The sequence below is a fragment of the Mytilus californianus genome, unplaced genomic scaffold (genome assembly GCF_021869535.1).
Source record: "Mytilus californianus isolate M0D057914Y unplaced genomic scaffold, xbMytCali1.0.p SCAF_1, whole genome shotgun sequence".
Lineage (NCBI taxonomy): Eukaryota > Metazoa > Mollusca > Bivalvia > Mytilida > Mytilidae > Mytilus > Mytilus californianus.
Window position 1 is genome coordinate 28,448,522 of NW_026262581.1, and position 144,179 is coordinate 28,592,700.

At 32.2% G+C, this 144,179-nt stretch overlaps 3 protein-coding genes across 10 annotated transcripts; all 3 read left to right on the forward strand.

Annotated features, from left to right (window-relative positions):
• The first annotated feature begins 12,952 nt into the window (after nt 1-12,952).
• LOC127718485 (baculoviral IAP repeat-containing protein 3-like) lies at nt 12,953-30,464 on the forward strand. 3 transcript variants are annotated; one of them, XM_052224531.1, is made up of 9 exons: nt 12,953-13,210; nt 14,064-14,660; nt 18,792-18,878; nt 21,015-21,161; nt 23,211-23,345; nt 23,830-24,008; nt 24,689-24,854; nt 25,334-25,459; nt 26,620-30,464. In XM_052224531.1, the coding sequence occupies exons 2-9, from the start codon at nt 14,099-14,101 to the stop codon at nt 26,817-26,819; spliced, it is 1,602 nt and encodes a 533-aa protein (XP_052080491.1). In that variant the 5' UTR covers nt 12,953-13,210; nt 14,064-14,098; the 3' UTR covers nt 26,820-30,464. The 3 variants fall into 3 exon arrangements, with proteins under 3 accessions (XP_052080491.1, XP_052080499.1, XP_052080508.1); XM_052224539.1 differs by lacking the exon at nt 18,792-18,878; XM_052224548.1 differs by lacking the exons at nt 12,953-13,210; nt 14,064-14,660; nt 18,792-18,878; nt 21,015-21,161 and having other exon boundaries at nt 21,262-23,345.
• Nucleotides 30,465-49,552: 19,088 nt separating this feature from the next.
• LOC127718515 (E3 ubiquitin-protein ligase XIAP-like) lies at nt 49,553-83,776 on the forward strand. 4 transcript variants are annotated; one of them, XM_052224597.1, is made up of 7 exons: nt 49,553-49,738; nt 57,782-57,971; nt 79,494-80,668; nt 80,964-81,157; nt 81,460-81,619; nt 82,896-83,051; nt 83,422-83,776. In XM_052224597.1, the coding sequence occupies exons 3-7, from the start codon at nt 79,501-79,503 to the stop codon at nt 83,619-83,621; spliced, it is 1,878 nt and encodes a 625-aa protein (XP_052080557.1). In that variant the 5' UTR covers nt 49,553-49,738; nt 57,782-57,971; nt 79,494-79,500; the 3' UTR covers nt 83,622-83,776. The 4 variants fall into 4 exon arrangements, 3 of the variants coding, with proteins under 3 accessions (XP_052080557.1, XP_052080559.1, XP_052080550.1); XM_052224599.1 differs by lacking the exon at nt 57,782-57,971; XM_052224590.1 differs by lacking the exons at nt 49,553-49,738; nt 57,782-57,971 and adding an exon at nt 77,630-77,796.
• A 25,871-nt stretch (nt 83,777-109,647) lies between these two features.
• Nucleotides 109,648-126,244, forward strand: LOC127718503 (baculoviral IAP repeat-containing protein 3-like). Of its 3 annotated transcripts, none has more exons than XM_052224560.1 (6): nt 109,648-109,716; nt 120,984-122,161; nt 123,591-123,778; nt 124,526-124,712; nt 125,242-125,391; nt 125,999-126,244. In XM_052224560.1, the coding sequence occupies exons 2-6, from the start codon at nt 120,991-120,993 to the stop codon at nt 126,196-126,198; spliced, it is 1,896 nt and encodes a 631-aa protein (XP_052080520.1). In that variant the 5' UTR covers nt 109,648-109,716; nt 120,984-120,990; the 3' UTR covers nt 126,199-126,244. The 3 variants fall into 3 exon arrangements, with proteins under 3 accessions (XP_052080520.1, XP_052080524.1, XP_052080535.1); XM_052224564.1 differs by having other exon boundaries at nt 109,653-109,716; nt 124,526-124,688; XM_052224575.1 differs by lacking the exon at nt 109,648-109,716 and adding an exon at nt 117,145-117,164 and having other exon boundaries at nt 121,515-122,161.
• The last annotated feature ends 17,935 nt before the right edge of the window (nt 126,245-144,179 follow it).

A 144,179-nucleotide genomic window follows, 5' to 3' on the forward strand; every position in this document is an offset into this window, starting at 1 on the left:
CGTTATGAAATAAATGTTTCATAGATGATTATAGGGATATGTTTTTATTGTAATAACCAAAATCCAATATTATTTTCTTCGATTTTATAGAATGCGAGTAGTCACCTAGTTTATTTGCAATGAGCAACACGATGGATGCCACTTGTGAAAAATGAACTTTTTACCGTCCCGGAACACCTGAGTTCACCCCGTGTATTTTTGACGTTAGTGCAGCCCAGACTTCAGTTTCCCGTGTAATGTTTTAATTTGTAGGCCTTTTTATTCTTGTGCAAGGTATTGTGGTTTTTTTTTTTCAATTTTTGTCCTACACTTTTTCTAACAGATAGCTTTAGATACGATGAAAATTGAAATATATGCCGATTTATCATAGGTGTAAATCTAAGCTAAATAAAATTATTTTGTGGTTGGAGTATTTTTTAAAGATAGAAGTCAAAACATGAAGAAGTTTTACAACCAATGTTGTCTTTACATAAAATCTTGTTATATCATGCGGTACACTTCACCGAAATTGTACACAAAAAGTCATCCATCTTATAAACACAATTGTATCACAAGGACAAGCATCGTTTTTCTTACGTAATAGTCATACGACATGCCCTTCACTTCTTTTTAAAGGTGACATTAAAAAACAGTAAAAACCTATGTTATTTGCAACTAATATTATGCAACATGTTTAATGAATATAGAAGTAAACATTTGATTTACTTTAATGAAATTGTGTGCTTATTTTATCATTCAGATTTATGTTTGAATGCTTTGTCTAACATAATTCACTCAATTAAAGTGATATAAAAGTTTCACTTTAAATATCTATCGAACTCACTTACTAAACATGCTTAAGAGGACTTCCTCTTTATCATGGTATTTCAAGTCGTGGTACGTATAAAAAAAGGTTATATTCAAACGAAAACATTTTTCGTACCAACGCTTTGATATTAGTATATTTAAGAATTTCAATTTTTCTAGAGATAAATTCTAAACCGTTTAATTTCCCGTTCTTTTATTGACATACTATATAAGAGCGTTTTTATATGTATTCTGGAAAGAAAACATTTACTTTTGTACGCTAAGATGCATCCATTGTCTAATATTATCGAAATCCCCGATTAACAGATTCAGTTAAATTTACTATGCAAGATAGAAATAATTTAGGTCCTCATTGAATTTTTGTTTTTTAATAAGTAAATATGAAATTGGGTGCTACTTTCAATATGTAAAAGCTATCGCTATAAACAGCTGTGATACCCATATAAAAGAGGAGGAACAGGCTGCTTTTCTCCTTAAATCAAACATCAAAACCTAGAAAAGTTTCGCATGATATACCTTAAAAACTATTCTAAGATATAACGTTATATGCATTAAGTGTAAATAACGATCTATTTATATACAAACGAAAAACTGCAGGTTTCAACATAAAAAGTTTAACGGAAAAATTAAAGCAGAAATATACAGATATCTTTTGTAGCTTTTTGTAAAATAGATTTTGCCACAACCATATTTATCATCCGGTTCTATTGTCAAAGACGCATATACGTATACGTACCAGCCGACAGACAAGCGTTGCTTTCGGTATTAAAAAAGATAAAATTTTCGTTATTATTTAAGTTAAGTGGTAAATCTGTTTCAATAACAATTGAATGGAAGCACCAAGTATGATATTCAGATGTATTCGACAGGAATCATAAAATTCACAAAATTATCCAACTGACCGATAAGTAATTACCCCCAAGATCACATAACTCAAAAAAAGACTGATGTATATTAAACAAATCTGCTATATTGTGTATGTAAACGTGTAATGCTAAATGTTACAAAACAAAACATAAATATGAATACTCACGAATTAAATATAGACGTGTATAGCGAGAATTTTTTTTTTCAAGAACACCTTTTCTTCTCTCTTTTACTTCTTTAACTCTGATTATGTTGCCCCGTTTTGATATAATATGAACACTTAATAAATTCTTAACTTTGTCTTTTCTCAATATTTCTGTTTTCATCTATCCTTTTATAGTACTGAACATAGCATTTGTTATTCTATTGACGTTCTATCAATAATTTAGAATAAAAAGTGATATGAAATTGATTTACTACTTACTAGCAATTTGTATATTTTATTCAATGAGCCTGGTTTTGTTTTGTAGTATCAATAAAAAAAAAAGTATAGAAGAGGGAAATATGAACTTGAAAGACCAATAAGCATGCAAAATAAGTGTCTATCGTTTCTTGTAATGTGGCAACATGGCAGCATGTGTAAACTGTGCTCCTGCTCTAAGACGTTGTCTGACGTAAAAGCCTATTTAAAGGAACTGTTAAAGTAATCATGTATTAAGAAATGTGAGTAGTAAATAGATTTAAATATTTTTTTTATTTATAATAGGTTTACTAGTCTTTGGTGATTTTGAGCATTGCTATTTACACATCTTGCATGCACTTATGTTTCTTTGAGAGTGCTAAAATAAAGATATTTTGATTAGATTATTATCTATTTTGATATTAACTTTGCAGTTATCATCAAAAGAAAGAAGAAGAAACAATAAGATAGAAAGAGGGAACAAAATGAAATGAGGATTATTTTACTCAACAATGAAATCGAACAATTTTAGAAGACTTGAGAGTCTTTTTTTTAATTAAAATTTGTAACACTATATTACAATGATTTTTAAATTGACGCATGGTCGAATTTACTTGTAAACAAAATTAAATTTAAACATCTGTAATGTGCATTACTATCAACAAGGGTAACCTTGAACTTGTTCAAATAGGTTATTGATCTGTTTATTTATTTTACATGTTTTTTTAAAGTCTAGTACACATTATCAATATAAAAACAAAGTTTTGTTTTGTTAAATTGAAAACAATTAGGTTCAATTAATGCAAGCGCCAGCGAGTCGTGTGTGGTATGCATATATATACATACATGTACATTTAGGTGGTTAAGAGTCTTTTCTCATATTTTTAGGTCAATATTTTAGGTACTATATATACTATAAATGTCTAAGATTAGTATGTAACGTTAACACACTTGTTAGGTGTTGTAAAAAATATGTTATTTTTCATATAGATTTACGCAATATCTATTTACATCGACAGTATGTCATATAAATCATTTCATTTTAAAACCAATTTGACATAAGTGGTCATCTCAGTACCAGAATCTATGACAAGCGAGACGATTTTAAGTTTAATCTTTGAACTTCATCTGCATATTGGATATACATTTCCCAACTCATTCGGTATTCAAGAGCTTGCAGCTGCTACTCGAACTTTATAAAACGTCATCAGTGTCTGAGCAGAAAGTTGACGAACTAGTGTTATGTCAAAGAACGTCTCGTCCATTTTTTTAAGAAAGTTCATCGCAAGATACCAAGACCTTGTCGATAAATGGTCAGTATCAACTTCACAAATAATACATGATGGTCTTGAAGTATAGAGTCTAGGTACTGGCGTTGTTTATCATCTTAATAACGTGTTAAGGTGTTCTTTTTATTTGTATTTGTATATTTTTTAACCTTTACTGTTTGGTCCATTTTTTTGGTATATACTTCTTGCGAGGCTAGGTATTTATACATCCCACAATTGTGTTATTGTACTAGGGTTATTTTCGTATTCTCGTCTTTCCTTTTTAATTTTATACTTTGTCTATACAGTGTCTATATGCCATTTTGTTTTTATTTGTTGAAACAGTTATTTGTTAAATAGTGTTTAAGATTATAACACAATGTTGACTGCTGTTCCCCAATTTTTGACATTTTTACCTTTTATGTTTGTTTATTTTGCTTACACTTTGTCAATATAATGGAATTGTATGCGACTGTCGTACAAGTGGGAGGTTTAGCTAGCTATAAAACAATGTTTCATCCACCATTTTCTAAATAGGGAAATGGCTCTACCACGTCAGGAATATGACAGTTGTTTTCCATTCGTTTGATGTGTTTGAGCTTTTGATTTTGCCTTTTGATTAGGGACTTTCCTTTTTGAATTTTCCTTGTCGTTCAGTATTATTTTCTTTTTTCGTTTGATGTGTTTGAGCTTTTGATTTTGTCATTTGATAAGAGACTTTCCGATTTGAATTTTTGGAGTTTTTGTTACTTTACTTTTTTTTAGACAATTCATTTAGGAACTGGACATGGTATTATTAAATAACTTCATATAATGCCTGTCACATTAAAAACATTTTCAATTCATGATATTAATAGAAAACTTAATTTGATCATGTTAAATCATTTATTGGGTTAGTTGTCTTTTTTTTTATAGCCCCAAATGTATAAGTTTATGCAGCATTTTTCATTTAAACGGGTTGCAGTGATGTGTGAATTTTACAAATATATAAGATCTTACGTAAACTTATACAATTAATTAACAATGTCAATTTTGCAAATGATTGAATAAGTATTTGTTTCAGAGATTACTAAGTTACATTCCGTTGATCATGTTGATTAAGAGTCACTTTACATAATTATCAATAATTGATCGTTTCGTTATTCATGTTATTTGTACAAAATCACATTATTGCAGCATTTTACTTTGATTTTTTATCTTTGCATACTGCATATGGAAGTAAGTTTGAAATTATTATTCTAAACATGACGCGTTCTAGCTGTTCACCAACCATATCTATGTCCGTATTTAATTTACAGCTTACAAGTTACAGTTCCTGTAGTAGTGGCTTTATAACAATTCAATAACAAAAAATAGACCATAATAATTATATTCTTTTAAATATATGTATATATGTCATCTATATATTTATAAACTAGATGAAATATAATTGTCAGGGTGGCAGATAGCTGACAGAAGTCATAATACATATTAGACAGAAAAAATACTCCTTCAAAATTATAATGACAAATATGTACTAAACATTTATTGAATTTATCACTTGTCAACATACACTCCTCGTTGTGTTTAATAGGGTACATTTACATTTAATATGCAAAACCTAAATTTTTAAACAGGAATAGAAGATCAAATACAATAAAAAAAAATCGAAGAATAAACAGACACCATCATGGCCGAACAAAAAAAGAAGGAAAGTATGCCAACACCAACATCTGGAGGCACAACACTATAAACAGAAAACGACTTCCACATAGGCATATAAACATACAGGGGGATAATCAGAGGACTTAATACTTCCTCTCGATCAAAATGGATTTGCCTTATCAACTTTTAGCTCTAAACAATGCTAAGACGATGCAAAATCAAATGTAGGAAATACAGAATTTGAGAAACATGGGGAGGGTGTAACATTTAAAAAAAAATGTCAAAATTTGGACTGCCTCAGAATGAAACGAAATTCTAGTTACACATTCATGAAAAAAACACAATATGAAACCGGTAGTTTTCTTAATTCTTAATTCTTTTTAGTGGTCTCCTACATGTACACATTAATTATTGAGGTCCACTGAAAATGCGTAAAGAGTCGTACGTCAAAGCGTAAAGTTAAACTGAAGGAATATGATGAAGATATAAGGAACTAGAACACGGATACTGGTATTTGATCATATTTTTAAATCATTGTATTAAGTTCCTCGTTACGTATATCTTTTCGAAAATATACTCGGTAAAATAGTAAAAAAATTGGAAATCGATATATATGCAGTATGAAGGACCACGATCTGCTATATTTGCTACATTTACATATATTTATACAATCAGGTTGTTTTCATTTGACATAATACAGTCATATTTGTGGTGCAACACAATGCAATTGGAGGAGTCATGACTAACCAAATGATATCCGCACTGTATATCACAACCTTTCCTTTTATAGTTGGTATGGCAGAAATACGATATGAAGGAGTTTCTAAAAACCGGTGATTAAATAGATGTTGTATGAAGAGGATAAATAATCATAAGTAATTCCAAACTACATATATCAGGTTTGTAGTACCGTATATCCTGTAAATCATCATCAAAATCATAATCTGCAAGTTTTACTTAAAGCCTTGACATACGATTCTTTACGCGTTTTCAGTGGCCCTCAATACAGAATGTACAGAAAATTCCTAAATAAGAAATAAAAAAAAACCCAAAAAACGGACCAAGAAAACTGCTACAACCGAGTTACTTAACTAGTTATTTGTATTGGAAAATAGTTAACTGCTTGACTTGAGAGATGATTTATGATTAACTTAAAAAGACCAATGATGCAGTATCAACATCTCATAGCTTTATTCAATATTTCGAATACTATCGTTTGCATCCAAAGGAACTAGTTCATCCAATATTTGTAGTAAACAATTCAGCATTTCTCCGTTCTTCAGGCATTCCAGTCTAATAACAACTATTCTAGAGCCTTTCTCCTTGAACCGTTCGATTCCTCTGTCAAGCTCGAATTCGCCCCATTGAACCCAAAGAAAACAATTTGAGATAACAACAATTACCTTTTTGCTTTTATCTATATCATCCATAATAGTATTGCTTATAGATGGACCAGATAGAAAATCTCTGTGCTTAAAATTACCCAAACCTTCCAAATATTTACGTATTGGTCCTACAACCCATTTGTAATCGTCGTCATGGTAAGCTACGTAAGCATCATATTGTGAATGCTGATTGTACTGGTCATGGTTGACTGGATACAAAATTCCAAAATACATGCATAAGTATTGTAAATGCATTCTATACCGATATCCAAAAACGCTCAGCACAACCATTACCCTAAAAAGTATGACGGAGAATATTAACCATATTTTCGTCGCACAGTGTCCTGTTAGTTCTTGCAATTTTCTATAAACGTCAAGTGTTGTTTTAACACTTCCATCGATGTAATCACAAGAATAGTTACCGTTGTTATCAAGTTTAACTGAAGTGACAAATAACCAGTCAACAAATTTTAAGGAATTACAGTTACATACAAACGGGTTTCCTTGTAAAAGGATGGTAATTTTTGACTGTTTGTGATATGTTTCTATATCATCGATTTCTGTTTCTCTCAGGTATGATATTTGATTTTTTCTTAGATCCAGAAAACTAAGTTTATGAAATTTATAAACCTCTATCGGCATACGTTTGAACAAATTTCCGGCTAACTATAACAAATGCAAGCTTTTAACTTGGCTTTGAAATATTAAATCTTCAAATATTTGCTGAAAATAATTTCCGGAAAAATCTATTTGCTGTAACCTCTTCAATCCTTTGAGGAATACACCATTGGTATCATATTTCAGACCAACACCAAGGCGGGAACTCCGCATTACTAATTCTTTCAGGTTTACGCAAGAATGAATAAATCTGTACTTCAAAAGATCACATTTAAAATTTTATACATTAAGGATGTTTACACTCTGTAGTCCATTCATTGTGTAGTTACAGTCGACAAATGCCGTTCCAGCAAAACCAATCACTTGTAGACTGTTGCTACCGTTAAAAGTTATGCTATTTGGCGAATTTGTTTGAATTCGTATAAAAGATGCGTTTTTAAATTTGAGTGAGATTGGAACACTTATTACATAGTCCGCTCCCTCTGAAAATCGACTGTTTTTGATATTTGATATACGACTATCAATAAGGTAAAGTTGTTCAATTGCTTGATTCTTCTTGTAAAATGCTTGGTGATCATAGTTAGGAATCTCTTAATTTCCATCCCCATTACTAAAAGACACATCTAACCTCGCCAAATTTACAAACATATCTAGAAAGAATAAAAGGAATATTTAGCGATCATCGAATTTGTTTTTACTGAAATCAAAATTTACAAGACAGTCTTTATATTTCATACTTTGTACGCCAGACCAATCGATTAATCGTAAGCTGTTGTGCTTTGAAATAAGTGTTTTAACACATATATTACCGACGTATGAAATTAATTCCGGAGTTAAAATATTTTTCCGATAATGCTTAAAATTTGAAGTCAAATCTATTTTATTCATGAGGCGATCTTTGAAAACATGTAACGCCCTCAGACCATTTGACAATTTTAGATTAATTTGATTCGCCATCAAGAGATTAGAGAGATTTCACAAAGGTCTAAAAGCATCTAATGAAATGTTACTTAATTTGCACTTCAACATCAGTGTCTTTAAAGGTATATATTCGAAAGCTTGAAACGTACTATTCAGTAGACTTTCTATACTACAATTTTCAAAATGGCCAAACAATTCCAACTTTTTGATAGCAGAAATCACTTCAGAAAACGTGCCATTCGAGGGTCCATCAGAAGTAAACAATGTCGTTAAATTCGCAAAGTCCGACAACGAATCATTTGGATACGTTCTTAGTAATTCATGCGAAATATTAACAACTTGAAGCGTTGTAAGATCACCAAATATGTTACTTTGAAATCCCGACATCGAATTATTGATCAAATTAATTGTACTTAGGTGCGTCAAATTGACAAAAGCCAAATTGTCTATGATTGATAAATTACAGTCTTTATTTCTATGAATCGCAGCTCTGCATATTTAGAAAATGCCCCGTTATTCAATCGTCTAAGGTCATTACTGCTCAAAAGTAATTTCGTGGTGTTTGTTGGACAGCTATCTGGTATGAGAGATATATTCCGTGAACTGCAATCACACTTTACATCACTTTTGTCAAACATTATGTCACATAGTCTTGGCATAGCAAAAGGAAAACATACATACTATAAGTAATGCACAGTAATAATGAACAGCGGTATACTACTGTTGCCTTTAAATAACAGATGTTTCCATTTCGACAAAACTTTATGGGTTTTATAAATGTGATAACATTTAAAAGATAGAAAGTCCTATTCGTCACAGTGAAATAAACTAAAAGGCTGAATGATTCGATTTAAATTTCGATTATATCATGCGTGACTAGGTTATCAAATGTTAGTCACTTATATTCATAACTATTTTATGTAGATCTCAACTACATCAATTATCATTTTTTTCGGTAGACATGTAACCTGGTGGAATTAGCGTCAGACAAAGCGAATTAGAAGATAATTGCATAAAAAAATTATGCAAATATCTTATCTACTTCGTCTTTTTTCAGAGCTAAACTCTTTTTTTCAGCGGAAATTTTTGTTTGTAATGTTGAAGCTGAAAGCGGCCGGATATACATAATATCTTGGTTTACATCCATCTTACAACTCTACTGACAAATCTGCGCACATTAAAATGTTAATACATGGCTCGACATGAAAAATCATTCGTAAATATAACTCAACATGCAGACATCTTATACGTTCGGGTATTTCACATCCAATCTTTTATGGTAATATTCTTTACAAAGCACAAACATGTCAGTATTCACCTCAAAAGCTAACAAAACCTTTAAACAGACTTATTAAGAAGGGATATAGTTACGATACTGTTGTCAGGTCATTAAAGATTGCATATTTTGGCTTTAATATTGATTCACTTATAGGGTCTTTGCATCGGAATTTAACATATTTATTCTAAAACCAGTTGTTGGCATGACATGGGTTATGATCTTCTCATATATTTTATGACGGTTTAATAATAAACCCCTAACAGGAGGGATTGTGCCTGATATTCATATGATGAAGACATAATCTTTCAATCAGGTTAATGGAGGTCTGGAGCTGGCATGTCAGTAACTGCTAGTAGTCTGTTGTTATTTATGTATTATTGTCATTTTGTTTATTTTCTTTTGTTTCCTATTCTGACATCGGACTCGGACTTCTCTTAAACTGAGTTTTACTGTGCGTACTGTTGTACGTTTGTTTTTTCTACATTGGCTAGAGGTATAGGGGGAGGGTTGAGATCTCTAAAAAAAATGTTTAACCCCGCCGCATTTTTGCACCTGTCCCAAGTCAGGAGCCTCTGGCCTTTGTTAGTCTTGTATCATTTTTAATTTTAGTTTCTTGTGTATAATTTGGAGTTTAGTATGACGTCCATTATCACTGAACTAGTATGCATATTTGTTTAGGGGCCAGCTGAAGGACGCCTCCGGGTGCGGGAGTTTCTCGCTGCATTGAAGACCTATTGGTGGCCTTCGGCTGTTGTCTGCTCTATGGTCGGGTTGTTGTCTCTTTGACACATTCCCCATTTCCATTCTCAATTTTATTTCTAATCTTCAGAAAATTCAAACTTTCCTGGATTTTCAGATTCTTTCTAAAGCATGTAGGATATGTTAAAAATATGCATGAAATTTACTTGATACGATCCACCCAATTAAACAGTTGAATACCCTATTGTTGTGTACCTCTACTGATTCCGGCAATCGATAGATGCAGTGCAATACAACTATTTCATGAGGAAAACTTTTCAAACATCCTTCCTGACTTTATTTAATTTGGATTACCACGAAACAAAGAAAACAAATGTAGATTTAAATCCAGAAGGTTTTTCATTTCCTAAACATAAAATCCATTTAAATTTATATATCTAGGTCCAGCCATGCCTTAATACTTTTCAAAAGTGTACAGCACTCTCTTTACTCATAGTACAATTTTTGGTGTATAGATGGCTATATTTGTGAATACCTTTATCTGCATTTTTTATAAGATAAATGATTTTTGCCAACACTATTCATTTTATAGAAATACTTATAATGTAGGTTTGTATGTATGTATAAGGTATTGTTTATTAGAATTTAAAAGTCCTATTGGTTCTTCCTTGGTTAGGAGAAGTACACGAAGGAAAAACGCAGTTTTTCGAAATCTGTTAGATAAAAAGAAGGACGCCGTTTAAGTATGTGAAGCTAGTTATATGTTTCTTAACTACCAAACATTCTATTGTTTTTTTTTTCTCCTAAAATCAGCATGTCGCAAAAATATAGTGACTCAACATTGAGAGTATGATTGCTATTAGCTTCACCTGCAGTTGCAAATATTTGATGCATATTCAGGACGAGGAAAAATTAACATTACATTGAAAAAGGTAGGTCTGAAAACTATATTAACACTGAAGATCTGGAAATGTAGTTGTGTTGCACACTGGTTTCAGAAATTTTGCCTTTAAGCCAGCACGCCTACAGCCTCCTCAAATTGCACAAAGACGGTGGCACTCTCCATTTATATAGGATATTGAAATTAACGCACTTTTCTAAGCGAACGTTGCTACAAATTTATACATCAAGCGCCGTGGAACAGATGCTTCATCAAGATGGAAGTAGATGCCAATAGACAATAGATTTATAATAAGCCGAATGAAATACCCCATTACAAAAAGAAAATAATGAACAGACAAACAAGTTAAAAACATATAGTATATTGATGAACACAGATAAGACCAAAATGTGAGAGAGGAACTAAAACACTCTGAAGATTAAGCATTTGCTGTGCGGCAGCTAGTTTTACAGCTCATGACAGATCTGGTTCATTGAAAAATTAAGAAGAAGGAATGTAAAACTTAAAGATGAATATAAATAATTATTAGCAGACGAAAAAATCGGCAAAAAGAATTAGAATAAGATAACATCTATGAACACAAAAAAAAATATTGAATAGGAACACATATACTCTTGAAGGTTACGCATTTTCTTTGTAGTACCTTGTTTTATAGATCATGATCAATCCGGTTATATACAAAATATCGAGAAGCCGCATGTAATTAAATGCACCATACGTACGTTTTTGAAAATGTATTACCATCAATGGTTCTGAAGGCAAGTTAGAAATCCGAAAGAATTAGGACGTTTTCATATATTTTTTTGTCAATGAGATATATTTTGTTGATTTGAAGATAGTTGTAATGAATTAAGTTTGTTTTTGTTGTACGCTATTTACAACATAATATTTTGGATTTTGATTTCATTTTATATAGGTATCATTATACATTTTATAATAGTTATGAGATTCAGTACAACGTTACAAATATTTAAAAGTAACTGCCAATCAGACAGCGTACATACAACACACAATAAAATCACAACGGCGTCTAAAATTATGCATATAGTCTTCAACGATCGAGGATTATTTTTGAGGTTTTGGGGTTTTAGTTGCATTCTATCTAATGAAGGTAAATTAATCTGATTTTATTTCATTAAGGGACGGTATGGTGTTTTGCTGTTTGATACTTTATTTTCGCATTATGTCACATCCTAAACGAAGAACCAGTTTAACATTTCTTTTTAACATCATAACATTACGACATTTTATTTCATTTTATTACATTGTTATATTGTAATTAGACATTACTTTTCGGTATACCGGATGAGGAATATTTCAGGAATACATGTCGTCAAAATTGTTATATGTAAAAAAAAAAGACCAGTCCTATTATTACTTTTTGATCGTTGCCGTTTTTGGTAGTCTGTAAGTCATATTTTAATATTCATCTCATCTACAATATCTTACCCACGGAGAACACTATTATATTTAGCAATTAGTAGGGCAGGCAACATACATTTCCCAAGAAAAATCATGATTTTCCTCTGAAATTCCAAAATATGTATTGCTATGTAAAACTGTAATTTCAGCGCCTGTATCCAACATAGCTTCGATCAATAGCCCATTAAGGCTTATGGGAACTTTTATGGTTACTGAATTCACTCTGTCCATTTGGATATCACAATAACTTGATTGTCCTCTGCTGGTCACAATCTACATTTTCTTCATAGGAATCAATACCACAGTAAAATTTACTTGTCCTATATAACATGCATAAGACTTTACCTCTGTTCTCTAATTCGTTGACAGCTTTTATAAGGCTAGTGGTATTATATTGAATATATAAATATTATATTATATGAATATATATAGGTGTGAACTGGGTGGATTTCAATATCAATTTAAATATCAATGGTATAGATTACATGATGTAATTTCGGTTTATTTGCTTAAATAAGGATTTTATGTTTAACAAATATTTTGTAGTAAAATTATGTTATTTATGGTTAGATAATATCAACCGCAATCCGACTTTTCAGGGTGCCTTATATAGTTTGTTTTGCCACACATGCCTGGGTAGTAGTTGAAATGTTTATTTATAGATGTGTACTTTTCATTGAAAAAAACGTCCCAATTTGTGATTATTGGTTTTTACCTTTATGTAATAATAGATAATGACACACTATATTACAAGGAATTTTGACAATGTCAACAGCTCGAAAGTTTTCGTGTTTAAACATATTTGAGAACAATTTTATGAATATAAAATAAGGAGATTGGTATGAAGCTTGTTTGAAGATGATGAATTTAACAAAATATATAGAAAAAAGGAAATGTTTCGATTATCTCCCTATATCTGATTGAAGATAGGTATATTGTTTTATCGGCGGCCATATTTATGAGTTGTTGATTTCCTCCGGTAAAATGACAACAATTAAAGTAAGTAGTGTATTATATAAGCTAATGCTTAGATTACTAAGAGATGATATATGTATTACTGAAGGGAATTGATATCTCAAAATTAAGATTAAAAATTGTCCAACCATTTCATTGCAGTTATATCAATAACAATCATTGGTACTCATATGGTAATCAACACATCATGTAGGAAGTATATCTATTTCACCAGCAGAACATCAGGATAACTGGCAAGAAGACCCTCATCATATGCGAATATCTAATCTTAATTTTGTTTCGAATTCAATCAAAACTAATCATCGGTTTTAACAAAGATAGCGAAATGACTTCTTCAAAAATTAATTTCAAGGGAGGTAATTAACATCCTTCCTTTTAAAAGACATTTGCTACGATTTAGGCAAAGCATTAGACATGTTAAAGTATGATTTTTATTGTTTCGCACATTTACAACAACATCATATTGAAATAGTTATTCGCTATATACACTAGTTTGGTTAAGTTTTGTAAAAATAAGTTGAAAATCATTCTTATATATTTAGTCTTGCATAACAATCATTTGATTGATATTTGAGTCCGTATGCATGCAACTTTTAATTTGAACTCCTTTTTCGAAATGGTCGCACATGTGCTCATCAAGTTCCGTCATTAAAAATAAGGGATGTCAAAATTGAAAAGCGGGCGGCACTAGGTAGAATCATTTTGTTGACTGATTTGATCCAGAAAAAAAAAACATTCTTATACAGATAAAACGATCACTTGCAGTTTTGTAATTAATGACATGAAATCAATCAGACATGGGAACATCGTCATTATACTAATTATATATAACCGATGTATTTTTGCTTTGCTTTGATGATTTTAATATATTTTTCAGATATTTATTGGATTTTATTAATTGTAAGATCTGTCATGGCATACATCAGCGCATTAGACTACTTTATTTTCCTTTGTTTTCTTTTAAAAATATATTCCCTCATAAAAATGGGCGTTAAATATTGGATGTTTGTATTCATGACTGAACGTCACGTGGACAAAGATGGTAGAATTCTGATTTTTGATATGTACACAAAATTCAAAAAAGGCAAATCGCAGTCAGTCTGTATCCAAATTCGGCCTACATTTAACCTTTACTTTCGAATACATAATTTACTGAGCTATGAACAAAGAATGATCTTTGAATTGGCTAGATTAGAGACATTCAAATCAGCGCCAAGAAAATTAAACGCATGGAGATTAAAATTAGCTAAAGCTGGATTTTATTATACTGGCGATTATCGCAAATATATATGTACGTGTGCTTTTTGTGGATTTTCATATGATTCATGGACAGCGGCAGATGATCCAGAGGATATTCACAGAAGATTGAAACCAGATTGTCCCTTTTTGACTGACAGAGTCAACACTCACAATATTCCAATACATGCTGATGAACGAGTTATACTTCAACGCCGATCTCCAGCTTTCTTGACTTGTAAGTATATTTCTCTAATTCTTCGTCAATTTATCCCTTTCTGCACCCATTGTATAAAAAAATTTTAATCAACGTGTGGTTCGTTTGATCTCAGTTCTTCATTGGTTAAAATCCGATTATGACGTCGAATTTTCTTGCTTTCCTCTGAATTTCTTATTGTGACGGCATGAAAAAAGGCGACCATGCCTGATGACGTCACATAGAAAGAACACATCTTTTTGCAGATCATTCAAAAGAAGGACTAAGTTTGCCTGCATATTGTTTGAAAATCATTAGAGAAACAGATTCCACCACCAAATCTCGTGTAATACGATATTTATCCACTCTCGACAGTTAAATTTTAAATATTTAAAACGCTCGGCGAGCCTCGCGTTTTATATTTGAAATTTAACTGTCTCGAGTGGATAAATATCGTATCACATTCGATGCAGTGGTAGAATCTATATTTCTCTAATTAATTCTTACTCGATTTATACTTTTCCCCGACCGTTTTATTACCTTTTTATAAATATAATGGCTTTGTTTTTTGTTTGATGTCAGTTCTGTATTGGTCAAAATTTAATTATGACGTTAAATTTTCTTGTTTTCTTCTGAAATTTCTATTGTGACGTCACGAAAAGGGAAACCATGCCTAATGACGTCACATGTAAAGGACAAATCTTTTTGCAGATTATTGATAGTTTGTCTACACATCGTCAATAAATCATTAAAGAAACAGATTCCACCACCAAAGCTCGTGCAACACGATGTTATTCAAATTTCGACATTTAAATTTTGAATATTTTACAAACACACACTGATTGTAAAAATACACGTAAATATAGAATAACATTAATTATAACAAATAAGACAACAATTCCGTTAAGCCCCGTGTCAATGAATACGAACTGGTTAGTAGAATAGTTGGAAATATTTACAAGCATATAAATCATGCAAGAAAATTGCATTGCCTTTGCTTTAATTTTTTGAAATATATAAAACATGTGAATTCTTTCAGAGAGAAATATTATCATGTAAGAATCAGAATGCCCTGAATCCCGTTCGTCTGGGAGCCGTTTTATCCATTTTCAAGTTTTACTCGGATCGTTTAGTTTGACCAGAAGCATGATACGTTATAGTACTCGCAGGATGTCGTTTGAGAACACATATTCACATGTAAATAGAATAAGGAATATTATAGTAAATGACTACCTTAATTGGTAGAATAAATCACTAATAGTCAAATATTTTGAAAAACGTAATATTGATACTCTCATAACAATCTCGGCAACGGCTAAATACGGCAACGTGCCAAATAAACCAAAATCTTCTAATATTATATATTTATAAAATCTGATGTCATTGCAGAGAATGACAATTTGAAAAAAGCATTGCTAACGAAAGCTTCAAACTAAATCAGAAACGGAGATGTTGATATAGGAAACATTTACACCCAGGAGTTTTCAGTCCGTGAATGAACTGTTAACTTCAAACATTACGTTAAAACTTACACTACAACTAAAATGTTCATTCTGTAATTAGAAATTCTCTTTGTTTCTATTAAACCAGCGCTCGAATTGTTTACTCTCAAGTTAAAAACTAAAATTCAAGGGAGACCCTAATACCTTAAACTATTTTTAAATAATATAATACAGTGTTCATGTGTAGATTAATTTCATGGCATATCACTCCTGAGAGGAAAAGTTATATTTTCTTTAAAACTTAAATTGATATTACCGTGTTTTTTATTGTTTTTATACGACCGCAAAACTTTTGCTTTCGTATTATCTTATGACGGTGTCTGCGTCGTCGTCGAAGACATTTGTCGTAAGAAAACATTTTGGTTCAAAGACAATAACTTGAGTATAAGTGTATGGATCTCTTTGAAATTTTAGCACACGGTTCCATACCACAATGTGAAGGTTGAAATTGATTTTGTGGGTTATTGTCGTGGCTGTTTAGTAATTAAGGGCCAAAAAGGGGCAAAACGGGGCAAACAAAAAACAAGCATTTTACTGGTTCACAGACAATAACTTGAGTATAAGTGTATGGATCTCTATGAAATTTTAGCAAACAGTTCCATATCGCAATAGGAAGGTTAGGATTTATTTTGAGGATTATTGCCGTAGTAATAGTTTAGTAATAAGGGGTCTAAAAGGGGACAAAAACAAGAATTTGTATACGTGTATGGATCTCTATGAAGTTTAAGCACAAGGTTCAATACCTGAACAGACCTATGATTATCCAGGATTTCCTCTTTAGTAAGTGTCGTGGGGGTATATGTTGAGTTTCCAAGTTTATGGGGATGTCTTCGTCGGCATCCCAACACATTTGGTTCGAAGACAATACCTTAAGTATTAATGTATGGATCTCTATGAAATTTTAGCGTAAGGTTCCATACCATACTAGGAAGTTCGGGACTGATTTTGGGGGGTATTGTCGTAGCCGTTTTTGTAATTAGGGGCCAAAAAGGGTCCAAACACAAGGATTTTCACTGTTTTATAGACAATAAATTGGTTCGCAGACAATAACTTGAATATAAGTGTATGAATCTGTATGAAATTTTAGCACAAGGTTCCATACTACAATAGGAGTGTTGGGATAGATTTATGGGGATATTGTTGTAGCTGTTTAGGGGCCAAAAAGGGGGCCAAAAACAAGCATTGTTTCTGGTTTACAGACAATAACTTAAGCATAAGTGTATGGATCTCTATTGAATTTTAGCATAAGGTTCCATACCACAATAGGAAGGTTGGAATCGATTTTTGTGGTAATCATCGTAGCATTTTAGTAATTAGGGGCCAAAAAGGGAAAAAAAAACAAATATGTTTTCTGGTTCACAGAAAAATAACTTGATTATAGGTGTATGGAGCTCTAAATTTTACCACAAGGTTCCATACCACAATAGGAAGGCTGGGATTTATTATGGGAGTAATTGCCTTAGCTCTATAGTAATTAAGGGCCAAAAAGAGGTCAAAACAAGCATTTTTCTTGCTTCAGGACAATAATTTGTGTCTAAGACAATGGATCGCTTTGCAATTTTACCACAAGGCTCCTTACCTCAAAAGGAAAGTTGTTATTGATTTTGGGAGTCATGGCCCAATCCTTTTCATATTTTAGGGCCGAAAAGGGGCAAAATATAGAGTATAATGCTATATATAAAAAAATATGAAGCAAACCCCTTTAAAAACTTAGCTAAGTTTGTCCATCAATAAACACATAAATTGAATTCTTGATGTACTTGGATATGCTAAATCTTGCCGTGTATTTAGATTTTGAATATTGGACCATAATATGTAAAAGTCCAATTTCAAATTTTCAGTTCTTTGACCACATTCATTCAGTGTCAGAAACCTATGCTGTGTCAAATATTAAATCACAATCCAAATTCAGAGCTGTATCAAGCTTGAATGTAGTGTCCAGACTTGCCCAAACTATTCAGGGTTCGATATTTGCGGTCGTATCCAGCTGCTCTCAGCGGAGCATTTTAATTATTTTGTGTTTCGCTTTTTAAAAAAAAAATGTTGCACCTTTATCGCAGACGTCCAAACCTAGCATGTTTGTATTGATATGAGTTAATTCACAGCAGTCTTTTAGCGATTAGAATTCCTTTCTGGCTGATGAATAAATAGAACAGGTTTGATTGAAATGTTGATTCGGTTGATTTGGTTTTGAAGCATTTTACCATTGTAAAAGATTATTTGTAAAACCTAAAGTGTCTGTTCAAATGAGAATCGTCGTATCATTTTATACATATTTAATATACGTGCGTCTGGCGTACAAAATCATAAGTCTGGTATCTGTAATTAGTTTTCTTACAATGTTTCTCAAGAATGGTTTCCCTGTATAGAGGCAAGTATCATATGACTTACAAATTTTAGGGTTGTTCCTGTTGACCTTTGACCATGATTTAAAATAAATTGCACCTGACACCTTTTCGACTTTCGTCCGAGATGAATAGAACATCTTATATGTTTTCGACTTGTATAAATATACTGTATATCCCTTATAACTTATTTAGATAGGATGCTTTTATCAATGTTGAGTAGATAAACACATATAAACAAACAGAAGCCGTTTAAGGAATACATGCATGTGAGCTTAACAAATAAAACATTTCTCAAATAATCCATTTATACTTTTCAATTTAAGCTTCCTCTGGGAACGTTCAGTATTCTGCGGTAGTTACTGGTGGTCATGTTTCACGATTTCAGACAGGGGGATATGCCTATGACTTAGGTAAGCAGTTTATGTAAAATAGTCACTGATGTTGTCAACATCAAGTGGCAAGAAAGTCTTGTTTCAAACAGCGTGCTACGAAGCACCATCGGTTCTTCAGCAAACATGGCGTCCTAAAACTAAGCTATACATCTCTGTTTTACAAGTATCACATGGTTTATAGCCACTGTAATGCAAATTAACATTGATAACATCTATATGACATGACATATCAATGATTCGGTAATTATCTGTAAATTTGCTCTTGATGCATTTTGCAGTATTCGAAACTATTGGTGTTTTTCTACCACATACATAGATCGATTTTGTCGCATTTGTCATAACTTCGGAATTTTTTGTCTACATCGGTCTCTAATTTCGTCCTTGATTTGGCCTTCGAACTGTTTTGATTCGAGCGCCACTGGTGATTTTTACGTAAGTGAATCGCGCTTCTGGTTTAACAAACTATAATCCTGGTATCTATGATGAGTTTTTCTATTACACAACTTAATTCATTGAATAGAAAATTTTTAAACTATAACATCCGACTTTTATTGATATCACATGCACCATACAAACGCTAAACTATTGTTTATAAGTTAAACATTGAAATAGACATAAAGAGAAACAATATTTCTCTAAAGGTACTTACTTTAGCCTACGCGGATTCAAACTTTTATACTTTTAAAGTTATATGATATGTACATTAATTTATATTACAACCAAAAATGTTATAAACCCACTGGTACTCGAGTGAACGGTAAAACCAAATAAGATTAATGAAGATTTGTAGATAAGTATGTTTAACTTTTTAAACGTCGCATAAGTTTAAAAATCTTTAAAAAAACAACAAAAGTTTCAATATTTTTCTTCTAATTTTAGAAAAAAAAAGATTAAATTTCAACTTTCCAATCTTATATATAGAAATGTCGTGTTTGATACAATGCTAAATTGATAAATTCGAAGATACAAAGCTAATTTAAAAATTCGAAGATACAAACTTTAATTGAAAAATATAATTATTCTATATTTGACATAACTCATTAAAACAATTTAACAAAAAATATTTTTTTGAAAGACATTTTTTTGAATACAAGAAGATTATATGAAAATCTAAATCGAACATTTTCTTGATAGATATAGAAAGTTGAAATAGTGAACCAACGAAATCATACACACGGGACGAACTCTTAGTCTACATTTTGAAGTCTTTCAAAATTTGAAACCGGTTTCTATTCAAGATATTATTAAAATTATTAATATACACGTACGCTCAAGTAATAAAAAGATTTATAATGTTTTAAATACTAGCAGGTATTGATGATAGTTTGACAGTGACGAAAGCTGTTAAAAATACAATTTTTACGTAAATGTTTTGTTGGAGCTTTATACATCTTTAAATACCTCGAATTACGTCATAAATGGAAACATCAAAAAAGTGTTGCGAACCAGAATTATGTAATCTAAATTTTTCTAAACCCATTTTTTAAATGAACTGTTACTTTCTAAGCTGGTTTGCCATTCAACCAAGACAACAGATCATTGCACTATCGACCATGTGGACGCAAAGTAAATAAGAGCTTACGGACAATTGAGATGTCTAATTATAAAAACGATAAGACGATTGGACAATCTACATGTGACACCGCAATTATAAACTAGGCCGTTGGTTTTCTCTTTTAAATAGTTTCACATTTTGCATGTCGAAATCCTTGTAAAGCCGACTATACGTTATGAGTTTTTCTCATTGTTGAAGGCCTATAATTGCTTACTTCCGCTTCATTTTGAATCAGGTGGACAGTTGTCTCATTGACAATAATACTACATATCTTAAAATAAAAAGATTGATTATTTATTGACAAAAGGTAAACTTTTCGTATTTCAATATTTTCATAACTTTGCATAATATGCAGGCCAAAGGGTATAGGAATTCGGGCAAAAAAAAACAACAGAAAGCTGTAAATTATTTAATATTTTTCACAGATTTAACAAAATAAACTCGCACATTAAAAATACGTTGAGGATTCTTATTTTTCAAAATAGTAACTGTGCACAGATTGCAATCAAAACATATAGAAACAACTGGCAAGGATTTTTACAGATTGTGCTAATATTATCGTGAATAATGATGAAATATACACAACAATTATTTTTTAGACTTAACGACGGAAGAGATAAATAGTTTTGTCAGGCAAATTATACAAGACTTACAACCTAGAGAAGATGGACAAATTTCAAATATTTCAGATAGAGAAAATCGACGAAGGGAAGGTCCATCTAATTATACAAAAACAACTTCACCAGGTATACTATTAACACAAACTAGGTTTCCCTTGTTTTCCAACCTAAACAAAAAGGGTGAAATACCATTTTTACATATATAAAGTAATAATTTATTATAGTAATTTTAATATATTTTCTTTTAGGGATAGCAATACCTTTGATGTTGAGGATCTAAGTTGTTCTTAAAAATACAGTCACCCATATGACATTATATTTGATTAAAAAAAACACCTGTGAAATGAGATAATCTTTTCCCCGCGGTTTCCATGTATTCAAAGCATTGCCAAATATTGACTCTAACAGTTTCTAATTCACATTAATTTATCTTAAAACGATTTAACTAAAACACACTTTAACAAAAATCCAAATTATTTACCAAAGAGAAGATTATGCATATATGATTAGAGTTTAGATAGATAAAACTTGAATTAAATATCTAAATCTTCTAAATTACGCTTTAATTTTCCAAACTACAATTTTGGATAAACCTTGAATGTTTTATTTAGGTGGACATAATTTTGCCTTCGAGATAAAATACAATTTTTGACTTTTTTTTTCGTTATACGGTATTAAAACTGATTTCGCATTTTTTATTTAGTTTTAATTATTTACGTTTTGTGCTGATGTTACATAAAATTAAAACATTTCCTGTAGATTCCCACATACATTTTACAATTTCTTAGTTACCTCCCCTTTATCATGTTTATACCCGAAGTTAAAAAGTATTAGAATGAGCAAAAATATTTTATCTTTCTAACATATTAGTAATTATAAGATAAAAACACACACTTTTGGTCATGTAAGTGAAAATTATTATTTAATTTAGTAAATTCCTGCATCGTTTGATGACTTGGTTGAAAATCTAGACCTAATATACTATTTTACAATCCAAGATGGTAAAAGACTCCCATACCACCTTAAAATGTAGTTTATATCATGATGTTGCAAAAAATAAATTTAAAATGTTATTGCAAGACATTGGTTTGAAATTCTACAGTAGAAAATAAGCATCGACATTTGTAGCTCCTATATTTTATAGCTGTGTGAAAAAAAAAAAATCATATTTTCATTAAAAAAACAACTCTGTAATTCAGGAGGTATTCCCTTTATATTTGTGTATGACATGTAATTAAAGTTAGTGGTTGATATTGTTACATGCTTTGTTGTTCAAACTGGAAAAAAGAGATCTGTACAGGAAAACAGATAACTCTTTCATAGTCAACCCATATATTCTCGGTTTTGAAATGAAAAGAAAAAAATATGGATGTTCCGCACAAAATCTATGAAGACGGATGAAACAAGTCAATGTCTTGCTACAATTCAGTAATATCGATCCTAAACGTCAAGGTATACATATTTTACTATTTTACAGTCAAAACCTGCACTTAAATTATCAAAATGCAAGTCGAATTAAAAATTTTACAAAAGTGCCTGTTTAGAATGTTTATATCTGAAGGTTTTCCAAAACAAATGAATAGCGACTACATTTTCGTCTTTAAAAAAATAAGGCACAAATTATAGCTTTTGATAAAAGTATTACATAATTTTCTTAAAGATCAGTGAATCTTTTGCTTGGCAGGTATTACTTGTAGTTTTTTAAAACTTCTATTGTAAATATGTCTTATAAAAAAAAAATAGAAAAAGTAGAGCAGTTCGTCTAATTTTTGATTTTCTATTGATTAAACAGTAAAAAATTCAGCTCCTTCCCAAGCATGACAAACATGCGTGTAATCTCAGTTACGGATATGATTTTTTACAGTTACCAAAATCATCTTTATTTTAGAACCATTTACTTCATCACTAATTTAATACCTCTACGCAACAAACTTTATCAAGTTTTGTTTCCGATTAAGATATACGATGGACGCCGCTAGACACAAAAAAAATCCAAAATGCTGGTTTCTTATTTTTACAAATTTAAAGAAAATTATGTTTGCCATATTTTTCGTCTACTTTCTCAGCAGTTACGGGCGTCAGTTAAAAAAATACAACAGTGTCTCTGATAATTAAAAATCATTTTAAAACGTAGATATTGTTTTCATATTTGTTATATCTTACTTATGCCACCAGTTTCTGAAGAGCACGATAAACCTAAGTATCCAGATTACATAAACAGATCAGCACGGCTCGATTCATTTAGAAATTGGCCGATACATCTGACACAGTCTCCGGAAGAAATGGCCTCAGCGGGGTTCTTCTTCACAGGTAAAATGTAATTTTAAAGCAATAGTAAAAAAACGTCTAATATTTTTCTTTTTAATTCAACCCGTTGACTGAAATACCTAGATCCGTCTCAAATGTGTGAAATAATAAACGCATAAATAATCATGGATGCAATATACATTTCTTATATATTTTTTTTTCTCGGGTATGCTCGAAATAAAAAAAAACGATTTAGCTAAAAATGAGCTTAAGCTTAAAATTTGCAATTTTTTCTAAACAAGGTATATTTTGACATCCTACAACACATGGGCAAAATAACCACCAATGGCTGGGAACGTGTTTTTGACTGGTTCAGCCCTTCTTCGAAAAGCCACGTTTAGCCTTCTCACGCGAAAGGTCACTGTTGTCGATAGTCAATGAAAATTGCGATTAACTTAGCATTTAAACAACTTTAATACGTCATTCGATGTCGTCAACTAAGCTGTTTTGCAACCCATCATATAAATGTTTTTTTGATTTACGATAGATGCAGCAGATATTTGTCGGTGCTATTTCTGTGGAGGTGGATTAAAAAACTGGGAACCAGATGACCAGCCCTGGATAGAACATGCCCACTGGTATCCAGACTGTCCTTTTGTGCGACAGTGCAAAGGAGATGACTTTAAAAATATTCAAATGAACAGAAATTTACTCATTGCAATCACTGTAAGTTTATCATAGTAATAAAGGTTAGTTTTCAAGAATTTATTTGAGTGGAAACCCAGCTTACTCGGTCACAAACTGACTTAAGTTTTTGATGGAACGACCGATTTTACAAATTGATTTGAAATTTGAAAAGATAATAAAAGGTGTGAAAATAATATTTTTTCTTCTTATTTCCATTAATTGCAATGACAATAATTTCACAGATCAAACATGTTAATTATCTAATACTTACAGAATTATTTCACTTATGTAGGAATTCGTATTCGTGATGTTATCAAAAACGGGTTTATACACGTATAAACTTGTTGTTGTTATGGCGCTTACCAATGAAACAATACTTAACATACAACATTGGAATAATTACAAGGTGGAACATACTCTATTTACTTGGTAATGTCTTATGAAACCATTTGCGTGTACCATATTTGTTAAAACTGCGAATTTGACAAAATCACTCTAGAAATGAAATTACTGTACCAATGTTGTCTCAATGTTGATTTCATATGCTGTTTTGTTTTCAATTTATTTCTGCTATGTACATGTACAGGAATATTAGAGATCAGGTTCTGGTTGAAGTAATCTTAATAAAAATCAATGTATTTAGTTACGAATCATTCACATGTACGAATGTTTAACGCATTTTCAATTACAAAAAAGTACTAAATTCTATCTACTTCTAGGATGAAAACGATCGACATCTAGATTTGACAAGTGACACCATACATTCTGTAACAAAGAATACTGATTTCAACAGTCACTCAGCTATCAAGTTGGTCTTAGAAATAGGATTTGAAAAATGTTTGGTAAAGAAAGCTTACGATTTACTGCAAATAGCAGGGCAGACAGGTATTCATGAGATATGACATCTTTGTTTTGATTGTAAATAACATGCATTTGCTGCTACAATAAACAAAACGGGACTGTATTAAATGAAATTAAAAACGAGACAAGACCGAAAACATGCAGTAATTCACCCTCCATCATACCACACGCAAAACTTAATAACAGCGACAAAAACAGCTAAAAAATCATACATATTAACTGCTAGCAGAAACGTTTCAGCGTTGGAAAAAATAGGAACATACCTGGAGAGCAGTAAAGAGTTAAGGAGTCTTTAGCACACAGCATCAACAGGAACTTTACAATGTCTATACAATAACTAGACAATCTAGAAGAGAAAACAAATGCATAAATACACCCAGTCTAACAGCAAACACTAGAACTGAGGCTTTGGCAATACTTGATCACAAAATAGCAAATTGAATTATTCAATAACACAAGTTAAAAATAACCATATGTATGATACAACATATGTTACTTTGCAGAGATTAATGCAACAGAACTTATTGAAGCCATATTCCAAATAGAGAGAAATGAAACAGAAAATGGGTATGCCACTTCAGGGGCCACACTCAGTTCAGAGGAAAATTTTTCACGACACTTCCAAGAAAGTAAATATATTTATCAATCTATAGTTGATTCAGATCTGAGATGTAAATCACATTTTCATAGTGAGGAATACATGTTTTTCTTCTGGTAGTTTGCCTTTAATAAACGAATTATTGCTTTAAACTAGAAGACCTGTTGGTGACCTTCTGCTGTTGTCTGTTCTATGGTCGGGTTGTTGTCTCTTTGACACATTCCTCATTTCCATTCTCAATTTTATGTCAACGGGTACTCGAGTATTGCTCGGTAGTATCAAGTATCCAATACGAAAATGATAATCGACTATTTGTTTTCCTGTTATCACATTGTCTTCTTCTTGTTATAAGATTGATTTTCTTAAAAACGCCACTCTGAGATTTATATAGTAATCATAGCTAAAATGCGTTTCGTATGTTTTTGCACATTGTCCTTTAAATACCTCACAATTTATCTTCCATTTGAAATTCTTTAAACGAAGTGTTGACATAAAACCTGTTAATTGCCAGCTGTGTAAAGTAAAACTAACGTATTGTGGTGGAACTGCAAAGCGAAACATCCTTCCGACTTACAATCTCAGCAGCAAAACGTTAAAACGGACAGTCAGGCGCATCTGTGAATTCTAACCAACACGCCTTTGTTGGTGTGTTTTCTTAACGATAACAAAATACTGTTTAGCTAGCTATAAAACCAGGTTTAATCCACCATTTTCTACATAAGGAAATGTCTGTACCAAGTCAGGAATATGACAGTTGTTTTCCATTCGTTAGATGTGTTTGAGCTTTTGATTTTGCCATGTCATAAAGGACTTTCCGTTTTGAATTTCCCTTGGAGTTCGGTATTTTTGTTATTTTACTTTTTGTTATATAGTTTAACTTTGTAATAATATATATTCAGTTGGTGTTTATTACATAATTTATAAGAATAGTGTTTACTTAGTTAGTACATGCATTAAATTGGATATTGATTATTCTATTCTGAATAATTCTTTGGACTATTACATAGTAGTCCATAAGACAAAAACCCATAAACTGTAAAATATGTTCAATTGTATGTCTTTCAATTTTGAAGATATTTTTCAGTGCCAGTATTATTTAACCAATCTTTTTGTGGTTTTTGTCCAAAACTTGTATAAATGATAATACACTATTTCTGGGGAAAAAAAACGATTTACATTGTCTTATTTTAGCATCAGCCAGAAGTTTGAAAGAAGAAAATCAGAATCTGAGAGATCTTCAAACATGCAAGATATGTCTAGAGGAACAAATATCTATTGCATTTCTACCTTGTGGTCATCTTGCTTGCTGTGAAAACTGTGCGCCTGCGCTTAGAAAATGTCCAATATGTAGAGCATCTATTAAGGGGACTGTAAAAACTTATTTGAGTTAGGAAAGGGACGTCTTAAACAATTTGGGACTCTTTACAAATGTGTCAAATAAATGAAAAATGTAAATACCGCCAAAATATTGAATACAAACAGAAGAGATGTCCTATACGGGTCAACCCAAACGCAACAAAGTGAATGAGAGTGCATGTATTGAGGAGAGAATGTTACAAATAACTTTAATGAATCGAACTTTGACAAATCTAGTATCAAAAGTAGTTGAAATGAATACGAGAGTTGTTGACGTCGAATATACAATTAAAAACTTCAAAAGCAGATGTGATGCGAGTGATGAACAAATGTCTCATTTAAGAAAGGAGAATACCGATCTAAAAAGAGAAGCTAAAACAAATTAAGACTCATGCTAATAACAATCTAAAAGGAATTAGCGACGCCATGGACGATTTTGAGCTAAATCACGAGAACAATATTAAAGACGTAAAGATAGTTGAATTGTCCACCCGATAAGACTTAGCAACACGTGATCTTACAGATTACACTTCGGAGCTTAGACGACAAGAAATAAAGACAGTCTTTAATGACGCAAAGTTATAAAATGACATACTACCCAGTCCCATTATCAAACTGCAGTTTGGAATTTAATGGTTTGTTTGAAACCGAAGGATAAAACACTGACGAAGTGATTTGAATGGTTTTACACTAGTCATTTTTGGGGCCCTTTATAGCTTGCTGTTCGGTGTAAGCCAAGGCTCCGTGTTGAATGCCGTACTTTGACCCATAATGGTTTACTTTTACAAATTGTGACTTGGATGGAGAGTTGTCTCATTGGCACTCGTACCACATCTTCTTACATATATATGTTAAATGTTGAAGATAATTTAATAAAACCAATAGGACAGCAAACACAAGCAAGCGCTTCTGTAATTAGTCACCCAATCTCGTGTATTCCACCATTGCCATCTTTCACATCAGGTGTCATGAACAATGCCGTATAACCAGTTCATACCAGCATATTTCCAACAGACAGTAGACAGTTACCTAAACCCGAGAATTGTAACGCAAATGCACAGAGGGGTTGTACATGTGTACTGTTCCTGTGACTTTTAGCTCTGTTAACTAACGCTAATTAAGAATTCATTGTATTTGGCATGTCATGTAAACGAAAAATTGGGAAATTCCATTTTGAATAATGAATATGTAGATTTTACTTCTTAACTGCCACAAACTCAATCAAATAAAGAAATACATGACATTACCGCTAGTATCAAATTAATGACAACCTCTAATTCAAAACCAAACACAATTTCAAACATGTACCAGTGAAATGATTTATTTGATATATTGTTATGCATTCATCTGACTTAGTACACAAATTTGATGTTAGATCTAATCAAATATGGCAATGATATGAGAATACTTGGTTATGAGAGTGGATTTCAGGAGTATAGTTTTATTAAGAAGAATAAAGAATGCTAGGAGTAGTTCATAGGTCAGATTGGGCCATATTACACGATGAGTTATACCGATTGGGTACGGCCATAAAACATTCAAGCAACAAGCCTCAACATTATCAGTTGATTCGAAAAATAGCAGGTCGAACAGAAACCAAGCAAATACACAAAAGGATTGTGTTGAAAATACTGCGAAAGTGGTGTGTGTGCTTCCAAAATGTGCAAACCTTAAACACCAATGTGCTCACTTAGGACAGAAACATGCTACAGAGATCGTAATAAACGATCATCAGGTACAGTATTTAATAAAAACTAATTTTCCAACTCCAGATAAAATGAATTTTTTTGGTACATACTTACAGTTTTATATTCCGGAACTAGAAGAATTTTTAATATAAGGATTTTCAGTAGGCTTAAGGTTAGGTGCTACTACTGGTGTCAAAATATCGTTTCTGACATGTAAGAATCATCAGAGTGCTTTGAATCAATCTGAAATTGTCAGGGAAAAAATAGAAAAGGAAATTAAGAAAGTGTGGTTTATTCGCCCCCCTTTCCTCATTTAAATTTTTTCCCCGTTCCGTCTTGTACTGAAGATAGAATTGGGTCAATATCATATCATACATGATGATTTGTTGTTTCCTAAAGGCAACTCTGTCAATTTGTCCATTCCTTCTGAATATACTTCAGTATCTTATGTCAACATAGAAAATGTCATAAAGTCAGTTCAAAAGGTCATAAAGCCCTGATGTCACGAACGAACGTCGAAATGCATTGCGTTTATTGTCCATCTATCCAAAAGATGATCATTTAATAGGCTTTACATGGAATGAACAATACTATTGTGATACTTGTCTCCTAAATGTGTCGGTCTTCATCGTGTCAGATGATTTTGTTTTATCATTAAAGCAAATAGTACTGCTTGTGAATAGGCCTTGAACTCGTTTTTGAAGATATGTAAGAATTGAAGTGACCATGAAAAAAACGGTTACCTACTACAGTTTTAACCATTGATGAGATCGAAATTGATTCTAATGAAATGATAGCAATGTTCCCATCAGAAAAAATCGAAAATAGTACGTTGAAAGGTACGTCTTTGACCATGACATATTATAAACAAAGTGATCTGCATCCTAAAACCATTTATATCCCGATTTGTGCAGAAAATATGGCGTGTGCAATTACAGCTGTCCTTACATAATTGTTACAGTTTGGTCATACAAATGGATCTTTGTTCCTATTTAAGTCTGGAGCACTAGTAACACGCTTTTATTTTACAAACTCTTTAAAATCGGCTTTGTCGTTCATTGCTTTAGACACTAGGTACTATAAAGCAAACAGTTTCAGGAAAGGGGCTGTGACTTCTGCTGCAGCTAGAGAAATTCCCCTCTCCGTGATTCAAGGTAGGGGCAGATAGAAGTCGAATGCGTTTATGAAATATATCTGGATGTAAAATTTTAAAGGGGCATTAGCTACGAGATATAGAAAAAAAATTCTGATTTGTTTTTGTTCAATCATTAATTAAAGTGAAATAGTGATATAATAATTCGGTTTTAGCAGGCAGTTTAGTTCAGTTTTGTCAAAATAAGCAAAGAAATATCACTAATGAATTATTCACTGGCCAGTGAATAATTTGACCTCATTTAATCCGTACTCATGTGAACTTCAATTGAACGCCTTAGCTAGAGATGGGTTACGCATGAACTAGGCGTGTTCAGCTATTAGAAAGAAAAGAATGTCAACATTGGAAGTGAAACAAGGGTAAACCATTTGGTTGACTGATTCGATCTACAAAAACTCATTCTTATACATGTAAAAACGATTATTAACATATTTTCAAAACCAATAACATGAAATCAAACACAGACCTATAAAATTCCAATTGCACGAGTTCGCTATCTATGTATATCTATGTTTATGTTTATATCGGGTTGAATGATCGTCGGCAGTCTTCGGAGGTCACCTCGATGGTTAATCAGATGGCGTCTAAACTAAAATTATTTTGTATTACCCTTAGAAGTTATTGTATATATGTATATATGTTTTTAGTGAAGCAGATTTTTCTCCACCTTTTCTATTCTTTGTCATTTTTTCAATTGATATGATTTTAGTTGATGTAATTTCGTATTGATTATGAATTATAATTGCATATTAATCATGAACTTTTATGTTAAATGTTTATTTGCAAATTGTATTTTATTTGCATTTTATGATTTTGAATAAATTACCTTAATTCGTCAATCTTGTTTTTATATCATATAGCGAAATAAGCTCAGACTTTGGCTTGTTGTATTTATAAGTATGTTTATGGTACGTATCTGTCTGTCAGATCTAAAGTCTATTTCACGAACTTATTAAATGTTAAGACTGTATCTGCTTAAAAGAAACAAAAACTTATGATTTTAATAACATTTATATACAAGGTAATAATCGAAAGTCAAATCAAATAGTTGAAAGGATGTCTAAAGTGTACCATACAGTTCTCAACAATTGGTATGTTTCTACCCAATGTTTAGATCTAAATCGTTCTTAATCTATATAAAAATTGTGAATAATTATAAATTTAACAGGAAACAATCAATATCTGCCATTAAAAACTAAGAAGAAATCAAGAAAATTTAATAACGCTAATTATTTAAAAGTAATAAACCATTTATTACTTTAAGGCATATTTCTTAATTCTAGTCTGTCTATTGTCCAAATTCCCAATAATTACTTTTGAAATATGTTTATACATTTTGAGAAAAGATCTATATATTGGAAGTAGTTGAAAAAGAAAAACTCCAAAGTTGGGAAAGTGAAAACATGGAATTCGAGTGTCCATATATAATCACTCTGTCGATGAACTCGATGCATGCTTCACTTCCGTTTTCTGGAAATACTATACATGCTATAAGGGCTGACATTTCAAACATAGTTAACCGTTTTGTATTTGGAGAAGAAAGTATTATTGAATTAGACTATTTTTCTAAATCTCCAGTTGTGACTTTACAACTCTGTCACATGTCTGCTAAATCAAACGTGGAAATATACATAGATAGAGTTTAATTGAATATTTTTACTACTAAAATTGAGCCATTCTCTACAAACTTCATCCATGTAACAATTGCATTTGTTTAAATCTCGGAACCAAAAATACTTAGTTTGAATTCTTATAAGTGAGGATAATTTAGTTTCAATATAAGAAGGATGAAATCAACTGCTACTTGATGGACAACACACTTCATTTCCAAAAAAAAACGATATAAAAACTTGTTGGCAATAATTCATCACTGATGAATTAATATCGACAAAAGTATATAATGATGTATGTTGTCTAGAACCCCAAAAAATCTGTATTTTCTGACCGATATAGATTACTACCCATAAGATAAATAATTCAAAAGTAAATGTGTCACAATGTAAATTTAGTGTTTATTTGTGTGAAATCATCTTTCGTCTGTGCAATCCATTTCAGGTCAAAAGTAAGTATTAGCTTTCAAAAAGCTTGCCTTATTTCATCATATATTTAACATGAGCAGAATTTTTTGTTAATATAGAAGTTAGTGCAACCTCTAGTGTAGAGGAAGGACTTTCGTTTGGGTAGGCTTAGATTGTGTTCTACATGGAAATGTCAGCTTTTGTGTTCCTTTCGCTTTAATTTATTTTATCCTGATTCATGTCTGAAAAAGAGTTCTTTAAGGTTTTATACAAAAGTCTCGTTTACCCTAATGCTTTAGATTCAAGCAACAAAATGTTATTTGAAATGACAAGGGAAAATATTTCACTGTCACAAGTTATTTTTTATTATGTTTTTGTCATAAATTGATTTTCGGAAATGTTTGCCCTAAATTAAAAAGACTGTATGCTGTTGGTTTAACAATATATTTAAGATGAAACTGAACAAGTATTCGGGGCATGAAGCCCTCCTCCGGGTGCGAGATTTATCTCGCTGTGTTGAAGACCCATTGGTAGCCTTGGGCTGTTTTTTGCACTTTGGTCAGGTTGTTTTTTCTTTGACGCATTCCCCGTTTCCATTCTCAATTTTATTTGTTTTAATATACAAACAAAATCATCATGGTAAATATTCGTGGTCTACAACAAAAAAAAACTTAAATCATAAAAATTGCTACGATGAAGACAATCTCCTAATTTTTTGTTGTTCTTATAGTATTTGGATTTTTTTGTACCTGCGTCGCCGTAGAAGGAAGCCGATCTAGTAACCGCTTGACTCCGTCCGTCCATCCGAAAGAAAAAAAGAAAACTAAAGATTTCTTGGCTTCTGTGAAAGGGAATGATTTAATATTTGGTCTGCAGCTTTATAATGATGAGTTGTAGCGAATAAGCAATTTTTACATCTGCCATGTCGCCACTTCCTGTTTGCCGATAGTTTTCAATTTTACAACACTCATTGTACTAGTAAAATTTACGTCAAAGTTTTTCCGATTCATAATGAAGGGAATTAGTCAATATTTAGTTTGCTGCTTGATAATGTTGCTTTGTAGCGAGTAAGCAATTTTTGCATCTGCCATTTAGCCACTTCTTGTTTGCCGATAGTTTAAAATTTTACAACACTTATTGTACAAGGAAAATTTTCGCCAAAGTTTTCTCGGCTCCTATTGAAGGGAATGCTATTCCTTGTGCAGCTTTTTATGAAAGGTATTCTTTGTGCAGCTTTTTATGAAAGCTATTCCTTGTGCAGCTTTTTAGGGAGGCTTTAACCTGTGCAGTTTTTTAGAAAACTAGTATTTTACAATTACCACGATGCAATTTACTTACATTCAAACGCAGTGGACGTCAACTATTATTGAATATTTAATATCTTCACTTACATACATAATTATTTCCTGCATATTGTTTGGAAGAAAATCCATTTTCATCCTATCACCACCCCTTTCCAAACCAAACTGTCGTCCCCTTTACACAACGAACATTTCAAAAAGAGTATGCAGCTATGAAAAACGTTACTGACCTTGACTTCTAAGCTACAAATTCAATTTTATTCACAACTATTTTTACAACAAACGATTCCGAGTATCGATTCTACAAGAAAACGCCCGTACACGAGTTTGTGATCTAGAGACAACCTGATTACTATAGACCACTGACTCGCAAAATGTCTTTTGGATTGTCTTAAAGGATGTTGCTACATATAATAACTGTTTTTGATTTTTGGAAATACATTGGAATGAGTTAGCCTTTAAATGGTGTTACTATGTGTACACACAGTAACACACAGTTATATTGATGAAGAATACAAATTGCTTATTGGTAAAAACCGGCGTTGTATCTTACAAAGGGAAATGGGTATAATGCAGCTTTTTTTATATTACATAAACTAACCGTTTTCTATAAGCATGTACTCGTGCATTATGTCAAATACTGCGGGATTTTTTCTAACAAACATTACGGGTAGTTACGTCGTCATATCGAGGACCGTTTGGTACAGTGGTTTTATCATACGTTGGTTATGTTGGTCATGGTTAAGTAAGGTTACTACCCAGAACGATTGCCTCAGTTCTTTTCAAATAAGCAAATATAAAGCAAATAAGATGCTTAAATCTACATTGTAAGTCAAACGATCTACATCGAAGTTTTTGTTTTTAAGAAATTAACGCAGGTTAACCAAAATATCAAAATTAATATGGTTTGATTAAGCAATTGCTATAGTTCAGTTAAATGTCTAGAAATTCGTCATGGTTTTGATCAAAGTTGTCATGGTTTAGATCCAAATTAATATATATATATTTGTTTAACCTCAATATTGATAGTTTGTTTGAGGGCGCTTTTGAAAATAACGAAGTTACACATTTTACCAATTGACTTAAGTTAGTAGAAAAACAAGCCTTTTTAATCAAATTTGGTGGGCGTAATCGGAAAACCGTACATTATACATATTTACTTTTCGTGTGTTTCCTAAGACAGAATTTATATAGCCACTGCTCTTTTTAACTGGCATTCGATAAAATAAATTACAAAAACAGAATGCGCGTTGCTTCTGTTTCACATATAATCTTTTCTCTGTATGTCCATGATGAACTCTGCCGGGGATATCGTGAGCAGCGTCACCGGTCAAATGGTTAAAGAGGTCTACTTAAAGTTGCAAATCGTTGCAGCTAGTCAAAAAATGTTGGGTTTTTTTTTACATTTTTTTCAAGCAAACTATTCACCTGTTGTTTTTATTTTGAACCAGATTATGTCTATGATGAATAAAAGAAGATGTGGGGGTTATAAGCCCATGATACAGTAACCCAACTACAAAACTAACCAAACGATATCGAGAGGGCACCTAGCAGTCTGCAACCATCCACGAGACAAATGTTAACATGGACAACAGTTAGAACTTATTTTCTCAAACTATATATGAAATTACTATGAAAAGTTACTTACACAGATCCGAATTTAAGTAAATGACAGATCACAATTTCGAATTAGAAAAAGGTCGATATAATGTTCATTTTCATCAATTATTATTGCGAATAAATAAAATGATTATGTTTTTGTCATATTCACGGTAGGTATAGTGTACGTGGAGATCGTGTTTTGAGTGAATCGGTCCACCTTTTTCGAGTGTAGATCAGGTTTTTTCGAGCGATATTACATGCGATCAGATCAATTTACTGCTATTTCGCGTATATAATAGTTTATTCATGACTGTTCATCTTCTTCTGAATACTAAACATGCTTTGAGCACAAACGACGCACAATTTCCTTGTAGTTCACTAATAATTCAGTGTTTTACATTGTCCGTGTTTTTTCGAAAGTAACATTTAAAACTTCCGTGTTTTTAAACAAATGGTCCGGGTTTTTCAAAGAAAACCTGAATAAGAAAGAATACATTCTTGGGCTTAAAAACTAACTTTTTCTAGTTTGTTACTGTAATTTAGCGAAGGGCAATATTATATATTATATGTTCCTGATAGGTGACAAAACATATTGCTATGTTGATCAACTTAACCCTTTTCAATTTGATGACAATTTTCTGTTTTGAAATCATTTTACCATAACCTTGCAGTACTAAGTATTTCAGAAACTACTGGATTCTTTGTAAAACTGTCTTTAGAACTGAGAATAGGGGACTCATAATCTTTTCAATATCATTTCATGCTACAATACTTTTACAGCAAATAATAGTTTATATATATATTACAGTGGCGAAATCAGGAGTTTTAAAAATAGAGTTAAAAAAACAAAAGGATAGAAGTTATAAATTCAGTAAAATACAATATACTACAAATATTCTTCAAAGAGAGGCCTCGAACCAGCCAAGCCCCCACCCCAGGAGGGCGGGTTGAGGGCTTACAAAAATGTTTAACCCCGCCACAATCTTTATATGCCTGTCCCAAGTCAAGAGCCGGTAATTCAGTGGTTGTCGTTGGTTCATGTCCGTCATATTTTTTTTTTCGTATTTTATATTGTATAACTTAGATCGTTAGTTTTCTCTTTTTAGTTGTTTCATTTTTTTTCAAGTTGGGGCCTGTCAAAGCTGACTATAAGGTATAGAATTTTCTCATTGTTGAAGGCCGTACAGTGACATGTATCTACTTTTATCTTTGTCATTTGAACTCTTGTGGATAGTTGACTCATTGACATTCATACCACATTTTGTTTTCTTTATAAATTATATACTAGAACACACCCGCGGAAACTCGTGTCCGTGACTGAATTAAAGTTTCTATGCCTTATTGTAAGCCTGGATTTTTAGTATTCGTGTTGTCATCTGATAAAGTCATGCTGGATATACGGTGAACAGTTTTCTCTGCTTTCAAAATATTTCTGTTTGAAACCGTCCTGGTTTTCTTACAACAATAAAATGTGAAAGAAAACAGACTTTTTAAATGGTGTACTATAGTGTAACAAACAGATATAACACAACCACTGGAAGAATTCCAGGTTCTCCTGATAGAGGAGGAATTTACAGAAGGTAACAGATTCAACCGGAAACTACATGTGACATATACTATTGGTATCGGAATCGGATTCGACCCGGAACTTGTTAATTATTGGTACATTGTAATATAATTTATTAATTATGTGGAAAACAAAAGAGCCTAGAATGGTGTAATTTTTAATCAACAACATTGTCCTATGTTAGTTATATGTAAAGTTGAATCCTTTGATTCGTCGTTTTTACGTCATGCCGGCTAACAGATTTGACCTCGTTATTTTAGTATGTTAGATATTATATGTCTGTGTTGACATTAATATTGTTTACAACACGAGTATTTACTGTATGATATCCATATTTGGTTGAATCGACATCGATATACGTATGTTTGGATCGATACAACATGTGTACCTGGGCGTTGACTTGTTGGATAGTTGCACCATACAATGTATTTACATTGGCGTGGACATGTTTGATCTATACAATAATATATACAAATATACGATGCTCTATACGAATGTACGTGTTACGTACTACAGTATTATCAAACTGGTTAAGGTGGCTCGGCCCTTTAACAGTGCGCATATTTTAACGCATGTTTCTAACGATGAGCGCCTTTGAGGGGTTTTCTCAAAAATAGTTTTGACGACATTGGAACTCGGGCGTGTATGAGAACACCCTTTCCGATGTCAACAAACCATGCAAAACGTTCTACAAAACAGGAAATACGTACGGTCAGAAATACGGAGTGGTTTGTTCATTTTTGACATAAAAAGGACAGAATTATACATGATATATCAAAGCATAACATTAAAAAAAGAAAATATAAATATTGACATGTACGACGGTATCTGGTGCGTTCGCTCCAAAACTACATTCTCACCATACACGTTCGCCCCTTGGATCCGTTCGCACCCTATTTTCATTTAAATACTGGTTGAATATATCAAAAGATGTCAATTAGATGTATTAGTATATATATATATATGAAAATATTTTGCCAATGACGCAATGTTTAACCGTAAACAAAGGATGGCGATGTAAACAACTGCATATCACCTTACGGCTTTCAAAAACAAGTAAAACCCATATAGTATGCTATAGTATAAAGGCATCGGGGTTCATCTGCACGCTATAAATAATAAATAAATAAATAATAATAAATAAGCTTTATTTAAAGTCGGCAAAGTATACAAACAGAGTCAACATAAGCTCTAATGAGCTTTTAACGGTTTACCGTTTTATCCGTTTGGCGTATTATAACATTTTGTTACTGTCATAAATCTCTTTTTTACATGAAATATCTTCATTTCCAAGTATTGGTAGGATCTTATTCCGGAGTATGTGAAATATTTTCCCACTGCAAAATTTTGATAATAGTAACGTATTTTTTTATTTGCCAAACAATTTTGAACAGAACAAATCCGGAGTATGTGAAATATTTTAACACTGCAAAATTTTGATAATTATAGTTTTAAAGTATTTTTTATTTTCCCAAAAGAAATTTGGACTTTACAATTTTCAAACAAAGACTAAATACTTGACAGTCACACATAACATTTTTATTCAAAGATTTATATACTTTATCACATAATGGGCACGAAAATATCTAACAAATTTTCTCGTATCATCATTCTATGATTTTTGGAACTCTAGTCCTATATTAAACATGAGACCTCGGGGCCAATGTTTTCTATTTATGATATTTTCCTTTTACTTATTTTGCTATTTGTTAATTTTCTTTTTTTTTTGTATCTATCAATATGCCAACAGAGTTCGCATTAAAAAAAGAGGAAATATCAGCGTAATAACTAAAATAATTGAATAAGATTGAGTTATTATAATTACTAACGTAACTCGGGTAACACATTTCACTAAATTGATCATTTGTTTTACGCAGAAAAAAAAACCCCGACACTTCAATAATTTGCAGTTTTCCACCTTTGATCATGTAGATGAAAATTGGCCAATAGTAACCGGGACCTTACTAGTATTCCGACCTTATATATCGGTCTATGCTATTATCCCTCAATACCGCATGCTTTGCGGAATCGCGCAAAATATTTGGTTTGACCAAGTCGGGATTTTGCCTAGGACACACACCCGCAGTCTACCGGGCAGTTCCAAACACTACCAGTTAAAAACATTATATATAAACAAAATCTATACTACTAACTAGGTTCAGGAAAAGTTGGGATTTAATTTTAAAACTCCTCCCAGTACACAGGGACGCTATATTAGTCGGTGATATTGGCAAACTTGAACTTCTGTCTTACTTTTTGACATGCGTTTTTTCAAAAGGGAAGCTAATAAGGAAAGTTCTTGATTTAAAAAATCATTGCAGCGAGAAATATGACAACTTTTTTAATGATGTGTGAACACTGGTTTGACCCACCTGCTAGCTGCAAAGAAACGTAATTATCGGCCTATGATGATAATATGGAGATGAAATTATTTTTTTTTAATATTGACTTTTAAATTTGAACTTTGGTGAATAGTTGTCTCATTGGCAATCATACCACATCTTCTTATTTTCATATCGTAGGGTTAACATGGGTATAGAAATATGACTTCCCTAATCTGACAGATAATCCCTTGCTATGACAGGGTGTTCATACAGCTGGATGTATAAATACCTCGGAAAGGGGGGGGGGGGGGGACTTCAATACTTAATTGATACGGGGTGCCGCTGGGGTTCTGTTACCCCACCTTTTTCATATAATTTATATTTCAAAAATGTATACCTTTTCCCATATTTTTTGGGTTCCATGTGGTGTGTAATGTACGAATGGAATACCAAAGTGTCAAAAGATAAACACAACCGAGAACACCAAGAAAGATGACAGTGAAGAAGTTATGGGAACTTTACTGACCTTATCTTATATTTCTGATAGTTTTTCCGACCTATACACATATATTTAAGCCTGAAAAGGTGGCCTATTCCAGCGGCACGTCCTATTACCTTGTATATATGACTCGGGGGGGTGGGAGGGGGGGGCTACTTCAATACTTAATTGAGAGGGTGCCGCTTGGGTTCTGTTACCCCACCCTTTTCATATATTGCGTAGGTAAAATGTAACCTTTTCCCCCATAATGCTTGGGTTTCATGTAAGACTAGAATACCAAAGTGTCAAAAGAGAAAAATTGGTTGATAAAATCACATCGTGAACACCAAGAAAGATGACAGACAAAGAAGTTATGGAAACTTTATTGACCTTATCATATATTTCTGATAGTTTTCCCGACCTATTCACATATTTTCAAGCTTTAAAAGGTGACCTATTCCAGTGGCACGTCCTATCACCTTGAGTATAGGAAGTACAACAACCCCCCCCCCCCCCCGAGATAAATACGCAGCCTCGTAGGGTAAAAAGGAGGAATTTTGTCCATACCAAGCATACATTGTCCATTCATTTTCTAGTGGCAGTCCATATAGTGCAACAAGAGTGCACAAGCTGAAATGTCTCACCTGCTTTACTAATCATCATTCATGATTGGTTTTATGTTGATATTCCAAAAGATAAAGTTTTACTACAAGTATCAGAAAAAAATAATATTATCAATGATCATGAAAATGAGGCCAAGGTCAGATACCAATCCAAGCCAGCCTTGCACAGTGGCGGAACCAGAATATTTCATAAAAAGAGGGGGGCTGACTGCCTAAGAGAGGCCTGCTCCAGTCATGCTTCAGTGATTCCCTATATAATCAACCAATGGGCCCTCCCCCTAAATCCGCCTCTTACAATCATCCCATCAACCAAATATTTTGAAACATATATATAGTATGCCAGTAACAGACAAAACCATGAAAATGAGGTTAAGTTCAGATAAACCCTGCAAGACAGGCATATTTGTTTTTCATTCATTATTTTGTACATAAATCATGCCGTTAGTTTTCTCATTTGAATTGTTTTAAATTGTACATTTGTCATTTGGAGGCCTTTAATATCCAACTATGCAGTATAGGTTTTACTCATTGTCGGAGGTCGTATGGTGACCTATCATTCTGTAATGTTTATGTCATGTTGTAATTAATGTTATGCTCTTAATGGGCCCTTTAATTTGGAAATAAAAATATTGTATTGTATTGTATTGTATAATAGAAAACTTTTTCCTAAGTAATACTTTTCCTAAGTAATATAGTTGTTTATTTCTGTGTTATTTGGTTTCTTGTGGAGTGTCTCATTTACAGTTATATCACATCTGTTTACTTAATATTTCAATATATACATTTAACAAGCATTCTGAGAGTATTGCATGGCAATACATAGTCCCCTACCGGTTAAGAATTAATTGCACTGGAACAAAATGCTAACTTGATATATAACTTGTCATGGTGTAAACTATACAACAAATATCAAGTCAATATCTTCAAGCATGACGAAAAAAAGTGCGGAAAACTGATAATTTAAGTGAATTTTCTAAGTCCAAGAACCATAACTCTGCAAAAAAAATCATCAAACCGAAACGAAATTCAAACTTGGTCTGTAACTTGTCATGATAAACTATATACCAATTATCAAATCAATATCTTCAAGACTGACGAAAAAAAGTGCGGAAAACTGATTATTTGAGTGAATTTTCTAAGTCCAAGGACCATAACTCTGCAAAAAATCATCAGACCGGAACAAAATTCGAACTTGATCTGTAACTTGTCATCATAAAACAATGTACCAATTATTAAATCAATATCTTCAAGAATGACGAAAAAAGTGCGGAAAACTGAATATTTGAGTGAACTTTTTAAGTCCAAGGACTATAACTATGCACAAAATTATCAGACCGGAAACATTCGAACTTGATCTGTAACTTGTTATGATAAAACAATATACCAAATATCAAATCAATATCTTCAAGCATGAAGAAAAAAAGTGTGGAAAACTGATTTACCGGACTGACAGAAGGACAGACAGACGGACAGACAGGCAGACAGACGGACGGAGTGCAAACCTAAAGTCCCCTTCGACTTCGTCGGTAGGGGACTAATAATCATACCATACACCAAATATAATGACATATTGATTACACAATGTAGCATGTTAAAAGAGGACTTACCATTAACCAATGAACCATGCAAATGTGGTCAATGACAACTGCCAGACAGACATGTACTCCTTACATTTGTGAATCATTGCATACATATAGTTTATCTACTACATGTACTTTTAGTATTAGAAAAAAAACCCAGATAACAATACAAAAACATGACATTGACAAATGACCTATTGCTAACAGTATCGGATAAACAACCCTAATCAGGTAACTTTAACCTTGATCACTGATCCATGAAATGAGGTTGATATCTTTGTTGCAATCTGTATCAATTTGAGTGCATATTTGATTTTACAAAACAATATTAATCTGGATCATTGTGATACTGTAAATTTAGAAATTATTGTGAGGTTTTTATTAATGCAAATAATGCGACAGGGTGAATATCGCAATAATAAAAACTTGCATTCTGATAACTGAATTATAGATCTTTATGCAGATTTTTTTGTAATCGCAATAATTAAACTCGCAATTTAGTCCATTCGTGAAAAATCGCAACAATAAATACATGCAATAATTTCTGAATTTACAGTAGGTAAAAATGTTGTCAGTTAGTGAGACACAAATTTCCCAGGACAATATATAATTCTTTTTGTTGTTTTGTTTGGTTGCTGATCCATTGAACAAAACTGTATTTTATTTCTCCTTTTATCCAGAAAATATAACTTTTGAAATAGAAACTGAATAGCATATGGATGGAAAACAAATGCCAAATGGTGTAAAATAATCCAAGTGGCCATTTAGGTCAGGGTTTGGTGAGGTAAAAGATTAGGCAAAGGCAAATGCATTTACCACAACTGCCACTTGGTATTATGATTTCCAAAATTTACAAATCTCATAGCTACCTTCTGTATTAAAGACAACTGCATATAATGCAGTTTGCATATCATGAATTGTGTTTGCAGCAAAATTCACTACAGACAGCAAAAAAAAAAAATTAGTGCAGCTCTATTAAAATTCATTTTTGAAACATTTTTTATTTTTATTCCTAAAATGTCTATGAGATCAAATTTATAAAACATTTATTAGCATTGATAATTTCAATATACTAGTAATTGTTGACATGTATACATCATGTACATGTACAATCATTAGCTGATCAGCTTTATATTTTCATTATTTTTATATCAATATTCTTCATCAGTGTTTTTTATAAGACTCAATAATCTGTATTCATCATTGGGACAGGTAGGTAAAGTAGGTCCTTTTGATCTTGGATTTTTTTTATGGATTTTGACAGCACTAAAGCATATAGTTCCAAATTATAGTTGATCTTGGCTTCTTAAGTGGATTCTGACAACACATTGCATATAGACACCAAGTGTAGATGATCTTGGGTTCTCTCATATGGATTCTGACAATACTTTGATTATACATGTAGTTCCAAGTATTATTGATCTTGGCTTCTAATGTTGTTCTTAAGTTTCAGCACTTTACATATAGTTCCAATTGCAAGACAAGATGATACTGGCTTCTCGTGTAAATTCTGTCAGTTCTTTGCCAATAGTTTCCAAGTAAAGTTGAACATTCCAGCATCTTTCACAATAAATCACTCCTTCCTCTTACATTTACTTGAAGCCTGAAATTAAATGTCAGAGTAATTCTGTCAGAAAATCAACATGATTGACATTTAAAAGCATAATGTAGTTCATATTTTAAATAAATGGGGAATGTGTCCATGGGACACAGATGATGCCCCCGCTTGCATATAAAGTTATAAAGGAACATAACTAAAGAACGGTAAGAGTGACACTACCCAAGGGGGGGGGGGGGGGGGGGGGGGGGGGGGAGGGTGGGGAAGGGGGGGGTTAATTGTAAACAAATTGTGATCAAGACAAATCCATCAATAAAATGTATTGCCTGTATTACTGTAGAGGTTATAATTTACAAATAAGGCCATTTATATTCTCAAGAAAACAAACAAAACAATTGAACCCCTTGAGGGGTTAGACAGGGGTAAGGGAACATGAGAATGAGGGACCAGGAAGCGGGAAAAGGGGGGTACCATGTGCAAGTCCGTTAGTTAGCCTGGTTTGAAGTGAATATAAAAGTTACTAGTTTGGTAGAAGTAAATCTTATGAAGAATATAAGATTATAAATAGAAAAGACCCTTTGATCTCGTGTGAGTCACTTTATTTTTAAACAATAAAAATAAACTTAATATATCTTTATTTTATCATGTTATAGAACTATACTAACAAAAGCCTAATTTATAATTAAAGGAAGGGTACAAACAGACTGAGGGTGCGAAGGTGTGGGGTGCGAATGTAAAAGGGATGAACGTGAGTTGGAGAGAACATGATTTTGGGTGAAAGGACAAGAATTCGAAAAGAGTGGGGGTGAATAATCTGGGAAATATATTTTGCCATTTTTTTTTGTCTGGGAGCAAGGGGGATGGAAGTAGAAGTAAGGGGAGACAATTTTAGAGTAAAAGGGAAGGGAAATGGGAGTTGGGGATAGGGAGTGGGAATCATGGACCCCTGTACGAGGGAAGTTATGGGGTACCCCACATTACTAGTCATTAGACGTTAACGATAAATATACTCCATTTGACCCCCAAACGTGGCTACGAAATTAGATTTTACGAATGACGATATAAACAGGTCAGGAATAACCACCAATTGGTGGATTATACCTCAATTGACGTATAATCCACCAATTGACATATATATGTAAAATTTCTGTTTATTTTTACCGTTATTCTTCCATCATACACAACAGGAATCACAGAACTGAACCATGTCGCACTTGAACATGTAGCTTTTTTCCGGAATAATTTACGACAGGTCTATATTATAACGAAATATTTGATATAACAGACAGTAAACACATCATTTTTTTATGCATAAGAAACGAATAAACAACTTTTAAATTTTGACATACGCAAGCATTATTCTGTGTCAAATTATTAACTACATGTATATGATATAACTTTTAATGTACTAACATACTAGCTAAAAACAAAGATACTAGTGACAATACACTTACGTCATGAAATTGCAGTAATTCCAAATACATTTTGTAACAGGAGACCTTAACATCGTCCATGACCGAAAGTTAAAATCATTCCTTATAGTAAAGGACCTAAATATTGTCCCCGTCAATTATTAATTGGAATGAGTGACGTAACATCATCCATGACTCAATCCGTACTCACTGTGCGAAATGGATAAAACGAGAAAAAGATGACAAAAATCCTTAGATTCTTTTTTTATTTCAGAAATGAAGATAGTTGATATTCGTATTTAACATTCTAAAGAACAGTTTACTCCTAACAACAACCATAATAGCCCTATTTCTATATCAAACATAAGCTCAAAGAACTCGCCAAGGAATTTGTTTTTGTCCCGGCTGATAAGGCTGTCAATAATATCATTATTGTTTGACATAAATTTTACATTGAGGTTCTGCAAAAAGTAATCACGAATTCACCAACATTTGAACTGACTCCGTTTTCGGAAAATGACATCTGTAACAAATATAAACTTTTAGCTTTACAAGCAGAACCGAATAACATGAAAGTTCCAATCATTACTGGCTTCTGAAGATGCACAAAATCTCTTACAAATATAGATTTATTTCGTCTTCAAGCCATTGTTCCAATACTAAAATGTCAATTCTACTTTCTAGTACACTTGGTACAATTAAAAACCTGTAGATAATTTTTTCAAATAAGGCCTTTGAAATTAGTGGAATTAGTTACTTTTGGAGTGTAAAACAATCGTTGGAAGTACTTGATAAATTGCATGCTCATAGTGGTGATTTCGAATCTGTTCGAAGTTTTGATTTTTCTACCCTATATACCACTTACTCTCATAATCACATTAAGAAAAAATTCACATACTTAATCAAATGGACATTTAAGGGCATATGATACAGTTTTGATCCCATAATGAAAATTTGATAAAAATTTGCAAATAGGCTATTTTTTACCTTATTAAATCAAATATGTAATAAAAAATATACCTTCAAGTGCTACTTTTTGAGTAAAATAAGTTCGAAATTTCAGATATTTGCTCAAAATTCGGATTTGTGGACTTATTTTTCCTTCCGACAGAAATGCATAACTTTTTTGTTTTAAAAAATAAACACAAGCTGTTTTTTCTTAAATTATTTGTAATTTCTGTTTTATATAAGTATCCTATAAATTTACGAAATCTTTTGTTTAGAAATAACTCAAATTTATCAAATGTTCATGAATGTAGAAAAAAACGTCATTTTTTGCTGTATATTTATCAAATTTAAAAAAAATGCATTATTGACTTTTTCATGAAAATTGGTACAAATAATCTTCATACGTAATCAAACCGAATGTCATTTTAAAAAAGAGGGGTCCATGAACTCGTTTTCAAGTTAAATCAGTTTGAATGATAAAAATCAGTCGAAAAATACATCTTTTCCCGATATGTCACAGTTTGACGTCGCCATAATAACATTTTACGTTAGCAACGTCATTACCTCCCCTGTAACTGTATCGTATGCCCTTAAAAAGTCAGAATGTGAATGTATATGTTCAAACTCTTTTAGGTCATTTTTTAGTAACAACAAACAAATTTAAAGAACTAAGTTAATTGAACCAGCTTTGATACGATAACTGCACTTGAATTTTTACTAGATAAAATTTTTGTTCGCTATGGAGTTTGCACCACTTATTTCTGTTTTTGTATTGTTATAAGTTACAATAATTTATGACTAAAATCAGCAAAGACCCATCGAAACAACATCTCATACAAAAATCTAATAACACTTTTAGATATTTGGATGATATATTGGCTCTTATAACGAAATATTTGATATAACAGACAGTAAGCACATCACTTTTTTGTACGCATAAGAAACGAATAAACAATTTTTAAATTTTGACATACGCAAGCATTATTCTGTGTCAAATTATTAACTATATGATACAACTTTTAATGTACTAAATACTAGCTATGAACAAAGATACTTGTGATAATACAGTTACGTCATGACATTGCAGTAATTCCAAATACATTTATGGTCCTTATATACCACAAGTATATTACAGTAAGTGACTCAATAATGACGACTTCAGTATTTGGATCCTGCTGAACTGACTTTAAATAAAGCTAATACTAACAATGAATACTGCCCTTTCCTGGATCTTGATATCTATATCTTTAACGGGAAGTTTAATACCAAAATTTACGATAAAAGAGATGATTTTTCATTTCCTATTGATAATTATTCATTTTTAGATGGTGACGTTCCCCTCAGGCTGTCTCCATCTTACGGTGTTTATATATCTCAACTTGTTTGATTCGCTCGTGTATGTAACAACGTATATGATTTTAACGAAAGAAATCTCTGCATTACTGAAAAATTATTACACCAGGGTTTTCGATATCACAAACATTTACTAAATTTTATCATCGGTACAAGGACATCATTCATAAATATAAATCAACATCTTATACGTTCAGGTATTTCACATCCAATCTTTTATGGTAATATTCTCTACAAAGCACAACAAGCACCCCAAAAGCTAACCAAACCTTTAAACAGACTTATTCTGAAGGGGTATAGTTACGATACTGCATGTTGTCATGTCATTTAAGATGGCATTTTTTGGAGTTAATATTGGTTCACTTATAGTGTCTTTGCATCAGAAATAAACACATTTATTCTAAAAGTAGATGTTGACATGACACAGGTTATGTTCTTCTCGTATATTTTATGATGGTATGATACTAATCCCATAACGGGAGAGATTGTGCTTGATTTTCATATGATGAAGACATAATCTTTCAATCAGTTTAATTGAGGTCTGGAGCTAGCATGTCAGTAACTGCTAGTAGTCCTTTGTTAATTTATGTTAACCATTGTGATTTTGCTTAGTTTCTTCTGTAACCTATTTTAACATCGGACTCGGACTTCTTTTAAACAGAGTTTTACTGTGCGTATTGCCGTGTGTTTGTTTATTCTACATTGGCAGAGGTATAGGGGGAAGGGTTGAGATCTCAGAAAACATGTTACACCCCGCCGCATTTTTGCGCCTGTCCTAAGGCAGGAACCTCTCAGGCTGGTCTTTGTTAGTCTTGTAGGTTCTTTTTTAAATTTTGGTTCGGAGTTTAGTGTGACGTCCATTTTCTCTGAACCAGTATACATTTTTGTTTAGGGGCCAGCTAAAACCCGACTCCGGGTGCGGGATTTTCTCGCTGTGTTGTAGACCTGTTGGTGGCCTTGAGCAGTTTTTTGCTCTTTGGTCGAGTTGTTGTCTTTTTGACACATTCCCCGATTGCATTCTCAATTTTGTTACCAGCTTGAATTTATGTTCAGAAGATCCTATAGCGAAAACTCCAAATGTTTATATTGTGTCATTGTTTGTCATTAAAACATTTAACACAATCATAACCAACCTAACCCAACTATGACAAAATCACTATACTAAACGCTCATCGATACAATGACGTTGCTACCAGTGAAGATTAAATAGATAATTTCAGACTACACTCTTTAACTACTGGTTGATATGTTTGCACCTGAAGCGGTATTATCGATAAAATGAAAGATATGTTGAGTATGAACACAAAGGCATATTTTTGTGTGATAAATTGGTTAACCTCTTTTTTAAAGGACAATAAAAAAACAAAAAACTGTCGGACTATAACTGGGATTATTGGTATTTGCACAACTGGTCCGGTGACACAGTTATCGTCCATTGATTTTCGTTGTCTAAATAGAGTCCCTAGTGTGGACAGTGTATCACTTGCAATTTTTATTCATATACCTTCCAAATTTATTTCTTTATATTTTATGCAAAAATAGTAAGTAGGGAGATGAAATTACATGTAAAAAAAATTTGGGGCATGAATTGTTAGGAAAAGTAGTGATTTGGTACAGTTTGAAAAGGTCAAAAATCAGTATGTCTGAAGCTGTCAAACTGAATTACAGACCCCCTTAGCATAAAATGATCCATATTTTTAGTTAGAGCCGATAGACTTTTCTATAATTTTGATATAATTTGTCTAAAAAGAAGAACACTACACTGTAATTTTTTTTTTTTTTTTTTTTTTTTGGCTACAGCAGGTGCAATCTTTTTTTATTTGCGCTTTTTTTTTGTCTAAAAGAAATGCACTACGAAATAACTGTGTTCTCGGGCCATTAATCATTGAAGTATACTCATCATATAAAATGATGTTACACTTCTGGTCAAACACAAGGCTTTACTGTGTGTGCTTTGATAATATAATTTTTATTACGATGATTTAGTATTCTTATTGCGATTTTGTTAATGCAATCTATAAGGAGTAATACATTGTACCATCATTGATTTTCCCCTTATTAGTCTTTGTTAATTTGGCACTTTTCAAAAAATAGTGGAGAATTTATCTTTGTTTCAAATAAAGAAATGCTTGGCATGAGTAAAGTTTTTTCCCGAACAGTAGTACTACAGTGAAAATTTCACATAACATTTCATTGCATATAAGATAATAACCATCACCGGAAGTAAACCAATCAAATCTTCACCCCTTTTTTTCCTGTTTACAAGCTTAGTAACCATGTCACCTGAAGTTTCCAAAATATTTTATAGAAACAACAAATAAAAAAAGAATGGTGCTTTTAAACACCCAAGATATGTGTTGATGACTCAGAAATTTTTTTCTGCACTGAAATGCTGGATTAATTTCCTACAACTGTCAAAATCAAAGGCATTTTTTTTTCGACCCTTTTTCGTATGAAACCGGATGTGACGTACTATGGTTTTGTGGTGTTACGTCTTAAGTATCTCATACAAACACACACAAATTAATAGATAAACACAAAAACAATTAAACAACCGAACCATATTAATTGTTTATCTTCTTTGTTCAGTGAATTTAAATCTTAAAGTGAAAAACATTTTTGTTGCACGTAAAAATCTAAAAAAAGTCATTTGTACCCATCGTAAAGCTATTCGGATGGGTAGTCGTTAAAAAAAAGTTTTACGATTAGTTCGAATTGATAATTGATATACAGAAGATGTTTTACGTACTCTAGTATATAAAAGAGGTAAGAACTTTTTTTTGTTTTTTTTTGACAAAATATTTATTCTATTGTTTCTGCACTATTAAGTAGAGCACTTTTCTAAAGTTGCAAAAAACAAACAATATTATCGAACGTTGCTATTTTACCTAGTATGTCGTTGGGGAATATTCAAATCAAAAGAGCAACATCGTAGAGATAATGCAGGCTTTTATAAAGTCTGGAGTTGATCCCCGTTCTGTATGCAGTTCCGACTTACTCTATCATGACACTGGTCTTTTTATATTGCTGATGAAATATTGAATTCCTGTGATCAATCGTCTTTTGTATTAATTCACGTGACGAACACAGAAAGAAGAATTACAAAAAAACAGTATCGCATATTTGTATCCATGAAATAAATTGTTGGATTAATTATATCACGTATTCGTTAACAGTACATTCCAGAGTAATCTATTATAGTCCGTTTATCTCCAGGAAATACATCATCCATCGCCTGAACATAAAAACAGTATGAAAAAAGATAACTCGACAAATGAATGTTAAAATGATTTCGATAAATAAATAAACAGTGAAAAGACATTGAGAGGAGAACAAAAAGCAGTGAACGGTAGGTAGATATTTAGATTTTTGAATCAAATACAAAGTATGTGACCATGATCTCAGATTAACATAAGTTATTTAAACAGAATTGAACTTGTAGTTCTTACTTCGATTAAACTAATAAGTATTATTAACAAAGTTACATAATGTTTTCACTAAAACTTTGTATCCTTATTTTAAAAAATACGATTAGAAAAACATTGATACATGAAAAGAAATGTTTGGAAGTTGTTGTACGAGATAGCTACCAAACGGCGTAATATATTAAAAAGCTACCAAAAAGTCAACATACTGTCTTCAGCAAAAGACCGATGTATATTATACAATGTGTCAAATGTTGAGTTCATATATAGTTTGATAAGATCTCTCACCCTTTCAAAGTCTATCATTGAAATAGCTAAAGGTACATATAAAATAACAAAAATACAAATCAGTAGAGGAAAAACAACTATTTTTGACTAAAATACAGTAAAAAAGATAACAACAGCATCGTTACATGTATTAAAGAATGCTTGCCGTTATTGGAAGTTAGCTTTATTTACATTACCTCTTAAAAATAAATCCTTTCTTCCAATACTCAATTGCTGTATGAAGCTTTCAAACAGAAAGGGAATAAATAACACAAATGGATAATTTGTGTGCAATTCAATGAACAAACTCTACAGAATTTCGATGTAGAAAAATAAAACAAAAACAGTTTAGAGCATCTTTAAACAATAATGTAGCGCTTTACCTCGTATATTTAGAGAAATTCTATCAGCTACATTTGTAGATATCAACATATATTGTAATAAATATCTGTGAAGTGGTGAAACCTTATGGAGGTTTGCTTTAAACTGTGATTCCTAACAGTAAAAGAATACATCTTCAATTAGAGAGACACATGTCCTCATCAGAATACCAATTAATCACTTTCAAAATCTAATGGCTTTAATCAATTCTTTGCATGTCCAGTAAGTGTATTTTTGTAAGTTTTACTACTAAAAAAGAAAATCCAGTATTGTTGTATGGTTGCCATTTATTAAGTAAGAAAGGTTACTAGACTTGATACGATTTTGTAGTATTGAAGTATACAGATTAGATAAAATATTATTGTAAACGAAGGCATTGTCAAAGTGGCCTCCACAGATATGTAGGAGATAATAATGCAGATAAATTTAGCTCCTCCAAAACTTCTGAAGAATATTTTGACGTTCTATATCGTACGGTGACCTACGGCTGTTTAAATCCGCGTCATTAGGACGTACTTTATTGGATAGCTGTCTATTTTTTATCATACAACATCTCCTTATTTTGTATTCTTATCAGTTGTCACAGCACAATTCAAACAACGACAAAGTTGTTGGCTACTTTGTCAGCAGGTGCAGTGCTTTTTTGTTTTTGGGGAGTATTTTTTTAAGTCTTGATATCGCTTAAAGGAGCATTAGCTGTCAGTTCAACCAATTTGACTTATATTCCCGTATTTTATTTTTAATAATAACATGCTAAAACATATATCCAAATTATAAAGTATAAAATAAACAATTTACGATACATTGACTCGATAAGAAGCATCAGCATTTCGTGTGTATCTTAGTATAGATATAAATATATAGCGAACATGTGCAATTGGATTTTTCTAGGTCTGTTTGATAACATATTAAAAGTTAAAAAATATGTTAATCACCGTATTTACCTTATTAGAATGAGTTTTTGTAGATCAAAACAGTCAACCAAATGTTTATGCGTAACCAATCTCTAGCTAAGGGGTTAAATTGAAGGTCACATGAATATGGATTTAATGAGGTCGAATTATTCACTTGTAAATGAATAATTCATCAGCCATGTTTCTTAGCTTATTTTGAAAAAAATTGAACCAAACTGGCTGTTAAAATCGAATTATTATTTCACTGTTTCACTTTCATCAATGGTTGAACAAAACAAAAAATGATATTGTATAAAGTAACTTTCGGAATGATAATTACAGTTTATTTCAGAAAGAATTCTTATTTTCTTAACTTGGATTTTCCTTTCTATATTCGTTCAATATCATTCACCATTTTGAATGCAAAAAAAAGTGGCCTTATTTAGATCACATCTGCACATAGGCACACACACTAACCATGCTAACCAACGATTAAGATTGTGTTTCATTTTTTATATTGTTCCTCAAAAATAAGTATGACATGTACGAATATGATTTTCACAAGATTACTAGAGATTCGGTTCACACTCTTTTTAGTGTAATTTATCAAAAATATTATGACTGTGTATTTGATATTGGTACTAAGTTATAAGAAAGGCTTTAATGTCCTTGACAGACAACATTTGATTTCTTTGAAATAAAATGTAAAATGTATAAATAAGAAGATGCGGTATGAGTGCCAATGAGACAACATGTACATGTATATAAAAGATAAATGTGTAATTATGTGATTTCAAGTACTAACACATGTCAATTGTTCGTGTCTTTAATTGTTAATTGTGTAATATTTGATTTATTTCATTTTTTTTTTAAATGAGAGCAGATCTGATTCTTCATATATATATTTATAAATATCGATTTTTCAATCTTTCAGAAGGTGTCCTACATAAATATTACATAAGAATTCAACCTATGCCAAATATGTAGACTAAATACATGTCTTAAAACTTAAATTATTTACTTCAGTAGGTTGATTGATAACCAAAACACCTCGTAGCTTAAAGGGCAATAGGGTATTGATCGAATGGTATTTTAAATTTGTTTGAATAGTCCAACATTTTTTAAATTCTTTTCATTGTGCGGTTGAACCTACTTAATGAAAATACTTTTAATTGTCTCACCTCTATATTGCAAAATATCAAATAGTCGATAAGATCCTAATATAAAGAAATGTGTTGAAAATATTTCTTTAAGAAAATTACAAATTATGATTTTAATCTTCATGTGCTAGGACTCGAACAACAATTTTTAATTTAATTGTTACTTGCATTTCCTCGCTGGTTTGTATTGAATTCCAAAGATATACTGCTGCAAAATAGCAATCCAACGCTCATGTATGGCGCTTTTCAGTTGTTTGCTAAATAGCTGTTTCAGCGCTTTGTGGTCGCATTCCATTCGTATTCTATAACAAGCAGCTTTGCTCGTAGGTGTGATGAACATTCTAAGCCCTTTTCAACTGATTTTTATAGTTTGTTCTTATGTTGTACTGTTACACCACTGTCCAAGGTTAGGTAGAGGGTTTGGCGCCAGCAAACTAGTTAAACCCCGCCACATTCTGTATGTGCCTGTCCCAAGTCAGGAGCCGGTAGTTCAGTGGTTTTCGTTGGTTCAAGTCTGTCATATTTGGTTTTCGCATATTGTTATGTTATAAATGAGGCCGTTAGTTTTTTCAATTGAATAGTTTCATATTTTTTATGTCGGGGCTTTTTATAGCCGACTATACGGTATAGGTTTTTTTCATTGTTGAAGGCCGAACAGTTGCCTATAATTGCTTCCATCCACTTCATTTGAACTTTGGTGGATAGTTGTCTCATTGGCAATAATACCACATCCCCTTATTTTTATATTCTAGAACGGCTGTAACCATGCGAAGTAATTTTAGTTTTGTTGAACCGGTTGATTTCTGCTATTTACTTAGTGCCTTAGATTCGAATCGTATAACACGAATTTCATCAGTTTCAGTCATTTTCTGGTATAGCATGTAAGCAATGCCTTTACAAAAATAGTCTACAGCCAGTCTACAGGCAAATTGTAGTCTGGAAAGGTCAGAACAGGAGAATTCAGCAGGAGTAATTTAACATTCTGAAACGCACATTGTTGTTTATCGGTCCAGCTATAACGTTCATTTTTCTTTAATAGACTAGATAGAGGTTCCATTCCAGCACTGGAATTCTTCTTGTATTTTCTAAACCAACTAATGAAACAACAAGGCGACGTAACTTTTTGACACTTTTTGGTAAAGTGAAATCACCGATGGCTTGAACACGGTCCGGTGGTGGCTCTATTCCTTTATTTCAAATTTTATGACCTAAGTATATACAAGAAAGTACTAAAAACATATTCCGTAAATCTTCAATACGTTGATCAAATGTTTCGGATGCAACAAGGGTATCATCAAGTTTGCACAAACAGAGTTTAAAGGTAAATCCTTTAAGAACTGTGTCCATCAAAAGCTGAAAAGATGCTGACCATGAGTTCAGTCCCATCGGTAATCGTAAGAATGTGAAAGTACCAAAACATGTATTGAAGGCTGTGTAACGTTGACTTTCTTTTGAAATTGAAGTCTATTGAAGTCAGGAAATTCTGTCTTTTATTTGAAATTTAGATATCTAAAGTCGCAGCTTTGCCTTTTTTGTTCGTTCTCTTCGACACAAGTAAAACCAGACTTGTAATGGGACATCTTCAGTTTCGTAACCGGTGCAATTACTCTTGAGAATGTAAAAATTCCATCAATGTCGATTTCTGTACTTCAGTTAAGTACAAAAATGTATTCGGGAATATTGGAATAAGAAATGAATTTAGAATTGATCTCATTACCCATATTCACCGGTTTAGTCGACAATTGAATATTTTGAACAAAATGAGTGTCTTTATTATCACTTAAAGGCGTACATACAGGATCCTTGGAAAATGGTTCAAATGTACAGTTTCATTGGTAAAATTTAGTATTTTAATCGGGATTTGTTTCTTTCGATTCACTACAGCTTTTAATACAACGACTCCTCGGTCTTTAGATATTTTAGAAGTACATATACCTTGCATTCCGTATTGGACTTTTCCATTAACTTGTTCCAAAATAAGTACTTCTGAATTCGGAGTTATAGACTTTGAGTGAAAACCTTGAATTGTTTGTTTTATGCAAAAATTACTTAAGTCAAGAACGATATTCTTGCAAAATAAATAACGCGTTCCTCAAATTAAAGGATGTAATGTTTGCACTTAAAGATATACAGGAATCCAGTGCTTTCCCTGAAATTTCCATGAAATTTTAGCATAAGCAGTTCCATAAATTTACACCGTTTGATTATTCGCTAAAGTAATTTTATCATATGTAACACTACACTATGACTTCATGGAATCGGGTACCGAATTAAAAAATTGCGAAGACATCACATTTATTGAGCTACCTGTATCCATTAATGCTGAAATTTCAGGATTTGCAGTTCACAAAGGCGTATACAAAAATTTACAAACAAATGCTGAATCTTCGCTGTTTGTATATTAAACTGATGCTGAATAATTATTGTTGTAAAATTTATTTTGTTCGTGGTCAGAATCAGGCACAGTTTAATTAGAAAGGTTAATATGGGCAGACTGGTGTACAGATATTTCATTCATATTGCCGCCCCGGGGATCCTGCCCTGTGAACCCCGGCTCCCTCCGGTTTCCTGAATACACACTGTTTACTCTTATGGCCCGTTTGTCCACAAATAAGACAAATAAATTGAGAATCTATGCTGCCCCGTTCATTCCAATTGTAGGCACGTGCAAAGTGTTCAGGTGCTTCACATTGACAACACAATTCACTATCAGATTAAGATACTTGACGATCTCGGTTTCGAGGACCAGGAAAATTAATTTTTATTTCCTTTTACTGCACGAGTACGGTCTTGTTGCTGAGTAATATCGGTGGCAAGTTTTGACACAGCTTAGACTGTTAATTTGTCCTTGTAATTTACTAATCACATCAGTTTTAAAATTGTTTAAATCTTTCGCAGCATCATGCGTGTTATCGGCGGTTTTAGTAGCAGCAGCTACGAGCGGTGTATCGTCCTTTCGATAGCCGTAATCTTCACCCATTTTGGCAGCTGCAAGGCAATTTGCGCTATCACTATGGTTACCTGCCCGAACAAAAAAGGTGAGCTAATCAGGCAGTCCCTTTATAAATTTAATCAGAATTTCGTAATCAGTTTTGCGCAAAATTTTTGCTTTTTTAAGTAGTTGAGCTAAAAAAATCGCCAATGAATTGCCCTTTGGAAAGTTTCAACGTTTCGAATATTTCACCTTCAAGAAGTATAATTGGACTTCGAAAGTCAACATCGACATACTGTTTCTTGTAAACATGTTCAAAATTTTGCCATTATTGTTTACTGTCGGCTGAAAGAGTATTGAATCAAGTCAGAACTGGGCCTCAAAGGTGCACATGCAAAGCGGCAACTTTTCTAGTATACTCTTTCGGTAATATATGATGCAACACGACATAAGACCCAACGCACTCAAAAACTGAACAGAATTGTGTTTGAAACTTGATATTTTAGGTTGGACTTTGTATAAAATATTGGAAGAGACAACGCTATTTGGTGTACTAATATTTGTTAAATCAGAAGTTTGAAACTTATTGATTGGTGTCCAGTCAGGAGTAGTTGGTGTCTGTATATTTGAAGGCAAATTAAATGTATCATGTGAATGGTCTAGAGAAGGTTGCAATACATATCCAATGTCTGGTTCTAATTCGTGTGCTATTTGATGAAACAATAGAAAGTTTTCTGATAATATGGACTTATTGTCTGATGACGACATTTACTCAATAAAAACACAATATTTTACAACACCGAAAAATAAGTTTAGTTTAAATATATTCTATTTGCTCATAGCAAAAAGGATCAGACACAAGTAAACATACTTATAAATTCTTCTCCACAATACAATATATAACAATACTAAACTATACTGAAAAAAAGCAAAGGAGAGGAAGAAAGAAAAATAAGTAATGAGAACAATCTCGCATACTTTATCTAAAAATACTCCGCTGCATGTACACGAGTAGAAATGAGATAAATCTCACATTCTACATAAACGAAACAAATACAGCCAATGCTTATTAGTTTATTTATAAATCTGTATTTTTTGCAATCTTCAATTATCCTAAGTTAGATTCGACTAGACCACAAACGTGTCAAACATGAATGTGGAAGAATTCTGTCTATATATAGACCATACATATTTGAATAAACAGACGGACGGCAATAATGTTTTCTGACTTTAAGCAAGTCCAAACCAAAATCTGGTGAATGCATACGAAGCAAAATATTTGTCAATTGACCTCGGCAACCTGTCATTGTCATAATTTGTCTTGCACACGAAACTGCTCCGGTTGAGGGTGTATTTGAAATAAATTCAAAGAGGCACTTGATGAAGTTTCTTGTCTAAATTACGTGTATGTGTGGAAAAATTGTGTTATAAATTGAACATTTGTTCGTATAAGTCACTGATCAAAATGCTCTCATAATTTATCAAATTTGTCCTGCTTCCACATTAACGAAAAATAACAACCCCGTGTCTAGTACTCGTGTACGGGGTGTACATGTAAAATGAACGGGAGTCACATTCTTAGAAATAAAATTAAATGTGTCCTTTAGAATTTAATTAAGTTTGTGAGGTAATTTGTCCAATTTTAAACATCAATAAACTCACCAAAAATATGTGTTCAAACCTACATGTATTATAAGATTCTCGAAGCTTGACTTTGAAATGATAAAATTCTAAATCATAGATATTTTCTGTAAAACGGAAAATGAAAAAAATGAAACCAGTAGTACATGTATATGAATGAAGTCCAAATATACTACTTTTTTATGATTAAACAAAACAAATAAACAATAGTAATAATACACAATGGATTTGGATGACAGTAAGTGGCCAATAAGGGTAAACAATTTGTAATAGATCAGCTGGATACTATTTCGCAATTTTTATAATTATCAACGTTGAACAATCTTCAAGTTGATTGTTTCAAAATATGAAATAAAATAAAGGTTGTTAACGTGTTAAGGAAACGAGAAACGTTCCTTTCTAAAACTGGGATTATTTTTTTTATATTGTTTGTACAATGTAAGTTCTAGATCAGTGTCCCAAAGTCAAACTAGATAATGTTTTGCCTGTAATTTCTGTAAATGATTATAGATATAAGTTTTAGAAAATCAAATCATTTAAATTTGATTTGGATTAGTTTTGTGCTCTATCAAATTTATATAACTAACATATACCGACTGAATTGATAATATATAACTATTACTTAATTCTAATTTATGTAAATTTAATGTCCAAATTCCCAATAATGACTTTTAAAATATGTTGTCTTTTTAGAAAATGACTAGATATTGGAACTATTTGAAACAGAAATACACCAAAGTTGGAAAAGTGAAAGCATGGAATTCGAGCATCTATATATAATCGCTCTGGCGATCTTAAATCGATGCATGCTTCACTTCCGTTTTCAGAAAATACTATAAGGTCTCACATTGCAAACAAAGTTAAAAAATTTGCATTTTGAAAAGTAAGTATTATTTTAGTAAACGATTTTTTTCTAAATCAAATGTGTTTGAATAATAGAAAGATGCACAATTTCATTATAATGTTTCCTTCTGCAATTGACCACCTCTCTACATCTTGCATGTAATTTGTGTAATTTAAGTCTCGGAACAAAAAGTACTTTGGAAATTCTTATAAGTGAGGATCACTCAGTTTCATAATCATTAGGATGAAATAAACAGCTGGCTGATAATTAAAAGCACACTTAAATTCTAAAAAAAGATGCAAAAACGTGATAGCAATAACACATCAATATGGAAAAGGAATGGATGAAGTTATATGGTCAACACTTATTACATATATGCTGTAAGTATGTTGTCTAGCGCAAAACAAATCTTTATTTTCTTACTGACATAGATAACTTCGTTTACGATATAGTTACTTAAAAGTGAAAGAACGCAATGTAAATTTATTGTTTATTTGAATGTAAAATCGACTTTCACTTTCGTCTGGGCAATCCATTCAATTTAAATACTTTAGTATTACCTTTACTGTTGTTGGTATTACGATGTGTTTTCAGGTGGGACTGTCTATCGCTTAAATATACAATTTTAATCATGGTAAATATTAAATATTTACAACATATAACTGTGAAATTATAAAATTTACTGTGATGAAGACGTTCTTTCATTTCATTATTGTTATATAATAGGGAATGCATTTTTGTTTCTTCATATTGACGACCAAGCTTTTTTCAACTATTGTATAACGCCAGGTAGTAATGTTTTATAAAAATATATAATATTTGGCATACAAAGTCTGCTCCAGTAGTGGACAATTACAAATTGGACTTCGTTGAACAATGGATATGTGCGTGCCTATGGGAAGGAGAAAAAGATATAAACTGATCCATATAAAAATAGGGATATGCGGTGTGATTGCCTTTGAGACAACTATCCACCAGAGTTCAAATGAAGTGGATGTTACCAATTATAGGCAATCATATGGCCTTCGGCAATGAGAAAAACACATACCGTATAGTCGGCTATAAAAGGCCTCGACATGAAAATTATGAAACAAAATAAACTAGACAACTAACGGCCTAATTTATAACAAAACAATTTACGAAAAACAAATATGACCGACATGAACCAACTACAACCACTGACCTCCAGATTCCTGACTTGCGAGCGGCACAGAACAAATGTGGCGAGCTTAAACATATTTTTGAGCGCTCAACCCTCCACCTAACGTTGGACAGTGGTGTAACAGCACAACATAAAAGCAAACCGTATAAATGAGTAGCAATTAGCTTAACTTAAAAGATCGGTACGAGGTACGAAAACAATTAACATAAAACAATATACAAAGCACCGAAATAAGAGTACTCGCAGTTACTGAAAGATAGTTCAAAGCCAATAACAGCTAATAAATAATTCATGTTCTATCAGTATCAATTAGTACACATCCAACAGATTTACTGTAAAAACGTCATAAACAGGTCTGATTAACGCATGACCGTGTGCAATACCAAAATATAAGGAAGCAGTATCGACAGGGATAATGAGTTGTTATAACTGTACATATATAAAACGTAATGGCAATATATATTTAGTTATATTTTAATTTTCAAAAAACAAAATCAATGTTTATACCAATAAAATAATATTTTAAGATTTTAATACTATGTTAAATTGATAACCTTTCAGAGTAAGTTTATTCTAAGGTCAATTAGTTTACATATATCGTTTCTAAATTTTCGGGCTTTATAAACATCACCGTAAAATTAGGATCTGATTTCGCGATTTTGATAAGAAATCTACAGGTACATCCAAACTTCCCAACCAAATCTTTGTATATATGAGAAGAATTTGGTAAATGTTTTAATTTTAAAATTTGTGGTAACTAAATCCATGACTTAATAATTTATCAGTTATACATTAATTACGTTCATTGAAATATAAAACGCAACTACAGACAGGGATAAAGCGAACAAGTTGCGAGATATATTCATCGTGAGAAGGGGTTAAAGGAACATCACGGTTTAAAAAGGGAAAATTAACAATCCGGAAAGAAACATCGTCTCTTTTGTCATAATTTGTTGTAAAAGTTTCCCATGTGAAACTGCAATATCCAAATCTAGACAATTTTTGCTGTCTATAGTAGAATCATTTGAAGTAAGTTCCTTTGAGTAAATTTCCGCAGTAAAATTTTTAAAATCTTGTTTATTTAAAGCAAAAATATCATCAAGGTAACGGTACATGTAAGTGTTTTTAAATTTATCATCTAAATGTAATTTAGACGGATCTTTACTGAGTTTGGCCATAACCTGTGATTCATAACAATACAGGAACAAGTCTGCTACTAAAGGGACTCAATTGGTGCCCATAAAAATACCTACAACCTGTCAATAAACTTTATTGATGAATCGTACATAGATGTTGTCCAGAAGAAAATTTAAACCTTTTCTCATCTCATCACAGTTCAAGTAAGTATACTTATCTAGCATATCTCGCTTTTTCAATACAGAAGCAGGCTTTCTATGAATTATAGCAAATAAATCTGCCACCAGATTTTTCGAAGGACCTTTTAATTTAATAAGAGAACTTCTGTTCGATGACATTGTGTGGTAGTGTTGTGTACAGGGTCGAAAAATCATAACTGTCAACTGAAATCAACGGACCATCGATAGCACGTTATTTATCCAAGCATCCAAAGATTTGTTTACCGTCCAACAATATGACATTCCTTTATTTTCATATGCTTTATTATAAGGTTTGTAATAGTTGTGACAAACATTTCCAAATTTTCTCAAGAACAGGGCTATTCGACTATTTTTAACTGAAAATGCAGCTAACGCTCATAGCTAGGAATAACCATAATCCTGGTAGACGAAATATGTGACATTTGAGATCATATATTTATTATTATAATCGACTCTCAAATGATTGCTATATGATATAATAAGCAAATGCGTTCATTCTTGCATCCGGATTTTTTTTTTTAACTCTTTGGCTTTTTTATTTATTTCACAATGTCCTCATATTCCGAAAAGACAGATACCGCAGCCAGCACATAATGAAATTCCTTTATATATATATTTATTTTCACTTAGTACACAAACATAATGTCCTGCATGTTGTTGGCCAAAATATCCATTCTCATCATGCCATCTCTCCCCATCAAAACCAAATGGTCGTCCTTACAAACAACAAAAATTGCAAAGAGTCCGCAAACAGAGTCTGCAGATATGAATTATATTACTGACCATGACTTCCAAGCTACATATTCGATTTTTATTTACAATATTGTGACAAAACACAATCCAAGTATAATAACTGGACTCTGCAAGAAAAAGACATGAGACAACCTGATTACTATAGGTCACTCGCAAAATGTCTTTGGGATTGTTTTAAAGGATGTTGCTATATATAGTAACTGTTTTTAACTTTTGTAAATACATAAAAATGAGTTATCCTTCAAATGTTTTAAAAAGATGTTCATACAGTGACACACAATTAAAATGATAAAGAATACAAAATACAGTATAATACAGGATTTCTTATTACCCGTTTATTTTACTAACCGTTTTCTAGAAGCAACAGTGCCTATAACAAATATCATTGTCATTATGTATAGTCCTATAATATAAGACTTCGGAGTTTCGTATCATTTACATTCAACGTTTTTTATCGAATATTTTTTTTTTACTATCAATGTTGAAACCCGAAGTCTTATCGATAGATGCTATTTTCTCGTAGCAAATTTTAAAATTAATAACCCACTCCAAAAACTAATAAAACTAATAGGAACAACATTAAAATGTATGAAAAGTATCTCTTACCGTCTTTAAATTGCACAATTATGTTCCTAACTCATCCTTTTTTTTCGAAGCTGACAACATTTTTCATCTCGCCATTTTATTTCAAAACATGTGCCGAATCTATATTTATAAGAATGCGTGAAGAAAACGAATTTGACGGTAATATTAAAAGAAGGCTTTGTGCAAGAAAGGATGATTTATTGTTGGTAGCTTAGCTTAGCGCAAGTGGCAAATAGTTCATGCATGTTGAGAACGAGAAAAGATAACCAATACATACAATGGGTATGTTCTGTAGTAATGGTCAAATGGGATGCATGTCCGGGAAATTTCATATAAGCCATAAGCCACAAAATGTTGCCATATCTAGGAAATTTGGACTGACACTGGAAAATGAGAGTACATTGAATAGGGACCGAAATTTTGCCTTGCAACAGGCCACATGCGGATCCCTCAATGAGGTTGTTGTCCGGGGTTGTTGTAGAAGTTCTATAAGCGTGGTATTCTCTCTCCACAAGGCATCAACGTCCCATTCTATTAAGACGGGGCTGTGTATGTATACATCCCGTACAGCTAAACGGACAACCCCTTTGGCAAGTTTTCAACTGGAATGTAGGACAGAAAGTCACAGGACAAAAAATCATAGACAAAAAGTCACGGACAAAAAGTCAGAGGACAAAAACTCACTATTCAGTTCTGAGATTATTTTTCTTTAAATAATAAAACACTTATACGTTTAAAAAATCATTTTTGTGTGTTTCTTGAACTATTATATATAAAGCAACTCTGTAATTAGAATGTATTCAATAAATATTTATAATAAGGAATGGGTCGCTCATCCAAGTTGTATGAACTTGTATATTGAGAAACTTGCATCGTCTCGCCCGCTTTTACAACTTTAAATTAATTTGTGATGATGCTTAACAACTTAGACCAGAGAACACCTGGTGAATGACTATTGGCTAGCTCACCACTGTTGTAATAACTCGTATGTGGAAAGGAATGTATCAGCTTGTCACGGTCCACTCTCACAATAATTTTTTTTTTGTTGAACTTAACAACTCCTAGAGTATTTACTAGTAACTTAGATATAGAAAATGGAAAAATCGGTTTTATTATACTAAACAATATTGTCATAAACATATGCACATTCGTGGATCTACAATCTGTCAATACCTGTATCTTGGCATTGCACAAGGTCATGTTTTCTCTGACTGTTTATGACCTCTTTACACTAGATCCATTGGATGTTGGATGTGTATACTGATTGATAATTAAGTCTTAGATGCATGATTTATTTTATTAGTTGTTATTTGCTTTGACATATCTGTCAGAACATGCGAGTACTCTCAGATCTGTTCTTAGAGTCCTTTTGTTGTGGAAATTTACAAGTACCCGGCCACCGATCCAATTTGTGTTTTTGTTAGATGTATTTCTATTTGTTTCCATCTGATGAGCTAAGCCTTTTTCAACTGATATTCATAGTTCGTTCTTATGTTGTACTGTTACACCACTGTCCCAGGTTATAGGAGAGTTGGGATTCCGCTAACATGTTTTACCCATCCACATTCTATATGTATGTGCCTGTCCCAAGTCAGGAGCCTGTAATTCAATGGTTGTCGTTTGTTGCTGTATTTCATATTTGTTTTTCTTTTATTTATTTTTTGTAACATTAATTAGGGCGTTAGTTTTCTCGTTTGAACTGTTTTAATTTTACCATTGCGGGGCCTTTTATAGCTGACTATATATATATATATATATATATATATATATATATATATATATATATATATGATATGGGCTTTGTTCATTGTTGAAAGTCATATGGTGACCTATAGTTGTTTATTACTGTGTCATTTGGTCTCTTGTGAATAGTTGTCTCATTGGTAATCATACCACATCTTCTTTTTTATATTTAAAAAATGTTGGTTACTTAAAGTATCTCTCTAACGGTCGCTTTATATAGATAAGACAATTGGGTTTCGATTGGTTGTTTATTTGTTACTGGAACTTTATTTTGATTTTGGATGATCTGAAGCTTGCAATATTCCTGTGTAAGGTCAAATTGTATGCTTTTCTCTTTAAATATTTTTGTTGTTGGGTTACTATTTCATTGAAGCTAAAACCACACATTTAATATTTAAACTTCTTTTCCCCATTTTAAACGTGTTGTTGTAATTATCTTTACGATTCAACAATGCCAATATTTTTCAGGCGATGTCAGTAGAAAATAAGAGAGGGTGGGCTTAAAATACTGATATTGTTGGATCGTAAATGAAACAGATAGACAACATGAAAATAAGCTTAGATCTATAGGAAATTGTACGTAAAGTTTTAAAACATATATATAAAATAAGAAGAAGAAAAAAAAGGAAACAGGGGATATTTTTTCGGAGTAAAGTGTGATGCCCATTTTCACTGAACTATACATTCTTTGTTAAGGCGCCGGCTAAAGCCCGACTCCGGGTGCGGGATTTTGCTGTGTTGTACACCCATTGTTGGCCTTGTGCTGTTTTCTGCTCTTTTGTCAAATTTTTGTCTCTTCGACAAATTCCCCATTTCCGTTCTCAATTTTCGATATTCTTTTGTATAATCATCCTTTGCCCTGTTTATGAATACGCTACGGTCGCCTCGTAAGTGTATAGAAATATTTGGTGATTGGCTTGCAGTCAATTTTCGATTTTTTATGCTCCCGTCGTAGTGAAGGCATCAAGTTTATCTTGTCCGTTTGAACATACGTATGTTCGTACGTCCCGACATTTGTTGTCAAATGTTATGAAACTAATACACAAAGCTTATTACCACAAAACTCGGATCAAGTATGAATTTCGGTATCGTCACTTTTACAGTTGAGTTATGTCCCTATACACTGACATTATATGAAAGCGGGGGCATCATCTGTGTCCCATGGACATATTCCCCATTTATTTTATTTTTTATAAAAATGTACATCACCTCAAGGGAAATATTGTACAACTAATGTTCACACCTTAAAAAATAAAAGGAGCTGTGATATGATTCCCAATGAGACAGCATTTGTTTGTTTTTTATCCACGTTCAAATGAAGTGTATGTAAGCAAAAGACAATCGTACGGCCTTCAACCATGAAAACAAACATACCGTATATTCGGCTTAAAAAGCCCCGACATGAAACAATGAGAAAACCAACAGCTAAATAATTTCTGAAATTCATGTAAACAATTATTTCCCTATTGTCCTTTATTTTTAGACACCATTCTACTTCATTTTCAACCGATTCTTGTTATTATCAGGAAAAAATATTCATTTCTATAATCATCCTTTGCCCTTTTTATGAATACACTATGGTCGCCTCGTAAGTGTATAGAAATATTTGGTGATTGGCTTGCAGTCACTTAATCCAAAACTCAAAACAAAATTCGTTTTCCAAGGAGAATTCTGAAATATATACATCTGATTATTCGTTCGGAAAGACATGCAGAAAGTCTCGTACGTGATCCGCTTGACAATTTAAAATGAGGGGGGGGGGGGGGGGGGGACAGTTACAAAAGTGTTTGGAAATAGGATATACCTCCGTCATTGAATAAGGTAAGACATTTTATTTTTTATTTGAGATGTTTATTTATAAGAATAATGATATAAGTATACTTAAAACTGTTGAAAACATTGTCAAATTGCTGTTCAAAGTTCCCACAAAAATTCGTTGGGAAAATTCTACGAGAAAATAGCATCTATCGATAAGACTTCGGGTTTCAACATTGATAGTAAAAAAAAATATCCGATAAAAAAACGTTGAATGTAAATAATATGAAACTCCGAAGTCTTATATTATAGGACTATCATTATATATAGAAATAAGAAGATGTGGTTTGATACGGAAGATGGAAAAGAGCAACATCCGAAACAGATCTCCTCGTTTAGTATTATAAATTAAAATACTTATAAGCTAGTTATGTGTCAAAAGTTTATTAAAACATTCCATATCACTGAAATATTACCTTAAAATAACAAAAAATCTGACATGCTGTGATTATATATTGCAATACCATATCATATTTAGTATTCTGAATGAAATAATTCAATTAAGCTGATATCATAAAACAATAACATCAGTTCAGAATCTCTCTGACAATTTATCACACACATCATACCCGTCATAGGGATAGCGCCCCGTGAAATTTTCTAATGTATGGTCATTAGATAACGACAAGTGATTCAAGCTACAAATTTTAATGACAATCTAATTGAACCTTGCATGGATGATCGATGCGCTTTAAGCGGATTGAAAATATATTTACTTCATGTCATCTATATGAAAATACTCCAAGCGACATTTTTTTTTAAGTGTGATTAAATATTTGTTACACACCTATAATAATGTATACAGTCAATTGATCATGTTCAGTGCAAGTTAATTTACAAAAGGACCAGGAAATTCTCAATTGTTTAACATCTGTATGTAAGAATGTTCTTTGATTTGTACAATATTTAACGGGGGAAATATGACCGACCGTACGAGACCCGCAAGGGTAATCAAAATCGTAACCCCGTGGTAGTAGGGGAAACATTTTATACTTATTGACTGGGTATGAGTGGAATAGTAAGTTTATTGTCCCCCAAGGTGCAATTATTGCCCCGAGGCGTAGCCGAGGGCAATAGTTGTATCCGAGGGGACAATAAACTTACTATTCCACGAATATGACGTCCCACACTGACGTCAACCCTAGATATAATAGGTAAAACACGACGTCGTAACTCCCGCAGTATTCTCTGCATTTTCCAATCCCGTAGCTTCATTTGAAATTCCGCGAAATATAATGACGCTTGCGGTCACATAGTTTCATCGAGGGCAAAAAGTTGGAAACTATTGACCGGTCAAATAGTACAACACTTGCAGTTTTAAAAAAAGTGAAAATAGTGTGTACTTATTTTATACAGAAAATGACAACTAAGGTATAATAAATGTTACTCTGTAATCAATAATCCTCCTGTAAAAATTTGTTATTGGAAGAAACATATCTCGATATTTCCTTATATTAATAAGATGTGGTATGACTGCCAATGATACAACTATCCACCAATAGGCGAGTGACTTTAACCATAAAATTAAATTTTTAATGCACCCACCTGACACACGGCTAAATTATATATCATTTGAAAGCTACACATCTGTACTATCTGTTTTTCCCGGTCGTAAAAAAATCGTACGGTGCAATTTTCGTCAAATCAAGATCAAAGGCCAAGGACGAATAAGTGCATATTTTCTAAGATTTCAGCTTGATTGCATAATATGACTTTTATATACTAAATTCACATATGCAAACCATTTAAACTTTTAGCAGAGAGATTAACGGTCATTAATCAAATGCATTTTAAAATATTTAAAACGTGTTTTTGATAGACAGCACATGTTTCCTGAAATTCGAGTAAAATTTAACAAAATGTGTGAAAACCCAATTTTTTCTTTCTGATGCAACTGCTAATCACTTAAAACTAAGTAAAACCTTGTAATGACTATCAAAGAAGTTTTTGACATCATAAATTTCCTAAAATTATGCTTACTTCTAATCAAACAGCAAATCATAACAACTCATGCAGTTGCCCAAAATACCGCCATCTGCGAAAAAACAGCTTTTAAGCATTTCTTCCTATTTAAACATTGTATGTGGTCAATATAAGATTTAATAAACAAATTCTTAAGAATCTGAAAAATTTAAAGTATGTGTGCGAATCATACTATTGCTTGAAATAAAGGGGGCGAAACTAAGAGATAGCAATCTGCATTGTAACTACCAGACTGAAATAAACATCTTTTGACTTTTCTAATTGTTTGATTTGTAGCTTCATTATAAATATTGATGTAGTGAAAAGACCTTTTATTTATTTGATGTGAACCATAAAAAATAAATTGAAAATTTAGACAAAAATAAATAAAAAATAAATTGATGAAAATGGAAATTTAAAAGAATTTAAAAACCAGTAAACACATTATAAAACTTGACTTCTTGATTGCTTAAATTGCGCTGTTCATTGTTTAAATGCATTAATTCATCAAATAAGAATAATTTTGAAGACAAAAATCCATTAATACGCATATTAAATAAGGGCAACTATAGTATACCGCTATTCAATAGTCATCAATCGATTTACTAGTAACTATAACAAATCCGAGTCACAAACCAAAACCGTGGGAAACGCATCAACTATAAGAGGAACACAACGGAATAACAGAAACACTGAACTGCTACAAAAAACAAACATTAACATACAAAGAAACAGATTATTCGATACCAAAATGCCATATGCCTGACTTGGTACAGGACATTTGAAGAAAAATGGTGGTTTGAACATGGTTTTAAACCAGAGATCAAATGCAAAGTTGAAATCATCCCTTTGAAAATTTTATGGACGCCACTACGAGTTGGTTGGCAATTATGAAATATCTGTTTTACCAGATGACGACTGATAAGTTCCAATCGACGTAACCAAAATACCGTCATTTCTGCCTTGAATGTCACCTACCGAATAAGGCTTGGCACCGAGGTAGGAATTACACGAGCCACAAGACGGGTGTCACATGTGGAACATAATCTGCTCACCCTTTTGGAGCCCCTGAGTTCACCCCAAATATTTTTGGGGGGTTTGTGTTACTCAATCGATAGTTTTAAATGTTGTGTTTTGTATACTGTTGCTTGTCTTGTTCGTTTTTTTGCCCGGCTTTGTCAGTTCGTTTTCAATTATGAGTTTGCTGTCCCTTTGATATATTTCGTCACTCTTCAAGAAGTAAAAGTTTTAAAAATTGTAGATCATTGTAGTTAAATGTATCATGATAACGATTTGGTTCTATATATATATCACCGTGAGCAATTTAAGTTATTTTCGCGGATATTTGTCTTATTGCGTTAATCTTCTTCACTTTAATTTGATGCGATTTTTGGTGCCAATTTCTGCATGTTAATATCTTTAAAGTGAAATAATACCAAAGGGACAATCACCATCTCAAACCATGAATCAAATAAACTTAATTTAAACCATGAACAAAATAAAATTAAAGTCCAAGAGACGAACAACAGTCCACAAAACACAGCACAGCATGAAAACGATCACTGCCTAAAACAGCGAATGATTTTATGAGGTCAGGAAGGTACTCAACTTTTTCATTTTTTATTTCACAACTGCTTATAGTGTTTTACATACACAATGACCTGCATTTGTATTTTAAAAGCTTATGTTGAAAATACTCAATCCTATCTCTATACCTTTAAAATTTGGTTTGTGAGAATAAAGATATATAGAAGCATCTTTTATTTAAATAAATAAAGAGATTAAACTTCTAAACACATCTAATATGTCTAACACGATTTTAAACTAAATAAGAAGCAGCAGCATTATATGTAGTTCGTTTGCATCCCGCTTTAGACAACCAAGTGTTTCTAAACAAGGTTACTTATTTCAATGTTGTCTACGATTTAGTCGCAAAGTCATGTTTGCATTTAAACATGATTAAAAAAAGTAAATAAGTTTGACCTCGTAAAAAACATATTTTTACCTCAATTAGCTCGTATATATTCTTTTCGAACTTTAAATACCCCTTCTTTTGTTATGGAAAATCATTCTCCTCCTTGATATTGACAATTAGCGATGCGCTATCTTAAAATAGAATAACAACATGATCGCTATTTGCAGATGGCAGATTTTTGGGCAACTGCAAACATTTCAATAGAAGGCTGTTCTTTGAACAATAATTAATAATTGCATCTTAAAATTACAAAACAAATATTCCTTGACCTAAAACATATTATTTATCTATTTTTTTAGCATACAAATATCGATCCCCCAAGATATATTTTGCTTTTGGAACAATTTTTCATTTTTTTAGGATTTGTGATGAATTTTAATTTTCGGGAAATATTGCGCATATAACCTCTTATTATTTGTTTGATTTGGAAATAATGTATTATGTTATATAAAGTTCATATGATCTTTTGAAAAAATTTTATGGTACAAGAATCATGAGAATTAGAAAATGGCTTTTTGTTTAGTAATCGCAAAAATTGGAATGTTTTTTCATGACCTTTGACCTTAATTTAACAGAAAAGGCGCCGTGCGATTTTTTTACGACCGGACAAAACAGAAAGTACAGATTATTAGCTTTCGAATGATATATAATACAGCCGTGTGTTAGGTGGGTGCATTAAAGTCGTTAACTAAGCGTCTTTTTGAAATAAGTCACTCGCCTACAAATGACGTAGATTTAAGGAAAGCAAGGTCTTCAGAAATTAACAAAACGCATACCATATGGTTAGCTTTAAAAGCCCTTGACATGACAAACAGTAAAACAATTCAATAGAGAAATCAACGGCCGGATTTATAAACAAAACTATCAACGGAAAACAAATATGATGGACAGTAGACATGCAACGACAACCGCTAAATCGCTAAATTACAGCAACATACAGAATGCGGCGGGTTCAAATATGTTCCCAAGCGCTTAATCCCACCCTTAATAAATTATTTTTTAATTATTATCACATGTAGGTGACTGAACAATTTTTTAGTACGTGCATTTCAATAATTTATCATGATTATTACTTTCATAATCACTGTGAAGGAAACAACTTGAGCATTTGAACGCTTACATGTATCGATAAAATTTAGAACCATTCATAGTTTGATCAAACTGTATTTGTTTTTGAAAATAGTCATGATAATCATGATGTTGCTTGTTGGGGCCCAAGACAACAATTAATGACCTTTGATGATGTTCCCTATGACAATAGTGTATATTTTCTTTAACTTTTCACTTTCTAATACATGTCTAAGTTTTTGATCGAAATGACACAATGCTGTTGAAATACATTGTTGGATGTATTATTGTAGCTGTTAATTTCCTGTAAAGAGTTATTGGACCCGGTGCAAAAAAGTAACTGTTTTAGTTCTCGGAACATCTCTTGACTTGTCTATACTCTTACGGATTTTTTTTTTTGGGGAGGGGGGGGGGGGGGGGGGCCAATTGTATGAGCTGTTAAGCACCAATTTTTCATAATGTTTGGTAGATTTTTGGACTTCTACGTTTCTTTCCTTATACAAGATAAGCAACCTAACGATACATAAAACCAAAATAAATCTGAGCTACAAAAGATTTTGCCTCTTCGATATAATAATCTATAACACGTCTTAAAGTATAAAAGTTGTGACTAGAATTAACATTTTTTGAGAAATATCTGCATAACACAACAAACAAACAAAAACCATTGACACTGTAAATAAATACAAAGACAAAGGTTCCTGTCTTGCTGCAAGCGATAAACTACAGCTTATACATATACATCTCAATCATTTGCCTGTTTAGATTTACATATCAAGAAGAATTTCTAACCGATTATCAGAAACTATTGAATGGATTAAGATTAAGACAGCATACTTGTATTTTTCTTTAAAATTGTGGCCGTTATACATGATATCGAGAACTAGAGTTTACCTAAACAAGCTTTTATAATACTTTTTCTTACGTTTAAAACCAACATAGACCTGTTTTTTTGTATCTATCTATTGTATTTCATCAATTTAGGAACTGTTATACATACATATATATATGATCAAAGGATTCTAAGTAATTTCTGGTTGGATTAAAAAAATATCATGTAATAAATTAAGCGTTCGTTAACTGATTTTTTATATACATGATATCATGTTCACATTGCTTTATGTACATAAAAAAATACTAGAACTTTCAACCATTATTCAAATATCTTTAATGTTATTCAATTTTTTTTTATCAAAATATATATAAAATAGTATATAACGCTACTTAATAAATGTTAACATTGACACCTTTGTTTTGTAAAACCAAGAATTTAATATAATAATAATAATAAAACTTTCATATCAATCCTTCATAACCTTTTAAAAAAGGAAATGTATTCCAAAGTTGCAGTAAAAATTTAAATTAATTAAATTTAAATACATTTTGTCAAAATTAAAGACTTGGCATACAAGAAGCACTTAAATCAGGTTTAATTAACTTAGTACAGGTATGTTTTACAGGAAAAAAAGAAAGCCCTATTTTTCTTAAACTCGTGTATTACTTATCTAGTGAATTCAAAAGGTCTTGTGATTTAAGTTTTACAGGATGTTGTAATTTTCAATGGATGTTATTTAAAATTTATTACTCTCTGACAAGGTGTGATCTTTTCAATTAGTGTGACCCAAGCAGGATGTATTACTTTATAGTTTAACCCTAATCAGACGAAAACAAATATTCATTTCTTTAATTTTTTATCCCTTTTTAAAATATATATGTATCCCAAATTATAATAAGAATAGATATAAAGTTAAACATTGTCAGTGATTTAGTTGGCTGTTGTTACCTCTTTAAATAGATAGTTTTATAACTATTGTATGTAACCATGAAACCTATGTAGTTTTTATTTAGGAATTTATGAAAATCAAGTTTTGTTAAAAAAAACGCATGCAAAACAAAACGCACCTTAATAAGGTTTTATTACCATCAGTATAGGTGTGGTTTTCAGATAAAAAAAAAGGCTTTTTATTTAACAAGACTCAGACTTTAAAATTAGATAATTTAACAGTATGATCTTGATTAGATAAATCTGAGAATCATGTAAGGATGTAAAAATCTGTTTATATATATATATGTATATATATACAAGTCTTAATTGAAAACAACTCTATGATTGCGTTGGATAAAAACTGCAATTTTTATACGTGTGCATGTAAAACAAATTTCTTGGTAGAGGGGTCTAAATACAACACAAACAGCATTTTCCAAAAGACCAAAAAGTGAAAAAGTATATTTTAACAAAACGCATTTGACTAACAGGTCGAACAACTGATGTTCTTTCAGCCTGCTGACTGCCATTGGCGATTGCCAAATAAATTGATCACCAGATTTAAATAAAATGGATCTTGAATATTAATTTAATACCAAACAGAAAACAATAAGCTCGCGGAAAAGATGGTATACCGCAAAAATGAGGTGCAAAAATTTGTACACCATATCAGGATTTCGACAATTAATGTCTCTTCAGTGATGTTAGGGGATCGAAACGGTATTTGGAAGGCCATATTATTTACCTCAATTTTGGATAGACTCTTGAATTTTAAAGAGTCGAAATAGGATAAACGGGTCATATAAACCCGAAGGAAAATATAATACAAGCCCAAACGAAAAAAATATAAACAAGTCTTAATTGAAAACAACGTTCAACCTATGATTGCGTTGGATAAAAACCGCAATTTTTATACGTGTGCATGTAAAACAAATTTATTGGTAGAGGGGTTCAAATACAGCACAAACAACATTTTCCAGAAGACCAAAAAGTGAAAAAGTATATTTTAACAACACGCATTTGACTAACAGGTCGAACAACTGATGTTCTTAAAGCCTGTTGACTGCCATTGGTGATTGCCAAATAAATTGATCACATAATGTATATATATTATATATCTTTATTTTATTGTGGCTGTTGTCATATCAGTTAAAAATAAAGTTATTTTAACAATCAAAATTATAAAAAGTAGAGGTTATTTGGTCGAGTACTGTTCAGACCTTGGGTCGAGTATGGTTCAGACTGAAAAATTAGGTCCAGAGCTGGTCAAGTATTGGTCGAGTACAGGTCGATAACGGTTTCAGACTGGTCGAATAATAGTTCAGACTATTTTCAATAGCAAAGATAAAAGTCAAGTACAAATCAGTACAGTCGAGTATGGTTAAGACTGGGTCGAGTAATATTCTTGATGTAAAATTCAGACTGGTCGAGTAAAAATATGTACAGTCGAGTACAGACATAGGCCATTTCAGACGTTTACTGGTTTGTAATGCTGGTTGCCGTGTAAATAATTTCAAATTGGAATTTTAAACATGAAGCCTATCGGTCTTGTACCTTCATATTTGTACAGATTTTTATATTTCTATCGTTATAAAAAATGGGTTTCTAAAACACCACATAGTAAAGCAAATAGGACCTGCAATTGATTTTTTTGCAAGGAAATAATGTAATTTCTGAAGAAAAATGTAAACAAAATATTTTGAAAATCACGAAAATTGCGATTTCTATTATGTACGACTTGGTGTAATCACCGGTACCGGATCGGAACCGGCTTTATATCCGGTTTATGTTATAGCATATGTTTTTGAATTTATATATAGTAATAATCAGTAGTTCAGAAATATCTATACACACTTTTTTATCAACATTTATTCTGGACAAAACAAAGTATCTATCAATTTTTTATTACTTTATGAATCTATCAGGTTTACGAGGAAAATGTTTGAAAAGATGCAAAAAGGATAGTATGGCAATTCTTAGGCTATGAAATTGAGATGAATTTTATCAACCGTATTTCAGAAACATCAATATGTACTTTGTTTTATTCTTGCCAAAAACAAAGTATCGACAGAAATTTTCTTACATGACGAATCTTAAATAGCTATGAGAAACGAAAAGTATACACAAGACGCAATAAAGAATGGACTGTACATACTGTCTATTGGTTATTTGTGTCGTTGGTATTCGTGGTTGTTTGTTGTTGACATAGAACCATCATCTAAATTTGGTTATTTTATTAGGGAGCTACCATTTGACTAATAGTGGGGGAGGGGCTAGGATGAAAAATTGTGTCCTGCATTTTTATTTAGTTGTAATCTCGGTCCTGCCTTTTTATTTTTCACTTTATTCGGTCCTGCCTTTTTTTTATTAGTTTATCCTGACTTTTTAAACATAATTTGTCATCCTGCCTTTTTTTTACTCAAAACTTCTGTCCTGCCTTTTTTTCAAATTTCATCCTAGCCTCCCCTTCGTATGAAATGACTTTTCTTCTTCATATACACAATTAAAAGTCCTTTGTACTCTTATAAAATTTCTTTGTGGTCCTTTGTGCTACATTGTGCTCCTTTGTGCACAAAGGAGGTCCTTTGCGGTGTTTTTAGAGACCGTAAAAAATTACCTGACCTAACGTTATGCACCCCACGAAACTTGGAAATGTGTTTAGGGTCACCAAAATTGTTATTCAATATTTATTGACTTGGAAAGTATTTTCATTTTTTGACTGAGTTGTCTACTCCTTCGTAGTTTTCTGTGTTGTAAGTGCGATGAAACATCATAGCTTTACGTTTTGAAAGGGGTATGTGGGCAAAAAAAAAGATGTGAGACAAAAATATATATGCCCATTAAACTTTTAAAGCAACATACTGTTTTAAAGTCGATATAAAATTTATTTCCTACAGATTATCTCGAATCAAGTTTAGTTCTAGAGTGTTTATCTTATTTATTACTCTCTGTTTTAAAGAAAGAAAATAGCATTAAACAATTTTAAGTGAAGATAAAACATTGATTTGTCTTCACGTTCGTATATTTCCTATTCCACTATCATAGCAATAAGAATAATATCGACTGTGTATGCTACTAGGTACTTTATATATGAGAAACAGGCAATATATGCCCTCAATTTTAGAATTCATTCATACATTTTTTGTTTTATTCAAAATTATTAGTCAATATGTGTTCTATACAGTCCGCCTAAAGTTAAGCACCACCTATTTTTATTGCATCGAATTTTTTTTTCATTTTAAAAAAACAGTTATTCCTCGAAAAAGAGAAAAAACATTCAAGTAGCAATTTTGCTAACATATACCATAAACAAACCATGAACTTAAGTTTGGTCACTTATGCAGGTTCTATACATTTAAATTTTGTGTTCATAGAAATAGTGCAAATTACACTAATCAGAAACGGAATTTAAGTTTCACTGTGATTTTATTTTTTACAACAATTAATCAGCCAATATCATTAAAATTCTCTACAAATAATCTTTGGTATGTTTGGCAAATTTAATGTCAATATTTGAGTCAATAGGATGTGTAACCACCTCTCTTCCGGTACAGTTCCATAACACGGCGTCTCATACTCTGTACAAGCCTTCTGAACTTTAGTTGAGGAAATCTATCCCATTCATCAACAATTGCCATTCTTAAATCGCCAAGATTTCGCAAAGGTGGATCTGTGCGATTGAGATTTCTGCCAATGGCATCTCAGACAAGTTCGATAGGATTCATGTCTGGAGACACGGAAGGCCAAAAGATAGTGTCAATGGCTTCTTGCTCTTTGTACTCGGTTACAATCCTTGCCCTGTGTGGTCTAGCGTTGTCGTCCATGTACAAGGGTCTTGACGCAAGTGAGTAATTATCAAAATGAGGGACTACAATGTTTCTAAGCACCAAATCCCTGTATGTCTGTCCGTTCATGTTACCCTGCAGAATATGCATACCCAGCTTACAACGGTATGAGAAGCAACCCCATACTGTAACACCACCAGCACTAAATGCAGTCGTTGGGCAAATGTTTATATTCTACCGTCTAATGGTCGTAACAGAAACCGACTCCCATCTGACCAATAATTTTTTTGCCAGCTTCTCATGTTACAGCGTCGATGATCATTAGCCCATTGGAACCTGATTATACGGTGCCTGGCTGTTAGGGCAGGTCTCTTGACACACGGCGTGCTCTCTATGAAGTCGACGGACCAATGTTCGAACACTAAAACGACCACCTGGAGGCCAGTGGTGTCTTAAGCTGGGTTGGCTTTAGCACGACTAATAAGCAGTCTGTCATCACGACGGGTAGTTAAACGGGGTCTTCCGGACCTTGGTCTATCATTTAACAGTTCCTGTGTCAACATGACGTTGTAAAAGTCTGACAATGACGGTGTGATTAACATTGAAATGGTTACCTATTATAAGTTATATGGTTCGCTACTGACCCCGTACGGATCCATAGAGGGTTAGTAAAATCCATAGGGGGTGAGGCCGGAGGCCGAATCTCCTATGGATTTTATTCACCCTCTATGGTCCGTAGGGGGTCAGTAGTTAACCGTATAACGAATTTATCGCACGCGATAATTTTTCTGCAGCGTTTTGTAGAAAACTAAACAATGAAATACAAAAACATCAATAGATGACGTCACCATTAACAGTAGATGTGACGTCATGAACCCACTATGGAATTTACTAACCCCCTACGGATCCATAGGGGGTCACCACGTGACGGCGTTAAACCAATCACAACGTGATAATTTACCCGCGGTGCGATAAGCTCCTAGGGCACCTACCCGCATTTGACATGCCAAATGCTTGCCAACGTTCAACCACAGATAACCTACGCCTTGCCATATTACACAATGACTTGATGAAGGTCAAATTTCACCTGTACGCGGGACAATAGGAAGATGATTTAAAGGTATCGAAACAGTGTATTTGTAAAAGTGCAGATGACCTTTAATAAAAGGTTGCTTGGCAGGTTTATCGGAGTTCAATCTTTTTTCTTTTTGGTCGTAATGAATTTTCTTAGTGTATTTTAAAGGCAAGTCATAACACCAAACATAAATATTTTTTCACAATAGTTAAAAAAAATATTGCCAGTTTTATTTAGGTGGTGTTTAACTTTTGGCGGACTGTATATATGGATCACCAGTCCTTCACCTTTCATTTGATTCCATAATTACCTAAATATATTCTGCATAGTTTGATATTTACAACTAGTATGTGTTGGAACTATTTTGTTTTAAATATGTACTACGTACTACTTTCCAGTATGTTCTTTTTTGACCGGGCCCGATTTGGTGAAAAAAATTCCGCTCAAGCCGGTACTAGGGGCCGTCTTTAACTTGCAGTTTGTTTTTCTATTATATAGATCATAGACTTTTGCAATATGTATATAACATATATAATACGTAATAATAGTCAAGTCTTTAAGGATCTTTGAGCATAATATTGTCCATTCAATTTTTGTTAATAAAAAATAATTTTTAGTCTAATTTTTTTATCTTTAGTAGCTTGACTTCTCGACTGAATGGTAAGAAGGATAAAATTAATAATAAATAAGATAAGGATCGTCACATGAAATCGATACACCACGTAGCAGTAACACGTGTACAATTTAAAAATAAAGTGGGAAAATACCGAAAATTAATACACATATTGTGCAAAAACAACGTGACATTTAATCAACATATATGTTTTTGAAACTTTAAGGTAAGAAGCATACGTGTTCAGGAAGTGGTAGAATTTTCTAGTATTTTGTACGTTAAAGATCTTACATAAATGTCAGATATCAGTAATAAACAGTTAATAACTGCTTCAATAAAAACAAGTATTTTTTTTATTTTAACAATACTTTTTATGAAATTATTGTGGAAGACTATTTTAACTTTGAATTAAACAACCATATGGAATATTTTAATGGAATTCAGTTACTTAATGACAAAAAATTTAAGATATTGTGATCTGACTAAAGCCAATCAATGACGAGGTAACTGATTTGAGATGTGGATGGTTTACACTAGTTTACGTTAAATTAGCTTTCGTCCGCAACATCCACTTCAAAATTTTGATCAGTACATTCACACAATGAAAATTAAATGAAAGTACGATTATACAATATATGTTTATTATTGGAAAATCATGTAAAATTCATTTGCATGAGTTTAAAAACAAAGAGATTCTGTCTTGTAGCGAGTACTGACAAAATTATATGATTTCCGACAATGAACATAATATATTGTTTTTATCCTACATTTAACAAAGTCGCTATACCATGCATACGTTTAGTTTTTTTTATTCTCAACCATTGAAATTGACATGCATCTACGCGGACCGCAACGAGGACCTACATCGACGTTAACAGTAAATTGTAACCTTACCGTTGTCAGGTTGTCTCAACATAGACACGTGATAACAGGAGACTTAATTTGTACATGTTTATTTGCACAAATTGCAGAATAAAATAAACATAGGTGGAGAAACGGTATTTACTGCTTAATACCGATATAAACTGAGATAGATAACAAAACAGCAAGTGACACCACAACAATATTATGATAATTTACGTAGAATGCCTGTAGTTACCGAAAGCATGCTTAAAGTGCTTAACATTTGCCGATATGAAATCATGCAATCATGTAGACGTGTAAAATAGGCAGCTGTACTTCTCAACTTCATACATACTCTGTGTGCGGGATTTTCTCGCTGTGTTGAAGACCCATAGGTGGCTTCGGCTGTTTTCTGCTCTTTGGTCGGGTTGTTGTCTCTTTGACGCATTCCTCGTTTCTATTCTTAATTTTATGAACGGTAAAGGATTATATCCTTATAAGTCTAAATCAGTACGTGATTATGGTTAAGACAATTAAAACAGTTTCGTCGTCATATGAGAAACTGAGATTCCAGAACGGTCCACCAACTCGTGATGGCGTCCGTAAAATTTTTGAACAGATGACTTTTACCTCTTTGAACTCTTGGTTTAATAACTTACTTGTAATTAGCAACCCTCTATTAAGGAAATCATGATAGGGAATGCAAGTTTTGGATTTCGTCATCAAGTTTAAGATTTCAGATATATGTTTGTACGATTTCTATTGCAAGTTGGTGTACTGTTCATTTCTTCCTAAAACTATAAATGAATTTACTATTGAACGTCGATTTGTCTCATTTTGTATATGAAAACTGCATATTTCATAACATTTCACCAACAACAAAAGGAACTTTATTTTTCACAAAAATGGTCTGGGTCATCACTTAACATATTTTCTTATATATATGTAAAAAGAAAATGGTTTAATTTGTAAAAATTAGCACATAATAACACCGCATCTTCATAAGATTTCATGATTTTTTTGACGGATTATAAAGAATTATCACGTAAGCATCAGTCACAAATATTATGTCTATTTCAGTATTAAAATGGCTGTTCCTATTACTTGGGAGGATGTCTGTAAACAGAAGAAACTAATAATTGTGAAGCAGAAAGGATGTGGTGTGCGAACTAGAAATGAACTTTCCCTAAAACGGACGGACATACAGTTTATTTCTAAAACTGAAATCGAAAAAAGACAATCATCTCTTTCTCCTATCCTAATCATGTTGTTTATTTTATTTTTGCTTAAACTCATTACTAAATCTTTTAAAGCACGCACTAAAATGAAATTTAAAACCATAGAGAAAACCAGAAAAGAGTCACAGGGTAAACTCCATGTAAAATTAGGATGGATATTTGACAATATAATTAAACCGTGGCGCTATGTTCCTTGCAATGTATACCAAACTTATCCGTTTCTTCCAGAAGAAACTAGTTCATACTGTCAAAATGGTGGACAATTACAAGCATCCACAAATATGCAATTTGAAGGTGCACGATTTGCTACTTTTGCTACATTCCCACATATTCCTGGGATTTTCGCAACTAGATTGGCAGAGGCAGGTTTTTATTATACTGGAAGCGGTAACGAGGTAGTATGTTTTAGCTGCGGTGTTACGTACAGTTGTTGGAGACATCATGACTCAGCATTCGAAATTCACAAACGTATATCCCCAAACTGCCCTTTCATATCAGATGAAACAGTAAAACACAATGAAGGAAATCAGAATATTGGTGGAAGTGGGGATAATAAGATTAAAGAGGAGAAAAATTATCAAAATGCAAGTGCTGCAACAAGCTCCGGGAATACCTTCTCGCCGCACGATAAAACACAACGTAACAAAAACGATAAAGATTCTGTTTCCGGAACTTCTATAATTAGTAATCCTACAGAAAGCAGATCAAATGCAGAAACTGTCGCTACTCATGGAATTTTAACTAACAGTAATCAAAACTTGGTTTCAACTTCCAAAAGAGAACAAAAAGTTCAAAAATCAGATGCAACCTCCACCGGAAATAAATTGAAAGAATCAACTTCATTGCTTATGGAAGGAACACCATCTTCAGAACTATTAGAGATAGGAGTATGCTTTGATAAAGCAAAATATCCAAAATATGCTATTCGATCAAATAGGCTTGATTCATTTAATCATTGGCCGAGTTACCTCACACAAACTCCTGAAGAAATGGCCACAGCAGGTTTTTTTTTCACTGGTAGGAATATAATTATATTGGCTCATCATACTATAGAACCAAGCAAAGGATATTTTATGTATACTACTTGCACATCAATACAAAGTATTTCAGTGTAAATTAATGAGAAAGTATTCATCCATACAAAGTAATAAGCTTAAAATCATATGTTCTCAAAGGGTATAACCACATTAAATGTTCGATATACTTTATAATATGACAACTACTAGTACTAGACAAACTTATTTTATTACCTAATGCTCTACTTTTCCATTTGGTAAAAAAGATGCATGACTTCGTCAGATATCTATTTTAGGTATTGAGGATCACTGCCGGTGCTTTTTCTGTGGAGGAGGATTGAGAAACTGGGAACCAGAAGACCAGCCGTGGACAGAACATGCTCGCTGGTATCCGAAATGTGCTTTTGTAAGACAGATCAAAGGAGAGAAGTTTATAGACGATGTGCAATCTAATGGATATCAACCAATACTACAAGAATCAGGGGAATTGGTAAAAAAAAAGTATCCCATATATCTTTCATCATATTATTGTATCAGGATTTCTTTAAAACTTAGTGTTTGAAAGGATAAAATCAAATATAGGACATGTAGTTCTTCCAACCTGCAAACCGCCTCGGTTTTTTGGTTATAGCGCTTTGTAACGAAGCGAGGAATATTGAGGTTTTCCTATTTATTTCCTGCAAGTTATCAAATATTCTTTTGTTTCAGACAATTATAATAAAAAAATCACGGTCTCTCAGCAATCACATCATACAACATAAACAATCCAAATATTAACCTTTTATTTTTCAGAATTTATGCAGTAGGCGACCTGATTTAACATCGACTGGCAAGAACCAAGTTACAGATCATTTCAGTACTCATCCTGCTGTGTTGTCTGTTAAAGAGTTTGGATACAGCGAAAGTCTGATAAAGAAAGCTTTTGATTTACTTCAGACAGCAGGAACAAAAGGTTTTTTACACCACGTTTAAAAATACAATTGAAAATGAACTATCTGATTACAGATAAGCACAAACGAATGGATCTATTTTTTCTAACGGTCAAATAAAACGAATCTATCAAAATATTTAGGACCTGAACTAAATCCTAATATTGTGTTGACAAATAGAAAATAATTTAGTTCATGCATGATTTATAGAAGTTGTACAATGTAAAGTAAGAGCTATAAATATATATAGAAATTGTGGTATGATTGCAAATGAGACAACTCTCCACAAGGTACCATATTAAATGATACAGAAATTAACAACTATAGGTCACCGCACGACCTTCAACAATGAGCAAATCCCATACCGCATAGTCAACAATGAGTATAAATAAGTTTAACCTCTGACCACACATTTTAATATTGCAGATTAGTTTTTACTAAAATATGCTTCATGCCAAATCATTTTGATTGTTGTTCAAACTTGACAAAATGAAATTAAATCTCATTTGAAAAGTCTTTTTACGCATCTCAAAATAAATATAAATTGTTTACCTTCGGGATGAAAAAAAAATATCCAGCTTAGGGGTTGTTTTTTAAATTGAATGATCGCTCTCGTATTTCACCTTTGAATTTATATAATCAGGTAAATCTATTGTTTGTCAGTATTTTGAGTAGTTAGTCAACATAAAAAGGAAAGCCGTACGGCCAATATCCCCGATGTTTGTTTTAGTCACAGATCAAAATCTAAAAGTTTTTTAAATTTGTATATATTAAAGTGTCTTTATCATAATTATACTTACATTTTTCAACGATTTGACATATTACAATAAAATCAAAATATGATTCGGCGCCACCTGTTGCTTCTGAAGGCTTTTTGATACAAATAAACTCATGATAGATACACCATTGCAAATTTTCAATGCTTTTTTTTCAAATTTGCATCGAAGAATGTCATTCACTCAGACAAAATAAATGACAGCAGAAAAAACCCACAATGCCAATATTTTGTTGGTTTTAATTAAAAATGTCCTTTTTATAAATATTTTTAGATAAATGGTTAATTTGAAAATTTAACAAAATGTTTCGAATGGTGGTTTTTTAAGCTGTCTCAAGGCATATATGACTGAGCTATTTGTTTAAAAATAAGTTATGAGGTTGTTAGAACCTCAAAGTATACACATGGAGCTGTGAAAATGAGAATTTAAGTAATGATTGAAAAACATTTTGAAATTGGTCAAAGTGTGAGAAAAAAATTCAAGGGAAACGGTTTTACCTCTTTATTATATCCAATAATTACAGTTATCACTGGTACAACCTTATTTGAAGCAATATTAATGATGGAAGAAAATACAACCAGGCACGAGTCTAATAACACTCTAAAGATGGAACAAGCAGAACAATCAGACCTAAGTAGTAATGAGAAACCAGAAACCACAGTAGATCCAGAATTTGAATGTAAATACACATTTTCATGTATTAAGTATAAATAACTTTCTTCATTTGCAGTATATAAAAAGGAAAGACTTGTGATACCATGTTTCATGATATCTAATTTAGTTATAGTTATAGCTTTATCTTATATATACAATATGACATGATCTATAGCATTCCATCTGTTGTTATCAATACCAACCAAAGCTTATAGATGTATGATAAGCAAAATATAGTTTTTTTTACATTTGTACATGCTACTCTAAACACAGAACCAGCCACATGCTTCATGAATAAAATTATAAGGTTAGATATGGAGTTTACTAAGAAATTAGAGAGTCCAATTCAGTATTAAGCTTTGATTATTACAGCTACACTGTATTTTATTTTCCAGTATCAATCAGAAGTTTGGAGGAAGAAAATCAAAACCTGAAAGATCAACAGACTTGTAAAATATGCCTAGACGAACCAATTGCTATTGTTTTTCTTCCATGTGGACATATGGCGTCTTGCGCAAACTGCGCACCAGCTCTACGAAGATGTCCTATATGTCGGGTGTTTATTAAGGGAACTGTTAAAGCTATAATGTGTTGAGATATAAAGCAATAATTAACTAAAGGCATTTGATCTGTAATGAAACTGTCAACAACTTTAAAATTTGTGTCAAAAGTACTAGCTGTAGTTCAGAATCTTTTGTAGTAGTGCCATATTTCTTAAAATCCGACGCATCGTGAAGGGCGAGTGCCATGCACTCTGCTCGTTAAAGAACCATTTCAACAACCCTCTTAAGGGTAGTAAGAATGCCAGTTTCAAAGCAAACTATGTATTCCCATCCGATTGCAACATGCCATTGACTCTCTGTATCACTCCAAATTCCCACCCTTCGTCCCAGTCCTGTTTTTTGTTTTAAATAATTTGTTTTCCTCATGTATATGCATGACATAATCCCCATTTGACATTAAGCAAACATCAAGCAATCATCAGGTTCACTCAAGACCAAAAGTAAAGTAAGACAAAATATAAAAGAGCACACATGTTACAATCAAAATGAACTTTGCAGACCTGCAACTGTTCAAGGTCAGCTGATGTACAGTTACATCATTTAAAATCTGAAAAGGGTGAAAAAAAGAGCAATTAAGTGGTCCCGAAAATTGCAGATGTAGTAAAATTCTTGAACGATTCTATTAATTTCATTGAGCAGTAGGGTGACATCATCTGGGCATTCTTTACTAAAGCAACGTCAATTGTGATATCACTATGTCATAAACATTAAGCTGTTGACACATTTGACCTTTTAGTTAAATGACTATATTAATCATACGTTTTGAGTAAATATAAATGATCTGTGGATGATTTCGAGAGATTTCGTTTTAAATGTTCAGGTATGGGCCGTCTTCCCCAAAAATATTTATCTCACATAAACACTTTTGCATTAGACATCTTGTAGAAAACATATTTTATTGAAAACCATGGCTCGCATCTAGATATAAGTGACAAGTCCAAAAATGAGGCTATGCTGGCAATTTAGCCAGCGTCATATTGTTTTATCCAAAACTGAAAGTTTGAAGCCAAAACGCAAATGAACAAGATAAATTCAACTGTACAAAGACGGATGTTTGGCAGACAAGTTGTCTTGAAAATAACTCAAGAATATTGTTTTGATATATTGTTAATACCTTTTGATATTCGAAATCATGGGTCAAACTTTTGCCTTACTATACCTTCTCCTTTCCAAAATCATGCCCGGTACAAAAACAATAACTGCTTGGCGTATGCTAGACCACCAATCTTACAGGACAAATAAAACAAAAAGACAAAATATTTTGTGATCGGGTCCTGACTGAACTAGAATTAAAAAGAAAGGAACACAGCTTACTGCAGATAAAGGGGAATGAATTGGCGTTGGTAAAAATGCATAAATCCTTGTCATTATAACACAGTTCTAGTCCAATTTACCGCAATCTCTTGGACCCATAGTTATCATCACTTGTCTCATTTTACTCATGTTAAGAAAATTGATTAAAGTCTAGAGTCCTAGAGATTGCGGTTGATTGGTGTCGGACATGCATTTAAAAATACTTATGATATCTTATATGTCTTATATCCAAATTTTGCATTTCGGCTTCTTGTTTTAATATATGTGCGACGTAATTTTAAGTTAAGAAAGCTTGGAAATTTATAAAACGATAGCAAAAGGACCAAAAACATAAACGGTAATATAAATATTACTAACTTATTCCACAAATTACATGAAAAATACTATAATTCGATATACCAATTGATCTTTTAAACTTCCTTATTAGTTCTTTAGATCTTATAAGCGTACTATGCAATAAACAAATTCTACATTAGTTTTAACTTAAATATATAGGTTGTTCCTGGTCGTATTTTTATCATTACTTCAACATAATATATACATGTACTTCCCCTTTGACTTATCATGTCCTCGATATTTGACTTGCAATAAACATTTTAAAACATGCATAACAATATAAAATGCCTTAATTTGCATAAAATAAGGGTTATCACCTAAGGTTAGTAACAATTTGCAGACATAAAAATGAAGAATAAACGCATTGTTTGGACTCATACTTCATGCACATATTGATAATGCACATATTGACAGTGCTATGTGTTTATAAAGATGACAAAAGAGTAGCCATAAAAAATGTCTTCGTATATATGCAACTATTGACAAACATTCTAACCAAATGAACCGTGTATGTTCCTATATCTGACTATACCAAAAACACTAGAGGTAAAGCTATCAAGTTTATCAAATGGTACCCCGTCCCTGAATAAAGGAATGACAAAGTCTATTATTTGCTGAGGGAAACCTAAGAAATAATATGATCAAACACAAAACAAGTGGTGCATAATTGCTTTATCTATATTTAAGATTCTAAGAAAGCATTAATATATTCTGATAAGGTGCTTAGGAGATAAAACAATTGTTCATGATTTACTCAGGGAAACACCAAGTATAAATCGGATATAATATAGGAGGAACACAACTGGCTAAAATGAAGAAGATTATGAAAGAATCAATAGATTCTGTTAAAGGAGTAAGAAGGAGAAGCAGATACAAATGTGTACTTAAGTGAGCAGATACATGTATGATAAAGTCCATGTTATGCTAAAGTTAACCCCAGAAATCCTACGAATGAAAAATGAAATAAGAGGTTCAAAAGTACACCATGTTATTAAGATTTTGTGAAAGGTGAAAAAAATATTTGTCAAGCGGTTTTGCAGCAGTAGCGTATACAAATGTGGTAGAGGGACGCACGGATGGACGAATAAACTACTAGCTAGCAAATGTCGATCGGATATTGATAATGCATTGGTGGTGTAAGTCCAGTGGCAAATAATACGTGTATAGCAGGAGGACAACAATTTAAAAAAGATATATAACAATGCTTTATATATTATTCTGTCTTCTAGTTGACCAGTCTGCTCTTACTTTTAAAGGTTGCATTCTTAGAGGAGAAGCAGCAACTATCAAGTCTTTGATTTGAACCGACCGAGTATCGAATCCTCGACTTCAATCACTTGAAGCGAGCATGTTAGTACAAGACCATTGACTCATTCTGAGGCAGTTTGAACGAACACAACGCCCACTCCCTTCAACATATTGCCCGCTTCACAAAGTGGGGTATGATTTATATATGTTTCATTCCAGCTTACTATATATCAAAATGCCAAAACATATATGGCAATGCTGATTATATTAAATTTAGATAAGTAGTCAATTAAAATATAGAATGCTAATACTAACTGATCATCGTTACTTTTTTACTTAAACAATAAAAAAAAATGTTCAGAGTTATGATCTCTACTGAGATTAATTCAAATACAAATAATACAAATCATATTTTTAACTTGAACCTTATTATCCTAATTATTTTGCGTTTAGAAATGGTTTGTGAAATAAGTCTTGAAAAGAGTATATGTTGGTTGTTGATGATTGTTGTGGATTGTTGTTCAGTTCAATATTTTTGGAAATATCTGTTGTATTTTGTATGTTTTTTTTTCAAATATCAGTGCACTAAATCGTTCTAAAACGAAAATAAACAAAACTTGAACTCCCTTTATTCTTTCAACATTGTAACATGTGGAAATATGACAACGCTAATCTAATGCTCTGGATTTTTCGGGTGTCTTATAGTATTATTTTTATGTCCTAAATGCAGGGGAAACTTTATTTTACAATGAAAATGTAAAAGTTTCACCTATTAACTTTAAACAAAAAAAAAGTGTTGTATATCATCAAATCGTATATTGATATTAAGTTATCTATATGGTCACTAAATGTCCAATTGTGTTGAATTTACTGTTTCGAACGTGCATCCTAGTTAAAAGCTATCAAAAGTTATTGTCAAACGCTTATTGAAACCAAATAATAGGTGATTTATATTTTATTAGGGAAAAAAGAAATTCAATGCAAAAGTTAGTTAAGCTATTCACATGAAAAGTTTATAAATAAGTTTACGATTATTGGTTTAAATGTACTTCCTTCTTACATGTAATACATATGACCAAATGACACTTTTATTTTAGTATGGATCAATTATTTAATTACCGGTCATATGTAACACAATATATATTATATATTTCAAAAATTCTCAAGTGTGAGTTTTCATTTTCTATAGTCACTTCTGTGTTGTTCACTCTGTGGTGCTTGGTAAATTATTCCCAAACTGTTTTTTTTTTTTTTTTTTTTTTGCTTCATTTTCCCACAGCGAACCGTGGTAAGGGAGACATAGAAATACCGGGCGTCCGTCCGTCCATCCGTCCGGTCTTGTAAGCGCTCTCACGTGTACAATTCTTGCCAGAATGTCATGAAAGTTTTATCAAAAGTTTATATCCCCTTAGTTTATTTATTTTGTATTTACATTGTATCATAGATCAAATTTATTTGTTCAGTGTATGTTCACTGGTGTTAATATGTCTTTCGATTGAGTCAAGCCATTTCAATTAATATTTTATAGTGTGTCTTTCTATGTTGTGATGTTACACTATTGTTTCAGATAAGGGTGAATGTTTGGTACCATTAAAACGTTTAAACCCGCTGCAATTGTTTGCACCTGTCCTAAGTCTGGAATCTGATGTTCAGTCGTTTGTTGATGTGGTTCATAAGTGTTTTTTGTTTCTCGTTTTTTATATAGATTAGACCGTTGGTTTTCCCTTTTGAATGGTTTTACACTAGTAATTTTTTGGGGCCCTTTATAGCTTGCTGTTCGGTGTGAACCAAGGTTCCGTGTTGAAGACCGTACGTTGACCTATAATGGTTTACTTTATAAATTTTGACTTGGATGGAGAGTTGTCTCATTGGCACTCATACTACATCTTCCTATATCTATGTCTCGGGCAAATTACAAAAAATTAGTGCCAAGCAACTGTTTTCAAAGGAGTTATTTTTAAATGTTCGGTGATTATGTTGCACGCGTCATTCCCATCAAACTTGAAATAAAAGAGGGACGAAAGACACCAGAGGGACAGTCAAACTCATAGATCGAAAACAAACTGACAACGCCATGGCCAAAAATAAAAAGACAAACAGACAAATAATAGTACAGATGACACAACATAGAAAACCAAAGACTAAGCAAATAATGGATACAACAGAAAAAGATAAGTCTGCCTCATATCTTTACTTACATCTAGAAATTGGCAATTAGCGCTTGAGAACAAAACTTTACGACAACAAGATGTGTTAAGCTGCCCAATTGTGAACTTTCCATTTCTATGTCGCAACATTCCAGCAGCGCCTGCATATGGAGTATATATCTCACAGTTGATACGATAACCTAGGGATAGCGTTTCTTATCATTTTTTTCCTTGATAGAAGGTTGCTGCTCACAAAGAATCTATTAAACCAAGAGTTCCAAGTGGTGAAGTTGAAATCATCCCTTCGACAATTTTACGGACGACATCACGAATTGGTTTACCGTTAAGGAATATCTGTTTCACAGATGACGACGGATACATGTAGGTTCCAATCGTCGTAACCACCAGAATGGATTGTTAGCGCTCTCAATCCTACGTATCTTTTCTAAAAAAGTTTATCGGAAGATACCAAGACCTTGTTGATAAATATTCCGTATCAACTTCACAAATACTACATGATGGTCTTAAAGTATAGATTCTTAGTACTGACGTTGTTTATCATCTAAATTACGTGTTAACGTGTTCTTTGATTTGTCTTTGTAAATTATTAACCTTTACAGTTTAGTCCATTTTTGGTAATATCCTTTTGGCGTGGCTCGGAATTATTACGTCCCGCCATTGTGTTATTGTAATTTTTTTGTATTTCTGTCTATCATTTTTGATTATGTACTTTGTCTATATGCCATTTTGTTCTTCTTTGCTGACATATTGGTTTGTTTTAATATTGATTAAGATTATAACACAATGTTGACTGTTGTACCCCTATTTTTTACCTATTATGTCTGTTTGTTTTGTTCACACATCGATGTCAATATAATGGAATTTTATGCGACTGTCATACAAGTGAAAGGTTTAGCTAGCTATAAAATCAGGTTTAATCCACCATTTTCTACATAAGGAAATACCTGTACAAAGTCAGGAATATGACAATTGTTTTCCATTCGTTTGAAGTGTCTGAGCTTTTGATTTTTTGCCATTTGATAAGGGACTTTCGGTTTTGAATTTTCCTTGGAGTTTGGTATTTTTGTTATTTTACTTTTTAGATCTATTATGAAATTTATATGGTACGTTTATATACCCTCGACAAGTTCTGAAGTCAGCGCTGATTAATTCTTTTTACAGGAATTATGTCCCGTGAAAATGTATTTTCCACAGAAAATTACATTTTAAGCGCTGTCATTCAAGTGTACAATTCTTGTCAAATATTCATGAAATGTATATTAGATGTTTATATCAGCACTGTCTTGGACGAGTTCGACAAAAGTGCCGATCAACTATTTTTAAAAGAGTTAAGGAACGACCATTTAACTTCATGGGGTTGGGGGGTTGGGGTTATGGTTTTCTCATAAAAAAATATTCTGATCCCCAATTTGATGACAAAACATATTGTGGTCAAGCAGATGACAAAATAAAATATTCTGAATCCAGTTTTTCCCCATACCTTAGTGTTAAATTTAAAAAAAAAAAAAAATTTGATTGATAGCGTCGAAAAACTAAAAATATAAAAAAAAATGATTGATAGCGTCCAAAAACTAAAAAATAAAAAAAAAATTCTGACTCGGACAAAAAACCATGCCCCCCCCCTTTTAAGTAAAATGGTTTCTCCCTTATTCCCCTTGGATATATTAATCAACTAATCTGGTCACAGGATTCAAATTGTGTAAGCCAGACACTCGTTTTGTCTACAAAAGACTCAGCAGTGACGCCCCAATAAAAAAAAGGTAAAAAGGCCAAATAAAATACTAAGTTGAAGAGCAATTTATATAGAAAAAGGCACTCTCAAACATACATTTCTTGATTGTTATGAAATTGATATCAGAAGTTTATATCAGCAATGTTTGGGTTGAGTTCGAAAATCAGTACTATTCAATTATTTTCACAGGAGTTATGTCTCGTTGAAACGTTATTTATTAAGTTTTATGAACTTTATAATAAAGGCTAAGTTATATCAGCAAGAGTACAGATCAACTATTTTTAACATGAGTTATGCCTATTTGAAATAGATGTCAAATGGATAACATTGCAGTTAGCGACCTCAAACTTACATTCTAAGATATATATTAAAAGTTTAAAAGATAGCAAAAAAATAAATTATTACCTTTTGACAGATAAAATATGTGCAATGCGGGGAAAATTGGAACGCCGTACTTTTATTTTACATTATTTTGTTCATAATTTTCAGCCATTCTTTGACAAATTTTGTAATTACCCACGGTTATATCTTAACTTTCTAAGCAATGTCTTGAGACCAGTCTAATTTAAATCAGAAATTTCCTTTTTCTTAAGCTTGTTACATTTGTTTGTCGTTGGTGTATTATCTAAAAACATCCCATTAGGTTACATGTTAAGATGACCTTGTTTGTAGATTTTTAATTATGATACTCAGTTATTTTAAGTGAAACGATTGCTCTTTAATTACAAATTTTACTCACAAAGTTGATCATTAATATATATTGATTAAATGTTTTATTTCCTTACGATTTATAAAAAGAAATGAATTTTTACTGCTTTGAAATAGTTTAAAAATATGATTACAATAAATTGTACATAAATGATTTTAAACAAAATTAAATTATCTTAGAATTTCCATACTGCAAATGTATAATTGGAAATATTTTTTTCAATTTACCCGAATTTTTCTATATTCCATGGTAAATAAATAACCGAAACTTTTGAAGGTATGAAGAATCGATTGACTATACTGGAAGTTCTCTTTACCCCTTATTAGATTATTTCAGATCTAATTTGCTGCAACAAACGAATATAACGGCACAAAGTGAAAGATCTGAAAGCATCATCATAATATTAATCATATTACTAACTTTAAAATTAAAGGACCATATAGTTTATTAACACGTATTTAAAAACTCTAATATAACCCCCGTGACTTCGGACAATACATTTGACAGAAATTATTCCGGTGTATATAAACATTATAATTTAACAAAATGTATTTTTTCAGTCTATTTTGTGGTCAGAAAAGCATTTAATATACTTAAATTACATGGACAAAATTGACCTGTCAACTTTTTTCTTGAAGTATAAAATCTCAGTTCTTTTGAAAAAGCAGCTAGTGTATGGGGAGGGGCAACTGCCCCAAAAAAATATTCCTAAATTTTAAAACAAAGTTCTGCTATGTACAGCTATTTTCAACAACCCTGACCTTGAATTTTGACTCATTAATTTTAAACCCGATCAGTTCTTGATTTAACTAAAATCAATATATATGTTAATAATTTTCGTTTTAATTAAGCATAGAGAACTCGCGTTTTACAATGTAATCCCGAAAGCATAAGTTTTAGGATTCACCATCGAAGACAGACAAAGTGACGACTATACATGTATGATTCCGATATTTTTGTTTCGATGGGAATATAAGGAAGCTTGTTTAATGCATTACAAACGTAAAGCATAACAAAGGTTAATTTGTATTTAGGTGTTTTTTTACATTATCATTTTTACAATTATTTTCGCTTGGCTTTTTTTCTTTTTGTAGAATAATCAATTATGATAATCTAGTGGAAAATGAAAATCACCATTTAATTGCATTTATATTTTCCAGTTGAGTTTTGTACAAAATGGTCTACGGTCCACTTATTGATCTTGGGCCTGTTTATCGAAACTGTCCTAAGATCGGTCCTAAGAATTTCTTAGGACAGAAATTAGGATAAAGTTAGGACCGACTTACGACATATCTCAGCATGCACATCGAAGCTATCTTAGGATTATCTTAGCTAGGATGTCCTAACCGCTGTCCTAAGTATTGGCGTAAAAGAAAATAACAAATTAAAAATTAAAAAATTAAAATATTGTATCAAATTTAACCAATAATTATAATTAAAAAAAAGATAAATAATTAGAAAATAATTATTAGTTTTAAATTAAAGGTGATAAATACTTTTTATATTATAATTGTACATTTAAACTCATAAAACAAAACATAAGATAAAAAAATATAACTACGTTTTATATAAGAATTGGTACCATTAAAACTACACTCTCCTGGACGATGTGGACAAGCGTTACACTTTGCTTTTTGGTAAATTGTCAAATGTTGCAACAAATGGTGCTGAAAAGAGGGATAGGGATTTAATATACATAAAGGGAACTACCATTTTGATTTTTATTTAGGGGGGGGGGGGGGGGGGGGGGGACTAGGATGAAATTTGAAAAAAAGGTAGGACAGGAGTTTGGTGTAAAAAAAAAGGCAGGATGAGAAACTTTACAAAAAAAAAAAGAAGCAAGATCACAATTTACATGTATGTAAAAAAAAAGTCAGGATAAACTAATAAAAAAGGCAGGACCGAATAGAGTGAAAAATAAAAAGGAAAGACAGAGATTACAACAACAAAAAAAGCATCCTAGCCCCCTCCCCGTCATAAAAATCAAATAGTAGTTCCCTAAAGAGAATGCAACCAATGGAGGCCATATTTGTTTACAAAATAACCATCCTAAATATATCCTAAAGTTAGGACCATCCTAAGACCATCTTAAGACACCTAAATTGGTATCCTAAAGTTAGGACAATTCCTAGGATTTTCCTAAGTTACGACATGTTTGATAAACCTGATATGTCCTAAGTTGGTCTTAGGACACGTCCTAATCCTAAGACTGCTTCGATAAACAGGCCCCTGATATTGACAGTAATTGTTCTAAACTTAGACTGAATTACACCCTTAGTCATGATAAATTTAGTCAATACACGTATAAAGCGTGTATTTTAAGTCTGAAAATATATACAGAATAATTCTAGTCTGAAAATAGATATATGACAAAACAACACATGCATGAAAAAAATATATATTTCGTTCTCAATTTTTACTCTTTGACTTAAAAACAATGCGTGTTGATATGATCACGTTGTCTTTTATCATACATGTGATTCAAATAAATAATAATTGATATACACACTATTTATATCCATGTGCCGGGTTCACATCCTGATCAGTAATTTTCTCATGTCATATCTTTTTTATTATTCTTTATTTATTCTTAACATTTTTTTAGTATCTATTATTGATAACTGGGATGTTTTTTTGTTTGATTCATACACGTTTTAAGATTTGTGCAATTACGAGCTTGTCTTTGTATAAACAGCTGTTTAATAACAGATCTTAGACAAATGTTAACAATTTATCTTCACAGCTAAAAAAGGAAAATTTTAAATAGATCGTGGGATATGAAAAACAGATGATATACGCCAATGAGACAACAAACAAATACTACAATTTCAAATAATGGAAGAGTATTTCTTATAATAGAATAGACGGCTATTGCCATTGAACTCTGTATTAATAATTCTTATATGATAAGCATGATAAGCAGTCAACAATCGCGTGCCTCTTAAAATAAACATTAGATGTACATGAACGATGTACAAAAACAGGATATTTAATTTTAATTTCTAGTTCCTTCAACTTTACTTTTCCGCTGATAAAAGATTGATTAAAGATGAAAAAGTCTCAACAATGACCGAAGTTCAAGTCGCGACTTAACTTCACAAGATCTCACCTTTTTATAAATTATTGGGGTTCTTAATTTACATAGGAAATCAGACGAGTGATGAGTTATATTCAAATTTGTAACTATTAAACTTCAAATGAAGATTTTCGTGTTAATGATTTCTTTCAAATATATACTTCACTTTTATCCACACCATGTGTAACTCCTACTTAATCGATAGTTTGAAATAATCGCTGTTCCTCTTTTGTGCCTTAAGATTAATTTTCTTTCAACTTAAAACTAAAAACAAACGTGAAGAGTGTCCCTATCCTTTTGTATATTTTCCTTTGCCCAAAGTTGATATTTCGTACAAGTATCTCCGAATGATGGATTTTCTCCAATATGCACGTATTTGCAATGACAACTAAGATCAATAAACGTTTTGTTCTTGTTATTAATTTTAACAATAGGGGTACATAGTTAATATATAAATAATTGGAAAATACTTTTAATTAATAAATCTCAGACATAGTTATTCACCAGTAAGATTTAAGTAAAAAAGCGTATTTGTCACCAAACATCTTATTGTATGATAAAATTATGTATTCATGTTACTATGTGACCAAATCTATCAAATTGATTTCATGAAAGAGTATATCGCAGGGACAATGAATGTCTTCACTTACATTTAGAAGTCGACAAAGATCAACGGCTGAGTACTTAACTTTATGACAGGAGATGTGTTCAATTTTCCATGGTTAACTTTCTCTATTAACAAGGCTAAACACAAGTAACAACTTATTGCTTAAGGAATAACTGACGTGTTTCCAAGTTGATGCGAATTTCCGGAGTTTGTGTTTCCAGAACGTTTTTGGTAGAGTATTGCTCTTTGAAAAGAAGCTTCTGAACCGGGTCCATTACTGACAAGCCCTTTGTGTAATTCCACTCAGCGAAAACTGTTAGTTCTCCTCATTTTCAAACTGAAAACTTATGAAAAGTTGTTACATAGCAAGTTGTGAAATAAATCAGTATCAATGTGTGTGTATGTATATATTATCATGATTAAAACTAATATATATCCATGTTATCGTGGGATAATTGTCATCATTAATTTAATCTCATTAAATTATTTTCACACCTTGAACTGTTCACCTTTTATTGATCATGTACGTCAAATGATGCATGCATACCATCCTGTATCTAGTGCTTACTCCAATAAGCGTTAACCGACATCAAGTACTACATTGCACAGTGCTGATAATCCCATTAACTGTTTATATACGTTTTGATGAAGCATAAATGATGAATGGTTCTTAAATCATTTATAAAAATTGTAATACAAATTATTTAATGCACAAGTTGCCAAATTATACCGTCGTTTAACATCAAATAAAGGTAGGAATATTAGCAATGAATTTAAAAAATTTGACCGTGTTAGTCAAAACTATAACAAGAATATAGTATCGACTTATGTTGCCTCTACCATTGTCTATCAGTCAATACATATGACTTTCCTTTAAAAATCAACTAAAATACTCCTGCAACCCTCATTGCCGGACCCATTGTATATTACACGTCATGTTTTTTTTAAGATCAGACAATAGTGAAAGAATAATTCTTCATTAATATCATGTACACCAATAAGCAATTAAAATACCAAAATTTAAAATGTGAAGCCTCTTGTTTCCTCGGGTGAATCATATCTTTATAAATTGCATGCTGCATATGAACGGTTATTTAAATATTACGCAACAATCTTTGATGTATGGTCGGATGCATGTACTACTTTTTATAAGATAAACGTTCTCTTAATCAAACACTTGATACGTGCATTTGCATGTGTAGTGATAGGTTCATAACTCATTTCATCTCAAAAGAAGTACCGAAGAAAATCATTTGATAATATTAGGGTTAATACGTCGATTTACCTGCTATTAACGGTAAGACTATTGATTGCATGTTATTGTATTCTGTAATAGTTATACACCGAGGGATAGGTGTGTCTGGATAAGAAACCCCGTCGGCCGGAGGATTTGGTAGAAGAGACTAAAGATGAAGACAATATTATAACCCAAAGTACTTACCTGTATCAGTTTAAAGATAATCATAACTTTATTTTATATCTTTAATACGGTTTTATAGAACAAAAGCCCCTCCCCCTCTTTTGGGGAAAAAAAACCCATTCATATTCGGACATACTAAGGGATAAGTGTGTCTGTATTAGAAACCCGACTACCAGACACGCTCACCATACAAAGATACAGATTTAATATTTAGGAACTCCCTTTTTGGGGGCAATCAGGGGCTGATCCAGCCGGGGGTTCCCAACTCAAGAGAAAAAAGGGGGGGAGGGGTCCAACCATTCAAATTGCATTGATCTTTTAAATAAAAGTCGGGTCCAACCCGCGGAACCTCCACCCCCTGATCGGCCACTGGGTAACCGAGGGGGAGGGGGTCCGGGAGTTAGAATCCCCGTTTTTCAATGCTTTAGAATTTAGAATAGAGACATATGACTGGGATAAAAAAAAAACATACCTTCAAGCAAAGGAGTATTTAAAGGATAATTTTGTATTCAAAATAGATGCTTAATTTTTTTTTCGCTATTGGAATTTCCTAAAATGTGTTTTTTTAATATCTTGAAACAATTTGTAGTGAACACTATTAGTAATTTCTTATGCTCATGCTATTTAAAAAAATAATCAATTTCTATTGTTACGAATAACAATGGACTTTCTTTGCGGGATGTAGAAGCAGGGGTTTCTAGAAACCCCGCTCGTCACACCCTGTGGTCAAAATCCATTGTTATTCGTAACAATAGATCTATTCAATTTACACTTGTTTCAGAAATAGAAACTATGAAGTATAACAATAGAACTGGGGTGTAAGTAATAGTTATACACCGAGGGATAGGTGTGTCTGGATAAGAAACCCCGTCGGCCGGAGGCGTGAGGGGTTTCTTATCCAGACACGCCGTATCCCGAGGTGTATAACTAACTTACACCCCATTCTAAACCCTATATTTGTAAACATTGATTATTAAATGAAAAAAAAAAAATGAAAAAAAACAATAGCATATTTATTGATAATATCAAACCATGATTTTATAAGATTTTTTTTTTAATTACATGAAACCCCACTAGTAACCTTTCTTTGGTTATCTCCGTTCAAACTTTGACAAGTGAGTATATTTTACAAATGTCAAAGTTGTTTTACATATTCCCGTTAAATCCATGTGCTAATATGGATCAGCAGGTCAAGGTTGACTGTTTCGTGTATTCTTCTTACAAACAAAAAATACATCATGCTCCTTGTATTCAGTTGTCAATATGTACGGGTATACGACGGACGACATTTTGTGGCAAACGTTGGATTTGGTAGAAGAGACTTAAGATGAAGACAATATTATAACCCAAAGTACATACCTGTATCAGTTTAATAAAGGTAATCATAACTTTATTTTATATCTTTAATACGGTTTTATAGAACAAAAGCCCCTCCCCCCTCTTCTCGGGAAAAAAAACCCCATTCATATTCGGACATACTAAGGGATAAGTGTGTCTGCATTAGAAACCCGACTACCAGACACGCTCAACATACAAAGATACAGATTTAATATTTAGGAACTCCCTTTTTGGGGGCAATCAGGGGCTGATCCAGCCGGGGTTCCCAACTCAAGAGAAAAAAAAGGGGGGGGGTCCAACCATTCAAATTGCATTGATCTTTTAAATAAAAGTCGGGTCCAACCCGCGGAACATCCACCCCCTGATCGGCCACTGGGTAACCGAGATGGAGGGGGTCCGGGAGTTAGAATCCCCGTTTTTCAATGCTTTAGAATTTAGAATAGAGATATAAGACTGGGATAAAAAAAATATACCTTCAAGCAAAGGAGTATTTAAAGGATAATTTTGTATTCAAAATAGATGCTTAATTTTTTTTTCGCTATTGGAATTTCCTAAAATGTGTTTTTTTAATATCTTGAATAAATTTGTAGTAAACACTATTAGTAATTTCTTATGCTCATGCTATTTAAAAAAATAATCAATTTCTATTGTTACGACTAACAATGGACTTTCTTTGCGGGATGTAGAAGCAGGGGTTTCTAGAAACCCCGCTCGTCACACCCTGTGGTCAAAATCCATTGTTATTCGTAACAATAGATCTATTCAATTTACACTTGTTTCAGAAATAGAAACTATGAAGTATAACAATAGAACTGGGGTGTAAGTGAAAATAAATCATTTATAAGAGGAACACTTTCTTTGTGTCTAAATCGTGTTTATAATAACGTCTACAGTATCATGATTTTTTCATTTTTCCCTATGTATCTAAACCAAAAAAGAAGAATAGAATAAAGGCTTTGACTTTAAAATTCATTGGGATTTCACAACATTCCTTAATTCTAATGTTTCTGTAATAAACATGGTAAATCTGAAAGTAGTATACGTATCGTATATACTTTTCTTAAATTCAACGTTGATAGATTAAGAAATTACACAGATATTAAGTTCGTACCCTATCCTGCAAAGATGATTTAGATGATTTTTTTTTTAAATTTCATTTTGAGTCACCTTTGGTTATATAGCTCCTCATCACGTATGCAGATGTTCATACATAGATTGCTTTCAAATATTTTGGTGTTAGTGTTTCTGGTGAATATCGGGTGAATCAAGGAAAGCGTTTAAACTACACAGAAATATTTTCAATGAATTGTTCATACTGGTTTATACGTTAACATTTACTAATTTTAACTATGAGCAGTTTATATTGCTGCGATTGCGTTTACTCCAACGAAAACAGCTGTGATTTCGATACTTCATATGCAGGTGATTCGGATATATTGCTACCCCGAAAAGGAAAACTCACTACTTGGAAACAATAACCATTTCTACTTTAGTACAGTTCAGTGGTGTATATCTTCATATTAAAGATATATAAAGAATCAGTTTTCTCGTTTCTTGTTTCACATTTTGCATGTCGGGCCTTTTATTGCGACCATACGGTATGTTTTTTTTTAATTGAAGACCGAACGGTGGCTAATATTTATTTATTACTACTTATTTTAACTCTATTGCCATTGTCCCATTGGCAATCATCACACATCTCCTCATTTTTATATTATCGCTTTTATATACCCCAAAATCTTTCTGTGGTTTATGCTATATACAATAATGTGAAAATATGCGTTTTACCAAATGATTATACCAGGCAGAAAAAACAACACTTTGGGTTTGTGTTATCTTTCTTGGATGTTTATAAAAATAGATTCAACATATTTACATTCGCTAAAATCCTATTTCTAAAAATAGCATTATAAATAGATACCATTTCTTTTCTCGCAAGCACTATTGGTAAAGGGACCAGGTAAGACACGTGGACATTTTAGTTATATGTTTAATGATCTTTAATAATTATATGAATTTATTTAATCATACAAAAAAATGAACCAATCAATGAATTTGTATATTTTACACGAGTAGTATTAATAATTGTTTTAATTCATTGTAAAATATCTCTATCTTTGATTATTATTTTATATCTATAAATACCATTGATATTCAGACACATATTTGTGTATTGCACATGTAACAATTATAATTATCATCAGCCGCGCGTTGTATTCAACATCTACTATGGAACTTTTAAATATCTTTTGACTTGTTGTAAATCTGTTTCTAAATGGTTTAATCTGTTGAAATATTGGTTTTGTCGTCATCCATTATATTTCAAATGTCTCTAAATGCCACTTATCGCGTCTGCCTCTCATTTTATGTGACGAAACTTTCACTTTTATATTTATTTTGTCTTTAATTTTACTGTTGGTCTTTATTTATTTTAACATTTTTATAAAACGAGAATTTTCTGGTTGTTTACTTTATATATAGAGTGTGTATGTCGAATTAAGTTTTGGTTAATGTTGATTATTCAAATGGACAAATTCGACTGATTTTACGTATATTTAGTTTATATTTTTGGGTTTGACTAAGATTCCATTATCAGTTAGTGCAGTGATAAATACAACGTACTATATCAAAAGTTTCCTTAAATTCAATGCTGTATTTATTCAAACTAGGATTGCCAAAAGCCCCGGGAGTTCTAGCGGTTTACTTATCAGAGTGACTGTATACAGTAACTATTTGTATGTGAGGAATAAAAAGTTTTGGTTAATTTTGATATTTAAAAAAAAGGCAAATTGAATAAACTTTATATATATTTGTTTGTAATTAAGGGTTTGACGAAAAATTCATGTATCAGAGTGATGAACTGATCAATACAACGTTAAATGTAAGATGTTAAAAGAGACAAGGTATCAAAAGGCCACTTATAAGTATATGTTAATTCTAATAACATCAGTCAGATGTTCACAAGAATGTCGTTTTCCATTTAATGTTTACACATTTTTTAAACGTGTCTTATATTATATATATTTGCTTTGGGGATTCATAAGTCAATATATATAAGTATTCTAAATGCTGTTAATAGAATATATCGTTTTTTGTTTGTGTGCACCTTTGATCTTGGACGGTATATTGCGCTAATTCATGATTTTATGTCATAGGAATTAGGGTCATCTAGTCTATATGCAAACTAACAGCAAGTGCACTCTTGAATGAAAATGATACTATAAGAACGAGGCTTCGTCAATTACATAAAATGATAACACTACATTGCTGCCATTTGAATCATTAATTTCAAATCATTGATTCCAAGACCCTAATATCAAGTTTTTCCGTTTTTTTTTTTTGCAATTTGATTTTCGATTCCAAACACCCAGTCAGAAAGATATCACTCATAAAAGCTTAACGTTTAATATAGTTTGATGCCATTTCAGTCATGTACTACTGTTTTTATTTGACAAACTAAACAACAAAGCGATAGTATTAATAATAGGGAACAAATCTAAGACACAGATGTATAAAGAAAGTTCAAATGTTCCCTATAAAAATGATACTTTCTTGATTTTTCTATGTAAAATAATTGGAGTGATAAATATTTTAAGTTTCCGTTTTTTTAGATGTTAGATTACAATAGGTCACCGATTTCTTTTATACGGTACATATCATTCAAAGAGGTTTTATTTATGAAAAATTTATACCACAAAACGTGGAAATAAGTCTAACGTCGTCGAATTGTAAGGCATAAAACATTGATTTTGACATTTTTCACTTCCAATTAGGAATAATATTGATTGATACACCAATACCGAAGTCGATGACCCTATGATAATGTTATTTCAAATAATTGATTAGATGATTTACTGTTTTATTCTTAAAGTTTGTGCACTGACAAAGGCTTAGCATTGTTGGACTCCTGATCAATAATTGTGTAATGAGGGTATTATTGTGGTTATTGTTTAGTGGATATATCAGTTGATTTGGTGTATTAAATGTCAAATGTACTTCCTTTTTCTCTTATTAGACATGTGCATTATATGCTAGACTAGTACATTTAGCCGCCGTTTTCAACTTATGTTTTTTTTGTTTTGTTTCTTGTTCCTTTAAGTCTGTGAGTTTTGTTCCTCTGTATGTATGTCGTATCACTACGTGGAAAGATCTTTATCAGCCGGCCTTGTCATAGAAAATATACAATGTTTACAGCATTTTTTTTTAACCACGAATTTCTCAAATTCCAGATAATTCTTTTGAACTAGCTGCATCTATGGTGCTGTATTTGGCTCAACATTCTTTTTCTTTGGAGCACTGTAAATATTTTTGCTGTTTTGTGTACAGGCCTCACGTTCTGTTTCGTTGATTTAAATAAAGTAAATTTTTTGCGTTATTCGCTTTTCAATTTGTCAACATTGTGCACTTTGAGTTGACCCCCTATATAACTATCTGTAACTGTCATCATTTATGTAAACATAAACGTTTAAAACAGTTTTCGAAAATGTCTTTTACCACAGTTAGTGGAGTTTAAGTTTACTATACTGAAACAAGATTTTCAACAAGTTGATATTCATCATAACAATTTTTTAAGTTACATGGTAAGAAGGAATGATTGCTCTAGTTGGTTCTTAGTGACCGATGTTTTTTTAAACTAGCATTGATGTTGTGTAGTGTTTTCTTTCCTGCCTTATGTTATTTAGTTAAGTGTTTTTCAACAGATGGTCCAATAGTATTTTTTGTTTAAAATAATATTACTGGTACCAATCTCACTAATCTACATTTTGTTATTCCACTGTTAGAGAAAAAAAGTAACGATACAATGCTTAGGGAATTCGTTGTTTAAATTCCATATCATCTTTTATACCTGTTCCTTCAAAACATATTGTCAGTATTCGGCTGTTATTTTTGGAGTTCAATATCAAAACTAATAACTGTTAACGATACAATATAAACATGTTGTATGCTTACCAATACACAACTTTTCTCCGGGGATCAAACGATGAAGAAGTTCGGCAGTATATGTCACAACACGGTATTTGTCAAGGAGTAAACCAATACAGCATCGCAAGCTATAAAAGGCTCGACAAATGTAAAACAATTCAAAAGAGAAATCGAACTGCATACTTTATGTACCAACAAATAAACGAAAAACAAATATGATATACAGCATCAAACAACAACCACTAAATTACACGCTCCTGACTTTGGATAGGTAGATACAAAATGTACAATACATGTGTATAGAAAATGCCTTGTATTTTATAATCATGTACATGTGCATGTACATCATAAAGGTCGTGATTGGCAGTGTAAGTGTATTTTGTCATCAGGATGTGTGAATCTATAGGATGTCACTTGCCGGGTTTAGAAAAGGACGTGCATAAGAAAGTATGAAATATCACACATTTCAATACCTAATATTGCATGATTTCTATATCTAAATTCAAAATGATTCTTAAAATGTTTTATATTTTCCAAAACTTTCATCAACATTTAAAACTTGCAAACAGCTATATTTAGCACATAGATTTTACATATGGAATTTAAATACACCGGAAATTTCGAACACTATTTTAATATAAAATTAATTAACAAAGGCACATTTGTGCATTCAAATCAAATCAAATATAGTACTACAGTATATACGGTTATATATTTTTTACAAAATGCAATGTAAATTTTCAGCCATTCGAAACTTGGATTTTTTAAAACTTAATTTTGTTATCACTTTATATAACCAATTTGTCACGGAAAACTCCAAGATAGTTTGGTAAAATTTAAGTTTCGCTTTAAATGCTAAAGAGTACATACAGTATTCTGTGCTTATAAGATAGAGCTTTTGTGCTAGATACTTTCTATTTCAATTTGAAGAAGAATAACATGTTTTTTTATATAATGCCGTAACCCTTTTTCATATTTCGTATCGTCAAAAATGCAAAATCTACCACCCAGTGAAGAAGAAAAATGCACAAAAAATATAACCCTATAAACTAAATCATGCATACAATTTGAGGCAAATTTTAAACACCAGTGGCAACATCAAAAGATTAAACACATCAAACAAATCGAAAACAACTGTCATACTCCTGACTAAGTACAGACATTTCCTTTTGTCGAAAATGGTGGATTAAACCTGATTTTATAGCTAGACAACCCCTCAACTACACATCAATGTATTATGCTTTCATTTGAACCAGAAAAGGATGTAGGACAAGCATATGACTTTAATTCAAATGTCTTCTTAAATCTTATTGTCTTATTTTTATTTTCAAAATATTTGTGTGTTTTTTTGATTTACCAGAGAATATTATATACCGGTACTTAGCTAGCAATCGGATGCAAAACAAAAACAAAAACACAACTTTAAAAAAAAAACTTTGTATTAAACGCCTCTCGGTTTGGCTTTTTAATTTTGTTGATTCGAGCGTCACTGATGGGTCTTGTGTAGACGATATGTGCTTTCCACTTACATAATCATAATTCTAGTGTATTCGATAATTTGTTTCGAATGAAAGATGTCTTTTGAATAATATTTGATCTTATTACGTTTAAGTGTTCTGTCAAACAGACCCCATTTTGTATTGGGAAATATTATTCTCTTTTAACTAGGATACTTTTATGTCAGAACTGCAACGTGTATGTTTTTTTTCTATTAGAATAGTAGAGTAAAAAGGATTTTTCTAGAACCACATAACGGACAGGCAGAACCGAAATAATAACAATAGCATGAAAGGCTAAAAAGAAAAGCAAAAAGCAAAAACAAACTTTTCTTATTTGACAAACAGCTGTCAATCAAACATATACGACTACCGCAACCCTTCAGGAGCCTGTACATAAGCTGTTGTCATTGGTTGATAAGTTACATTGTGTTTCATTTGTGTGTTATCATTATTCAAACTGTTGGATTTCTTGTTTGAATTGTTTCACCTTTTTTGTGATGTCATTGCACTATAGTTGACTACATATGAAGTATTGTTTTGTCATTGTTGAAGCCGTACGTTGTCTAATATTTGCTAACGTGCACGTTATCTGGACTCCGGTGGAAGGTTGTCTTATTTGTAATCTTACCACATTTAACTAATCTTATTGTTATGTAAGATGGAATATTGAATTCTAAAATCGAGCCCGTTAATTGACTTCTATATCTTTTAAATCGTAATAGATAGACAAAATCTGCTGACTGACTAATGACCGCTTTAATAAATGAAATCCAATTCAAAACCACTATCAACATTCAGAACACCTGTACAATGTGTTCAATTATGTAATAAGATAAATAATATAGGTATTAATGTATTCAGGATTTTTGATTAGCTATAAATAGAACGAAAAATCCTTTTTTCGCACAATATATATAACGTATATTATAGCCGTTTCCATTTTTACGTCGTAAAGCAACAAGTAAATATATTACTATTAAACAGGTAAATATTCTGAGGTTTTTATGTCACTTTAATCGGCACGTTGAATAACCAAGGGGTTCCATCAACAAAAAGACAGTACAAAAGTACTCGGTACTTCCATGTTTTGAAGGTTCCATTTTAATGGTAAATTTGTAGTTTATTGATTAACTAAAGGCAACAACATTTAAATTGCAACACTATTCAATTTTGGCAAAGTTGACCGTGTTTGGTTTGTCTGCTCTTCTTCATTTCAAAGACAAACAATGTTTTATTTTTGTTAATGTTTTTGTCATTTTTTTTTATTGTTTTTGATTTTGAAGTGTTTGTCGTCGTTTTTCCTTAAGGGATACATAGGTAGTTTGTTCTTGTTTGATAATTGTGTAGTGTAAAAGTTCAAAGCACTTGAGAAAAAAAAAGCTTCTTTACTAAAACAATTCCAATATTTTCAACCTATTTTGGGTGGTAATCTAGATTGTATTCAGCGAACTTAGATTGCTCGGATGAATTTTTCAAAATGCAAAATATGTATTTTACAAGGAAAAAGGAAACGGTCAATTGCATCTTCGAATTTTTACAGGTAAGTTTTAACTTTAAATACCCGTTCTTTTGATTTGGCTCTTTGCGACTCGCTAAAAGTGCATATGATCTTTTTCGCCGCGAAATTTTGCTAACGTTTTTCACGAGAATTTTGTAGTCAACTCAACTGTTTCGCTTTTGCGCATATAAAGACAAAGTTTGAAGATTTAATTCATCACAACGTTAAAACGCTGCCATGCCAAGGTAGAACCCTTCTATTCGAAATATTGTCATCGGCCGTCTTCAGGCCGGAGTGTCCCAAAGTGTAGTAGCAAGAACTGAAAATGTTAACCAGAGCACAATTTCGCAATTTTGGAACATATACCAGCAGACTGGCTGTACTAAGGACCGCCCGAGGAGTGGACGACCTCGCCTAACGACTCCTGGACTAGATAGCTACATCCGGGTATTTTATCTACGGATTTGAACGATTGTCGCAACAGCCACTGTAGTTGGGATACCAGGATTGAGAAGAATCAGCTCACAAACAGTTTGCAATCGACTGCGACATAATGGCATTAGACACAGGAGGCCGTGATTTGTACCCATTTTGAGGCCGTTACACAGACCGAATAGAGTCTGGTGGGGAATCAGATTGAGGACTGGACATTCCGCAACATCCGCAGAATCTTGTACAGTGATGATTCCCGTGTTATGCTTGCTTCAGAAACGTGATGGAAGAACTCGTGTCTACCAGCGCATGAATAAACGTTTTGCTTTTTCGTATGTTCAAGGAGTGGACAAAGAAGAGGACAGCCTCAGTGGAGGAAGTGTCATGATGTGGGCGGCTATCTCCAATGACCGTAAATAAAGGCAACAGTAGTATACCGCGGTTCAATAGTCATAATTCAATTAACCAAAAACAAATCCGCGTAACAAACTAAAACCAAGGGAAACACATCAACTATAAGAGGAAAACAATGGAACAACAGAAACACTGAACTACAACAAAAACAAACGCCAACATACATATTAACGGACTGTAGATAACAACTGCCATATTTCTGACTTGATACAGGTCATTTTAGACAAAATGGTGGGTTGAACCTGGTTTTATGGCTAGCCAAACCTCCTGCTTATATGGCAATGTTAAAAATACCGCTAAAATGACAACACTACGTTACAGGAATACAGTACAAACAAACGCAAGAACGTAAAACGGAATTGGTACATATTATGGGTAATTTTAACGGCTCAAAGGTATAGAGACGAAATTCTTCAACCTCACCTTATGCATGTTATTGACCGACAGAGGGAGCTATTCCAGCAGGACAATGTTCGGCCTCACAATGGATTATCTTGAGCAGAATAACACCAATGTGCTACATTGGCCTTCCAAATCACCGGACTTGAATCTTATTGATCATCTATGGGACTAACTGAATACACTTGTGCGCAAGCGTCAACCCCCACCTAAGACCGTTGATCAGCTCCGACAAATGTTGCAACAGGAATGGCGAGCAATTCCACGCAACAACAACATTAGAACATTGATAGCATCCATGACGAGGTGATGCGTAGCAGTCTGAGCAGCAAAAGGTGTTCATACAAGATACTAACTTTAATGGCAACGGAAATAATTCTAACTGTGATAGATTTACTTTTATTCATCAATCTCGAAGGAATTTACAGTCTTCTTCTCAATTAAACACGTTTTGAGTGAATATCTTTATTAGTAATTGTAAAATTTCTATTCAAAATACATGTATTAAAATTCGTAAAAAAATATTATGTGTTTCTTTTTTTGCAGAGTATATACAACGGAGACTCGATATACTTTCAAAAGATTTACTTTCCTCTTCTTTTTTGTTTTTTTTTTTTTTGGGGGGGGGGGGGGGAGGGGGCGGGGGTTACAATTGTTTCATCAAATGCACCACATTTCAACAAAGGATGTTCAAGAAACACCAGATTATTCAACTCGCGTTTCAAAATTTTATAGCTAACAAAATTCTCAAGATTAAGCTGTTTTTACTTTAGAAAAATCTGATGCGGTAGATGAAGTTGCATGCCTAACAATTCTTGTTAAATGTAATACTCCAGGGACTATGTATCTATACATTTGTTAGAATTTGACTCTGACGATGCAGTGAATAATTAAAAAAATAAATAAGTAATTCTTTGAAAAAAAAGCATAACGTGAACCCAAGACCTCTGACAGTCACAAAAAATGCTGATTTGTTGATATGCTTTTGGTTTGAAATAAATGTCTGTGATTAGGAAACTATCGATATTATAACATCGTTATTGAACGTTTTGAATTGTTTACATTTTTAAAGTCGTTAAAATGTTTAGATTCTTGCAAAAGTAAAAGAATTCTGAATTTAGTTATATAAATATAAAAGTGTGAACAGCTACATCTGAATTAGACCTTTTAAGGCTTGATTATTTAACCCAATTTATCACTTAAGTGTTCATCGTTTTCCCTTCGCCTAGTATATATACAAAAATTAAATTCTATAGCAATTTCCAGTTTCTGCAAAAGTGATGTCCAAAGAAATATAATTAACATGCACATTTGAAAGAACAATCGCAGAATTACTGAATAGAAACACTCAATTTGCTTAATACTCTGGACGTATTTGAAAAAAAAATCATACCTTCATATTTTGTTTTCTAGATGCCTTCAATATTTATTCCTTGGGGAATATGAGATATCAGGACAGTATTATTGTCTGTACAAATCACAATGTGAACTTATCTTAAAAAAGGACAAGTAAGAGCTTGACATGTGACTTTAAGGCATGGACATCTTTAATGTTTTAAACCTTTCTTTTTGTTGTTGTTGTGTTACTGTCCTATTGACCTTTACTTTTACAATATATTCTTTAAAACTAAGTCTTTCCTATAGAATATTTTGATTGATTTAAGTTACATTAGAAAAACATTAGATTTGAGATTTGTTATGAGACCAAAATAATTATCCGTGTGTAAAAGGTTCTATTGAAGCTGGTGTGTTACTTATTCTCAGGAACAACAAACGAATAAAATTGAGAATGGAAATTGGGAATGTGTCAAAGAGACAACAACCCGACCATAGAGCAGACAACAACTGAAGGCCACCAATGGGTCTTCAATGTAGCGAGAAACTCTCGCACCCGGAGGCGTCCTTCAGCTGACCCCTAAACAAATAAGTATACTAGTTCAGTGATAATGGACGTCATACTAAACTCCAAATTATACACAGGAAACTACAATTAAAAATGATACAAGACTTACAAAGGCCAGAGGCTCCTGACTTGGGACAGGCGCAAAATTGCGGCGGGGTTAAACATGTTTGATGCGATCTCAACCCTTCCCCTATACCTCTAGCCAATGTAGAAAAAAAACAAACGCACAACAGTACGCACAGTAAAACTCAGTATAAGAGAAGTCCGAGACTGATGTCAGAATAGGAAACAAAAGAAAATAAACAAAATGACAATAATACATAAATAACAACAGACTACTAGCAGTTACTGACATGCCAGCTCCAGACCTCAATTAAACTGATTGAAAGATTATGTCTTCATCATATGAATATCAGGCACAATCCCTCCTGTTAGGGGTTTAGTATTATACCGTCATAAAATATATGAGAAGAACATAACCCGTGTCATGCCAACAACTGGTTTTAGAATAAATGTGTTAATTCCGATGCAAAGACCCTATAAGTGAATCAATATTAAAGCCAAAATATGCAATCTTTAATGACCTGACAACAGTATCGTAACTATATCCCTTCTTATTAAGTCTATTTAAAGGTTTTGTTAGCTTTTGAGGTGAATACGGAAATTTTTGTGCTTTGTAAAGAATATTACCATAAAAGATTGGATGTGAAATACGAAACCTTTTTTATTAGCTGCATCACGCATAGTTAAACCTGCCAAGAAAATTTGATTTTAAATTTTATGAAACCAACTCTACAATTAGTATTAAGTTAATTTTATACCATTAACTTTTAAAACTTAATGAATTTAATTATTGTGAGGTGCATAGTTATTTAGTGAGAGAACATCATCTATATAGCGGAAAGTAAAGTTAAAGGATACCGCTAACTTATTTTCTTTCTTCCTAAGAAGTTCCTGTATGAATTCAGCCTCATGTGAATAAAGGAACAAGTCGGCAAGAAAAGGAGCACAGCTGGTTCCAATGGAAATGCCGATTGTTTGTTGAAAAAAACGTCCTCCAAACATAGCATATATGTTGTCAATCAAGAAATCAAGCATTATAAATTATACCGTGAGTTTTCTTTTTTGAATTGTTTGACGTTTTACATGTTGGAGACTTGAAATATCTTACAATACGGTATTTGTTTTTCTCACTGTTGAAGGCCATACCGTGACATATAATTGCTTATATCTTCTTCATTTGAACTCTGGTTGATAGTTGTCTCAATGATAATCATACCACAGCTCCTTATTTTTTTAATGTTTTCAAATGTACAACTACCCCTTTTCTATTTCTTTGCATGACAAGGATTTTCTGAGAATGATTTTGCACTCCGCAACCACCTTTGACATGTAATTTACATCTATTTAAAAAAAAATATCGATAAATCAAGACATGAATAATGAATCGAGGGGATAAGAATTTTTTTTTTTCATTACTTTTGAAATATTTTTTTCAATATAGGACGTTGTGCATTTCGAATAGTGCCAACAAAACCGTTATTTTTATAGTTCAAAATCGTCTGACAGTCTGTAATTATAGTACGTTTGTCAAAATATTTTACCTGGTGTTCTACATTTGGTTAACAGAGCAGAGAAAAATAACCTATATTAAAGAATAGAATAACAATGGGATGCTTTAATATAAAGAATAGAGGATAATTGGCCAACAAGAAAAAAATATTTTTGAAATTTAAGAATACAGAAATAAATATACGCATCCTGACCATCTTGCATGCACTTTGCATAGTCTTGATCTGTTGGACAGCTGGACAGAACGATTGCAAAAAAGTGTTAAGTAAACAAATGGATACAAGTTATTTGCATTCCTCAATATATGTGTAAACCTACGTAGATGTATTGTGTATTCAAAATTAAAAAGGATGCATTTTAATGTTTTAATTTATCTGTTTCTTCCTTTTGAATGTGTGTAGTAATTGGTCAGTTGTTAGTACTTATAGACTGTTGCTTGTCTCTTCGTCGGATTTCTTTTCTTCGTCGGATTCTAAAATTTCCTTTGATTTTATTAATTCCCCCCCTTTTGGTGTCTTTTTCTTTTTTTATCAATCGGTCGTGAATATATTAAAGTACCACTAATGAGCAAGCTCACAAACGCAACACTCATCAGATAATTGGGAAAAGCTCATAGCTATGTTTTTTTGTTTACTTGAAGGTATAATTATTTTCTGTTATGATTTCACACATTTATATCGATTTACAAAAAAATATTTTAGTAAATTTGACCGTGACATTTGACCTAGTGACATCAAAATTAGTAGAGATATTCTTCTCATCATATGTACCGATCAAAGAAAGGTTGCAATTCAATATGAAGTCTTTGATTAGGCATCTAGAAACCACTCTTCAGTACAAATTTCGGTCAATTGTTAGTAACTTCGACTTCGACCTTAACCTTTGACATGTAAATCCAAGAGCAGCAAGGATTTTCTTCTCAGTATATGTGAATATACATTCAATTATAGTTGAAATCAGATATAAAGTATTAATTTGAGATTGCTTCCAAAAATCTCATCTCGGCTGATGTTGTTTGCAAGCCAGTAACCTCTATCAATGTCTTTTCTTCTGAAGCCCCGTTAGGTGACCGCCAAGTTCTTGTACCCCTTTTTCACAGTATCGTCAGAGGAGGAAATCCGCTTCATTCTAATGATCTGGCTGTAGAAGTGCTCATGGTGCAATGTTTTTTGGATGACAATTTTAGAGAGAAATACATGGATGGTTATCTGTGGGCTTGCAATTATGGAACGCCACAGCCGTCTTATGTGGTACTCTGATATTACGTTATGTTGTTTTATTATTACTTGATGATATTTTGTCTTTACATAATATGGTTTTGACATTACGTAATGATGTTATGATATAACTCAATATGGAATAGTCATTACTTAATGATATTTCGATATTACATGATATGGTTTCGTATTGACTTGATATATAGTTTTGTCATTACTTAATATGGTTTTGTCATTACTCGATGTGGTTTCACAATTATTTAATGTGGTTGTGTCATTAGGCAATGTGGTTTAACCATTACTTGATGTGTATGTGGCTTAACGTAATGTAGTTGTTTCAATACATGGTGTGGTTATGTTAGTTCGTAATGATGATTTGCCAATTCTTTATATGGCTTTAACATTACATAATGATGATTCAAAATTTGACGATTTCACACTACATGATGTGTTTGTTCTAGTAATTGATGTGGTTCTGTCATTCTTTGATGTTGTTATCACATTACTTGATGAGGTAAAACCACGTGATCATTTGGGAAAAGCTAGTTCTATTTTTAAACCGATTTCCATATGTTTAATGTGCTTCGGATGAGTGTCGCTATCCATTGAGTTAAAGTTCAAATTAAAGTTCGATTTGTTGTTCTGAGTTATTTGGTATGAAAAAAGGGAACGGCTGACAAAAATAAGATAAAAAGTATTAAAAAAATAACAATATTTCGGACATAAGGGGGATATCCTCACACCACTTGGTCCGGCCGTTTTTTTTTATCCTGAGTTCTCAAATGGAAGCAGTATTATAATTAATTCGTGAAGATTTCCACGGAACCCCTGTCTCGCTTTAGATTGCTGCTGTCTGTTTAAAAGTGTAATGTTGACTGTAACAAGTCCATTTACCTGTAAAGATTTGTTTTTCTGTAGATGCGTTATCTTGATCTTGAAGATTAACTCCTATACATTTTTTTATAATAATTCATAGAGGTTTACAAATTTATCATGACAAAACAATTATATAAAATAAGAATTCTCCGATTTTGTTTAGCGTGTATGATCATTTGAACATATTCAAATATCAATATTTTATTTTTATAAATTGCATTCTCTGATATACCTCGCCCTCATTGAAAAAAAAAACCAACTTTTTGGAATATCTGTTTCACAGGTGACGACAGATATGTTCCAATTGTAGTGATCACAATCCCGTCCTCTTTTTCTCGAATGTGACCTACCGAATTAGATCAAATCACTCGGTTTGTACTTTAACGAATAACACGACGGGTGCCACACATTGAGCAGGATCTGCTTACCCTTCCGGAGCTCCCAAGACCACCACCGGATTTTGATGGACTTATACTGCCAGTCATACCGATCTATCGAGTTAAGCCAATTGCAACTGATATGTACAGTTTTTTCTTATGTTGTGCTGTTACACTATTGTCCCAGGTTAGGGTTAGGGCTGAGCGCTCACAGACATGTTTAACTCCGCCACATTCTTTATGTGCCTGTTCTGAGTCAGGAGACTGTAGTTTAATGGTAGTCGTTGGTTCATGTTTGTCATATTTTTTTTTTTGTAAATTGTTTTATTATAAATTCGGCCGTTAATTTTCTCGTTTGAATTGTTTTCACATCTTCACGTGGTGGCCTTTTATAGCCGACTATACGGTGTATTGAAGGCCGTACGGTTGCCTATACTTGCTAACATATACTGCATTTAAACTCTGATGGATAGTTGTCTTATTGACAACCATACCGCATCTTCTAACTTTATTTAGATTTCTATGTTGTGTTTTGTATACTGTAACATTGTTTATCTTTTGTGCGCATACCCTAAACCCTCTTTTTCGGAAGCCCGAGTAAAACCCCTCGATCGATCATCGATAGAAAATTTAAATACGAACTAATATTTAGTTCGTATTTCAACTCGAAATTTAAATCTAAATGAGACTCAAATTCGAAGTCTAACTCGAACTCTACCTCAAAAGGTGACTCAAATTCAAAGTTAAAGTCGAATTGTAACTCGAACTCTGCCTTCAAATGTGACTCAAAATCGACGTTCAACACGAAACTCAATGCTAACTCGAACTTTAATTCTAATTATGCCTTGAATTCTAACTCGAAATCGAAGACTAACTCGAAGTTTAACTCGAAAGGTATCCCTAACTTTAATTTTAACTCTTACCTGGATGGATGGCCACACTCAACCATGGAAATTTGTTCTAATAATAAAACTAGTTTTTCCCAAATGGTCACGTGGTTTTACCTCATCAAGAATGACTGAACCACATCAATTACTGGAACGAACACATCATGTAGTGTGAAATCGTCAAATTTTGAATCATCATTATGTAATGTTAAAGCCATATAAAGAATTGGCAAATCATCATGATTACAAAATAACAAAACCACATCATGTAATGAAACAACTACATTACGTTAAGCCACATACACATCATACCTTGTATAGAGTACATTGTATATATAGCCTTTGAGTCATTCTGTACAATGAAAATCAAATTAAGTCACAGCTTAATTTGGTTCAGTAATTTGTCAAATGATCAAAAAACATAAGAAGATTGTTTATTTAATGAATTTGCCTTCAGTTATCACATATATGAACAATTATAAATAGAAAAAAGATGACAAATTGAAAAAAGATAATTTCAAAACTTGCAATAACTTGCATGTTCTCTTCAACCAAGTCTTAATAAAATCAAACCTCTCAGCGTTCCCGTTTTCTGAGTCCACGCGCGACATATAAATAAACGATAGCAAGTGAGAGGTCTGATTTCAATTGGACTGCGTGCAACCTTACAACACAAGTTCTGACACGCTACTTTTGATTTTGTCCAATGATCTCGCCTGGCAACTAACATAATAACAACAAGTCTGAGAATACAACATAAGGGGTAAATTGCAAGTATTTTCTTATATCTTAAAAACCGTCATAGATACATATAGCTGGCAGGCGCAAAAATCAAAATCTAAATGTCAAGATCTATCAGCTGTCAGCTGTTTGACGATTCCTTATGAATTTATTGCCCTCAAAGGGTGACTTTCACCATTTTTGTGTTGCTACTATCTTCAAAACATGTTATAGAGTTTGCAAATGGCTAAATTGTCACCAGAACTAGGTAAAAATAATAAGTCAACATGGCCGAGATCGTCACACGACTGCTTATATCAGTAAATGTTATTTGAGGACGATTTTACAATGTTTGTGTTTTTGCAGAAACTATAGTAGATAGAATAAAACTGTAGATTACAAAAATCACCAGTAAGATAAGATTAAGAATGAAGTTCGAATTAATGACCGAAATCGCCCACCAACAATTATAGGAGTTATCGCTCTTTACAAGAGTTGTGTACCCATTTTGTTAGTTTCTTTTTACGGAAACATTAGCCAATGCAATGAAGAGAAAATTGGCGAAAGGAAAAATTATCAGTAAAATAAGTTCTCAAACATTTTAGCATATTGAAAATCGTCAATCCAAATTCGTATATAGATTATTTCCCTTGAACGACAACATTTGTTTTTTGCATTTTGGTGGACATACAAAATGTACATGTATGTAGATAAAGAGAAACTGTATACAGCAATAAATGTGATAAGCAAAATAAGATCTACAAGCATTACCAAAACTGTTTGTCGACTCCTTATTCATAGGATTAGTGTCTTTATATGGTAATTCTGTTTTGGTGTGTGTATATGTTTCTATCAGATATCTATATATATAGACTAAATTTTTGAACAGCTAACATTTTTTACAAATAAGTCAAATTAACTGAAATCGTCAGTTAAAACTGGATCTAGCAAACAATTTTTGCAAAACATGAGTTTCATTTAAATCAAATAAATATAAGAAGATATGGTATGAGTGCCAACAAGACAACTCTCCATCCAAGTCACATTATGTAAAAAGTATAAAATTATAGGTCAAAGTACGGCCTTCAACACGGAGCCTTTGCTCACACCGAACAGCAAGCTATAAATGGCCGCTTAAAACAATTAAAACAGGAAAACCAACGGTCTAATCTAAATAAAAAACGAAAAACGAGAAACACTTAAGAACCACATAAACCAATGAAAAAGGTTCCTGACTTAGGACAGGTGCAAACAAATGCAGTGGGTTTAAACGTTTTAACAGGCACCAACCGTCATCCTGAAATAGTAGTGTAACATCACAACATAGAAAGACACACTATAAAATATCAATTGAAATGGCTTTACTCAATCAAAAAGACATATTAACAAAAACAAGTAAACATACACTGAAATAATCTATTTGCCTTTTATTTATTTTTATACAAAAATGCAATGTGAGCGATACGCGATACAGGCTGAAACTCTAGTATAAGAAAAACCAGGCGTATACTTGTGCACGCCAGACGCATGTTTCGTATATAAAAGACTATAAATAGATTAGTTAGAAGTAAAAATCCTCTGTGAATCATACCTACGTGCATTACTAAGTGTATTGCTGTTACCACCCTAGGCTTTTTGTTAAATATTTGAATATTACATCAGCGTTAATATTTCCAAAAACTGAAAACTATCTCCTCGTATGCTTTTTTCTGTGGATAGAGGTAAGGCATTAAATGGCGTTTTTATTTTTTACTACATCTGAAGTACGAATTTAGTATTCTAACATTCTAATATACATACCTTAGTCGTCATTATTCTTTATTATAAAATTCATATTGAATCAAGCAAAACAAATGTTGCTAAGAAACAGCCAAACATGATTACCTCAAAGATAACTTGAATAATCATATTATTGTACAAATTAGTTTAAATACAAATCAGATTGTTTATTGAAAAAGAACTAGGTTGAAGAAATTCCAATGTTAACTTAATATGCTTGAACAATCTAGCAACAGGAAATATTGCTAAGTAACGATTTAAAAATTACTTCGTTTTTTTTATTGAGAATAAATTCAAAAATCTTTGGAGAATTTGCTTTTATCTATGGTGATACACTATAATATTCACATCTTTGTTATCTTAATTGATTTTCTGAAGTTCATATTGAACCTACAGATGTAACACCACAAATGTTGCTTAGCAACAGTCATTGCATAGATTTGTCAGACAGTGGATATTTTTTTTCCAATTTAAAAAATGAGTACCAAGGTAGACCATTAGGATATTTTATATAATGAAATTATTTAAGAGTAAATTAGACGATTCAAAATTTCAGAATGGTCTACGTTGGTGCTGATGTAGAATTACTTCAAACATTACCACATTGTAGAATTTTGGCACTTTTCCTCAGTTTGCACAAACATGTGCACATAATACAACACAATAAGGGTCCTACATTGTCGACCTGTAACTACAGATCATTTCACATGCGGGATAGGCTTCAACTTTTTTTTTTAAATCAAATAAAAAGGGGACAATAAATTACGCTTGTTCTGTACTCTTTTTGTTCGATAATATTTTGAATCGTTTTTTATTTGACTTCATTTTTTCACTGCTTTCGTTTGGGTTAAATTGGAATGATAATAGCATAATGAAACTGAAAAATATATTTTCTCTTACGACACACAAGCGTTTTACTTTGCGCAGACGTGCGGAAAGTACAATTCGATGTTTCTCTTCAAAATGATAACAAATTTCTTTCGAAAACTAGTTAAAAAGCTACTCAAATTTCTAAAAAAAAAGGGACTTTAGATATGTAACTATGCCATGTATTAGAAAATGGTTTTGAAAAAGTAAAACTTGCAAATCTAACGTTTCATATATAAAATAAATGAAGCAGTCCAGTGTTCAGTTTGAAGGTCAATTTCCACCATTTTCTTAGGAAAGTGCCCACACTAAGACTGGAATATGAGGCCTTCCGTTGATTGATATAGTCTGGTTTTGTCAGTTTTTAATGGTTTCCCCTTTTTGAATTTACCTTTGAGCTCGGTATTTTGTAATTACTTTTTTTGTAATTATTTTACACGTCTGTATATAAAAGGCAATATAAGCTGATTTCAGACTACAGGTTCTTCATATACCGGATGTATTTATAGTTTGAAGATACAAAGTTGAATCATCACATGTTCAGTATACGAACAGTGTTTCTGTCATAACTTATATATAGTTTTTAGAAGATAGACAGAAAAGCAAATCATATACAAGAAAAAGTAGTTTTATAAACAATAATTGTTACACTGGGACCTCATATTGAATTGACATAAAACACGTAAGAAAATATTCTGCAGGAAATCAGGTAAAAGTGAGGCAATCCTAACTTAATCCAATCTTATTGCATACTTTTCAATTGTAACAATATCAAAATTAGTGTAAGTGGTAAATTGGATAAGGCGAAAATGGTAGATTTTATTAGATAATGTCTTTAAATATTCAACCAAACTTTTTCTAAATTAGTGGCTCTATCAAAGCATTAATTATAAATAAATGATACGCGGATATATTGTAAACTTTATTTCTTTAAAATTCATCATTCTGTTTAATTCAGTGGATTGGCATTGTCAAAAATTATGTTTAAGGGAACTGTGGTATAGCCCTTACAAATTTTATCCCACGCTCATACTATAAGAATACATTTTATTTGAGATTGTCTTTCTTTGATAGTTCAAACATATATGACAAAAATGTACTAAAATCATAGCAATAACTAATTGTACTTCATTGGAAAACACCGTTCTTTAAATATAACATTCTGAACATATAAGTCATGGATCGTGTAGAGCCGGCATATTTGATAAAGAGGCTATATCAGGTAAGACACGACTCTACATTTAAGTTCATTATTTCGATATAATTATATAAATGTATTTTTTTTTAATTCATCAACTAATCAAACAATATTAGTAGTTTAAATGAGTAGCTCTAAACTTCAATATTATTATTTTTACATACTTTTAGTTCCATTGGTTGCTAAAGTCCAACGTTCGATTTTGTCATTTTTTGTGGACTTCCACGTTTTGAATTTCCCTTGGAGTTCGGTATTTTTGTCAAACTTTTTTAATACGATTGAAATTAGAATCAACCACAGTTGCTTTGTGTGTTATCATATCATATGACGCTGAATTTAATATCTCCCTACTATTGAATATAAGAATGTTTCTCCAGTTGTTTAAATACATGTTGAATATGTAATGTAATAATATGTTGAATTATGTTGTCATCATATATTCTATTTTCATTGTCGCTTCCATCTGTCTTTTATATTTTGTATTTCAAATATTCCACTTCACTACAAATGACTATACTATTTGAGGTTTATTTGTTTTTTGATGTTTAACGTCACATTCAACGACATTAAATATATTATAGCGTCAGTATGTTTAATTCAACATTGCGGTTATAATGTAATGATGGAGGAAGACGGAGTTCCTAGGGATAACCACTGACATTCGCCACGCAAACTGACGATCCTTGTAAATCATTTTCTGAATTGAACACACCTTGTCACAAGTATTGTTTGATCTTGCATACTCAGTATTAACAGGCTAGTAATCACTGAAAACTTTTTGAAGGTGTACAATTCAGTTTTGATTAATAATGATATTTTATAAGAGAAAGCTTTTGTATAAAGAAAAGTCTGCTATTCGTTTATCTAAACTGTTGCACTTACCAGTATGACGTCGAATGTCCTCTTCCGGCGTCAAACTTTAACCTCAGACATTTCAAAATTTTGTGTACGCATCATATGAAAGAAAATGTGACAAAAGAAAGTTTTAAGTTTAAAATTGTGAGTGTTATGTATATTATTGAAGAAATCAGGTATATCCGTTGCCATGGAAGGAATGTACATCGTTTCTACCAACGAATAGCCAATGTAAAGTCATATCTTTTCATGATGTTGGATTATCTAGTCAAATTAACGCATTTTTCGTATCACATTTTCCTACCACACTCTGTTCAGCGTGATAGAGAAATATTTCGTCATGTGAGAAATATATAACAGGCAACAACAATAAGAAAAGATAAAATAGTCTCATTCTAATGAAAGGGTCCATTACGAGCGTAGTAATTTATTACAATAACGTTTCTATATTAGAGACACGAATTAATTTGCAAACATACTCAAATATGAAACCATTTTATTTTATAATCTTAAGCCTCAGTCAGACCTGAACCATTAGTATATGTGTATAAAAGCATAAATATATATTGAGTACATATAAGAGCCAAATATTCTTATTAGGTCACGTATTTAAAACATATCTGTACTCAAACTTAAAAATTGTTCTGAATTCAACACATTTATCCATATAACATGTATAAATTCCAAACAATATGATTCCATAAACAACAATTCAGATTATGTTTAGATATAACTAAAGTTTCACCCGTGATGGTGGTAGGATGTCGATTGACTTAAAATATATTCAATAGACTCTCATTCATTGAGTTATTTATAAACAAAAGTCTATTTAATTCACTTCCTGTTTTGTAGTGCTCGTCAAAATTAAATTGACCCTACAGAATGTACTACTGCATTTACACAATTTTATTTGATAAAATATGTTTGGCTTTCATTTAGTAAATAAATGCATACTAGCAAGATTTAGTTTTAGCAAGATTTTGTGTTATCGCTTATTAGAAATATATCAGCAAGGATCTAGATGATCTAGTTGAAACAAGACTGTTTGTGTTATAATGATACAAAATACAAAGGTTATATTATACAGATTTGGAAAGTACCTTTTTCTAAAAATAGACTTACACTTGTATATATAATTCCTTCCACGTGGATCTCGACGTTAATCACAAAGAGAGATCTGGTATGTTAGTTCTTTCATTATCAAATAATGGACATATTCTGTTGTTTATGAGTAGTTTTCAACGAATTCCTTAATCTATCTAATATATGCTTTTTATTTTCACGATCTTTGATTATCAAACCACTAGTAATATCCATCAGTAAAATATATGGTATTTATTTTTAGTAAATATTCTTTCATTTTTATCACTTGTTTAATGTGTTTATGCTCTTATATATGATATTACAATATGAATAGTTCATAATATTTTGTCCCTCTATTCTTATTTTTCAGAAGGCAGGAAAGATCGAACATTTATATATCGTTCATCTGTTCAACTAAAAAATATACTAAAGTAAACCTTTTTGTTTCTGTTAGTGGGTCGTATGTTCAATCACCCACCTATACAGACATATGAATTTTTAACCCCATAATAGCTTCTTTAATTTCGTCAAGTTCGATGACGGAAGTAAATGTCAAACGCATGTGCTGTATGACACCTTTGTAATGGATAAAATTATGAAGTCGATAAGTTTCAATGATTACCCGTATTTTTCAACTTTGGATTGAGTAACGTATATCCTCTTCATTTCTCTTGATCTTATGAACCAGTTTGCAGTTACTTTTTTTCGTGCAAATTTACTTCGTTTAACAATGTGTCTGTTACGTCCTTGTAATTTCAAACTGTTTTCTTTTCATATATTTTCGAACTGAGTATATTGACTTTATCTATGTATGGTTTTTAATCCAAAACAATATAAACCCGAATGAACTGTAAACATAAGTATCGAAACTCGTCCGTTGAAACTAGCAAGCATACATACATAGTTTAAGAGTTACGTTTAGATAATTTTAAAATTTTATGTTACAGTATCGACATGGCCGTACCATACACCGATGATGAGATATCTAGCAAAAAGAAAATTGAAAAACAGGAACAAAATGAAGATGATGAACATAAAAATCAAACCGGACGTCCAAGGATAGAAAAACAATGTATTGATATTGAAACCAATACAAACAACAGGAATAATAATTCTTTATCTTGTCTTTTTATATTCTTACTTAGTTTGTTTTCGTATACTCGTATAATTGAAGTTAATTACAAAAAGCATATGATGCGAAATATAGCTAGCATAAAGGTGAAATGGAAAGCAGATGATAAAATGTTTTCACGGCAGACGAAACATTCAAAAACAAAATGGATATTTGATAATATTGTAAAACCTTTGCGCTCTTTTCCTCATAATGTGTATTATACTTATCCTTTCTTTCCTCAAGACTTCAGTTCATTTTATCAAAACGAAAGGAAATTACAAATTTCGGAAACTATGAAATTCGAAGGAGCTCGATTTGCATCTTTTTCAACGTTTCCAGATATTCCAGGAATTTATGTTACAAGGTTGGCAGCAGCGGGATTTTATTATACCGGAACAGGAGATGAAGTTATGTGTCACAGTTGTGGTGCTATATACAAAAATTGGAAATGTAATGATTCAGCAGTTGATATTCATAAACGAATTTCTCCTCATTGTTCATTTTTGTTAGATAAAAATGATAAAGAAAAGGAAAATCAAGGTGCGTGTGGAAGTAATGTTATTGAAGCAGATAATAAGGGTGCAAGTAAAAGCTACAAAACCTGGTACCAGACCACTGTTTTGGGAGATGATAGAACAGTCGACAATAAAGTCCCACGAAATATAGATAGTTGTTCTTCAATTGATTTTGACAGTGCTGCTGTCGGAAGCAGTGTCCATAAAGAATCTGCTTCTGCTAATGACAATTCTCCAAACTTGATAAAAATAAATCAAAGCAATGGTGACATGTCGAGTATATCTGGGATCGTTACACAAGAGGCAGCGTCAAGAACTACATTACATACTGAAAATAGTTTAACAAAAGAGACCCCAACCCTAGGAATATGTTTAGATAAACCTAAATATCCAAAGTACGCCGTAAGATCAATCAGGCTAGATTCTTTCATATATTGGCCAAAACATCTAACGCAGTCTCCTGAGGAAATGTCTTTAGCAGGATTCTTTTTCACAGGTAAAGAAACTCACTTCCATCGTTATCAATTAAAGGATGTACACCTCTGAGGAGCCAAAAATTTCTAGAATTAAACTTTTTTACTTAACCCGATTTTTGGGTTTATAAGATTGTTAAAAAATAATTGGTGAAGAAAAAATCATATGGTGGTCCACTTCTTTTTTTGCTACGGCCCTTTGAAAGTACCCAATTTTGATGATTTTCCCATTTTTCATCAATTTTTACCCAGTTTTGGGTTATTATCGTGAAAAAAATCACAGTTCCACAATTAAACTTTTTTTCATACTTTCAATAAAGATGAATTGGACCAATCTGAATAAATTTAATTTAAAAAAACTATTGGTAAAAATGTAGGTGTTAATATAAGAAAGGTTTATCATATTTTGATGCTTTTTCGTGTCAAATTTCCCATGCTGTCAATTTTGTAAATTTGTGATTTTTATCTGTTTTAAGAACAAAATGCACATTATTTCAACTTTGTTATAAATGATTGAAAAAATACATATCTAAGAAATTTGAAAAGAAAAAAGTGATATCGAATATACATGTTTCTGATAAAATCATTTCTTGTACCCCTCACCCTTTTTCTCAAAATTTTGGCTAAAAAGACTGACTTGATTGGTAATAAAATTTGAAAAATTTATTACTCTACTCAAAAAGTACTTATTGTAAATACACAATTTTTTCACAGAGTTAAGTTTGATTATGATATTTATTAAATTCATTGCTATTTTTCACTTGTATCACATGTTTTGGAAATAATTCCAGAACGAGATTTCGACGAGACTGAAACGTCAGAACAATACATCCTTAAAACACACAAAAAAAAATTGTATCACGATATAACCATAGTAGGTAAAGTTCTGTTAGCAAATGTAAGAAAAGTAACAAATATATTTTTTAGCACTTTTTAGCAAACAACATACATGTACAAACTCTTTAGAAAACAAAACAAGCACTGACAAATAAACATGCGTAGATTTTGTAAAGAAGAATATGAACATAGGTCATTTTCTCTGTTGCAGCATCTTCTTTTTAAAGAATGAAAAAGGAAAGATCTCAGTATGATAATACCCACATAAATCAAACAAAATTGTTTTTGCCTAGACATTGCATATTGAATAATTATTTATCATAAACTTGATTTGGACATGTTTATTTTAAATTTATTTAACTGGTGAATTAATGTAACATATATTGAAATTTCTTCGGTTATTATAGGCAGTTCGATTATGTCCATTATACCTTCACATTTACAATGCATGTTGAATGATATAAAATACTCTAATACACGTGTAAATACCAGTTTAACTATAGAAATATTGTTAACAAATATTATATTTTAAAAAGACCAACTTTTACTTACAAGAAACAGAAATCACTGAATGCTCTAAAACAGGCACATAATATATTTATGATATTTTTTAAGGCATAGACGACCACTGTCGGTGCTTTTTCTGTGGAGGAGGACTAAGAAGCTGGGAACCAGGGGATCATCCTTGGATAGAACATGCTCGCTGGTACCAGAACTGTGCTTTTGTGCAAAATTGTAAAGGGGATACATTTGTAGAAGACGTACAAATGAACAGATTCATACCGACAACAAAACAGGACAAGGTATGGCTAAAAGAGACAAAAATTATGAGGTAGCATGCCAAACATTAATAACACTTAGTTAACCAATTTTTCTATTTTTGATGGGATACGTGTTTCTCAGTCCAAAGTCTTCAATGTTGTGTTTGTATACTGTTGTTTGTCCTATTGTCTTTTTTTTCTTTATAGCCATGGCGTTTTCATTTTATTTTCAACTAATGAGTTTGAATGTCCCTTTGATATCTTTTGCCTCTCTTTAATAAAGATGGAAATACCTCCTTGTGGCACTAGACCCTTTTGTATAGTATAATTGAAAAAAATATTTTCCCAGTTAATCATCAGTACCATTACACTAAATAAATACCAAGAAAGTGCTACAAAATCAACAATAAAACTATTCTTACCACCACCTACCGACAAAGCAAGTCAAGGAAATAAAAAACAAACAATACTACATAACTGGAAATTTTGTTTTGAATATAGTCATATTTAAAAAAATCATTTTCTCTTCCTGACACTTCCCAAATTAAACCAACTTAATAACGAAAAATAAGAATAACGAACGTCACTGTCTATGGAAGCTTCAAACGTTGTCAACTTTGGTAATAGAATCAACAGACATGATATACTGTTACAGACAGTATAATCAAAGAAACGATTCATTACAGCAAAGCACCAAGTAGATATTTTACGTAACACTCAATTTTGTTGAGGATTTAATATATAAACTAGACACAAAAATTCATTATTCTATGTTCATTTATTTTTCAGAAAGAAAGCAGTGGACAAACTAGTTTACAAAACGAAAATAGAAAAACATTGAAGAATAAAGATTTTGGGAGTCATCCTGCTGTTCTGTCTGTTTCAGAATTCGGATATGATGAAAGTTTAATAAAGAGAGCTTATGATTCCATCCAGAGAGCAGGAACGACAGGTATGGCACTACCATATAAGAGGGGTTTGTCTTGTTTTAACACTAAACATAAATCAAAGAAGTTTATTAAGTTAAAGGTTGTGTTCACAGACAACATAAACTGTCTCTTCATTAACTTCTGCTACAGTTAAAATGGAGAGTAATAATGCAAAATTACATGATTTATGGAAAGTTCAATTTAAATTGTTTCGTTTTTTGCTTTGACAAATCATTACGAGAAGATATAATCTCGAAAAGAACTGTACATACAATATTATCATACAGAAAGTGAGATTTTATAGTGGAGTGGCGGACAGCCAGATGGATATGATAGTGTGTCTCCCCGCATATTAACTGCTTAAATGAATTGTTTGACTCTGTATTAACTTTACCATCACAAAATATAGAAAATAAATATACTGAGGCATAAGTGTCTTTCAGGATGAACATTAACACAGATATTAAAATACATTACATATATGAAAACTACCTTCGTTTATTTTATCCTGCTTTTTGTCCTACAAAAATATATATTGTTATGGAATCAGCTTGACGCCTATTAATTTCTTTGTAGATATCACTGGCACATTATTACTTGAAAAAATATTCCAGTTAGAGGAAAGTTCTAAGATTGACAAACCTTCAGGACAGCAACAAAACTCATTGAAAGAAACTTCTGTGGAAAAAAACAAGCAAGAAATCACAGTAGACCCTGAACTTGAATGTAAATATACTTATTAATCACGTTTAAACATAGGGATGGAATAAAAGCCACGTTTTATCCTTAAAGTTGTGAGCGAAAATAATTTTGAGTCAGCATTTTTAACACAAATATATAATTGGTCATGTCTACAACTTAACCGCCTTTCTGTGATTGCATTACATATAGGATTAACAGCTGTACATTGTCTCTCTTTTTCTCTTTTTGTCAGTAGTGACGCTTTACAAGAAAAAGCGTTTCGTCCCTAATGCAAAAGAGTTTTAACACATTTTTTTTTCCTTAATTCTTTTCCCACAGTTCAAATTCAAAGTACTGGCATATCACATTAATTTTCACAAGTGATCGTTATCAGAAGCAACTTCAAGGTGAAGTGTATTAACTTGAAAATATAAGAATCGTTTCAATACTTTCCCACGTTCGGTTTTTATTGTAATATCTGACTATTAACCAAATTCACTAAATACTCCTTTTTTCTTTTTTTTTTCTCTTGATATTGTAATTTAATCAATACATGTACTATTGATCATCTATAGTCTCACAATACTTAGATTATTTAGGTTAGATGTAACAGTGTTGTTGTCGTTTATTTATTGACGCTATTATTTTGCAGTGTCTGTCAGAAGTTTGGAAGAAGAAAATCAGAATTTAAGAGATCAGCAGACATGTAAAATATGCCTGGACGAACCAATCGCTATCGTTTTTCTTCCATGTGGACATCTTGCATCTTGTGTGAACTGTGCTCCTGCTCTTCGAAGATGTCCTATATGTCGTGCCTTTATTAAAGGAACAGTAAAGGCCATTTTGAGTTAAACTAACTGTTTAAATTGATTACGGGCATTTAAAATATATTACATAATGAATATTTTTCTTGTTCATATAACATTGTATAACGTCTTCCCCGTTTGGTTAACCATAACAGAATATTTGTGTCAAAGATTACTACGGAAATATTACTCTCATCGGAATAACAATCTCTCTCTCTCTCTCTCTCTCTCTCTCTCTCTCTCTCTCTCTCTCGATTGTGACATCAACGAGGTGTTTTACCGATCGTGTGATCTGACAGCTATACATAGATGGAGCTTACATGGGTGTAGCAAACGATTTGGGAATAAACACACTGTAAGATGCTGCCAAAAAGTCACATCAGCGTCCAAAACAGGAAATTAATGATAGGGAACGAAAAATCGCTTTTTTTTGTTTGAAATAAAACTAACCATCTATTTTGACTTTTAATATTAGATTCATATAATTAAGTTTCACTAGGGAATTTCGCAATAAACGTAGAGCACAAATATCCTCAAGTAAATGATTAGTATTTACAATACATCAATTAAATAGAATTTAGACGAATCTTTACTAATTTGGCCATACACTGTGAACATTACAAGAACAGAAACAGGTCTTGTATCAAAGGTTGTTATTGGTGCCAACAGGAATATCTATACCTGTCATAAACTGTCTTGCCGAAACGTACTTAGATGTTTCCCTTTTTCCGTTTTCAATTTTAATAGATGTTGTCGAGGGGCACATTAACAGCTTTAATCATCTTATCAGAGTTTCAATAAGGATATCTGTTTTTACAGAAACTGGCTCTGTGTGAGTGTTAGCAATTGAATGTGCAATCTGATTCTTAAGGGATCAATTTCAAGAAAATATTGTGAGGATGTGTAGCGTAGAGAGTCAAAAAGTCAGAACTGTCAACAAACACTATATTGTTAGCTTTTTAGATTTTAATAATCGACAACAAAAAATCTATCGCCCATTCCTATAGATCTACTCCGTACCTATAACGTTCCAAAGTTAATGAATAAAATCAGATTAAACCAGGCTTATCATTTTTACGCCAGACGCGCATTCGTCTACGCTCAATTTAAAAAAGTTATTAAAATGTCAAATAAAGTACAGTTGAAGAGCATTTAGAACACAAAATTCCGAAAGGTTTTTTTTCCAAATACAGCGATAACAAGATAATCTATTCCTGAGTTAGAACGACTTGGTATGAAGTTTGGCAAACAATTTAATTTATAAAAATGACCACATCAATTATAATTCATGTCAACACAGAAGTGCTGACCACTTGGATGGTGATACCCTCTGGGAAGAAAACTTCAACCAGCAGTTGCATAGACTATCATACAATATAGAATTATAGTAAATATGTGTTACGCTTGATTAAATTAAAACAAAAATGTTTTTATTCAATATCAATGAATAGTTCATTTAAGTCCTTTTAAACTTCCTTTTTAGGTCAAAATACTATTATGCTGCTACACAATAAAGGGTACTATATGGTACAGTCATTGATAAGTTGAGTACATGGTTTGTAGTACTGATAAACAAATGAACTTCCTTTACCTTCCTTTTCGAATAATATGTTTGTTTCTACTATGATCATGATGATAAGTCCACTTAACTTCACACTCCTAAAACAAGGTTAATTGAAAATGTTTTTATTTGGGTATGTTGATTGAATGTTTATTGTCCGTTCAAATCAACACATCGTTTTGCAGTGTATGATCAAGATGTGCAATTTCTGGAATCATAGGGTCAGCGGAGAAAGGAAATAAAGACAAATAAACAATTACATGGAACTCAATACCGTAACATCAAAAAGATATATGGTCAAATAAGTTCGAGAGTATAAGAAAAATCTAAACACCGAGGGCTTTTAATTTTTTTTCCGCTATGTAAATATATAATGATGGGACACATTCAAATCTTCGTTATTTCAAAGCTACTGTTTAAATATACTGTTTGATAGTAGCATATGGAACGTTTAAGCTATAATATATACTGGTTTGGAACTGTTTGCATTTCCTATCATGATTTCCTTGACAGAGAGTTGCTGCTTACAAGCTAAAATCTTTTAAACCAATGGTTCTAAGTGGTAAAGTTGAAGTCATCCTTCGAAAATTTTACGGACGCCATCATCAGTTAAACTGTTTCTCGGATGACAATTACGATGGATATGTTCAAATTGTCGTCATCACAACCTTGTCCTCTTTTTTATGAATGTGATATCATCGAATAGAACTTATCACTGAGTTTATACTTACATGAGCAACACGAAGGATCTGTTCACCCTTCCGAAGCACTGTTTTGAGGGGATTTGGTGTCACTCAGTCGTTAATTTTCTATGTTTTGTTTTGTATAATGTTTCTGTTTTAGTCGTTTTTGCTTTTTTCCATGACGTTGTCAGTTTGTCATATATTCATGAATTGATTGGCCCTTTGGTATCTCCCGCCTCTCTTTAAATTCATTCATTCGTGTGATGCACAGTTCATAATTCTATTAGGAGGTGTCCGTTGTTATTCTCTGGTTTACAAGTTGTAATGTACTATTATATTATTCATTTATGTATGTCTCTATCCTGAGTTTTCTTGCTTTTAGTTGTAATGTATTCCTATCTCGTAATATTGTCATTTTAGTGATATTTTTAACATTGCCATATAAGCGGGAGGTTTGGCTAGCCATACAACCAGGTTCAACCCACCATTTTTTCTTAAAATGTCCTGTACCAAGTCAGGAATATGGCAGTTCAAATAGTCCGTTTCTATGTATGTTGTGTTTTTGTTACAGTTCAGTGTTTATGTTGTTCCGTTGTTTCCTCTTATAGTTGATGTGTTTCCCTCGGTTTTGGTTTGTGATCCGGATTTGTTTCAGTTAAATCGATTTATGACTATTAAACTGCGTTATACTACTGTTGCCTTTATTTAAATTTTTTTAGTTAAGTCGGTGGAACATTCTAGATAAACGACATAAATCACCTCATGTTTTTTCAAACATTATAATAAAAAGCAATGAAACACAAAAAGTCCGGTGGTTCTTTTAATAACACTAACGGTACCAATGTTACTGCACTAGATGCGCATTTCGACAATTTGTGTCTCTTTGGTTATGCATGAGGCCAAACATTGTAAGATCTAAAACTTTATGCAAAAGTTGAAGAGCTGATAAAACCGAAAGAGACCAAAAGGGAAAGCCAAATTTGAATACGCCTTATGAACAAAATGGAAACAACTTATTTGAACAAAATTATTGTGTTAATTTCGAAATACAGAAATCAAAATCCAGCAGAGAAATAACAAAATGAGACAAAATGCAGCAACCATCCATGCGTACAGAGCAATATAATCAGACTTCTACGAGCAGAAATAACAAAATCCATAATCATGGACAGTATGAAGAATGTTATCAGGTGATCATCTTCTAGAGACAGATGTTGTTTCTGCAAGAAAGGTGTTTCTTAATTAAAATGGAATGATGAACCAAATATAAAACAGGCATTTGTTAACATGTTGACTTGTCTTTATATTGAAAGACCTTATGACGGAAAAAATGAACTACAATCATTCCGCATCTTCTTATAAGTTTTATGTGGGTTGACACATTTCTATCTGAATCACTCGTCACAGATCGAATACCAGAACTAAATCACAAATTAACGTGATAAAAATTAGATCACTTATTATATTTATAAATATCTATAATATACAAAGGGGTTGTTTAAAATCAAGGAAATACTTGTAGTTCAAAAAGTAGAATGTAAGAGTTTAATGTCTGTTGTATTTATGAATATTTATATACTAAGGGGTTGTTTACAATCAAGGAAATACTTGTGATTCAAAAGGTAGAATGTAAGAGTATAATGTCTGTCGTTTATTTAAGCACCAATTTAGTTACCCCAAAGATATCTGTTATGCACTTCATGATACATGTGTTTACATTAATGTAAACTGATTGTGTCTATAATCAAGTTTCTTTCTTCTCAAGTCTGTACACGTTTTATACTTTTAATACGAATCCTTAACGTTTAAGTGACCAAAAAAACATAACATTTTGTGGATATTGATAAAAAACATTGGCTGCATTTTAATTTTCGGGTTTTGGTGCTAACGAGCATTACCTTGAAAAACAATCAACACACTATAATGGAGCACGTGCATAAAGAGGGATGATAGAGGTTTATTTGTGTTTTGTTTGTTCTTTGTGCTCTCCCATTTGTTAATTTAACTTTGTCATGAAAGTTGTCAAATGATTGGTGTATTTTTATCCTTTTAGAATCGGTTAATACTATCGTCCTTCTAAGTATATAAATTTATCGTGGTTTTTCTCCTTTGCACTTGTTCTGTGTGATTGCCGAATTTCTAACGAGAGATGTCGTGGTTTAGGTCACTACATACAGAAAAACTGTCGGCGATTTAGAATACGGAAGACAAAATTCAATACCGGTATATTTCTGAAGATTTTTATCCCAAAAAGAATTTTCTCTTAAATGAAAATCTATGTTAACGTGTTTTATAGTATACCATTTAAGTATATATTCATCTTTTTGGTCAACTATAAAGAATCATATGACTAAACTTATGTTTCTTGGACGGTAAAATTCCTCTACAAAGAAATATTTTGATCTTGAACTTGATCAGTTAAATAACAGAACAGGGACATTTAGACTGCCAATAGAAAATAAGGATATGGTGGATATGGGCAGAAATATTTCTGCAACAAGCCACTTCGTACCCCTCAAAGAGTTGTTGCAATAGTTTTTTTTTTAATATGCTGAGCGTATGGCACTCTTTATACATGAAACTTCGGATTTAACGTCCCCATTCCGACGGAACATGGCTCCGTATTTGTACATCCCGTATAGAAAAACTGACGGAACACTTTAAACAAGAGTTTTACACATGTTACATATGTGATGGAAAATTCCTTGGGATTACCAAATTTCTTAGTCACAGTAAACTCTTGGGGTATTATGGGAAATAGAAATAACTGTTGCAGAATTTAATCGACAAAGAAAAGTAAAGGACTATAATATGTTGTCATTATCATTGGATCACATGATTCAAGAAAAAAAAAATGCAAAGATTGAAAAGCATATTCTACATGGTTTAGGAAAAATACAAACATGATGCAATAAGCTTGTATACAATAAACATGAATGAAAAACAAGTTATTTATGTTGGACTCCTTTTCATATCATATTTAGCTGCATTGATGTATTCAGGCAAATTCTTTCTTGCAACCCAATTTCAAAGAACATTCTCCATTTCAAAGTCACAATAATTAACTAACTAATGCAATATGACAACAACGAAGACACATAACTAAACCCGAGTTTAATACGCCCATTGCTTTTGAAATACTTATCACTTTGGTTTCATTTTTTGCTTTTGTTTGTTGAATACATATGGTGCTTTATTTATCTCACATTTGTAATTATATATTGCAAATCCTTTTTGTCGATAACGAAAATATACAGAAAAAAAACGTTGGCTGAGTAAGACAATATGTAAGAATATATGTAAATCATATCTGTATAGTCGATCTACACAAATTCAAACAATCAATACCCAGTATAATATGTATTTGTTACAGCCATTTTGTAAAATTAGACATTTTTTAAAATCACTCGGATTTTCAGGTAATTTAAAAAATACCTGAACTTCACAGGCAATAAATAAAATGACACATTTTAAAACAAATTCAACAAATATCCTGTTAAGTTTAAGATAATTTGTAGAAAAAGAATATCTTTGAGGTACATGTGACCAGAATATAACATCTGGGTAAGAAAATAACTAATATTTCGGTAAAATTAATTTCATTCTTTTAAAATCCAGCTGGGAGTGTTTGTATGTCTATAACTAGTACTAACTTTAACTGACAGTAAAACAACGTTAAGCATGTACTCACTCTGTATTTCATGGTCAAGATGGCAATAGAACAAAATTAACAAACGAGTTACTAGAAAATCTAGATTCAAAACAGAAGTGGGTATTATCAAGCAGAGCAAAGAATGATGTTTTTTTATTTAGGTGATTGTTTTTTTGTTTTCGTTTAGTAGGAAATATGTCATGCATACTTAAGACGAAATGTCACTGTGTCACCATACTTATTTATATATAGTTATGAAAGTATCGAATCTTTATTAAATGTGGTTCTTACCTTCACTTGATATTTGCTGTCATTTTCGTGGTAGTTGCCATGTTTTTGTAGAGCTTTAGAAGGGATGTGCAGCGTAAAATATTGTACGACACGCTCTGGGTTATGATATTGTCGTCAGCCAATATTGTGGACGTTATTGTATTTCATCTTGAGATAACGCAAGTGGCATAACGTCACAGACGTTATCATGCTATTTGCGTTATGTTTTTATTGAATTATGTGTCGCACCGTATCGTACTGATTATACATACGGGTATAGTTAATATTATTGTCGAAACTAATTTCGACACATTTTATCAATAAGTATTAATTCATCCTCATACAAAAACAGTTAGCTTTTATTATATATAATATATTGTCTTAACTGTGTACCGACACGACACGGTATCGACACAGCTATAGTGTCAACCATAAGAAAATACGCTAATTCCTTGTGGGAAAATAAAGACTCGATATTTTAAATAGAGACCAGTTATTGAATTTACTATACCACAAGAATATTTACTCTATATCACAAACAATCACAAAGAGTACATTTTGCTACATTAGAAATTGCTGAAGGCCAACGGGCTATTTCATTTACACATAAAAGATCACTTAAATATACACTACGCTAGCGACAAATTTTTAAACAATAATACAGAACATTGATTAATTGAGTTGTGCATAATTATAAAATAGATTGACACTTACGTTTATTTTAAGAAGTTAGAGATAATAAACTGTTACTTATACAAAGAAACAGAATTATCAGACATTGTTTATAAAGAAGGATAATTTTATTGCGTGTGTTATTGTATACTAATTATATTAATACACATGCAATTCCCATATATTGATACCAGAGCTAACAACGTGTAACTACCACGAATCCAAGTAAAGCCAACCTGCATATACTATAATTGTTTTAGTCTCCCAAACGAAGCTCCCATATTTCGTAATTCCCAGGGTCGCCTGACATTGGACAACGTCCAGTGAAAATTGGTTTGGTCCAGTGAAGTTATATGCATTAGTGATGCCTGGGGACTAACCTAGTATATCATTCAAATCATCTTGGCATGACAAACCAGAATATATATGGTTTAGGGGTGGGGATCTCGACCATTTACAAGATACTAGAACATTGGGGTGGGGAGGAACCCTGGGGACTGGCCCTATATGTCATTCAAATGTTCATTACATGACAAACAGGAATATATATGGTTTAGGGGTAGGGATCTCAACCATTTACAAGATATTAGAACATTGGGGGTGGGGGGACGCCCTGGGGACTGACCGTATACGTCATTCAAATGTTCGAGACATGACAAATAGGAATATATATGGTTAAGGGGTGGGGATCTCAACCATTTACAAGATATTAGAACTTTCTCAAATGGCAGGGGGTCGGGATGACCCCTGGGGACTAACCCTGTATATCATTCAAACCATCTTCGCATGACAAACCAGAATATATATGGTTTAGGGGTGGGGATCTCGACCATTTACAATATACTAGAACATGGGGGTTGGGGAGGAACCCCTGGGGACTGGCCCTATACGTCATTCAAATGTTCATTACATGACGAACAGGAATATATATGGTTTAGGGGTGGGGATCTCAACCATTTACAAGATATTAGAACTTTCTCAAATGGCAGGGGGTCGAGATGACCCCTGGGGACTAACCCTGTATATTATTCAAACCATCTTCGCATGACAAACCAGAATATATATGGTTTAGGGGTGGGGATCTTCACCACTTAGAAGATATTTGAACTTTCTTAAATGGCAGGGGTTGGGGGTGACCCCTGGGGACTAACCCTGTATTTCATTTGATGTGCTTTATCATGACAAACCAGAATATATATGGTTTAGGGGTGGGGATCTCGACCATTTACAAGATATTAGAACTTTCTCGAATGGCAGGGGGTCGGGATGACCCCTGGGGACTAACCCTGTATATCATTCAAACCATCTTAGATTGACAAACCAGAATATATATGATTTAGGGGTGGGGATCATGACCACTTAGAAGATATTAGAACTTTCTTAAATAGCAGGGGGTGGGGGTGACCCCTGGGGACTAACCCTGTATTTCATTTGATGTACTTTATCATGACAAACCAGAATATATATGGTTTAGGGGTGGGGATCTCGACCATTTACAAGATATTAGAACTTTCTCAAATGGCAGGGGGTCGGGATGACCCCTGGGGACTAACCCTGTATATCATTCAAACCATCTTGGCATGACAAACCAGAATATATATATTTTAGGGGTGGGGATCTAGACCACTTAGAAGATATTAGAACTTTCTTAAATGGCAGGGGTGGGGGTGACCCCTGGGGACTAACCCTGTATTACATTTGATGTGCTTTATCATGACAAACCAGAATATATATGGTTTAGGGGTGGGGATCTAGACCATTTACAAGATATTAGAACTTTCTCAAATGGCAGGGGGTCGGATGACCCCTGGAGACTAACCCTGTATATCATTCAAACTATCTTAGCATAACAAACCAAAATATATATGGTTTAGGGGTGGGGATCTTGACCACTTACAAGGTATTAGAACTTTCTTAAATGGCAGGGGGTGGGGGTGACCCCTGGGGACTAACCCTGTATTTCATTTAATGGGCTTTATCATTTGGAACAATTTCATTTAAAAAGATTGTGTCTATCACAAACGGTTTTCAATTTATAATCATTTGAAAATTTTTAAAAATAAAATCCCATAGGGTTCTTTAGTAAAACCCTCTTTTCTTTTTGCCCCTCAAAGTACCCCTTTATAAACCCCATTGCACAAACAAAACCCTGATTGCACCACTAGACATGTTAGTCTAACATATTGTGAAACCCGAAGTTAATCTGACAAGCGGTTTTGGAGAACGGGTGCGGACAAGTTCAAATTTAAAAGCGGCGGAAGAAGAAGAAGAAGAAGAAGAAAAAGAAGAAGAAGAAGAAGAAGAAGAAGAAGAAGAAAAGAAGAAGAAGAAGAAGAAGAAGAAGAAGAAGAAGAAGAAGAAGAACTGAGCAAAAACAATAAGTCTTCCCAAACTTCGTTTGGGAGACTTAATAACAAGAGGACTACATAACACACTAATAAGACCTAGTTTCTTGTCTTCACCAAGCTAACAGTCTGAATGTAACCAGAAATAACAATTTTTCTTCATTTCCAGTTTGTTTTCAGTATTTTTTCTTTAAAAACCACATATTTCACCCCAAAATACCCTTTTCCTAAAGTTATATCAATGTAGATTTTTAGTATGTTTTTAGTACAAGTCCATATTCTAATTTGCACTGAAAAAACCTTGTGTTGCAATTAGTTGCAGGTTGGGTGATTTTATAGCTAAATTGACTAGGCTATAAGGTCAAACGTAAACTAAAATAATGAAGAAGAATAATAAACATATCAACTATTTAACATATTTTTAACGGAAGAACGAAGAAAAGCTAGCATAAAATATAAAGCGGCTTATATGATGTTCTCGCACTAAATCAAACCCAGTCAACGTTTGGTGACAATTGTATCAATTCAATCAATTCAACCTGAAAAATAAAATAAAAAAGTTAACGCAGATACTGTTATGTCTGCTTCCTTTTCTGATTGATATCTCAACAGACATTCGATATTTCCATGTGTACTTATTGTGCCCTTCTTCCATGTCTTCCAGACTTTTTCTTATATGAAGCAGAATTCGAACAGTAATTTCTCAAAGACAGTGACAACAAAAAAACGCAACTTGCAGAAATGTTTCATTTCCCTTTCAAATATACTGATGATGTTCTGACACTCAATAACCAGCATGTCAGTAAATACTTGAATCCAATATATCACAGTGAAGTTGCAATTGATGATACCATCGAAACTATGAAGTTTGTCATATATCTTGACCTTTCCTCGTAATTGACACATAGTGACGACTTTAAACAAGACTTAATGACAAACCTGATGATTTTAACTTTCCAATTGTTATCTTCAAATTTCCCAGCAGTATCATATCTTATGGTGTTTACACTACGTTATATAAAAACTACGTTACGCTTTTGCGGTAAATAGATCAGCAGGACCTGTATATAACAAATATATCTACAGGTTGAATGGTATAACATGGCTTCCGTTTCCTGTCAAGATTTGATTGATAGAGGGTGGTTACTGCTTATAAAGGGGTTATTGACCAAGGATTGTAAATGGAAAAGCACGCCATTTTGATTTGGTTGACCGATTAGGAATATCTGTATCACATAAGACTGTGTTTTTTTTCTTCCATAATTGCCGTACCTATAAATCGGAGAATGCAACTTGGTACAGCAGGATATTTACTTACCATGAACATCACGACATGTCACCAGTTGAGAATAAACTGCTTACACTTACAGAGAACCTGGATTCATCCCAAGTTTTTGGTCTGGTTCTTGTTTCGCAATCATCAGTTTTTGTAGTGTTTGTTTTTTTGTCCGCTTTCGTTTGGCATTGTAATGATCGTGTTGTTTGTCCCTCTTTCACCAGTACCCCTTGGTAATGTAATATCGAGTTCAGTGCACATGATATTATTTTACATTAACATGTAATTACATAATAAAGTCCAACTGCCATTTTGACCTTTTTGATTTTTTAACAGCACCAAAAAGAAATCTTACAGAGGACTACATTAGGCCCTTTTTTTCAAATCAACAAAACTCTGAGATCTACGAAATTCAAACTTATCTGTACACAGTAGTTTTCTTGGCTTTTCTATTCAGAATTTAGGTGAAATAGTGTCAAATGTGTGCATTATTGAAAAGTTCCAAATGTTGAAACAATTTCTGATGAGAAGCTTTATTTGAGAATCAACTCAAACGAAAAAGGTTGTATTGATCACAAAAACTTTGTCCGAAGTCATTGGTGAACCTAACTGATGTAAAGGCATAAGAACTATTTGAATACAACCAAGTCTGAGACTTATAAAATGCCTTGGTTGTGGTAGTTTTTGTAAATCGCCGAAGTCTTTCTATAATATTTTTAAATACTATTTTGAGATTGCCCCTTAATTTTAACGGTCTTATTCTTATTTTCAAACTTGTTTGTTTTAACAAGAACAAAACTGATTCAAATACCATGTTTTGAGAATTTTACTTAGTATTTAGATATGAAAAACAAGCTAACACAAAAAGATATGGTGGAACAAGGTAGCAAATATAACAGATTTAGTGTTAGAAAATAACTTTATACAATTATGGAAACATGTACACCGCGTGCAAGTGCTATTTGAATATTGCTACATAAGAAGTACGCTACATACGCTAAATCACGATTTCAACCACCAGATGATTTTTATAAAGCTACTCTGCCATACAGACAATTAGGAAAGAAGATTAAAACATTTTACACTACACAGTAAAAGTATAGTTAAATTGGATAATTGTTGCAAGATCCTCGCAGAGTCTTAAAAAGAAATTGACAAAAACAACTGAAAAATATGTTATTTGTCTCATCAAGTAAAAAGGCAAACTTTCCTTAAGCCATTGTAACTTTCAAACTTGTACATTAAAATCGTCACGGATGATGCCGGCGTTCATCATGCAAAAGAAAGTATCATTTGGCCAAAAAAAGAGGGACCGTCATCCTCTCAAATTTTAACAAGACAATCACCAATGTATTATTGTTTTGTATTGGTCCAAACAGATTTTTTACATGAATATGTAAAAATTAATTTGATATTAAAAATCTATAATATAAATATATACTAAAGTTTTAAGTTGGTGTGACCGTAACATGCTGATAAACGATATTTATCATTACCTAAAACCTGATACTGGATTGATAAACAGAAGGACGGAATATTGGACGGACGCACTGACTTGACTATAGTAGACGGGTCATGGCAATCTGTGTAATGTTTTACTATTGTTTTGGTTATATCTGTGTTTTAATCTATGTGAATTTTATATATATGCATTTGCTATTTCCTAGTTGTAATAAATTGATATGTTTTAGTCAATATTGATAAATCTATGAATTTATATGACATATATCAGCCACAATTGCAAACATATGATGATAAAGTCATTATTAGATCATCAAAGGCATCTGCAATTATAGATTCTGATCTCAGAATGTTTTAATGTATTGTCCTCAATCACATCGGTGGTCATTCTTATATCGACAGATGGACTACATGTTAATTATAGCAGATGGTAGAAATCTTACTATCCTGAATGAATTCAGAAGTAATTTAACAGTGTTTAAGGCGACATTTAATGAGCGTGGATTATATATAAGACTTGTTTTTCGCTCTGCATTGACGAGCCATTTGGGATCAATATACCTTTAAATTAATTTACCATAAAAAGTAAAATATACAACATTTTAGCGCCAGAATAATAGTTGATTTGTTGTATGAACCATTTAGCTATCCTCCAATCTGCTAAACTAATCAGCTGATGTAGTAAATTGTATATGCATAAGGCTCATTCTGACCCCTGTCTTTGTTTGTTTAAGGAGATAGACGATTTCTACAAATACTAGAATCAATTCAATGTTTTAAGAGAAATAAAGAACTCTTGTTTTACCATTTAGAATGACAATGCTTTGAATTGATTATACATTTAACAAAATGTACAAACCCAAGTACGAATTAGATCATACATTTTTGAATGACAGTATAAAGTATGACTTCACTGATGAGTTTTTAGTAGACAAAACGCGCGTCTTGCGTACATAATTTTAATACTGGAATCTATGATGAGTTTATTTAAACACCTGGATATAAATGATCGATTAATACATACATTACAACTGAATAACAAATATACAAATAAATACACCATCAGATCAATATAAATGAGCAAACAGTGACTTTTAAACTGTACCTGAATATTTTATAATCAATGTAAACAACATCATTTGGTAACTGGGTTACGACTGTATAAAGGGGTAACCAAAATCTTTCAAAGCGTAACAGATTAAACAAAACAAATACTATAAAGTTGATTCTCAGGAAGAACGAAAAGAAGCTATAAAAAATATTACGTTGTATATATGCTGTAATTTTATCAAACAAGTCAAAGTTTGGTGACTCTGATGACCGCATTTTCATAATTCAACTTCAAATAAAGAACAGCACAGATACAAATAGGCCTGCTGCCTCAGTGTATAGTTATTTCATTAGAGACTCCATATTCCCACGTACTTTTTGTGTACCCCCACTGGCAGGCTTGTTTTTGTACTCATATAAAGCAAAATAGATACAAAACATTTTCATGAACAAAATAATAGCATCTTGCAAAGTTCTTTAAATTTACTTTGAGATATAATGATGATGTTCAATACCGCATAATTCAACGATTGTATACATTTCATACACTAGTGAAGTTATTAGGGATTCTAACAAAAGAAGAAAGTCTGATTCATATCTTGGTCTTTTCCTCGATATTGACACCAATGGACGACTTCAAACCGGAATCTATGACAAACGGTATGATATCAATTTTCAAATTGTTATCTTTCTATTTCTACGCAGTAACATGGCCTCTGCTCCATCGCATGGCGTTTATTTATCTTAGTTAATACGTTTCGCTCGTGCATTTTCACACTATACGGAATTCATTAACAGGAATGTGCTCCTCTTACAAAAACTGCGGCAACAAAGTTATGAGGATGGGCGACTTTTGAAATCGACACTTTATACGTTTTATGTTCAGCATCAAGAATCGGTGGACTGATACGATGTGTCGCTGTCTCAACTCACTAGTGATATGTTTTTGCGGTCTTCAATCTTCAAAAACCAGCATAAGGGGAGGGTTGAGCGCTCACAAACATGTTTAACCCCGCCACATTCTTTATGTGCCTGTCTTCAAGTCAGGAGCCTGTAGTTTAGTGGTTGTCATTGGTTCATGTCTGTCATATTTGTTTTTCGTAAATTGTTTTGTTATAAATTAGGCCGTTAGTTTTCTCAATGGAATTGTTTCTTATTTTGCATGTCGTGGCCTTTTATAGCCGACCATTTAGTATGGGTTTTTCTCATTGTTGAAGGCCGTAGGGTTGCCTATAATTGCTTACATCCACTTAATTTGAACTTTGGTGGATAGTTGTCTCATTGGCAATCAAACAACATCTCCTTATTCTTATATAGTCGTTTGATCTGTAAATTTACCGATAGCGTCCTACTCTCGATTATTACATTTTGACTTTTTTTCTTTCCTTATATGATATCCAACTCGATTCTTGTGATCCGTTCAATTCTTACTTCAAAACATCGGGACAGTTAAAGCAAAATTTGTCCAATTAGACTATGTTTACATTTCCTTTTTCTGTTTTATTGTTTTAACGATGATATTTCCAGAAGTTAAATTTTGTTACCATGTTATATGAATGTACATCATGTACAAGCAAATCCGATACTAGTAGTCTTTGATTGACTTTACTTTTTTATGCATACATTTATATGTCCAGAGGAATAAAATGAGTTTTAGTAATATAGCATATGACATCGGGATAGTACATCCTGTAGTATTCTTTCGAGTTATTTGTTTTAGCTGTATAGAAACCTACGGTGACCCGATGCGTTAAAATATCCATTGTAAAACAACGCAATATGTTGGCGTAACGGATGAACGTTTTCTTTATCTTACCTTATTGAATGGATCAATGGTTGATCATATTAACACTGTTATGGATATAAATAAAATCAAAAAGATAATAGGATACGCCAGACGCGCGTTTCGGCTCCAACTGACTCATCAGTGACGATCTAATCAAATCAATTAAATAGATCAAATTAAGTACGAAGTTGAAGAGCATTGAGGACACAAAAATTCCGAAAGGTAGGTTTGATAATATATATATACTGATGATTCCCAAATCTAATATAATATTACTAAGTTTAAGTATTTAGAAGGGTTGTGTCAAGGAAAAGGAATGATCATGTAATTTTTTTGTAAAACCGCCATTTGTCAAATATAACAATTTTGACAATGCTTATAACGTCATAACCACTGTCCTTTCTGTACCAAGGTTTCCAGATTATATCAGCCTGTTATTTATCAATACGATTTACACAATTATTTAGGCTTGAATAATTTCCCATTTCTGCAATCTTAGGGGCTTATCATAAGTTCTCCTTTGTCAAATGACTTAAATATTTACAACTGAATGCCTCATTTACGATATTGTTAAAAAAATATATTGAATAATATACCGTTTTGAGCACTTATCAACCTATATTATCAAAACAATACATTTAAAGTAACGTTTGTTTTATTGTTAACTGAAAGCATGCAAAACAAACATTCTATATGTAAAAAGCAATTTGACATTGATTTTAATATGATATTATTTCGATGAGGAAATCGTTAGTTTGCTTTCCAATAAAGGAGATATGTACTCAGTTTAAAAAAAAAACAACTTTTAAAGACTTTTTAAATGAGTAGAAGTTTGTTATGGTAAACAAAAAGGGGAAATAACAGTTGCAAAATATTATCAGCACAGAAAAATTAAGGGACTACAAGTTTTTTTATTTCCATTTGAAATGTTGAATGCAAGCAATTTATATTTTGGCATTGTGATTACAGTATATAATAGAACGTTACTATAAAACACCTATATAGATACACGAATAAGCTGCTAAAGTGTAGGATACAGGTCCAAGATAATAGGTTTTGAATGTTACATGTATATGAAAGAATTGAATTGATAAAAATGGAGACGTACCTAACCACTTGGTTTAAAAACGGGAATAAGATACCAACAGGAGCAATCAAAGACCATAAGTTGAGGAAAGGCAGACAACACAACAAGCAACGCCAACGAAACGAACAGAAAAACAACAGTCAACAAAAAGTACACAGAAAACCCTATTAATAAACCGAAGGTGAACTGCTCAACTAGTGGCACCGATCGTGTGCTCATACAAAGTTGAATTCTTGTAATCAGTCGCATTCGGTGATATCTTATTACAATGAGAAATGGGAATTATGATAGAAAATATCGAGTTTTGAATCAAATTCTAGATATATGCACTTGCTGCTGAAATATTCCTAGATTAAAATGTAGAATACAATGACAAAATTCAAGCACCTATGTGTTGTTTTAAAATACGGTGATGTAATGAAAGCCGAATTTTGTATTTTATAAAATAAGGTATACTAATATAACATAATCATTAGTATTGATTGGTATAATTCAATAGCTACTAAGAATTTCAAAACATATCACATATTTAGTAATATAAGCAGTATAACTCTTTTCATATATCTTATCTCCAATTTGAGCATTCTATTATAATCTTATAGCCCGTAACCATTTACACTACAGATAATTTCAAGTATCAACTACTTATTTAAGAACACTGATTGATGGGGAGTGGCAAACACTTGAAAATTACAAGTGTTCGGCAAATGCCTTTTAAATTGATACTAGCCTGGACTGTTACAGATCATTTATACGATTAACATTCAAAATAATATGGTACACTTGAAATGCACTGAAAAGATTAAAACAAATAATGACCTTAAAATGATATACATCTAAACTGTCACATTTAAAAACTGGTACAGTTTGTACATAAAGAAATATAGTGTACCACTGTACTAATCAACCACTTTATGATCACCTACATTTCACACTACACAAAGAAAATCTCAATAAGGCGCACATTTAAATTATCAAAGGGATGATCACTTACCTGAATAAGGAAATGACCGCACATATTTTGAGAAGTGATTCAACATATACTAGCAAACTTCTGTGTAAATCGAATGTTTTAATTTTCATATGCTGCTATTACAAGAAAGTAACAAAATGGAATTTGAGTTTTCTAGGATTTTTGCAGGGGCATTTGGTATTTTATATGTTTTCTCTTCTTTTTTTGTTCTTCTTTAAATTCTAAACAGTAAGCTGTCAGTCAAAGTAATTGTCTGCAAAAAAATTAAATAAATACATATATCACACTCAGGTAAGAGTATAGAAACTATCGTTATAACTGAGAAATACATTTTGTTTGTTGTGGTTTTTTTTGTATATATATCATCCGGTTTTAGTCTTATTGGCATATATCACATCTGCTTTAATCTGTAAATTCACTCAAATTATTGTTTTTGGTGAAAAAATATTCCTCTCCTAAGTAAATTATTAAAACTACTAGATAATTTTACTGCACATTTGAATTGTCAAATAAATGTATTCCTCAGTTATAACAGGCTATATTCCAAAACGTTCAATAACTATGGACATCTGCAATCGATGATTTTCCCTTTTTTGTAGCAATTTTTCAGCAACCAAGCTCTTTATTAAAACTCTGATTTGGATTAAAATATAATTTTCTAAAGTCGCATACATCGAGTGTAATTTCGTGTAATTTTTTGCTTAGAGTTAACTGAACACACTAGAAAAATTATTTAGTGTGGAAAAGTAAACTCAAATTATTTATGTAATGATCATACTTTTTCTTTACATTATTTTTTTAATAACACAATATTTTCCATGTTAAAACATCATAAACATTGTAATTTCAAAGTTAAAACAACAAAGAAATGAAGTAAAAGTCTAGCATAACTGAATAATTATTGTGTTTCTTTGTGTGATTTAGAAACATGATAAAACAAAGGATGAAGTAAGACAGTATATTTGCATCACATGAAATACAAAGGCATATTATTTCTAAAAGGCGGAAAGAGAGTGATTTTTACCAAAATACTGAATTTGGATTCAACATTTTTATCCTATAATTTAGTTCACAACCTCCGAATCTATTATAAGAGATTCGTATTTAGGTGGTTTAAAATTATTTACTTATATAATTGAAGGTTATAATGCAACAATCCCATTGCTTTTGGGACTTATTTTATAAGAACGACTAGGTTAAACATTTTGCAA

Excerpts from the sequence above, each read along its gene's own strand:
- LOC127718485 (XM_052224531.1), top strand. The coding sequence starts at position 14,099 with ATGGCATACATCAGCGCATTAGACTACTTTATTTTCCTTTGTTTTCTT. Across the intron at positions 21,162-23,210 it reads TACAAAAACAACTTCACCAG|TTTCTGAAGAGCACGATAAA; the intron begins GTATACTATTAA and ends TTATGCCACCAG. Across the intron at positions 24,009-24,688 it reads ATTTACTCATTGCAATCACT|GATGAAAACGATCGACATCT; the intron begins GTAAGTTTATCA and ends ATCTACTTCTAG.
- LOC127718515 (XM_052224597.1), top strand. The coding sequence starts at position 79,501 with ATGGCTGTTCCTATTACTTGGGAGGATGTCTGTAAACAGAAGAAACTA. Across the intron at positions 80,669-80,963 it reads AGCAGGTTTTTTTTTCACTG|GTATTGAGGATCACTGCCGG; the intron begins GTAGGAATATAA and ends TATCTATTTTAG. Across the intron at positions 83,052-83,421 it reads AGTAGATCCAGAATTTGAAT|TATCAATCAGAAGTTTGGAG; the intron begins GTAAATACACAT and ends TTTATTTTCCAG.
- LOC127718503 (XM_052224560.1), top strand. The coding sequence starts at position 120,991 with ATGGCCGTACCATACACCGATGATGAGATATCTAGCAAAAAGAAAATT. Across the intron at positions 124,713-125,241 it reads GGCACTACCATATAAGAGGG|ATATCACTGGCACATTATTA; the intron begins GTTTGTCTTGTT and ends ATTTCTTTGTAG. Across the intron at positions 125,392-125,998 it reads AGTAGACCCTGAACTTGAAT|TGTCTGTCAGAAGTTTGGAA; the intron begins GTAAATATACTT and ends ATTATTTTGCAG.